The following is a 144,179-nucleotide window of genomic DNA, read 5'->3' as shown; positions in this document are numbered from 1 at the left end:
GGACCCCACCAAAGTGGATAAATATTCCAGGGACGAACTGAAGTTCTTTTGCAAGAAACTCAAGGTCCCGCACGCTGGCTGCAAAAACAAGACCCAGCTCTCCAAGGCCCTGAAAGCCTGGATAGAGTCCCGGAAAACCCCGGAGGAGCAAGATGTCCTCGCCGAGCAGAATGCGACGGAGGAGCAGAATGCGCTTGGGGATCTGATCGATCTCGAGAGGCAAGACAGCGAGCACAGCTTTGGTAAAGGCCTGTCGCCAGAGGAGCTGGCGGACAGGAAGGAAACCCGGAATCACGAAAGGAAGTTGGCAGAATTGAAAATCCAGCTGGAGCTTGAAACCAAAAGAATGGCGCTGGAAGAGCGAAAGCACCAGATGGATTATGAAGTGAAAATGAGGGAGATAAGTCTCAAGGAGAGAGGCTTGGATCGTCCTCCCTCTGGTGGCAGCACATCGCCAGTGCAGGTAGAGTCAAGAGTGCACATCCCGAAGGACGTAGTTAAGGAGTTCTTTAAGGGGGATGACATAGGACAGTGGTTTAGGGCATACGAGGTAGCCATGTCCTCCCACCGGGTCCCTGACAAGGATTGGGGAGCGGGGTTGTGGGGAAGGTTCCTTAGCGAAGGGAGAGATACCTTGCTAGATTTGCCCGTTGAGAATCAGAGATCCTATGCCCACATGAAAGAAGCTTTATTGAACAGGTACGGGCTTACCCCTGAAATGTATAGACAGAAGTTTAGGGGATGTACTAAGCGGCCTGGGAATACGTATGTGGAGTATGTGACTTACTTTTGCAGAGCGCTGGATGGTTGGGTGAAAGGTAACAAAGTTAACGATTTTCAAGGTCTCTTTGATTTAATTGCATGGGAGCACTTGTCTGATCACTGTTTTCCTGAGTTACGCCAACACCTGATCGATAGCAAGCTGTCCAACCCGAGGAAGCTTGCTGAGGAGGCGGACCGCTGGCTCAGCACCAGGGTCCACAAGGGTCCAGTGGGAGACTCCGCCAAGAGTGGGCAGGGTCCCCAGCAGAAGAGTGGGGGGGACAAGGGGGGAAAACAGAAAGGGTTCCAAAAAGGCCCCCAAAGTAGTTCCCAAGGGAACCCGCAGCAGGGTTCTCAGCCTCCCCCACCCCCGAAGCAGAATGGGGCCCCGACAGGTAAACCTGTTCCAAAGGGGCCCTTCAATTGTTTCAAATGTGGCGAGCCGGGGCACATATCCAGTGACCCCAAGTGTCGCCTATTTGGAAAACCCGCACCCACTGGTGCTCCGCCCCGACAGGTGACTAGCGTTCACCTGGGAGAAGAAATGATGGTCCCGGGGGGTGGAGATCCCGTTCACATGACCCTGGTCTCGTTAGGAGACAGCGAGATGATCCCTACGAACTACCTGCCCTCTAACACTAAAAAATATGGGCAGGTGGTGATCATCAATGGTAAAGAAGCCGAGGCTCTTAGAGACACAGGAGCCAGTGTGACTGCAGTGAGGCAGCACCTGGTGTCTCAGGAGCAGGTTGTACCCCATGCCTACTGTAGGGTTATCAACGCTGATAATTCTGAGAGTCAGTGTCCGATGGCTCAAGTTCCCTTCGAGTGGGGGAGGGTCTCTGGTACTCTGCAGGTCTGTGTGAGAAAAACCATGCCTGTTGACTGTTTGCTAGGGAACGACTTGGAGCACTCCCCTTGGGAGAAGGTGGAGAAAACGACTCACCTGCGGATGGTGGGTCTGCCTGACTGGGCGTGCGTGACCACCCGGTCGATGGCAGCCAGTAGGGGTGATCGAGAGGTCCTGGGGCCTGAAGGAGAGGCCCAGGAACCGGCCTTAGGGAGGAGGCGCAGGGGGCGCGGGAAACCGGCCCCTGAAGTTCCTACGGTCCAGAGGAGGCAGACCTTGAGGGGGATGCCCTGGAGCCTACAGGGGAACAGATCGCCGAACTGGGGGACCTGCCTGAGCTGACCCATTGGCAGCAAGAAGGAGGACCCTCCAGGGAGGAATTCTGCAGGGAGCAGAAAGAATGCCCTTCTCTCGTGGGTATGCGGCAGCAGGCTGCAGACCAGGCCAATGGTGTTCAGGCCAAAACACATTACGTGTACTGGGAGAACGACCTCCTGTATTCGGAGCCTAAGGCTGCTGAACCTTGGTCAGCCCGTGTGCTGGTGGTACCCCAGAAGTTCAGAGCCTTCCTACTGGGTCTGGCTCATGATGTGCCTTTAGCAGGACATTTGGGGATGGACAAGACCTATGACAGGCTTGTCACCCACTTTTACTGGCCCCAAATGCATAAGTGCTCAGATGCTTATTGCAGAACCTGTCCAACTTGCCAGGCAAGTGGGAAGACGGGAGGGAAGAACAAGGCTCCCCTCCAACCCTTCCCTGTGGTCGGTACGCCATTCCAGCGAGTGGGTATTGACATCGTTGGGCCTCTGGACCCCAAGACAGCCATGGGCAACAGGTTCATCCTGGTCTTGGTGGACCATGCCACCCGGTACCCTGAAGCCATCCCTCTGAGGACAGTGACGGCTCCCGTGGTGGGGCGTGCACTGATGGGAATTTTCTCACGAGTAGGATTCCCTCTAGAGGTGGTGAGCGACAGGGGGACCAATTTCATATCGAAGTATATGAAGTCCCTTTGGCAAGAGTGTGGCGTAACGTATAAGTTCACCACGCCTTACCATCCCCAAGGTAACGGGTTGGTTGAGAGATTCAACCGAACCCTGAAAGGCATGATCATGGGCCTGGAAGGTCCGATGAGGCGTAAGTGGGACGTCCTCTTGCTATGCCTGCTTTTTGCATATCGCGAGGTACCACAGAAGTCCCTAGGGTTCAGCCCCTTTGAACTGCTGTACGGCCACCCCGTGAGAGGACCACTGAGTTTGGTAAAGGAAGGCTGGGAGCAATCTCCCAGGAAACCTCCCCAGAATGTATATAGCTACATGCTGGCCTTCAGAAACCAAACCAGACGCTTCAGACAACTTGCCGAGGCAAATCTGGAAGCGAGCCAGGAGGAAATGAAGCGGTGGTACGATCAGAATGCCACTCTGGTCGAGCTTCAGCCTGGACAGGAGGTGTATGTCTTGGCCCCAGTGGAGCCCTGTGCCCTTCAGGATAAGTGGACAGGACCATTTGAGGGTGTGGAGCGCAAGAGCCCCGTGACATACTTGGTGGACATGAAAACGCCCAGGAACCCTTTGCGGGTCCTACATGTCAACCGCCTCAAGCCCCACTTGCGAAGGTCCGAAGTGGGCATGTTGTTGGCAACCGATGACGGAATGGAGGAGGAGTCGGAGCCTCTTCCTGACCTCTTGGTGGCCTGTGAGAAGGATGGGTCAGTGGATGGAGTTAACCTCTCACCCTCCCTGACCGCTGAACAACAGGAGGACTGCCGCCAGTTGCTGGGGCAGTTTCCAGACCTGTTCTCCCTGGTTCCGAGTGTCACAGATTGGTGCGTCCATGATGTGGACACTGGAGACAGCTTACCTGTGAAGCATAAGGCTTACAGGGTAACTGACAGGGTACGGGCCTGCATCAAGGAGGAGGTCTCCAAGATGCTTGCCCTCGGGGTGGTTGAGTCTTCCAGCAGTCCTTGGTCCAGCCCCGTGGTCTTGGTTCCGAAGGCTGCTGCGCCGGGAGCCACAACCGAACTCCGGTTCTGTGTGGACTACAGAGGACTCAATTCAGTCACGAAGACTGACGCGCACCCCATCCCCAGAGCTGACGAGCTCATTGATCGGCTAGGGGCTGCCCGGTTTCTCAGCACGTTTGATTTGACGTCTGGGTACTGGCAGATCGCCTTGACTGATGGGGCAAAGGAGAGGTCGGCATTCTCAACACCAGATGGGCATTTCCAGTTCCGGGTTATGCCATTTGGGATGAAGAATGCCCCTGCCACCTTTCAGAGATTGGTCAACCAGGTGTTGGCTGGACTGGACGAGTTCAGTGCCGCCTACCTGGATGACATCGCAGTGTTCAGCGGTACCTGGCCCGAACACCTGCGACACCTCTGGGAAGTGTTGATGGCCCTGCGCAGAGCAGGCCTCACAATCAAGGCAAGCAAGTGCCAGATTGGGCAGCGTTCCGTGGTGTACTTGGGACACCAAGTTGGGAGTGGCAAGGTAGCCCCCTTGCAGCCCAAGATCGAAACCATCCTGGCTTGGGAACCCCCCAAGACCCAGACTGCAGTGAGAGCCTTCCTGGGGCTCACTGGGTATTACAGGAGGTTTGTCAAGGGCTATGGCACGATCGTGACCCCCTTGACAGAGCTGACTTCGAAGAAGCAGCCCAGGAATGTGATTTGGACTGACACCTGTCAGAAGGCTTTCGACACCCTGAAGACTGCCATGTGCACGGCGCCCGTGCTCCTGGCCCCTGATTTCTCCAAGGAGTTCATTGTGCAAACAGACGCTTCAGAGCATGGTGTAGGGGCTGTTCTTTCACAGATGACTGAGGAGGGCTTTGACCAACCCGTAGCCTTCATAAGTCGGAGGTTACTTCCACGGGAAAGTAGGTGGAGTGCAATAGAGCGTGAAGCATTTGCTGTGTTCTGGGCACTGAAGAAGCTAAGACCCTACTTGTTTGGGTCTCACTTCCGAGTTCAGACGGACCACAGGCCCCTCAGATGGCTGATGCAAATGAGGGGTGAGAACCCGAAACTGTTGAGGTGGTCCATTTCTCTACAGAGTATGGACTTTACGGTGGAACACCGCCCTGGCACCGATCACGCCAACGCTGACGGTCTGTCCAGATTTTTCCGCCTTAGTGATGTGGAACTCCCTGGGGAAGGGTAGTTCCCCCCACATTTCAGCTGGAGGGGACACATGTTAGACCTGGCACCTTGGCGTGAGTCTCCCTTCCACTTTTTGCTGATGTGCCTCCGACGTTTGCTGGTTTTCCGATATTCAGGGCACTGCGCCACGGCTGATCCGTGCCGCAGTGCAAGTGCTCCCTACTGTAAAATTGTACATGCGATTGGTATCCATGATTGGTTCTTTGGATTTACTGTCAGTCCCTAGTAAAGTGCACGAGAGAGTGCCGGGGCTTGTAGATGCCAATACTGCTGGTGGGCCTGCAGCGCTGGTTGCGCCACCCCACCGAAGCAGCCGTAAAGATGTGTCTGGGAACTGCGACCGCAGAACCCGCGTGCGGTCTCGTACTGTCACGCTAGCTGGGCAAGTGTCCCCACTTGCCAGCACCGACCCTTCCCTTGACTACATATTAGTCACCCCTATGGTAGGCCTGCGGGCAGGGTGCGTTGTAGGTGCAAGGTAGGACAAGCCCTGAGATGCGTGGCCTGTCCTAGTAGTGACTTACAACCAAGACCGTATTTCACTATTGAAGGCTACCTGCTCCATTAGGCCAGACTGAGCTGCGAGGATTATTACACCCTATAATCCCCGCAGGCTCAAGGAGCATGGTAGCGAGTCATGTTTAGTATGCCTGAACTCAGGATGATAAAGTATTTCTTGTAGTCAAGTTTATTTTAGTATCTTGGGTTTGCAAATGCTACTTTTAGAAAGTTAGCATTTGCTTGCTTAACCATTTCAGCCCGCCTCTGCTAGTATGTGTATCTGACTGTCTGGGATGTGTGAGTGACAGGGCTGGAGGGATGACAGGTGGTGAATGCGCAGATTACACCTTAGTGGGAGGTAGGAGTGCCTCTTGACTCGAACTGTCACTGTGCTCGGCCACCACAATGCTGGCTCCACCCTCCTGGGGAGCGGCGGATGACTCTGCCGGCACCTGGCCCAGGAAGGGCGAAGCCCCCATCAACAAGGTACTCTGGCCACCCCTGTCCGGACAATGCTGGCTCCACCTCCTGTGGGGCGTCTGATGCGCCTGCCCCTCACACTGAAAGCAGAAGCCGGAGCACACCCGCCGGGGTACTCCAGAACTGAGAGTGGCTATGCAAAGGCCCCCCTGGCCTGCGAGAACAAAAGAATTGGCCTATAAAAGAAGGAGCCCGGCTCCTTGAGAATTAGATCCGGTTTGGGCCACAGAAGGACTCTGCCCGACGAGAAGGACCGTGAGAGACAAGGAAGGGTGCTGACTCTTGCCTGTGTCTGGTGCCTTGCTGCTGAAGGAGAGACAGGAGAAAAGACTACGAGAAGACTTTTACTTTACTTTGTGCCAAACTCTGCTGAAGAGATCTCCAAGGGCTTGCAACTGAACTTGCCCCCTGACCAGCGTCCCAGGACCAGTGGACGCTAACCCCCTTGGAAGAAAGCGACTGCGGGTGCTGACCATCGCCGCAGTATCGACAGAGGAATCTCCTCTAAGGCATCAACGTCCTCCCGACCACCGTGACCGGGGCCCAAGGCAACAGCGAGAGCAAAGTAAGGACCAGCCGCCGCTGGCACGAACACCGTGACCGCAACTGCACCGGGAGCCCGAGAGCCAAGTGAAGGAGGACCCGTCCGGTCCGAGCTCTCGAGGTGACTGCATAGCGAGCAGTCACTCACCTGCAAAGACGGGCAGTTGCCCTACGAGAATCCGCAAGGTCGGTAGCCTGCCCGACAGCCCAGCTGTGAGCCCACAGCTGCACCGACATTTGGCTGGGTACGTCCTGCACTTGGGGACCGTACTGCCACTTGTCACTGCCGCACAACCGCCGCCTCCAGGGTCGGAGTGGACGACGAGGAGAGGACCCTGCCACCACAGAACACCGCTGCCCCGGATGACCAGTGACCTGCTCGGCTGAAGAGCCGCAACGATCAGCGATCCCGGGAAGGCAACGCGACGTGGGACAGATCCCCTGGAAGCCGCCGGCTCCACAAAGAACTTTGGTTAACACCGGCCTACGGGCCTCAAGAGAACTGCATAGGAACTGTGGTAACCCAAATTAAGTAATCTGCAACCGTTTTCATAAAGTACGTTGACTGTATTCACAAGCCTGCTTAAAATCTATATAAAGATATATATTTTTACAGAATACAGTCTGGTCTCGTTGTGTGGTGGGTTGGTTGTAAAGGTGTACTATTGCAAGTGTTTAACCCTATGTGCCCCAAAGATTAGCCTACGACTGCTTCAGCCACACTACCTAGAGGGTAAGCAGAGGTTGTCTGGAAGGTAACCCTCAGCCCTGACGAGGAAGAGAGAGTCCCTGCTTGTCGCTAGTGTTGCACTGCGCCAACTAGAGCCTACCCCTTCCTACAGAAGAGAAAAGGCGCAGAGAAGGAGTATAACCAAAACAGGCCAACAGGGCCAGTGTACATTGTCAAGGTACCGGACATCCTCTACCCGAGGGTTTGGATGAACTCAGGAATGTCACTTCCTACGGGACAAAGGGAGGGAGCGGAGATCTGGGTAGATGAAATGGAATCCAATCGTCTCGCAGCTCGTCCACCCCGCTGCCGCAAGGTAGTCCGGGGGTGCGTCGAGTCGTGGGGTCCACATGGTCCGTCCAGGTGCCGATAGGGCGCTGGGGCTCAGCGGTGCGGTACATGGCCCGGAAGAGGCGAAGGGTGTCGTCCATTCCTTCTGACCCCCACAGGGGGTGGGAGGGGGGGAGCCGCGGAGGCGGCCCGCTAGTGAGAGGGGGGAGCCCCTCCCCCAAGAACAGTAGGGATAGGCCACCATGGCGCAGGGAGACAAATCCATGTGCCCAGTGGGCAAGCGTATGCTCAGGGCAGCGTGAGTCTCAGTAGCAATGGTCAGCGGCCTTCTGGAGTCGAAGGACGATCCCCACCCTCAGAGCCAGAGGCGAGAAGCTGGGAGGCCTGCTCCTCGCGGTCGCCCTCAAGGGAGCGGATGTGAGCGATGATGTCTTGCTTGGTCTGCGAGGCAGAGAGGGCGTCCACTGGGGGGGACCGTCGACGTTTGCGCACAGTGGACCATTCTGGGCGCGGAGGAGCCTTCTCCGGGTGATGAGGGCGGGTTGGGCTGTGGTCCGGGGACTCCGGCATATCGAGCAGTTGTGCCGCTTCTCGGTAGGACCTGAGTGCCCTGCGCTTGCCCTCCCACCTGAAGATGAGAGCAAAAGGGTGTCCCCACTGGTAAGAGATGTTGAGGGTCCGGAGCCTCTCCGTGATCGGGCGGAAGACCTTCCTTCTGTGGAGCGTGGTGAGGGCCAGGTCCTGGAAGATCTGGATCTTGTGGCCTTCGTACCGCAGGTCCGGGTTGTCCCTAGCCGCCTTCAGTATGGCCTCCTTCTCCGTGAAGTAGTGGAGTCTGGTGACAATGTCGGGTAGGAGGCCCGCTTTACCTCCCGCTCCGAAGACTCGGTGTGCGCGATCGAGGCGCGGTGGGGGGGCGTCTTCCTCGCCCCACACTGCGTGCAGGAGTAGGGCCACATAGGCCATGGTATTAGTCCCCTCTTCTCCAAGTGGCACACCCCGTATGCGGAGGTTGTTGCGGCGCCCCCTGTTTTCCAGGTCTTCCTGCTTGATCTGGAGCTGGATATGTTGCTTTTCAAGGGTCGCCACTCTCTGCCAGATCTGCTCTAGGTCCTCTGTGCGGGAATCAACCGTCTTTTCCAGGCCGTCAACCCGGTCTCCGAGGTCGGTGACCTCCTTGCGTAGTTCTTTGATGCAGGTGTGGACCTCCGTCCTGAGGGACCCAATTTCAGACTTTAAATCAGCCATGAAGGAGGACATGAAGGCCTGAGTCACCGGTGGAGAGTCGGCTGGCGGTGGGGGCTTCCCCCCTGATGATGATGGGGGGGGCCCCCGGAGGATGATGGCGAACCCGCCTTGCCCCACATGGAAGCCACTGATGTTCCTCTGGTCGTCGTTGGCGGGGGGTCCGGCTTGTTCCCCTTGCCGCGGGTCATGGTCCACTCAGGGCGTCAAAGGGCAGTGAGGGGCAGGGCCAGCTGGTGCGCGCAGCCCCTGGTCCGTGGTGGGAGAGAGTCCGAGGGAGGCCGCGCTGGTGCCCCTGTGATCTAGCAGCCCAGGTCCCACGGTCAGGGGCTCAAGACCACGAGGCAGAAGATGGTGGGGCGAGCTGTGGCCTTCACAAGCCCGAAGCTGGGTCAGCCCGTTGATATTAAGCGGGACGCGCTCGAGCAGTAGGAGTCCAGGATGCAGAGGGGCCGCTGGAGCGGGGGCAGATGGCTCAGCCGGGGAGGCAAGGCAGCGTGTAGGCAGGGGGGGGCGTCGGGAAATCGTTGTCAGCAGACGCCCCACGGTAGTCAGGGCCTGGGGCCTACAGGCGGAAGGCCTCCGATGGCTTGTGGCGTGATGCAACCTCCTGGTCCCGCCTGAATCAGGGCCTTCCCCCAGCCCGGTGCCCGGTCGGCCCGCAGCAGCGGCCGGAGAGTGTCCAGGAGGGCCCCCCTCGAGCGTCCCAGCATCCCAGCAATAGGAGGCCCAGGGTCAGGGGCGACTTGGTCGTGAGGCAGAAGATGGCGGAGGCCCCCGGGGTCCCTGCAAGCTTGAGACAGGGTCGTCCAGTCAGTGGCCCACCAGGCTCGGCAGGGCTGTAGGGGAGAAACGGCCAGGGGATGTGTCCTGCAGCGCTGGGGCCCTCCGAGGCCCGGGCCTCACCAACACGCGGCCTCCGATCGGCTTCCCAGCCCGCCGCCTATGTGCCCAGGGCAGCAGGGAGCACGCAGGTAGGGGTCGCTTGCACTTGGGAGCCGGTCCTCCACCGAGGGGAGAAGATGGTGGGCAGACCCGCGGTCGGACCCCTCTGTCGCCGGGCCCCTCCGGGAAATGACAGGGGGGGGGGGGCGGCGCGCTGCAGCTCACCAGTTGTGTCCAGCGACGGGCGATGGAGCCGTGACCAGGTCTCGCGGGGAGGGGGCCTCCGGCGACCTCTCCGGTCCGGGCCTGCTGTTCCCGCCAAAGCCGGGGACTCTCGTAGTCTCGGTGTCCAGGCCGCTGCTGTGTTCCCCGCCGGGGGCAGCCCGGCTCCAGCAGCCTCGGCGCGTCTCAGCAGGCGGCAGGCAGGTTCCGCTGGTGGAATGTAGCCGCAGGTGGGGCCAGGGGTGCTCCGGCACCTCACCCGGACCGCTATGTCGGCCTTCTCCGTGGGAGCCAGTCCAGACGTCCCAGCAGCGGACCCCGCGGCAAGATGGCGGCCAGCGGCCGATCGCGGGGGTCCCGGGGCTCCGATCGGTGACAGCGTTAGTTTCCACAGCCATGGCTTGCCGCCAGAAGGGATCACTGGCAGGGTCGGCAGTGCATAGGGGGTCCCCAGGAATAGAAACCCCCCGGACTACGCTGAAGCAAGCTTAATGGAGCAGCGGGGCGACGGAGCTCGCACGAGACGCGTCTGCTCACATCGCTGTCTCGGCCACGCCCCCAGGGGAAAACTTTTAAAGACCTGCTTGCATCCTATCCCCAATCTAACTAGCAAAAACACACAGAGGATGCTAAGGGTCTAAGTAAAGCTCAAGATATCTATACACTCACAAAGTAGTGTGTGGAAAACTGATCAGTGTGTTGAGAGAGACATGGAAAGTGATAAGGAATGAAGAAGAATACCCATCATCCCACCCATTGGCGGAATCTCATCATCTGGGTTTTTTTGTGAGGAAACTGGTATCTACTAGGTCCTTCACTGAGCGTATAGTGAGGAGTACTAGTGTTAGATCCACCAGTGAGACAGAGCCAACAGGATATGATGGTAATGCTGATGGGAAAAGGTTGCAGTGCACAGAAGGTGTGTATAAAGTAAAAGTGAAAAAATGGTGTTTAAAATTTCCTGTTGTGATGCCAAAGGTGAGACTTTATTAAGAGGATCATCATAACGGCAAGGTTAAAAGCAGAGTGTGATAGTGTGTCAACAAATACTACTATCAGTAGGTGGAACTTATATGGTCGACATGTTTCAGCCTAACAAGGCTTTCTTCAGGACCCGGAAATATTACACTACTGCAACAGTGAAAAAATAAATATGAGTGAACCATGCGAAGAAAGACCTACAGTTAGTAGAGTACTATATGGTAGTCTAAGATCATGGTTAAAAGAGTTCTCTCCTGTAACACAAGAAAAAAGCGTCCAAACAGATATAATCATTTGCAGGGATAGCGATATACACATATACATGAAGACGAGTGTTAACAAGGATTCAATGTTCATTCAGCAATTTGCAAAAAATGACTCACCCACAATGTTGTGTGGAGATAGCCTACCTCGCCTGGCACTCGCTCAGGTTTGAGAGGCCCGCTCTAAGAAGATAGGGAGGGAGAGAAAATATCATAATAACAGACAGTTTTGCGTATGTCATAATTCTATCACTTCTTAAAAATTTCTCAGGTGTACGATGAACATAAAAGAGAGAGCGACTCCAGCAAGCCAAAAGATTCGGTGGTCTCATGATGGTCAAAGAGATCCTGAGGGTATTGTTTAAACCACATGACAAAATCCTTGGTTAGAAAATATCTGGAGCAACAAAGTGCCCCCATTGAATTAAGCATTGTATCTGAATTTGAAAGAGCTAGATTAAAGAAAGCATCTGTCACAGACGAAGATGGCCTTGTGCAAAATATCAGGTGAGATAGCTGTATTCAACCGCTATTAGGCCATATTCGTTAAATACAACTAAAAAGATTTACAACTAAAAAGATTTTGGCACAATTGCATCATTAGATCGAATAGCCACCCACCTGTCCGTCGGTACCTCCGGCTGCTTTCTGAGCCGAGGGGAAGGTAACGGACAAACCAGCCATGCATAATGATTGACTGATTTCTAGGGACGGAAAACACAAACCGAAACATAAACACAGACAAAGATCCCTAGAAATCAGCCAACCATTATGGCCTAATAGCGGTTGAATACAGCTATTTCACCTGATATTTTGCACAAGGCCATCTTCGTCTGTGACAGATGCTTTCTTTAATCTAGCTCTTTCAAATTCAGATACACTGCTTAATTCAATGGGGGCACTTTGTTGCTCCAGATATTTTCTAACCAAGGATTTCGTCATGTGGTTTAAACAATACCCTTAGGGTCTCTTTGACCATCATGAGACCACCGAATCTTTTGGCTTGCTGGAGTCGCTCTCTCTTTTATGTTCATCGTACACCTGAGAAATTTTTAAGAAGTGAGAGAATTATGACATACGCAAAACTGTCTTTTATTATGATATTTTCTTTCCCTCCCTATCGTCTTAGAGCGGGCCTCTCAAACCTGAGCGAGTGCAAGGCGAGGTGAGGCTATCTTCACACAACATTGTGGGTGAGTCATTTTTTGCAAATTGCTGAATGAACATTGAATACTTGTTAACACTCGTCTACATGTATATGTGTATATCGCTGTCCCTGCAAATGATTATATCTGTTTGGATGCTTTTTTCTTGTGTTACAGGAGAGAACTCTTTTAACCATGATCTTAGACTACCATATAGTACTCTACTAACGGTAGGTCTGTCTTCGCATGGTTCACTCATATTTATTTTTTCACTGTTGCAGTAGTGTAATATTTCTGGGTCCTGAAGAAAGCCTTGTCAGGCTGAAACATGTCGACCATATAAGTTCCATCTACTTATAGTAGTATTTGTTGACACACTATCATCACTCTGCTTTTAACCTTGCTGTTATGATGATCCTCTTAATAAAGTCTCACCTTTGGCATCACAACAGGCAATTTTAAACACCATTTTTTTCACTTTTACTTTATACACACCTTCTGTGCACTGCAACCTTTTCCCATCAGCATTACCATCATATCCTGTTGGCTCTGTCTCACTGGCTAACACTAGTACTCCTCACTATACGCTCAGTGAAGGACCTAGTAGATACCAGTTTCCACACAAAAAAAAACAGATGATGAGATTCCGCCAATGGGTGGGCTGATGGGTATTCTTCTTCATTCCTTATTACTTTCCATGTCTCCCTCAACACACTGATCAGTTTTCCACACACTACTTTTTGAGTGTATAGATATCTTGAGCTTTACTTAGACCCTTAGCATCCTCTGTGTTTTTTTACCCTCTTCAAAGTACCACAAGCCTGATCCCTCACCAGCACGCTAGTCCTTTTTTCACCTCCTCAGAGCCCAGTTGTGTTCTCTTCACACCTCCTTGTGATTTCTCTTTCTGAACGCAGCTACCCCACACTCCTTTCCATCCTCTTGAATTCTGTCTCCAAACTCTGCTTGCCCTTTGATCTACAAAGATCCTTCTCTTGGTCCTCTAGTCTTTCTATTCAGCTCTGCCTCGCTTCTCTCGGTGATGCGGATCCCTCGGCCCTTCTGTAGCTCAAGAGTACCTATCCGTCTGCACACATCTGTGCCCAACCTACGGGTCAAAAGCTGTGACCTTGGATTTCACAGAGGGTCAATGATTGTAAATATCCTTACAATCATTTTGCTAACAGCAGAAAAGGGGCAAGTGCTCTGTTTGCATCAGATCCCCCCCATTCCGAATAGGCTCATGAAAACCTTTGCCATCTGCCAAATTTCAGGGCAGCCATGACAGCCCTTTCGAAAAATATAAATGCACAAATAGATACATGCATATACACGCAGAAACAAACGTCAATAGCATTTGTTTGCATATGTATTATTCATTCTAGGCCCAATCGCATTTTATTAATCAGTGGTCCGACAAGTGTAAATTATTTGTTAACACAAAGTTGTGATAATCGTAAAATGTCCTGTGCCAGAAACCGGTCCTCGGAAGCTTGCTTCCCGTCCAGGGAAGGCATGGCTTGGCAGTTCGGGCTGGACTGTTCCCAAGAGGCACAGGGTCAGACTGATTTGCATATGGCCATGTCTGAACTGGGGTGGTGTGAAGTGCAAAAAAACGATGGATTTAGGCACAGATCTCTGTACTGAGGTGAATGTATGACATTGTTCTGCATTCTGTCCATCAACTGTGGTTTTTGCACCCGTAATCATCCCTGGCCAATAATTTATTCCACACATTACAAACACCTCTCCAACACACGTTTAGCAAGGGATGGGTGTGGGTGGGACGAGGGGTAGCAGGGAAGGGTGGGGATTGGAGAATTACCAGTTATCACTAGTAATAATGACAACCAATCCAATCCAATCCAAAAATTCTTTATTTCTGCCATTTAGGCCATAAAAGATGCATAAAAACATACAAACATACAATCATTTGATGACATTTAAAATGTGGGCATATGAAATGCATAAAAACATACAAGCAACAACATTTCATAACATTGGGTGTGAGGGTAAGACATAGTGTATTGGGAGACAATGACCACGAAAGCTAAAGGTTACAATGGCACAGGGGGGTAGGCATACAGTCCTATGGTGGTCTTGCTTTGAGCAACTTGGACCTACTGCGCCACATGGCCAAAAGATATTTTGCAACTGTGAATACAATGTGAGGGGAGGAATCAGTTTTCAGTATTCTAAACGATGTTACACAGTTCCTTATACCCATGTTCCTACATAGGGCCACAAGCCAATGTTTCCTAGGTGACTTGTAGGAAGGGCAGAAAAACAGAACATGGATTTCCTCCTCATCACAGGAATTACAGCCAGGGCATATTTTGTCCCCTCCATTGGTCAATTTGCTAGTAAAGGATTTAATAGGTAGGGTGCCAAACCGCCACTGTATAAATAGCTTCCTTGCCAAAGTCGGGTAAATAAAGTCCATAAAGGTTTCAAACTTATAAGAATTTTTGGATTCAATAAAACGTTGGGTTAAAATGCCAGTGCGTGGTGCAAGCACATGGGAGGCAAGACATTGTTCCTTGTAAGCTTCCACGAGTCTTTTCCGGGGGACCCTATTACAGCCTAATTCCGGGGCCTCCCACAACTCGTTGAAGCCCAGCCGGAACAGTTCTTGCTTGACAAAGGATAGCCAAGGGATCTTGTCACTATGGTTTAAATTCATGACATGCACAAGATCTTGCCTGTAGTGTTTTAGCTCATTTGTTGACCAAAGTCTGTGCCAGAATCTTAATGGTTTAGATTCAAGGTCCTCCCTAATAGACGGTAGACCCAAATCTAGGCGTAAGGGAAACAGAGGAGTTGCAGTTGGGAGGGCCAGAAGACGCCTCAGAAAGTTATTTTCCACACACATCAACTCATTTGCAGCTTGATGTCCCCATAGTTCGCTGCCATATAGTGCAGCTGACTTCGCTTGTGTTTTATACATTTCAACTGCAGGAGCTATAGGTTTATAAGTTGAGGTGTTCGTGACCCTTAAAATAGCCCCAGAGAGTTGAGAAAGCCTTATTCGCGAACTTGAGATCTGTGGTCCCCAGGATAGGTTCTCATGCAGGGTTACGCCCAGGTACTGGAATGTTTTTACCCTCTCCAGTACTGTGAAATTCAGGGATGGGTTGGGTCTAGTTGTGGGGGAGGGGTTGAAAATCATGAATTTGGTCTTCCCTGTGTTGATCTCAAGACCATACTGCCTACAGAAAAGACCAAATCCATCTAGGATTCGCTGAATTCCCATAGGGGATTTGGAGAGCAGGAGGGTGTCGTCAGCAAACATGATTGCCGGCACCCTCCTGCCCGCCAAAACCGGGGCGTCGTTGTCCCTAACGTCAACTAAATGTGTGATGACACTATTAACGTAAAGACAAAAAGTGTAGGCGCCAGGACGCATCCCTGCCTAGCCCCCCTGGAAACAGGAAACCTTTTTGACAGAACTCCACCCCTCCCACATCGTACCTGGGCAAAATTACCCTCATGGAGTCTTATTATGGCCTGTAGTAGGTGGGTGGGAACTCCCATCTCCTTAAGGACCTCCCAGAGTTTTTTCCGTGGTACCAAGTCAAATGCTGGCTTCAGGTCTACGAACACCATGTACAATCTCCCTCCCTCAATCCTCACCGATTTCCAAAAAAGGAGGACGAGGCGGAAGATTTGGTCCATGGTGGACGTATTCTTCCTGAAGCCAGCCTGGAGGGGGCTTAGGATTTCATTTTCCTCCATCCAGTCCAGGAGTTGGTCCAATAGAAGTCGAGAATAAAGCTTTTGGGGGACATCTATGAGGCTGATCGGCCTGTAGTTGGATGGGAGCAGAGGACAGCCCTTCTTGAAGATAGGGACTATCTCTGCCCCCAACCAAGTACAGGGGATCGCCATTCCACGTGCAATTGAATTGAAAAGGATGTGGAAGTATGGCGCCCAGATCTCTGGTTGGGACCTAAAAAGGTCACCTGGTAATTTATCAAGGCCCGGGGCCTTTCCCAACGCTAGGCCGTCTATTGCACTGGCCACTTCCCCCAGACTGAACTCCAAGATGTCTCCAGGGAGGGATAGGAGTGCTGCGACAACATCATCGGTATTCTCTGAGCTATCTACGTAAAGTTTACTAAAGTGATCTTCCCATATGGATGCTGCAATATTGGGCTCAACTGCAGCTTTGGGTTCTCCTGAGCCAGTATTAACTAGTAACCAGAATCTTCTAGAGTCCTTGGTTCTTAGGGCTGTTGAAAGGTCTTGCCATCTATCCCAGTCCCAATCTGACCTCGCACGGGCCATTGTGCCCTTATACTGGCGCCTCAGGTCGGCCACCCTGGTCCGAGCAACACCTTCTTTAACTGCGGTGATTAGGTCAGATTTAGCCTTTCTACATTCAGAGTTATACCACGAGGAGGTTCAGGTCTTTTGCTTAGGCTTCACCACCTCAGGGTAGAGAACCTCACCTAGAGCTCCCACTAGGTCTTCGTGAATAAGAGCTAAAGTTTTGTCAAAATCCTGAGAACTAGATTGGCTAACTAGCTCACCCAGAGCCTCAAATTTTGGCAGCACAAGCTCGTAGATTTTCCTAATATTTTCTTCGGAATTTGAAAATTTCTCCCATCTCACCCTACGTCTATTGGAGGTTAATACCAGATTACCCAGATCATCTCTATCCTCGAGGGGTAGAGGCCCGGGATTTGCTGGGGAATGAACCAAGGAAAGTAGGAGAGCATTGTGGTCACTATCTGTACGGGGGATTATTTTAAAATCCTCTACCTTTGGCCAGAGACTAATATCTACGAAAATGTAGTCTAGCCGTGACTCGTGATTTTTCCTATTGAATGTGCATTTTGAGGGAGTGTCTGAGGCTGTTTGTCCATTGCAGGCTCTTAGCGCAAAATTGAGGGTCAGGGACGTAATTTGGACCGCAAGTGGGGACCAGGATCTTGGGTGGGGCGATTGACACACTGGAATACCCCAGAGATCGTCTTCTGCCCTAAGAGCCCCTTCCCTCAAGCCCTCTAAGGGCTCGAAGTGACAGTTAAAATCTCCACCCATTACCACCTTATAATCAGTCGGCAACTGACCCAGAAAGGACGAAAGATCTTCTAGTGTGGTGGACTCCGCCGTAGGGCCAACAGGGCGGGAGTAGACGTTTATAATTGCCAATTTGGGGGCACCTGGCCAGTTCAGTACAACACACTGAATGTCTTGCGAGGACGTGGCTATGGTCTCCGCTGTGCAACCAATGTGACACGCTATCCACACCGCCAGACCACCCGAGGGCCTCCCCTTACCATTCCAGGTAGCCTTAATTTCAAAAATTGCGTAACCAATTTTAGACATGGGTTCCCTCGCCCATGTCTCTTGAAAGAGACAGATGTCACTATTTATTACTAGGGAATCCCAATCTTCAGTGTGTATTTTATTGGCGATGCCTGCAAAATTCCATGACAATACCTTCAGGGCTTTAGAAGGAGTATTAGGTTTAGGTCCCTGCGTCCCCGTAATGCCACTATCATTGTTTGCATGCGAGATAGAGATCCCAGGAAGAGGAGATGGACTCTGGTTAGATGGAGCTGGAGGAGTTGGAGTCGGGCCAGGGGAATCACATGAAGTCTGTGGAGGGGAGTGTGCACCAGAGAAATATGATTTATCATCTTGTACACATAACCTCCTCTCTGGAGCAGGAAGACTAGGGGAAATGCCCAGGCGTCAATCGCAGGAGTCCAAACCAGAAAAAGCTTTGAATCTATTGCTAACTTCCAAGGGAGTGAAAGGGAGCAGGTGATCCATCCCCCCCTGTTTCAAGAGCATAGTCCGACCTCCTAAAGTTGATTTCATAGCCCCTTTGCGAAATGGTTTCCCACCCAGATACATTCTTTGGGGCCATGGGGCCAGGCAACGGGGGGAAATATTGATTGTTATGTTTATGGCCTAGGGTGCCTGGCTGGGCCATAGGTGGCCAGGGGCATGACATGGGAGCTACTAAGGCTCTTGGATAAAAATAAGTGAGGTCACAGGGCATAATTGATTTGCCTAGGTTCCCAGGCATCCAGCTCAAAATATGCCTAACAGCTTCAGGATCCCTAAAGTTGACCACAATCAAATCGCCCTCAATGTCTTTCTCCCGCCCCCCCAACCAGGGGAGTCGGCGCACGTGCACAATGTCCCCGTTAATATTGCCCGGAAGTGGTCTATTCTTGGACAACCAGTACATAGTTTTATTTTTAAGCTGTTGAGGACCTTCTCGCTTGTCTGGGTCAAGTGTGGGAACACCCGTGAGCACCACCACATAGGGTAGTGCTTCAGGAGGAAGTTCAACCTGAGGAATCCTACGTTTTGCCACTCTACTTAGGGATTCCCTCTCTCTAGCCTGCCGCAATGGTCTTGCAGCCGAACTGTTTCCACCCTTCGGGATGGCACCATCCGCTTGCGTGGCTGGTTGGGATGGAATAATAGAGGTTGTAGTCCCTTGAGGATTATGGGTCACTGTTTTGGTAGGAGCATTAGGCTTTGGGAATAAGACCGTTGTGGTGGTAGTGGATACAGTGTGAGCCGCCTTGGCTGAAGTAGGTTTTAGGGTATTGGGTAAACCAACCATAGCCAATGCTGGAGTAGGAATGGGAGGGGCCTTCTGTTTGTCCGGTTTGTTAAGAATAGCCAGTTCCAAATTCCCCAACCGGTGTTCGATAGCCAGTAATCTGTCTAAGATAGGAGAAGTGAACGTCCTGAGCATTTGCTCAAGAAGCTCCAGGGTGGGGGCAGTCGGCTGAGTGTCTGTGATGTTAGCACTTGTGGAGGCAATGGCGATTGTAGGTGAAGTTTCTTGTGGAGTCACTAAAGTAATTTCGGGTCTTGTGTCCACTACTGGTTTAGGGGCAGGAACTAATCTCCCCCTTTCCCCTTGCCGAATTCAGAGTGGCTAATTCTTCCCTTTTGAAGAGAACCCCCCTTCCTCCTTCTCTTATTGGGAGGTGGACCATGAACTTTCGGGACCTCTATCTTCCTTGATTGATTTTTAGCGATGCTTTTAGCAGTGTGGAGGGCAGCTGATGTAACTTCCTGGCCTACGCCAGAATTACAGGATGGAGAGGGAATGGTAGTAGGGGAGCTATTTAGGGCCCTAGGTAAAGATGGTAAAGGAGAAGTGTCCCTTAAGAGTTCAGGAATTCCCTGGGTTGCAAATGAATCCTCAGTAATAGGGGCCACCCCTGAACTAGATGTTAAAGTAAGCGGGGTTGATGTCAGAGAGAGTCTAGCTTTATAACCTTCGATGGAACGGCGGCGCTCCACCCTTCTCTCAGCTAAGGCTTCTTCCCTGTCAATTTCAGAAGTCGTTTTTTTAAAATAGTTATCTAAGGTGCCCTTTTTGAGGTTTCCCCCCGGAGTACTAGGTGAAGCAGTGTCCATATTGGCAGGGGATTACACGACTATGGAAATGCTGGAGCCTGGGCAGGAATATCAAATCGGAAACACAAGATACTTAAAAACTTTGGCCCATGGAAGGGTAGAAGACAAAGGAGAGAAAAAAACCTATCCAAACAGTGGTACTGAGACAAAAACTAACCCAGAATAGGTGAAATCACCAAACAGAATGCTACACACAGGGAAACTGTCAGCACAGCTATATGTATAATGAACTCATGTCTATGGGGAAGCAAAATGGGGGAGAAAGAGACAGGGCCCAGCCCAGCCTCCCTCAGCCACCTAACGGCCACACAACGGCCCGCCCTTTGCCCGGGCTTAGCCCCGTGCTAAGTCCCGCGCGCGTCCCGCGATGCACGCTGAAAGCGTCAGTTATGAGGCAATGAGAGGAGGCGGGGCATGCCCGGGAAGAGGCACCAGCTGTAGGCAATCAGAGGAATGCTGGTCCTCGCAGTCCCGGGCTCCTGCAGTGTGTGTCCTCGCAATCAGGCTCTTCCACTGTCAATCCCCTCAAACAGAGCCACAATGAAGGAAAGCAGCAAAGAGGCCAACGAATGGCAGGGCGGACCACAGAACACCAGAATCCTGCTGCGAGCGGCTCCCGCGGAGCGGGGGCCGCGAGCAGTTATGAGGCGATGAGAGGAGGCGGGGCACGCCCGGGAAGAGGCACCAGCTGTAGGCAATCAGAGGAATGCTGGTCCTCGCAGTCCCGGGCTCCTGCAGTGTGTGTCCTCGCAATCAGGCTCTTCCACTGTCAATCCCCTCAAACAGAGCCACAATGAAGGAAAGCAGCAAAGAGGCCAACGAATGGCAGGGCGGACCACAGAACACCAGAATCCTGCTGCGAGCGGCTCCCGCGGAGCGGGGGCCGCGAGCAGTTATGAGGCGATGAGAGGAGGCGGGGCACGCCCGGGAAGAGGCACCAGCTGTAGGCAATCAGAGGAATGCTGGTCCTCGCAGTCCCGGGCTCCCGTAGTGTGTGTCCTCGCAATCAGGCTCTTCCACTGTCAATCCCCTCAAACAGAGCCACAACGAAGGAAAGCAGCAAAGAGGCCAACGAATGGCAGGGCGGACCACAGAACACCAGAATCCTGCTGCGAGCGGCTCCCGCGGAGCGGGGGCCGTGAGTAGTTATGAGGCGATGAGAGGAGGCGGGGCACGCCCGGGAAGAGGCACCAGCTGTAGGCAATCAGAGGAATGCTGGTCCTCGCAGTCCCGGGCTCCCGCAGTGTGTGTCCTCGCAATCAGGCTCTTCCACTGTCAATCCCCTCAAACAGAGCCACAATGAAGGAAAGCAGCAAAGAGGCCAACGAATGGCAGGGCGGACCACAGAACACCAGAATCCTGCTGCGAGCGGCTCCCGCGGAGCGGGGGCCGCGAGCAGTTATGAGGCGATGAGAGGAGGCGGGGCACGCCCGGGAAGAGGCACCAGCTGTAGGCAATCAGAGGAATGCTGGTCCTCGCAGTCCCGGCTCCCGTAGTGTGTGTCCTCGCAATCAGGCTCTTCCACTGTCAATCCCCTCAAACAGAGCCACAACGAAGGAAAGCAGCAAAGAGGCCAACGAATGGCAGGGCGGACCACAGAACACCAGAATCCTGCTGCGAGCGGCACCCACAATAAAGGAAGGTAATTCCAGACATTGCAGTACCGTCCGCGTGCCACCTCTCATTGGGGCACTGAGGCTGGTGCAGGCTTTGTGGTCACGTGCCTGGGTTGGTGAAATATTGTAGGCGCGCAGCGGCCGCTTCAATACTCTCCTCCGGTTAAGCAACACCATTATTTTCACAATAATCACTCTGAGCCCGTTTAACTATACCAAAGAGGAGGTACTCATCTTGAATAATTGGAAGTTCAATATCTAACAAATGAAAGACTCCCGTCCGAGCCTCGGCTACACAATGTACTACTACCTCATATATTTGGGAGCTTATATACTGTATCTCACAGCTCAAACTATTTAACCTCTACCTCACTTTATTATGTTTATGACTACTATTACAAGCTATACCTCACTTTATTATGTTTATGACTACTATGACACTCTAAACCTACGCAACTCCTAATGGCTAACTATATAGGCAATTGTTTTTGATTATGTTATATAACCCTACCTCAACGAGCTTGAAGATACGACTATGACACAAGCTGAGACCAATGCACCGTTCAATGCCTTTTTAGCTAGTCACCCTTTTTTACCACACCGCTTCTACCTCATAACTGTTTGTTGTTATAATTGATGTGATAATTGTCAAGTCTGTAATCTTTTTATGTTCAGCGCTCTGATACCCACGGGTCTTGTTCGCGCTATACAAAACACTATAAATAAATAAATAAATAAATAAAATATTCAGTGCAGACAATACCTTCAGAGTTCAGGATATCTTTAGCCTTGTTAAATCAGACCTAGGGATGCAGTTTAGAAAAATATGCAGTCACGGCCGGCATTACGGGCGCAGGTGGGTGGGGGGGGGAGAGGTGGAAATGGGGTCTTCGCGGGTGTATGGGGGCTCCAGTGAGCTGTCCAGCAATGACATTACACAACATAACACAATGATGCAATGCAACCAGTGCGCTGCTGAAAGGAGGAGCTGGGTCGGCTTAGATGTTCTCATCATGTCACAATCTCAGTGCTGTTTATCTGGGTGCGCACTCATGTATTATGGGCTTAAAATAAACTACAAAAGACTTACTGCTGCCATCTAAGTTATATATATGCTGATGTACATATCACTACTGACTCAGCATTTCATCCTTCTGAAGTCGCTATACTGAACACCAGGCGCTGGATGTTGTGCAATACAATTCGATTCATAGTTTGTGGTGCCATTTACATATAATTTGGTCTATTGATTTAAGAGATTAATAGACTCTATCCACACACTGACATGCACAAGCATAACCTCTCCCCCCTCCCTCCAATCCCATAGGTTACAACATTACAGTTGCATCGAGGCCAGGCGGAGGGGAGTAAATATCACCGGAACCCCAAGGCCGCTTCATTGGAGAATAACACATGTTATCCGATAGGCAGCTTTCTATTATTTCTTTGAAGCAAGTTGCACTCAAAAAATGTTTCCCCAGAAGAAAAGCGTTTTTTAAAAAAAAATGCAACATACATAAAGAGATGATGGACTCAGTTGACCTGCATAGAATAGCGAAATAATTTGTCCTCTGCAATGAACGGCGCAAGAAATTATTTGGCTTTTCATAATAAAGTTCATAATTTTGAAACAGATCCCTGCAGCAAGAAAAACAATTTCTAATGTGTCTGATTGCATTTTGAGATGTAGGAATGTCGCCAAGAGCGTTTAGTTTATTATTCCTTTTTTTGTCCCGCCTTTGTTTTCTCGGTGCATGAAGATGCAAGATTCATATATATTTTTTTTTCACATTTGGTCTTTATTGTGAATGTAAATAAAAATAAAGCATACTTGCAGACTGTGACTACTTGCCTGCCTTTCTTGTCTTGTCTTGTAATACTTTATTCGATAGATTTATCATAAAAGTACAAACATACAAATATATAAAAACAATCCATCCAAAGTACTACAGTTACATCCAGAGCCGCAAATGGCAATTTAAAAACAAGGTAAAAACAATGTTAAAACAATGTTTACTTATAAAAAGTTTTTATACGTTACCCAACAGTCTAGAGCGTATTATCCAAGCACCCCCCAGATATTTTGCCACCCCACAAATGATATACATGGAAACAGTATTGGTTGTGGTGATACGGAGGGCTGACCTATGATCTTTTACACCCAACTCCCTGCATACAGGTTTCAACCATTTAGCCCTAACGGATTTGTATGCTGAACAGGCAAATAAGAAATGGCCAAGGGTTTCCTCTGGACATTGGCAACCTGGGCATTTTGGTACAATCCCCCCCCCTTGGTCTGCCACCTTTCCATAGCTAGAGTTGTTACAATGGTTGTAGGCGATGGGGTACAGTCCAATTCAATCATTTTAGTAGCCACATTATCCACAGACACTTCAATCTTTCCTCCAAGTATGCATCGAGGCCAGGTGGAGGGGAGTAAATATCACCGGAACCCCAAGGCCGCTTCATTGGAGAATAACACATGTTATCCGATAGGCAGCTTTCTATTATTTGTTTGAAGCAAGTTGCACTCAAAAAATGTTTCCCCAGAAGAAAAGCGTTTTTTTTAAAAAAAACAATGCAACATACATAAAGAGATGATGTACTCAGTTGACCTGCATAGAATAGCGAAATAATTTGTCCTCTGCAATGAACGGCGCAAGAAATTATTTGGCTTTTCATAATAAAGTTCATAATTTTGAAACAGATTCCTGCAGCAAGAAAAACAATTTCTAATGTGTCTGATTGCATTTTGAGATGTAGGAATGTCGCCAAGAGCGTTTAGTTTATTATTCCTTTTTTTGTCCCGCCTTTGTTTTCTCGGTGCATGAAGATGCAAGATTCATATACATATTTTTTTACCATTTGGTCTTTATTGTGAATGTAAATAAAAATAAAGCATACTTGCAGACTGTGACTACTTGCCTGCCTATCTTGTCTTGTCTTGTAATACTTTATTTGATAGATTTATCATAAAAGTACAAACATACAAATATATAAAAACAATCCATCCAAAGTACTACAGTTACATCCAGAGCAGCAAATGGCAATTTAAAAATAACAAGGTAAAAACAATGTTAAAACAATGTTTACTTATAAAAAGTTTTTATACGTTACCCAACAGTCTAGAGAGTATTATCCAAGCACCCCCCAGATATTTTGCCACCCCACAAATGATATACATGGAAACAGTATTGGTTGTGATGATACGGAGGGCTGACCTATGATCTTTTACACCCAACTCCCTGCATACAGGTTTCAACCATTTAGCCCTAACGGATTTGTATGCTGAACAGGCAAATAAAAAATGGCCAAGGGTTTCCTCTGGACATTGGCAACCTGGGCATTTTGGTACAACCCCTCCCCCTTGGTCTTCCACCTTTCCATAGCTAGAGTTGTTACAATGGTTGTAGGCGATGGGGTACAGTCCAATTCAATCATTTTAGTAGCCACATTATCCACAGACACTTCAATCTTTCCTCCAAGTATGCATCGAGGCCAGGTGGAGGGGAGTAAATATCACCGGAACCCCAAGGCTGCTTCATTGGAGAATAACACAAGTTATCCGATAGGCAGCTTTCTATTATTTGTTTGAAGCAAGTTGCACTCAAAAAATGTTTCCCCAGAAGAAAAGCGTTTTTTTAAAAAAAACAATGCAACATACATAAAGAGATGATGGACTCAGTTGACCTGCATAGAATAGCGAAATAATTTGTCCTCTGCAATGAACGGCGCAAGAAATTATTTGGCTTTTCATAATAAAGTTCATAATTTTGAAACAGATTCCTGCAGCAAGAAAAACAATTTCTAATGTGTCTGATTGCATTTTGAGATGTAGGAATGTCGCCGAGAGCGTTTAGTTAATTATTCCTTTTTTAGTCCCGCCTTTGTTTTCTCGGTGCATGAAGATGCAAGATTCATATACATATTTTTTTCCCATTTGGTCTTTATCGTGAATGTAAATAAAAATAAAGCATACTTGCAGACTGTGACTACTTGCCTGCCTTTCTCAATATTTCTCTACATAACTATGCGATTGTATACGTTTAACACGTGTACGGTCTCGCACAATGGGAAATTTGTATAGGGTCACTGGAAAGTCCACAAGGTTGTCCCTGCCCCCCCCCCCCCCCCGAAATTTAGTGTCTCCTACACCCATGATTGCCTACGTAACGTTTGTTCTTGTGCCTCTGTCTAGCATATGTTGCAGTATATTACCTCTAAATGTACTTTATTTTCTCTTGAAACCTGCACACCTGTCACTCTTTCCTCCTGTATTGCACTGTTTGCTACCTCATGTATTTTGTTTGCTCACAATTGTCCCGTTTACTACATGTAACTTATCGTCTGCTTTTGTAATTTGTTCATTTGTAATGTTCTGTTCCTTTGTGAAGCGCTCTGACGCCTTCGGGTAAAGTCCGCGCTATATGGAAACGCATAAATAAAATAAAACAAGACCTGCTGGGAGAGGGGGGCCCGGCGGAGCGGTGGGTGGGAGCTGGTTGCCCTGGTCCCCCGTGGATAGGGGTTGGCCGGACCCAAGGAGGGAGGGGACTGCTCCGACTCTGGCGCGAGCCGGGCAGCGTGGCGGTGGGAGAGCGCTGCGTTCCTCGCTCCGGAGAGGTCAGCGCAGGGATACCGGGGCGGACCATGGCTCTCTTCCTGCCGCGCGGGCTGCTCCGGAGCCTCCGGGTGAGCTTACACCGGCCCAGGCCCGGGGGAGAGCAGGGGCTCCCTGCCGCCGCCGCCTGGAGGATGCACCGGAGCAGAAGCTACAGCAGCGGTGAGTGCGCCGCGGGGCTACAGGGCGATGGTAATGAGGAGAGGTTCCCCAACACCCCCAAGGGGAAAAAACATGGAAAAACAGCTTATTTTCCTCCTTGTTTCAAACATCGACTTCCCACAAAACTACAAATAATGGCACTAGCTAACTTCGTGGCTCCAACTCGGTCCCGTGTGTGTACATCGTCATGTGGTCCGCGCATTTGGGGATGCAACACGTTTGTTTCTGTAACCGCTGCCGCCTCACCGTCCCCCAGCACCCGCGGAAGAAGTTAGTATGGAGCTCCCCACCGACATAGCACGGCTCTCCTCGCGGATGCTCCCTTCCCCCACCGCCTTGGCCTGCCTTTAGTCACGGCGCTTCCTCGAACCCTCCGCTGCCCCTGAGCACAGCGTGGAGCCGCCCTGGCACCCACCCGAGGGCGGCTGCGTGGAGGAGGGGCGCGAGCGGGGCGGCAGACCCCCTTTTTCTCGTGTTTTTATGCTTTAATCCTCGTTGGGCGTGTGTGCGGTATTACTTTGCGAGGTTTGAGTTAACTGTGAGTGCATGGAAGCGACTTTCCTTGCTTTCTTGTTGGTCGCCGCTGGGACGTTCTTTTCACTCATTAAAGCCCTATCTGCTCCTTGAAACCCGCCTCGGGCTTCCAGGCACCCTCTGTTGAATCTGCTGCCACATCAATGGGAGGCCATGTGAGATGTTTACTGCTCTGTCCGCCCGCGTGCATGGAGGCAGTCGATAACGTGTCATTTAGTGTGGGTTGTAACTGGTCAGCCCAGATGTTGAACAGCGCCAGAAGGGAGATGGCAATAACTTTTATTTTTCGCCCGTACTTCATACCTGACGTCTGCGTTTCGACTCGCTGTAACTAAGCAAGTTTCTCCCTCAACTTTGTTGTCACTTAATTCTCAACAACCCCGCGTCATCATTTTACTAAAGATTTCCGGAAGGATGTGGTAGGGGCTGTGCGAGCCAAGTCTTCTGAAAATACGGGATTGACTAAAAAGCGAAGACAAAGCATAACATTGTTACAGAAAGCAATGTGTCAGGAAGTGGCATACACATCACGAGCGAAAATCCTCTATTTTGTTGCTCAAGTCTGAGTACAATCTTCACAAGTTAAAACATTAGTTTGTATGTGCACACAACACAAGCATAGTCTAGTTAAAAGAACACTATATATTTGAAAAAACATCCTAATGTCGAATAAAACCAATACATGGCTATAGGTTTAAATGCACATTAAGGAGAGCAGACCTCGCATTGGGAAGCCCGGCTGATTTCCTTAAGACATGGAACTAATTTGGTTGGTATTTGAGATCACAGCAAATGTTAGACAAATAAACGACACGTCATTGCCCCCATGTTTTTCAATAGTTTTGGATTTCTATAAGGTTTATGAAACTCCCATGCTTGACTCCACGAGTCACAGCATGAGCCATCGAAAGACGTACACGAGGTAGCACATTAAAAAATGTCGTCTAAAATGAAAAAAATATTTCTCAGCATCTTAAATACATTCATATAATTGAACGACATTCACTGAAAGTAATAGTTTAAAAAAAAGAAACTTTGGCAAAAATTCCCACGACCAGACGGCATTGACACGTTATTCAAAATGCCAGTTTGTCATGTTATTTATTTCTATAGGCTATATTGCTATTAAATGTTTGCACGGTTGTTTACATTAACCATGTACGTGAGGATTTTATCCTGCGCTGAATTACTTCGTTGTGCTCTCGTATTGTATGGCTAAGCAAAATGATAGTGAAGTGATGGGCCGTGGATCACACAGTTTTGTCAAGTGGGAAGACGGGATTTTTAAACCAGAATAACATATTGTACAGTTTAGAAACTCTAAAAGTACATCCAGCTCTATTCTGTTTAATACGAAGTCATTGCTATGCGTTCAGCTATTCAACTAGTGATTCTATGGGGAGTTCACCTTTAACCAGACTGACACTATACACATACGTGTGGGCAGTCATACAATGTAAACGTGCTTTTCTGTTTGGAATATTCTGGTGGATGCTGAAGATCAAGCACCAGTGATAGAACACATCTATCTGGGAAAAAAATCCTGCTTTTCACAATTGTCACCCTGACGGCCTTTAACCTAAGGAGCAAACTCATGGGCTCCAAGGCCCGAGGTCTTTTTTCCCCCGAGAGGTGTTGAGACACTCCTAAAATCAATCCTTTTTCTCAAGCCAGCAGTGACACAAGTTGCCCTGTAGCAAGCAATGATTGAAGAATGGTGCTGCTGACCAATTCCCTGAGGCTTCAAGAAGGGTTGTCCACACATAACCATTAAAGTGGGCTGGCTTGGTCTTCTTGTCCAGTATGGAAATCACTGTTGATCAGATTCTTAATTCTGGTTTTCCCTAAAGTGATTTTTCTCTATACTTTAGTTTTTAAAGATAATTTAGGTCCCCATCAAATACCGGTAGATTAAAATTGGCTGCCCTACTTTGAAAGTTGCGACAGATGTACAGACCTTCACTCCTAGTTTACTCCCCCAGTTCTACAGAACTGTGAGACTTTGTGCATTGGGCCCCGGTTCAGTATCTCAGCCAAATTCCAAATGTTCTTAAATTAAACTGTTTTGGGGATCTAAAGAGATGCTTGGCCGCATAGAAGAGAGGAATCAAAATTTGTTTTGGGGAGCATGGCTTTGGTGGGACTTTTGAGAAACGGTTTATTTGTAGTTTGAAAAATGTTCTATGCAGCTGTTTTTTTAAATTGTATTATTATATTTTATGTAGTCTGGCAATTCACCTTGGTAGTTTTGTGGCTTTGATCAAGGTAGTGGCTCGTGTCCTTCGTCAACATTTAGAGTGCTCATGTCTGTGTATCTGTGCTCCCATGTAACTTTTATTGTGAAGTGGCAGTGTGTGTGTCCTGTAACTCCCCAGGTCTGGCATATTTTTAGGTCTTGCCTGAGCCAGAGCATGCGTTGCTCGACGAGACATTTAGTAAGCGGGCTTTGAAAGTTCTACCACAGACTTTTGGTGGCCTCAAGCTTGCGGTTACGCAGGCGTGCAGGTGCCACCTGTCTTTCCTCTGTCACAGGTCATTAAGTGCATCATGGTCACTTTCGCGGCCCTGCACAGCGCAGAGGCGCCATCTGGCTTTCCTCTCTCCCTTTGTGCTCGCGCACCACTCGCGTCACACAACATCTAGTCGCGGTCGCACATTTCTTTTTGCTCGCGGCCAACACTTGTTTCTTCTTCTCCTGGTGCCCTGCATAATAACTTCCATCGCCACCCTGATGAGCAATGATCTCCTATATGCAGCTTTGGGGTGCACGTTTTCTCTTTCGCTTTCTCTTTGGTTTAATGCGACAACCCTGTCCCGCTGTACTGTAGAGCTCTGCCTTCCTCACTAGGCATGCTGTGCCACCACTGACTTTCCCAGCCGAATGGACTCAGGTTTCTTGCAGCCGTTATTCAGTAAAAACGAGAGGTATTTACATGGTGCACGAGAACCCCCATATTACTATGCCATTTGTTACCCATCGCACGCTTCGTGCAGCCCGCCTCCTCTGCGTTAATTAAATTGAGTTGTGAAATGGCTAGTGACCGTGCATTAGAACAATAAAGGTTGCCTCATTCTGTCTTCAATCGACCCTCTCAAAAATGGGACATGGCTGAATTTAGCAAAATCTACCGGGAGATATGACGAAAAACCAGGACTTTCCCCTCAAAACCGGGACTCCTGGCACCCCTCAGAGGAGCATGTCCTCGTGTGACTTGTGTTTCTCTTTGCCTTCCCAGCGCACCGCAGCTCCATGTGTTGTGCTCTCTGTGATCAAAAGCTTCCCGACCTGCACATTTGTCCCCGAATGTGCATTTTACGCTGTACAGGTGAGTGCAGTGTGCTCAGTCATCGCAGAGCTATCTCTCTGATTACCCTGCCTGCTGCAGCCCTCCGCTTTATTTTCCCTCTCCATTGGATTATTGGGAAAGATATAAATCACTGTGTACTATTAGATTAACTCCAGCTCGGCCTCAGATTATATCTGCGCGCGTTCGCCTTTTGATGGCGGAGTTATTAAAATGAGCTCAGAGCGGGCACCTGCCACTGTGAATAATTAATGCACCTTCTGGGCGCTTCCTTCAGCTCTGTTTCTCTCCCTCCCACTACCTCAGTGCCTCCCGTCCCACCTGTCGACTCTTCTCTCCCTTCCGCTACCTCTGTGTCCCTCCCGCGCTGCTTCTCTCTCCTTCCACCCGCGCTGCTTCTCTCTCCTTCCACCCGCGCTGCTTCTCTCTCCTTCCACCCGCGCTGCTTCTCTCTCCTTCTACCCTAGTTTTACTAGAACCTAGGCGTTTTGGTGCTTGTGGCACGCACAGAGCCTGGCTCCCTTTCTTTTTCTAGCCTCTTCAATGTTAGTTTCAGGATTTACACCAGCAAAAACGATTTTGTAGGGCATTTTCTTTCTAGTTGAAGAAACTATGTTGCGTCTTTTTAAAAAAAAATGTTTGTCATTGAAATGAGTATAACTATGCAAACACGCTCTGCATTTATTTTTATTGCCCAGTCATTTTACTGATTTACACAAATGAGTTCCTGGTTGTTGCAAACTAAATAAACCTCCTGTCACTAAATCAGCATGTATTTTTGAGCATTGCCTGTTTTCTATTTTCATGTTGATACCAGGAGGCAGTGGGCAGATCTTCAGATGGGCACTGTCAGCTTCTTATATTGAGAACTGTGAGGGTGAGGGCAAAATTGGACAATTGTTGCACCTGCTTTTTAGAACTTTTGGTGTTGAGCACCAGCAGGACCCGGCCTACTTAAACCCCTTGCTGACGTGATATGTCAGTGATAGATATCTGATAACCGTGCACAGGACATAAAGCAGAGGGAATTATCTCATGTATAGTGGCCTGAATAACAGAAAACGCTATCACAAGAAATAAACAATATGGCTTAAGTGAGTGAGGCACAGTACAAAGAATTGTAGTAACACTTGCAGTCCAAATTAGAACATCTTTGTGGCTATCCCCAATACCTCGTTCACTTCTTTGTAAAGGTGTAATCAAAATCGGTGCTCAAATGGAACACTCGCAGTCATTCAGTACCTGTTACCTGATGTTAAGTGCCAGTCATCAGGGCGTTAAGTGGCTCAGGTCTTGCCAGTGCTGAGCACCGGCAGTTCCAGAAAGCATTGGCATAGCCCAGGGGCGTGGCTTGGTCAGCTGCAAGATGGCCGCACCTTGAGTGGGCTCTGCCGGCCAACCTTTTAATACTTTAGTATCCTGCAGCCTAATCAACGTTTGCTGCCCTACTGCACCGCCTACCTGATCGTGGGGACGTTTGGAATTTGCTGCTGCCTCTCCTGTTTATTCCGGAGCTCCTGAGGCCGAGATCTGGGCCACTGGGCTGGAGCTGAGGCCGGGCCTCGTGCCCTCCGCCACTCCATTTGTGGCGCTGGAGAGGCGCCCGTGGCGGAACATCTTTCGCCCTCCGGTGAGTGGCACCCCTGGGGGGGGGGCTGTGGGGGGGGGGAGGGAGGGGGGGGACTGTGGGCTTCTTGGGTGTTGCGGCCTGCCTGGGGCCTAGTGCCTGCTTCGGCCCTGATCGGCGGCCGGGTCCCGGTGCGGGCCTGTCGGGGTAGGGCGGCGGTGGTCCTGGGCCCCGTCTGGTTCGTGCCTCCCTTCGTGGGGCTCGAGCCTCTGGGCCCCGTTGGGCTGGGGGGTCCTGCCGCCGCTGTGTGCGGGCAGCTGGGTTCTGGCACGCTTCCGGCTGGGGCGGTGCGGCGGCTCCGGCGGCTGCGGGCACCCCCGGGTGAGGCCTTTAGCTCCGTGCTCCAATCCTCCTGTGAGGCGACGCAGCACCACATCATCGGCGCAGTGGGGGGCACCAGCCGGCATCTTCTCCCCTCTGGCTGCATCCTACGGCCCGTCTTTGGCTTGGCTCTCGCGTAGAAGCCTCCATCGGTGACGCTGGTACTGTCCTGCTTGGAACCCAGCTTTCTGGCCCCACAGCTTCTGGGCTGCACCGACTTCGCCAAGCGTCATCTCTGTCTGTGGGCCTCCCCATCAAATTCTGCCTCGTCCTTCTGTGACTGGTGGGCCCCTCGTGCAGTGGGGAGAGTCCCCACCCCTGGTGTATTGGCCCTGAGGCCTCCTTCGGTGGTGGAGACTGTCGCTGCATTTCTGCCGCGGACTTACCAGGTCCGGAGGCTGTCGACCTGGATGCTGGGCCTGCGCTGGTCAATGAGGACGCTATCTGGGGGTCCATACCCGCCCCTATCTGGACACTCTTCAGTGCTCCCGCCCTTAACCCCCTGGCGCCCCTGAGACGATTGGCCTTGCCAGACTGGCTCTTCTTTTACTCACCTGCACGAACTCGCGGTTGCTGGTGCTTGGTGGCTTTGACTGTTTCCTGGGTTCCCTGGTCGCTATCTTGATCCTCCTGCGCCTCTTATCCCATCTTGGGCCCTGACTCATCTCCTGTTGCCTGCCGGCCCCACAGCGATCGGTCCCAACATGGGCAAGTCGGATCCCAAGCAGCCCAAAATCGCCTTTGACCTGCGCAGGTCCTCCCGCCAAGATGGCGCAGGCCCTGAGGCGACGGACTCTGGCGGGGTTCCAGATGCTCTCCCTGGTCGAGATGACGATCTCAAGGCAATTATGCTGGAGGTGAAATCAGCAGTTACCGGCATTGCTTCTCAACTTGAGCAGCTCTCAGCTCGCCTCGACTCAGTTAAGACCCGGGTGGACTCTCATGACAATCGGCTCCTACACGTCGAAACCAGGGTCTCGAACGCCGAGGACGCTGCCACCCAGGATAGACAGAAATTGCTCCAGATGGACAAAATACTGGCTGTTATTCGCGAGAAGAACGAGGACTTGAAGGCGCGCTCCCATCGGAGCAACCTCCGCCTGACTGGCCTTCCTGAATCCACAAATATCTCGGAGGACTACATGCAGAACCTCCTCAGAGAGCTATTTGGCGACGTCCTCTCATCCTTCTTTGTGGTGGAGCGAGCGCATCGCTCACTGGGGCCGCGCCCTCATCCTGGCGTGCCCCATTGTGGCCAAAATATTGAATTTCCGCGACCGTAATGCCATCCTCCGGGCGGCCAGGGACAAAGGCACCATCACCCACCAGGACAACACTCTTTCATTCTAGCCCGACTACACCATGTCAGTGCAAGCCGCGAGGAGAGAATTCCTACCAGCCAAGAAAATCCTCCAGAAACACGAAGTGTCCTACTCTTTGGCTTATCCGGCAAAACTGAGGGTTCGCCAAGGCACTAAAACGTTGATTTCCCTGACCCAAGGGAGGCTCTCGCTTTCGCCAAGCGCGTGGACAAGGAATCCAGACACTGCCCCGCCGGATCTTCACGTGAGGCCACCAACCAGCTGAGTGACAATGACTGATGAGCTTTACAGGCTACATGATGTTCTCTATGTTCGCTGTTGCCATTTGCTCCTCCTTTGCTGACCGGGGGAGGGTCTCGTCCCCCCCCCTCTTTTTCATTCCTGCCATTTCTGGGGCCTCCCCCTTTTATTGCGTAGTGTATAATGTATCCTAAGATGGTATGCCAATGCCGTGCGCTGCCGTTTTTATTCTGTTTTTCCTTCTCCCACAGGTAGACTTTACCTTTGCATATGCTTGGGGTGCCTGGGTAGTGTGGACATACTGCTTTCGCTCGCCAAAAGGCTGCTGCCCTTCTCCAGCTTGGCCACCCTGCCTCACCGCGGGGGTGTTCGATGACTCCTGCCATGCCCCACCAGGGATGATTCCCAACTCTATGGTTTTGTTGCCCTGTCCAAGTTCTGGGTCCCTGGGGTGGGGTGGGGGGTTTCTCAACCTGATTGGGGGGTTGGAGTGGGGGGGCTTTCTGCTTGTTCTGTTCCGAGTGGACCTCGGTCTGCGACCTTATGGTCTTGTTCCTTTGTCGAAATTGTGGTTCTATCGCATTGTCTGGCACGCTCTGAAGCTCCTACCATGATATGTCTGAGGTTATCTCTGAATTATGGGGTTGGGTGGGTGGTTTTGTTCTCTTGATAGTATTGTGGCTTTGTCGCGCTGCTCTCTTAAGGATGCTCTGTGTTACCAGCTGTTCTGTTGCTGCTGCTATGCCATGTTTGAGGTTATTTCTCCCTTTGCTCTGCGATGAATGGATTGTAGCGGGAAGGGGATGGGGGGGGGGGGGACCTGACTAGTTGCCTCTGTTTAGCTGTGTATGCTACATCATATATGCCATGCTGTGCTTGCAATTCTGTTCTTTTGCATCTGGCGCGGGGTGCTCCCCGATATGGTCCGGCGCCCGCACGCTGCGGCGATGGCTTGGCCCTCTTCCGTTTGCGATTCAGAAAAGGGGGTGGTGATGAACAGAGTGTCTGAATTAAGCAGACCACTCTTACCCATTCCAAAGATCAGGGCTTGATCCATCACCGTTATTTATCTCACTGCACCATCCCAGCTCAGAACCTGGCTATATGCAAATCAGTCTGTCCCTGGCCCAGTGCATCATGGGAACAGGGCAGACTAAACTACCAAGCCAATTCTTCACCAGAAAGGAGACAAGCTACCGGGGACCGGTTTCTGGCATTTCAGCCGTCTTCGGCCCGGCTTGCTTGAATCCTGATGGTGCAGTGAGAAAGGGACTCATGTCTGAGTATACCCTGCCACACCTATAGTGGTCAAAAACGATTCAGAAAAGGGGGTGGTGAGTGTTCTCTTTAATTCAGATACTCTGTCCATCACCACCCCCTTTTCTGAATCGTTTTGTCCACCATAAGCGTGGAAGGGTATACTCAGATGTGAGTCCCTTGCTCATTGCACCATCAGGATTCAAGTAAGCCGGGCCGAAGACGGCTGTAATGCCAGAAACCGGTCCCCGGAAGCTTGTTTCCTTCCCAGTATAAGAATTGGCTTGGTAGTTTGGTCTACCCTGTTCCCATGATGCACTGGGACAGACTAATTTGCATGTAGCCAGGTTCTGAGCTGGGATGGTGCAGTGAGCTAAAAAACGGTGATGGATCAAGCCCTGATCTCTTGACTGGGTATGAGTGTTCTGTTTAATTCAGATACTCTGTCCATCACCACCCCCTTTTCTGAATCTCTTCCGTTTGCGGCATCACAGTGGCGTGCCTGTCACAGCCCTAGTCCTCTGCTCCCTAGGTGCGCGACTCTGCCTCCCCTGGACTGGCTTGTTTTCCATTGGGCTGCAGGCTGTCATGCTTCCTTCATTGGATCGCCAGTCTGCTCCGCGGTCCCCGGCTGTGCAGCCTGGCTAGTCTCCCTGCTGCGCTCCTCAGGCAGTGTCTCCCTCTTTGGATTCCCTCCTGGCTAACTTGAAGTGTTGGACATGGAATGTCCGAGGCCTGAATGACTATAGCAAAGGCCCGCCTAACCCATGCTCATTTACAACGCCACTGCGTGGACGTCTGTCTAGTGCAGGAAACCCATCTACTTCCCAGCTCTGTTTCCAGGCTTCAGGTGCGCTATTGGGGGGGGAACCCACTCCTCGACATACTCCTATGCTAGAGGGGTCTCCATTTTGCTGCGCCGCGGCCTCCCTTGGCAGACCTCCAATGCCTGCGTAGACCCTGAGGGTAGATATGTGTTCTTACATGGCCTCTTGCTAGCGCAACCGGTTACCATCGCTGCGGTGTATGGACCGAACTCTGACGACCCCGACTTCTTCCACCACATCTGGCATCTGATTTCCTCTTGCGGTCCTGCAGCCGTTATCTGGGTTGGGGATTTTAATGTCACCCTCTCCACGGCGCTGGACCGGTCGGGAGTCTTCCAGTCTAGCCCGCGGGCCACCTCCGCTCTGTCTTCTATCCTTGCCGACATTGCGCGCTCGGATGTTTGGCGCCATCTGCGCCTGGACGCCCGGGAGGGTACCTGCATCACTGGGGCGCGGGGCTGCTGGTTGAGAATAGACTTCTGGGTCGCCTCGCCAGACGTCCTGTCCAGGACGGTTGATGCCACTCATATGGCCCGCACCCTTTCCGATCACGCACCGGTCCAGCTCATCCTTCGGCCCCCTGTCTCTCAGCGGCTGGCTTTTTCCTGGCGTCTTTCCCCGAATGCCCTCAGGGACGCTGTATTCTGTGATGAAATTCAATCCTCCATCTCTACCTTTTTTGAGCTCAACGTGGGATCGGTTGACTCTGCCTCTACCCTCTGGGAGAGCTTTAAAGTGTTTATTCGAGGTGAGTGCATCTCTAAGCAACCGGGCGTCCTCCGGTCTATTCTTTCTGCTCTTGCTCGTCTGGAGGGAGAGATTTGCGACTTGGACGCTGCTCTGTTGCTCAGTTCCAGCCCTGAAGCACTTGCGCTTCTGCGCCAAAAATACACCGAATTCTCGGACGAGGCAGGTCGTGAGCTGTCCTTTTTGGTCAGAGAGGGCCGTTCCCGCCGCTTCGGGGAGGGGGATCGTCCTGGACGCACCCTCGCCAACCTTTTGCGACCCCCGCGAGCGGCTTCTTACATCACCGCCCTCAGTGACGGTGGCCCGGATCGCACCACATCCTCGGAGATCAGGGCCCGGTTTGCTACGTTCTATTCCAATCTTTACTGCACAGGCTCTCCCCCCGCCCTCAGCAAAATTTGACCAATATTTCAAGTCTATCGCCTTAGTCTGGCTGGCGGATTATCATCGCAAATTTCTCGATGAACCCTTCTCGAGGCAGGAGATCCTGGCGGCAATCAGCAGCCTCTCGAGCAACAGGGCACTGGGCCTGGATGGCTTGCCCGCAGCCTTTTATAAAGCGTTCGCCGCGCTCTTGGTCCCGCATCTCGCCGCTATGTTCAATGAATCCTTAGATACTGGTATGTTCCCTCCGTCTCTCCGCGAGGCCTCGCTGACCCTCCTTCTTAAGCCTGATAAACCTGCTTATCGCTGAGACTCCTACCGCCCCCTCTCCCTCATTAACATTGACAACAAGATCTTTGCTAAACTGATTGCCTCTCGCCTTTTTATTAATGCCCACCATTGCTCTGCCTGATCAATCTGGCTTCTTTCCGGGCAGGGCCACCTCACACAATCTTCGAACCATCTTTTCTGTACTACACCAAATTAACCCTGACCTTCCGGCTTTGGCGGCTTTGCTTGATGCCACGAAGGCGTTCGACACTTTGGAATGGCCCTTTCTTTTTTACGTTCTATCCCAAATGGGTTTCAGTGCCCACTGTCTGCAGAACATTTGTTTACTCTATACTGCTCCCACGGTTCGACTTCGTGTAAATGGGCTGGTGTCGGATCCCATCGCCATCTCGAGCGGCACCAGGCAGGGGTGTCCGTTGTCGCCCATGCTTTTCGTTATCGCTATGGAGCGCCTGGCTGCTCGGCTGCGGCAGCACCATACCCACAGGGGTATCTGTTTTTCACCTCGCTCCCTTCTGGTCTCCATGTATGCCGACGACGTTATTCTTTATGTTCAGCACCCTCGAGAAAATCTCAGTCCCTTGGTGCGGGAGGTGATCCGGTTCGGCGGGCTGTCGGGCGTCCAGGTTAATTGGAATAAATGAGTGCTCTTTCCCCTGACTGACGCCACTCATTCATTTGCACCAGATTACCCTTTTGAATGGGCGCTGCCCCCACTTGAATGGGCGGCTGGCCCCACATGCTATCTGGGGATTTGGCTGAGCAGAGACCCGGATGAGCTTTGGCGCTCCAACTTTGGCTGGGTGGTAGATTGGCTCGAGTCTAGGGTCCCCCAGTGGAGCCGGTTGCCACTCTCCCTAGCGGGCCGAGTTGCCATAGCCAAGATGGTGGTACCCCCAAATTCCTTTACCTCTTTTCTAACATACCCATCCCTAACACTTCCTATTTTTTCTGCCGTCTTCGATCGTTGATAGTGTCGCTGGTCTGGACCGGGCGACAACCCAGGATAGCTAACGACATTCTAACTTAGCCTATGTCGGCCGGCGGGCTGGGTGCTCTGGATTTTAAATTGTGCGCTCTCTGTGCGCAGGCTAGTTTCCTTCACTTTTGGGTGCATCCTACCCCTTACCAGCCCCACGTTGCAGTGGAGCTGGATGTCGCTTCCCCCTGGCCTCTATCCACAGCAGTTTTTGCTCCTGCGTTTCGTCCCTGGGCGGAGGTCAACACCATTGAGATGCTGCGCTGAGCCTGGCTATATCTTTACCGTCGATCAGGTCTTTCTCCTCTATCTGCAAACGCCATGCCCATCGTCGATCACCCGGATTTTCCGCCCCTGCAGTCTTCCAGCATGTCTCGTCACGCGGCATCTTGTGGACTAAAGACCATTGCGGATCTGTATCTGAATGATTCCTTTTACTCCCTCCCTGAGCCCTGAGTCCCTTAATGGATACGCTCCTCTTTATCAACTGCGTGCCACCTGTCGGAAATTGCACCAGACCTTCCCGAGTCCGCCGCCCACTCTCCCGGCACTAGACTTTGTATACACTTTGGAGCCCCCGAGCAAGCTGTCACCAGATTATATGCCTTCGCGCTGGAAGCCCCCCTCATCTCATCGACTCGGGCGCGGGATGTGTGGAGCACAGACCTCGGCATGGACATCTCAGACGCCGACTGGTCTTACTGCTGCAACCAGACCACTAAACTCCCCCCGAATTACCGGCTCCGCCTGATTCACTTCAAATTCTTGCATAGGTTCTATCATACTCCGGCGTATCTTCATCGTTTAGGACTGAGTCCGGTGGACTCCTGAAGGCGATGCTCTGCGCCAGCCGCTGACTTAGCTCACCTGTCCTGGCTTTGCCCGAGGGTGCAGGGGTTTTGGATGGAGGTCTGCTCCACTATATCTGAAATCTCCGGCGCCGCTGTGAGCCCGGGCCCCCTCCTATGTCTTCTCGGATTTGTCAAGCCGTGCCCAGACGCTTCTCGTCTGCTAATTGCTATGCTCCTGCTGCTGGCGAGACGCAGGGTTGCGATGTGCTGGGGTCGCCGGCCCGCCCCTTTTGTTGCTGACTGGCTTGCAGATGCAACCCGTTGTCAAGCGCTCCTTTCTAATTTCTGGGATCTGATGCCTGCTCAATCGCGCCCTGTTGACATTTGGGGTCCCCTGGTCGCCTATCTCCTCTCAGTTCCTCCTCGAGTGGTGCTGTTTCTCCTGTACTTCCCCCTGGCCCTGGGTCCGCGGCGGCTACGCATGCGGCCAATACCTGATCTCTCCCTTTACTCCCGCCCCATGCATGCACTGCCTGTTCTGTCCTCTCGCTGCTGTCGCTCCAGCGCTCCCTGCTGGCCGCTGGCCCGTAGCTGCCGCCGGCGCTGGCTGCTGCCTGACTTCTACCCGTCCCCTGTTTGGTCATAGCTGCACCTTTGATTCTGGAGCTCCCACTGGGTTTGCGGTCCTGCCCGGTGGACTGGATAATCCGGGGGCACAGCGCTGCCACATTATTGTTTGTACGGACTGACTGCTGCCTCTTCACCACCCACTGTCTTGCACATGGCTGTCTTTGGAAATGTTATTACACCCTGCGCTGTGTCATGTTACGGAGCTCATGTCTTGTCATGTGATGTTGTACTGCATCTGTTTTTTTTCAGAAAATGACACTGCTTGTAAAAAAAAGCATTGGCATAGCCAATAGGGCTCACTTTTGGGATCTTATGAGTGCTTAGCCATGCAACAGTTGATGTTGTTGTACCAAGGATATTATGCTGCATAACTAAATGGTTATAAGGTCCCAAAGGCGAGACCTATGGGCTATGACAATGCTTGTTTTGTTTGTGTCGTCCTGTAGCTACCCAAGAGTGGCATACGGGGGCTCCGCTGCCAATGGTGCAGCGGGTGCTATGGCACCTGTACCCAGAGGCTTTAGGCGTGCACTGAACCCAGTTTCGTATTTATTAGCCATCCAACAGTATAAAGACCCATTTTCCATGCTGGGACCCATGCCCATACCACTCTTGGTATACCACTGGTGGTAGAACAGTGGCTACCATATGTTTGGGACTCGAATCTGATATTAAACATTTCAGATGATGCAAAGTGAAATACAGGTCTTTCAAAAGCTAACGCGCCCACCCACCGTGCAGCACCATTGCTGGTGTAAGGTAGAACACTCACATGCCCAATCCCCTTTATTACCTCTGGCAACCGCCAAGACCAATTGATTTAATTAAAAAGGTATGTATGATTACAGAGGCTTCCAGCCAGGCCTCTTCATCCATTGGTCTGTTGCTATGTCATTCATATTTTTATTCCGCCTTCTGTAGCATACAGCTTGGGACAAAGGGTAATACAATAGTCTATGACAACGAAACTGGGTATTAAGTGGTAAAAGGCATTGTATGCATCACACCTGATTTGCATTTATGCAAATTATAGTTATTTTGTGCACTTAAATATATTTAGAATATTCATGTTAAAAAAAAAAACAGTTGCCTCCCTTGATTTGTACAGTATTTAGCTTAACGATGTTCCCGCCAAGCAAGATTAGAGTGGTTGCATTGATTGAAGTCAACCAGTCTCCAGGGGTGTGCTGGACAATGCACTTTCTACACTGAACCGTAGGGTGGTAGAAAAGCATAGAATGCTGACTGTGAAGTCTCTTAAGCAGTCTTTCTATTGGGCATTTCTAAACTTCAATCATGCATTCGTGGTTTCCTTGGGGTGTCTCCATTTTGCATGGCTGGTAGCGGTGCCACAAATTCTGCTCCATTGTCAGTATTTAGGCAGAAGACTGACTCCCTAAATCAGACTGTAATGGAACTTGCTTGGCCACTGCTAGCTTAATATTGAGCCCTAAGTCAGTTATGTGGCAGTAAGGGATCAAAATATTTGTAATTTTTGACTAAATTATGCAGCAAGAAAAACTAATTATGCTATACAATGTGACACAATCTGTAATATTGGGATATTTTGCACAGTAATTTGTCTCGGCAAAAGTTTGGTATCTTTAACACCGGGATACAGCAAACCTCAGCTGAAATGTGTCGCCATTTATTCTTTGCAACGGGTCTGCCACAAAACAGCTTTAAGTGTTCGGCTTTTTTTTTTTTAGAGTGCGTTAGAAACAAGATTGTTCTTGGTGAAAACTCCAAATTATGTGGTAACGGCTTTGTTGTGTGGCGAGTGCAGTAAGTTCAGGAGTATTGCATTGCAAAATTTGTATAGAGCTTTACTACCTCTGTGGGGCACAGAAGCACTTGCTTTCAAAGGTAGCGTAGTAAGGTATGTAAAGTAATGTGGTTAGAGGAGTATGTAAAGGATTTAGGTTAGAAGCATGTTTGTTTTGATCCATTGTGAGCAGTGTTTCAATGCCATTAATTAGAAAAATGTAATAAATACAATTACAAAAAATCCAATAAGGTGAGATCGAGAGATGAATTAAAAAAAGTTTAAAATAGGAATAGCGCAAATAAGTACAAAGTGTCAATGATGTCAATGGTCATGGTAGACCGGTACCTTTGGCACAATTTGACATTGACAGTCATAGAGCGGGTGTGAGATACACCTAACCAGGTTCGTCCTGGTCAGAGGTTTTACTTTCTAACTTTAATACTTTTAAGTTCCAGTCCACCGAAGGAGTACCCATAAACGCCCCCTCAGAACTCCAGAACAGCACTTGGAGACTCACAGGGTGTCAAGCAGAGGCTAACAGTAGGTTCCGGGTCCAGCTATCGCTGGGCACTTGCATTAAAGGCTTGTTGTAGACGTGTAGCTTTAGAAGAGAGTTCGCATTATGGCCCTTTGAGGCAACTTCTTTGTCCTGGGTTTCAAGAGGGAGCATGTCTAGATCTTTGAGGCTCCTCTCAGGTCACAGACAGAAGGTCCAGTCATCTTCTGTTCTTACTGAGGTCCAGGTATGTTATTCTGATCCTCCACAGGTCCAAAAAGTGTTCGGCAGTGGGTATCTGTAGATGCAACATTTATGCCTGGCACAAGCTAATGGATGGAATTGACTCCTGGGCACGCCCGGACCAGTGGGGTAAAAGTTCCTGGGGCCAACCCTACCCACTTTGGGCATTTGCAGAGTCTTCGGTCACACTAAACTTGGGCTCTGAAGGCTGGAGGTGTGTGTTGGGGGTGCATTACGTTAATCCTAATGTCTTCCTTCACTATACCAACATCCAATTTGAAGCATCCCCAGTACACACAAATACAGAAGTCAGGTGGAACAAAGCAAGACCTACAGCAACTAGACGGTGGCTACACAAGAATTATTTTGCCACCCAATTTTACTTAATTTCAAGTGCTCCCCAAAGTGTAATATGTAAACACAGCAGACCTGTCAAGCAGGATTTGACGTTTAAGCAGGATTGGACACATTATTGTCAAAAAGGATGCTTCCAGTCAAGCTCTACATAGTTTGGAATGGTCCAAGAAGTCATCACAGCTCATTCAGGTCAGCCTATTGCTTGCTTTGGTAGCCATTTCGCATATTTTCATACTGATTTGAATGCTAATTAATGGCTGGCAGAAGTTTGAGAGCAAGTACAAATTAGCTTCCAGGAATGCCAGGCAGTCAAAAAGTAACATTCTAAAAGTTACTTTTCTTTAATATTCATGAAAAATCTGTCTTCACCATTGAATTGGTTTTGTATTAACTTAAAAATATAATTTTTTTCTAGCTAGTCCCTTTCCTGAGTTAGTATTAGGATTTTCAATCTGTTCTCCAGTTTTCTACATAGAGCAAGTAGGCCTGCTAGAGTAAAAATAAAAATATACCTTTTGTATGTGGGTCACTGAAAGGACGTTAACATTAAATTTCTATGTCTCTTACTTTAAAAGGGCGGCTCCTCCCTGAAAACGGAGGAGTGTCGCTCCATTGCCATAAATGCCCTCCCAGGAAAGTCCTCAAAATGAAAAATGAAATGTTGATAGTTACTTTATTAACATTTTATTTTTCATCTACCTGTCCTGAACAGAGTGTTTGGCAGGGCCACTGCTGCTGAGTGGCAGCAGTGAGCTGTGCACTTCAGTTTAAAGTGCGCATGTGTTTTTGGTTGGCCGTCTTGCGACGGCTTGCCAGACATTCATGTTTTAAACTTCCCTAACCTAGCTGTCTTAAGACAGCTGGATTAGACCAAGTACCTCTCCCTTCAGTCCTGGCTCTGCTTTCATGCTGGTAAGAGCAGCGTCCAGATTGGATGGGGGAATTTGCTGGAGACCGAGCAGAATACAGACGGAGTGTGGAGGACATTGAACGTCATACAGCAAGCATGGTAAGTGGTTATTTCTTATTTACACTTCTCACTCACGAATCATGAATGCACTGATCACACATTTGCCCCTCCCACCCCGTCTGACTACTTGCCAGCCGTCGCTGCTTTTAAATACCATGCACCGTGCCTTGTGGGTGACGACCTACATACGGTTGACTTATTAAAATTTAAACGGTAGGGTATAACCTATAAGAAGGGTTTATTTTTACTGATCGAATTGCAGTTTTTACCCTGCTACGATTGGTGTACACTGGTAGACCAGAAGGCATGTTTGCACTAACATTGTAGTAAATGACACAGCAGGTGCTGCAATCCACTCATGGCATCTCATTTCCAGGCCCTGGGTACATTGTGTACACTTAGATATATCAGTTAGGATTATGCCCATTTGACCATGTTTAAAGACGGAACACATACAATTTACTACTGATTTGCAAGGGTAAAGTGCACAGAATTCTAATACAAGCAACATTAAAAGGTCCAGCAATAGGTGAAATGTCCTGGTTGCCATACAGAAAAGGAGTATTTCTTACACATATCTTATGGTCACAGCTGGTTACCGTACCAGTTTGTCCATTTAAAAAAATATATATATATGTTTATGGCCTTGAGCGACATAGGTTCCCGAGAGAGGTGTGCCCTGAAAATCTGGAATGTACTTTGTTATAATCATCCCTTCGTGTATGAGTCATTGGAAATTGGAAATTCCACGAAATCTTATAATTCCAGTGGTCCTGAAACGAGTTCGGTACTTAGGATGGGCACCTTGTGGGCTTTTTGTACACATTTCAGCACATCGCACCCTCAACGCTAAGGAATGAAGCCCTAAAAGTAGACCTTGTCGTCTTCACTCTGGTTTCTCTTTGTGGTGTTCACGTAAAAAGCAGGAAAAAGGCAGTGCTATGCACTGCTGCGCTCTGCTCCAAAAATGTTGTTATTCGGTGCCAGCACAACATATGCACAGGAAATGTGTTCCTCTCCCCCTACTGAATCACTTGCAGGTCTAGCCTCACCCCCAGTTTTCCCATTGACCCGTGCCATTTTTTTATGATTTCAGAGGTTACTCCATGAGAGAAGTGGTTACCAGCATGCAGGGCCTCTAGGGTTACCATTAAAAGGTAGAATTGAAATGGAACCCAGCTCAAGAGGACTGTTACTGATTGGTCCTTGACTTTATGCAACATGCTTTAGCGCTTCGAATTAGTTCACTGGTCATGTTTCCCGACCAGACCCCCTCTCTTCTTGCAGATGAAGATAACCGATGCATCATGCAGCTAGCAAGGAACGACCCCCTCACAGAACGCATGACGCTTGCCGACAGCTGAGCTGCGACAGCAACCAAGGACTGCAGTAAGATGCGGGCTCGCACCGACACCCCACCCACATTAAGCTACGACCAGGATACGCCGTACACCTACCGTCATCCCCCGCCTTTTACTTTGTGACCTCCTACTCACAACACTGGAGAGACTCATATACACCACACTACCGGATATCCTGGTCTCCATACGCAATGGCTGCAAACAAGCCACTCCAAGCTTCACCGTTTGCTCCTATGCCTCAGTGAGCTATACCACTACACGCTTTGCCACACCCGCGTCAGCATTATACACACACGTCTGAACCACCACCTATTGACAGCTCCCCCACTATTGCTTAATCACAGCGGATTCCCAGATCCTCAGTGGGGACTTGAGCGCTGGGCACAACAGTACTAATGCTTGACTAAACCTGCAATGTTTGTTAATAATAAAAGATAAAACGCAGACCTATCATTCATATAACTGACTACCAGAATGTTGTATATACATGTCTTTGGATATCGCCGCCAGCCCCTCGGGTTACCGGCTAAATGGCTGTGTCATACAATTAAGGATCCACTTGACTGTATAAGGCCTGACCGGCCCTTGCATGCCACGAAATGTACGCTGTATGACAACAATATTGTGCACAATAAAGGTCTTCCAAAAACAAAAAAACAAAATGCTTTAGCGCTTCGAATCCAATACGATTACCCCCCTCCTCCCCCAGTGCTTCTGGGTATTCTACTAAGCGGGTGCTCTGTTTTGTATTGATGGTAGAGTGTGGGTTCATAGGGTGATCCATGTGGGAAACGTTTGGGTGATGAGCACGCAGTGGTCAAAGTGCATTAAAAAAAAATATGGAACCTGAATGCAATGGGGGCGGGTTCAAAGGTGTGGCTACAAAACTAAATATTTTTTACATTTTTTGGTCTTTCACCCTCAAGTAGCTACATATAAAATAAAGCGCAGCTTAAATGAAAGACATTTTTAAAAGATGTTACTCAGTTGGAAATGCACTACTGCTCAGTATAAAACCTCTATTAGCTAATTTACTACAGAGGTATGTGTCTATAATTAGAGAGCCACAGAATTAAATCTTGGTTGATGCAGTGGAGAATAGCGACTTGTGTATTTTTAGTGCTATGAGGTCACAGCTTGTGATAGAAAGCACGGAGAATATGCAAGCCACTCGTTTAAAGTTGCATTACACACGGTAAACCATAGACTGCTACAATTAGAGTAACAAGGTTTAAGACAAAAAGGTGTTTCCAAAATAAAGATTTTAGTAATACCCAGGCTGTACATAAAGCATGTTTTTTTAATATAATGTCCCTTCAACACCTTGTGGGGGATAATAATTGCTGGATAAATACAATTGCAATTGAAACCATAGACTTCGCAGCTCAGATTTTCACTCTTTGCACTACCATTCAAAAATATTTTGTTTTGGTCATCACGAAGCTTCTAATGATGAGATCAATTGAAGCCAGTACCCGCTCCAAGCATCCCTTACATTTGCAGAATTCGCTGGTTGCAGAAATTTGCATTTCTTCGAATTGTAAAAGACATCTGAAATGGAATAAGGTTTCATCTCAAGAAATTAAACTAATTGGCATCAGGGAAGTTGTCATGACTAGTACATTAGAGCTACAGGCAACCCTGCTGGTCACTGAGTCCTGTGTAGGAGCGTCCCTAGTTCATTCTCTCACAATAGCGCAGCTAAGCACTTTCTTTTTAGCCACTGATAACCATATCAAACCCAAGGCCCCCCATAAAAAGGAAACACCTGTGGTTCACTAAGAAATGCCGGTTAAAAAGGCAGACTCTAGCTGTTGCTATCAGGACAAAGAACCGTAATCTGGTTCTATCAGCAAGAAAGGAGTATAAGGTTGCCCTTCACCATGCCAAAATTGAGTGGGATGAATCATACTGGCAGGGTTTGAAAGCTACCAGCCTGGTCAAAAACAATAACTAGTTTTGGTCCTTAAAAAAGCAAGGGCAACACTAGAGATCCCTCCACTCTATCTAACCACATTACCAGCCAAAAGTGGTAAGACCATTTCAGCAAACTATAGTCCGCTCCCATTGACGGACGTCTGGAGGAGTTCAGCGATCCCACAGACACCCCTCTGGTAGGGAATACGAGAGAACCATATTCTATGGCCGAAATTGAAATGGCAATAACGAAAATAGTTTCTGAAAAGGCTCCTGGATCTGATGGTCTTACTGGCGACCTCTTTCTGGCTGTTCCAAAAAACTGGTTGTGCCACATCCAATGCTTGATGAACGCCATCGTTAATGGATGCCCAATCCCGGATTTCTGGAAAGGTGCAATCGTGGTCCCTATAGTCAAGAAGGGGTCAGGGAAGACCCATCAAACTACAGGCCAATAAACTTAATTGATGCTATGCAAAAACTGGTAGGTAGGATCCTCCTCCATAGAATACACGCTTGGGTTGAAGAGGGAGATGTCCTTTCACAATACCAGGCCGGGTTCAGGTCTAATACAGGAATGATCGACCAAGTTTTTAGATTATAACTCCTATATTGGAAGGTCGTTGTCATTGGCAAGGATAGCCTTTACCTTGCATTCATCAACTTGAAACCCACTTTTTACCCTGCACCCAGGATTATGGCAGACGTGAGGGATTTGGATATTCGTCTCCTAGTACTCAATTATTTAATTCGCTTACATGAAGGAAATTATGCCAAAGTGAGATGGGGGCACCAAGGGGAAGTCAATGAGAAGATCCCAGTCAGCAGAGGAGTCCGCCAGGGCTGCGCCCTGGCCCCCACCCTGTTCTCCTTGTATGTCAATGGGTGGTGAGATTTCTTCGGGAGGTCTCGGCCTATGCACCAATCCTGGCGGGCGACAAAGTCTCAACCCTCTTGTTTGCCAATGACACCCTGTTGGTGTTGAAAACTCCATCTGGGTCACAAAAATTGCTAAATAGATACCAATTCTTTTGGGACTCTGAGTTTAGTTATAAACACCACTAAAACAAAATGCATGGCTTTTAATCCTCACGTCTTTTAAAAACAACCTAATGCTAAAAGACACCTTACTGGAGACAGTAAATATGTTTGATTATTTGGGCATAAGGCTTTCTGACAAAATGCATTAGAAGCCCCACTTAGCGAAGATGCTCATGAACCATAAACGTGTTTTTGGGGCTTTAAGTAAAGAACACCGGTCTTCGTACAGTAGACCGGTTGCACCAGCACTCACAATTTACGATGTCAAAGCAGTCAGCTCCACACTGTATGGTGCGGAGTCTGGGGCTTTGAAAACATTGAGGATATCTGCAGATTAGAGCACAAGTTCCTGAGACCTGGTGATGCTTCCTTGCAACACCCCTCTAACTCCCTTAATGTTTGACATGGGTAGACGGCTGCTCAGGCATATTGCTAAGATGTGCCCATTGCTCTTTTGGGCTCGCGTAGTGTGCACCCCTGAGCTCGCAAATTATGCTGCTCCCCTGATTGAGGTGCCTAATCTAGATTTGGGGCACAGGGTCAAGTGAATATCCAATGTTAAAAAAAAACGCTGACTAAGCTGGCCTTTCGGATTCATGGGAAACACCAGACCCCCCTAATCAAGCTAGAGCTGAAGCATAACTATTGGAACTTGGTTGATTCCAATGAGCTAAGCAAAAAAATTTGGGGAGATTGACAGATGAGTTCTGTGCAGAGCCCTAGAGCCTTACCTGGATATTATCCAGGTTCCACGTGATAGGCTGCTATACACCCAATTTAGGCTAGGCACACACCCAGTACATGCAACAACATCTAAATGGAGTACTCAAATCGAGGCTTGCCCTTGTCGGAAAGTGTGTCCCACGTTTTATTTGCATGCCTGGCTTTTTCCACTGCTAGGTCAAACTGGATAAATCCATGGGCAAACGTGATCACAAGGTTGCCCTGCGTATTCTTAAATCGGATTCAAGCATGCTTTTTACCTGTGGGGTGGCCAAGTTCTTGAATATCCAACATAAAGCTTTGAAGGACTCACATGGCGAGTGAAAAGTGATAATGGCAGCTCCTCTCTCATTTCAGATCTATCATAATATGTTGAGGAGCCCACTAATTTTGAACCCCTCGTGGAACGTATGCGTAAAAAAAACCCCAAAAAACTGTCCAATTTCGAGGTACATTCCCCTTGTTTGTGATTTCCTCTATAGTTTGTACATATTTACGTCTTACATATTACTGTTTGGTGGTGTTATAAAGCCTCCCCTTCTACTGTTTTATTCATTCTTGTTTTTTCAATTTTAACAAAAGGAAAAATCATTACTCGGGCCCTTTTTAGGTCGCGCTAGAACAGCGCATGGGCTGTTGCTCGGCTTAAAGTAAAGGGGCTTTTCAAAGGGCGACCCACTGGCCTAAAGCTGGCGTTCATGGGGCCTAAAACTGGCGTTCATGGGGCCTAAAGCTGGCGTTCATGGCTTGCGTTCATGGGGCCTAAAGCTTGTGTTCATGGGGCCTAAAGCTTGTGTTCATGTGGCCTAAAGCTGGCGTTCATGTGTACGCGCACAGACGCCATCTGCCTTAACCCCTTCACTGCGGCGGCTATTCCGCCGCAGCGCTAAGGGGTTAGGGCAGCCGCGCGGCGGTCACGTGCTTGTGACGGAACTGCTCTGTCACGGCTCGCGGGTGAGCTGTGCTTGTGACGGAACGGTTCCATCACGAACGCGCCACGCAGGCGCGAAATCAGCGGCGCGCCGAGCGGGCCGGGACGGAACCGTTCAGTCACAAGCACAGTTCACCCGAGGCTTGTGACGGAACGGTTCCGTCACAAGCATGCAAGGGGTTAAACAGCCTGCCCATTTGGCAAAAGCCTCTTCCAGCTACAGTAATGAGCCGCTGTGCCGGGCTCCAACTTGTTTTCCTTACTAGTATCCTCCCTTACTGCATAACCTTTAATAAATTTAGCAACTTGAAAACTCAGTTTAATCAGGTTTTAACTTGATGCGAACCCCCACAGATTTTTTGTTTTTTTGTATGTTTGTTGCATATTGCTTTTATGATAAGTGATCAAATAAAGCATTATTTGATTTGATTAGATCAATAAAGCCAGTACCCGCTCCAGGCGTCCCTTACATTTGCAGAATTCGCTAGTTGCAGAAATTTGCATTTCTTTTAAACAAGCAGACTACTCCTTGGCAAGAAGGCAAGTTTCTTGTTTAGCTGTGTCTCCGGCGTCCGTTTCACAGCACGAGACTCGCTGAATCACACTTCAGCTGAAGCATTTAAACCATGGGAATTAAACAGTCAGTCAAAATATCTTTATTCGATTTAGTTAAAAACCATACAAAGAGATAAAAACATTTCAGACATTATAAAAGATATACAATACAATTATTTACAAATCATTTACAACAGACAAATCAGAGTATACGTTGGATTGATAAAACGTAATTCATTTAGTAAAACACCAGGGTCTCACATCTTAATTTACACTTTTTACAGGGGTCGTTAAACTAATGGATATGTTTCTTAATTCTAGTCGCAGCTACCAAGAAATTGGCCATACAAAAGGTGGTACGTTGGTTGGACAATAATTGTAGGTAGAGTAGGGCTGGTCTCACTTGAGTGAAACCAGCCTCCTTCAAAACCGGTACCAGATATTTTTTTCTTGGTTCTAAATAAAAACCACAAAACATAAAGTGCATGGTGTCTTGGGTAGAGAAGTGATCACAATTACAGGGAGGGGCTAGTTCAGGTTTTTCCCATGTTTTAAAATTCCCCAAATAAAAATGTAACAAATTAAACCTGAACATGGGAATTAAACGTCCCGGGACGGTTATCTTTGTAAACAAAAGTCGGGGAACGTTTTTCATGAATCAAAAAAGTAAAGCACGTTGTGCCCCTCCGATCCCGCCCACTTCGACCTCTGGGTGCACGAGGTACGAAATGATGTTCAGTCGTGTCTGGTAACTTGATAATTAATGAGTGGCCAGAACTGCTTGTAAATATTGTCCAGAAAAAAAAACACAGTAACGTCCTTGCTCGAAAATAATGTTCCCCTTCTTCTAGGGAGGGCGCCATGTTCTATCCTACGTTAGTTATGTTGGGGTGAGTGTTAGTACTACTGCGTCCCCCTGGTCTGTAAACGCCATAATGATTAAAATTATCTTATCCTATGGTCTCCTCCGTGGCCGGGCCGGGTACTGATCAGCGGGTAGTCCCGACTTCGTTTCCCACGAAAGACATTTGCGGTTTGCCACCCACCGAAAACCAGCTGCGACTTTTCTTCGGAGATGTTTTGAGTTTTCTATTTTTCTTTATTTTGTATGACGCACTTTAAATGTTTCAGTAGTTAGGAAATGTGTTATCTTGAATCCTTCTTTAGTGTTCAGATTTATCTGATGGGCCTCGCTGGTACAGGACATGTTGAGCTCTGTAAGTATTTGAGCCCGTCCCGCGGGTTCTGCGATGGCACAGATACAGGCCTAACGAGTGGGTAAGTGGGAGGTGTACTGTTCCCATTACAGAACTCTGGTGAGACTGGGAAAGGATGCCATTTTGGGACAAATTGCTTACGCGTGCATGAAGGTCGCGCAGGGACGGAAAAGTTTCATTTCTGTTCATTATTGTAAGATGGTCTTTGTAAGACCTTAATTCGTTTCCTCTTGGTGTCCACTGTGCCTTGGTATGGCATGCTTATATTCCTCCTGACACTACTTAACTCTCCTGATCAAATCAAAATATTTATTAATACTAATTCACGTACAGGCAGAGCCTGGTGTCTTGTGACTGATTTGTCCTTGTGACTGACGTACAGATCTCCCTTTGCATTAGCCATGGTGACGACGTCTGAGGTCACCGGGGCCCATGGGATACCCTGTGGCGTGAGAGGGTTAAACAGACCCGCTTCAGGGACATGGGGCTTGGGGGAGGGTAGGGGGGGTGCTTTGAGGAGCCCCCTGCACCCACCACAATATAGCTTTTTGTACTACCAAACCATTGGGTGCGGGCCATTTTCTGTACTTGCTTTATGGCCTATGTCGCCGTTGCTACTTCACTAACCTGGTTAGGTTACACCCAGTGATAATGTCTTTATGTATTAGCTGGTGCTGGGATTTTAATTTGAAAATCCCCCGGAGTTAGAAAACATATCTATAGGTTCGTGCCATTAGGGTTCACTGAATCGAGATGTTTTGGAGCTGTTTGATTGCTCTTATGAGCAAGGGTAATGTATGCTTCCATCATTCATGGGTCCTCAGTTATTGGTAGGATGATGGGAGACGAGCCTTCTGCTTTAACCGTTAGGGGCCCATTACGATGTCGGTCAGAGTTTCCTCCGAACGACACCGTGGGTGATTCCGACCCCGACCACCTAATTATGATGCGGTCAATTTCTCCCAGTTCTTTACGGGAGCTTGTGTTATGGCCGGAAACCAGATTTCAGTCTATCCTGGGCCTGGGAGGCTGCCTCGGTGGGTGGTCACAGACTTCAGCACTAGTGAGACAGCTCAGCGGCAGCGGCTCAAAGTGCCTGTGGCAGAGATCGGAGTATGCTGCCTCTGTGAATGTAGCACCTCTTACAGATCTGTGTGTAAGAGGCGCTTGGTCACAGGCTCCACCAGTAGTGAGACAGCTCAGCGGCTCAAAGCGCCTGTGGCAGAGATCAGAGTGTACCTTGGAGTAAGAGAGCTGCTTGGGCACAGCAGCCTGCTGGGAAATGGGTGTACCCAGCAGGGAAGTGTATCCTACGGGCCACATGTCAGATCGGAATAAGACAGCTCACTCGGTTGCTGCACCTGTAGCAGAGACCTGTTTTTGCACAGTTTACCAGTAAGCTGACTTTGTTGGTTAATGCACCTACGGCAGAGAGGGCTCATTGGGTAACTGCATGCGCTATAGCGTGCAGAGGTCCCTGTACGTAACCTAGCTGAGTCGGTTCATGCGCCTCCTGCAGAGAGTTCCATGCCACATGCTCCAGTCCTAGAGATAGTTCTGGTGTTAACGCACCTGCCGCTCTGATCTCTCGCGCTCCGTCTGTTTGAACTCTGCAGGTCCAATTGAGTGCGAGTGAGATAGCTCAGCGGTTTATGCCCCTGGTGCTGAGATCACTTTGTAACAGCAGACACACTATGCTACACCATAGCTTAAACACATTGGCTAGGGCAATAGTTATCGCTAAACACTTATAAGGTCCCAAAGGCGAGACCTATTGGCCATGCCAATGCTTGTTATTAAAGTTCTTTGTTATATTCCTGATAGCTGCCTCTCTTTGTTCACACTTAGTGAAAAGGTCACTCAATGACCTTTCATTCCTTATATAGATTAAGCCATAGCGTACAAAGTCGGTAAAATGGACGATTCCCAAACACCTCTTTGGCAATTAACAAACCCCATTTTACGCAAAACATGTCTTTAATGGGCTACCGCAGGGCATGCTCGAGGCACTTGCGCTTGCATGCTTAGCATATCAAAACCAGACCTTTTGGCTATGCCAGTGTTTGTTTGTGGTAAGTGTAAGTACCATGCAACATATAAACACTTAGGGCAGATCAGGAGCTTACTAATAGTGAAATGGTTCATTATCATTCTAATAGTTTAAGCAGGCCCTTTATTTGCTTCCTTAGTCCGGAGAGGGTGGGGCTAACAAGGGGCGAGGTTTGGGGAGATAAGACATCAGGGACGCCTGCGGAATTAAAGGCCTCTATCAGTCCATCTGCATTCTTCTCCCGCCGACGGCCTGGGTTGAACGCAGCTGCTTCCCAGAGCGATAGGGGTCTGTTTATTTCTTTGGAGATATGGCGCACTTCCGCTTTCCAAGCTGTGAATGGGATACTTGCCCGCTCTGGCCTTGCCTCATTCCTCGTGCGTAATGTACAGAAACGACGATTAGACTTTGTTGTTGTATAATATTTGCCATTAGAAGACTATTTGTGCACAGACGTCAGGCTTTCAGTATACCCGCATCATTAAACTTTTCTTTAATTGCGCCGTGCCTTTGTTTGATCTTTGCACGTTTCGTGTGTCGCGTGATATTTTCAGGGACACTTTATCGCAAGCAGTTGACGAAGAGTAAGCACTGGCAAAGCCAATAGGTTTCGCTTTTTTCGCTTATTGGTTTTGCAAGTGTTCTTTTTTTTTGCCGATGCTGTGCAGCATCGGGGGAAAATAAGACAAAAATAATTTGATTGGCGGCTGCATTGGGCGGAGGCTCACGCATGCGTCGTGATGCAGGCATTTGCCTACGCAATACAGCAGGCAGCATTTCTCTTTTTTTTTTAACATCAGTCCATGATGGCATATGCCATTCGGATTGGTAAATAAAAAAAATAAATACAGTTTACCTCTCGCAAAAGCATATTTTATGGAGCAGCTACTTGAAGAGCACCGGGGAATGAGAGGAAGAAACAGAGGCACTTGAGAATGGGGAGAAAAAAGTTCTAAATGGTGAAAAAAGTAAAAATGTAGGGGTAGAGGTTGGGGGGAGGTGGGGTGAGGGAGCAACACGGAGCAGGCCCTGGGGGGCTTGTTTGTAGGGATAGAAGAACAGAAGAGAACATGAAAGCATATGGCCTGGCAGAGAGCTGAAAGAACATGCATTGGAAATGAAATAGGTCTCGCATTTGCTTGGTTCAATCAATGTTTCATGCTAAAACCACAAAAACAATGGCTTTTCTCTCCATCCCATACGCTATGTTGAGTCTAAATCAATTTATATATTTTTTCTAAGCTTCTATATGAATCTTTTCATATGAATTCAATAAATAAAATACATATAAAAAAAAGGTTAATTAACTTTGTCTGATGTATAATTGGCTCTGATACACAATTTTCTGTCACCACTTATTTATACGTTAGGATCCCCCTGGGACCTTGAAATATACCCTGGCAGGGGAATCTTTGTTTCTATTGTGGGGCTCGCGTTTGCTTGAGTTAGGGCTATTGGCGTTGTAAATTACAATGTTTTTACCCATGTGTGTTGGAGTGTATTCATGAGGTGTGTAGTGGAATTATGTGGGTTGGATTGGAATTGTTAGTTGTGCAATTATGTGGAGTTGTGTAGTGAAATTGTGTGCAGTGGAAATATGTGGTTAGTAATTCTTTTGTATTGAGTGTACTGGAATTATGTGGAGTGGGATTGTGTGTTGCGCGGTATGTAGGGGAGTTTAATTACGTGGTATTCTGTTGAATTCCAGTTCTCCTTCCTACTGTCTGTTGAACAGCGGAGCCAAATGAACATCCCTACTTCTGATCTCACAACTAAGAGAAAACCCCGGAAACTGAAGGGGGCAGGGAAGGGAAGGCCCTTCCTGTTGCTCTTTCACCTTTGCCACTCAGGCGTTCCGCTGCCTCCTGGGGCTGCTGCCTGGCATTAGAAGCTTGCTGTATTTGCTTTAAAAAACACAAATTCTGTCTGTGGTGGTTTTGCTGGTTCTTGCCAATACAGGCCTGCAGAAACCCACATGTCAGCAAGGTTACAAACTGGTATTGCCCTGTCCTGCGCTCTTCTCTAGAGGGGATTCTGAGAGCTGTACTTTGTTACTGAAATAGGAATAGGGTACCCGGTTATGTTGAAGTTGGCATCCTGATTAACATATATCCAGTGATGGTGTGTAGAATCTAAAACAAGTATAAACACCATATAACGGTGGACAATGGGCTCAAAACATACATTAAACAACACAATACAAGAGTGCAGAGATTATAAAGGTTAACAATATAGCAAGCTAACTGAATGAATGCTTACATAACCCATGCGCTCTTACGCCTATTGTGCCCTCTGGCCACCCCCCAAATGCTGCCACTCTCCGAGAGAAAGTGTCTGTCGTGCAGCCCTAATCAAACCGCGCTTCCCGAAATGCACTTTGAGATGCCCTAAGAAAACAGAGGAGGCCGGTGCCACAGCAAGAGGGGACCTGTTAGCCTGCAGTGCCCATTCTATGTCAGTAGCAACACCCACTGTGCTCCTGGTTCAAACATCAGCCACCAGAACCTAGTTATTTTCCAGAATAAACAACCCTATGAGGTGTTATTGTAAACGGCAACGCCGTATACATATTTTAATGAGCTACAAAGTTGGAGTGAAAAAATGCTGGGCTGTGCAGGGATTTAACCTGCGACTTTGTAAGGCCAGCCATCAGACTCAGAAACACAAGAGGTAGTAGGTGAATAAACGTGGCATCCAGCGCTAGCCTGTTAAAGGCCTTCACATGAGTTTGATAAGGGGAATGGTGCGCTTAATCCAGGAGGGATTGAACATGCATTTATTTTAGGCTGTCAAATTGATCATCATTTCTACCATTATATGACGTACTCCAGATGAATTTTTGTGATTGGTGAGGCCAGTTCCGTCTTGGCCCTAAATATGAATTTTATATGTTAAGGGGTTTTACTGATGGATGGATTGAGCACGCATCATTCTCACTTATGTGGCCTGTTTTTATTATGATGTATTTTATCTGCACTTTTATGGGTTTTGTTTATACCGAATAAAGTATTTGGAATTGAATTGAACCTGCGACTTTGGTGTTAGCCCCAACTCTAACCGAATGAGCTAACTGGCCATAATGTGCCAGAGAGAGAACGTAGGGATATACCTATGGATATCTAATGACGCAGGACTGCCTGCTCTGCTAGAAAGATTGTTTTAAGAGACACAGCATTCCTATGTCATTGTAGTTTCACCAACAACATATTGAGGCACTCTGAAATCCTGAGCTGAATCACAACTTTCACATACCAGGAACCGGTCACTGAAGAACACACACATTATTTACTGATTGGTGCAGAAGGTGCCTCCTCAATGAAGCAGAGCCATGGCCTGCAGAAAACCACTTGTTTTGCTTTTCTCATTAGATCTATACAGAGCTACCAGTATGCAAGATAACATGGGATATATTTTCCCTGGGCCCCTTGCTTTTAAAGCAGAAGTATAAGCACTGTTGCATGAAGCTGCTCTTAAAACATTTAGAAGCAGTAACTGTTTTTTGTTTTATTTGCAGCTCCGGTCACTAGTGTGGGGTTGCTACCCTGAGCTTCATGTTTGCAGCCGTGGCCATTGTCTGCACTCTGGAAGCAGTTTTTAGACCTAAATCTGCCCAATGACAGGCTGGGCAATTGCTTGGGAGCTACCTCAAGCTTCAGTTAGGGTAACAGTAACTTTCTTATAGTTACATATCCCATACATTTGATACAAATCTGACTGTGCCAGCTACAGAACATAAATCCAATGTAATGGTAAAGTCAAGAGTTATGGATTAAAGGGATTACTCTGAACAGTCATGTCATTTATATAGCACAATGTTCACCAAAATGTAGGTTTCCGACCAAATTGCTAAATTAACCATCAGTATGAAATATGCTTTGCACCATATGCTGAGCTATAAAGGTAACAAACCTTGGCAATCGGTTTGGCATGCATTTGAGACCTGACTGATACATTAAATCATCCTTCTCCACTAGAAAAAAGAAATTGTTTATGTATACAAATTATCTAAAAGACAAATAATTTAATGCAACACTGTGATTCAGAGTACTTTTTAGATGTAAAATAGTCCCTAGGCTCCGGCATTGAAATGCAAAGTCCGTAGGAGGCAGAATGATGCTTCTAACAACCAGTAGCATGAGATGAAAGACAGTTACTATACTGGGTGGAGCCAGAACTAATTCCATGTATATTTTAAAGTTTAGTCAAAATATAAGCAGAGGTGTCCCAAGTCAGACCTCGTCAGTAAAGTGAAAGACTGAAGGTGAGTAAGTTCTGTTTAGCAGCATGTGGCTCATATAATGGGCAGGCCGGATGGTTTAATATCAGTCTGAAGCACAATTCCTCTTTACTTTTTTTAATGAAACATTCTCTGTGCTGTATTCATACACAGGCCATCAAGCTCTGGCACTTGCTAAAAGCCAGCATTAGAAGTACTCAAGCCTCTACACTTCATAAGACAGTCGAAAACACGGCTGCTTCCTCGATCACTGCACCACCCCACAACCTGGCAACAGAGCCCAGAAAACAGTTGAACCCTCTAGCACATTCCTCAGCCTAAATCTAGACATTGAAAACAACCCAACCGGTGGCCTCTCGGAGCTGAAAGTTACATGAAGTTTGTAGAGGTCATTGTCCCGAGGATGGTAGGAAGTGGGTGGGAAGTCATGAGTGGCTTGCCGGGTACAAGTGGTCAGGAAAGAGTTTGAAACTAGGCCTACTGATGCCCACTAATAACTACAAGGAGAGAGGTGGGCTGCAGACGTCAAACTTTGGTCGTGACCCTTAACGTGGGTGAAGCTACTGCAACTATCTAGTTTGAAACTCTTGTAAGAAATCAGAAAGGACAACCGGGATTCGAAACCGTGCTCTCACTAGAAAGATAAAGTGGACATAGCGTTTCCAAGGCAGGCTTCCACGAGCTTGTAGCTGATCTTTAGACCTTTTGATTTTACTAAAATTCTATGTTGTAAGCCGCGAGCGAAGATGGCCGCGCTCTGCTGAGCTCCGCAGTCAGTGGGGACGAATTCGGCTATCCAACCCAAAATCCGACAGAACTCCAATAAACTAAAACCGGCAGAGATATCCCTGTGATGCAGTAGCGTAGCCTGAAGGAACCGGAGACACTTGAATGGGATCTGCGTCTTGGTCGTGAACGGCGGAGTCCAGGAGATGATCCGTGCGTCATGAGGCCTTGCCCTGAGAAGTGAGTCGAAGCCCTCAGATGAGGATCCCGGCCCTGGACTAACTGCCTGAAGCCCGTATGGAGACGGAAGGTATCCGGGGGCAGGCGGTGTGTTACTGGGGATAGTCTGAAGTGCCTGTGAAACTCGGTCAGAGTGCGAAGGGGCGCGGACCGCAAAGACAGCGACGTGTATACCCCAAAGCAAGCGACTGAGTGTGTGCGGCGCGGGAGCAGGGGTGAGGAGCTCCGGGGCCTTACCTGGAAGCAGAGAAACGGCCGAGTGTGACAGAGTGCCACAGCCTGAAGACCCGAGCCGAGGGTGGTGACAATCTGAACCCGCCACGACCGTTGCCGGGGCCTAGGGCCTCAGTTCTGCAAATAGCGACCCACCGCGAACCCAGTGTGGAACGTCAAGCGGCCTGGGCGGGGGGGCTTTCTTGAGGAGTATCCAGCGAGCAGCAGAAAATGGAGTAGAGGACATATAACAAAACAGCAGCGGCAGCAGCGCTAGATCCTCAGGCGCTAAGGGTAATCAGAGGAGGGCCGCAGGGGAGATTTTGACTGCCCGATGCCGTGGGGAGGGGCAAGAACATTAACAGACTAAGAGAAAGAAAACTCATTATTCTGCCCCGCAGGCAGCCCATAATGGTATAACCAAAAGGACTAGCTGGGGCACAATCCAACAAGATGGACAGCTATACCATCCCGAGGCACCAACCTGCAGTGGGAGGTGAGCAACCCTCCCTAAATGCTATAATGGCGGCCATACAAGACGTAAAAACTACCCTGGAGCCAAAGATAAACATGGTGACGTTGAAAGTAAATTTAATCTGTGCAGATTTGTCCAAAACTCGGGGAGAAAGTTACAATTGCTGAAACGCAAATAGCTCAGTGTCAAGTAAGCTGTAGGGGCAAGTACAGAAACGGACCCACCAAACCTAGACCATGGCTGCCAAACTTTAAGACCAGGAGGGCTGGGCAGGACAACATCAGAGTGGTGGGTTTTCCAGAGGGACCCAGCTTGAAGCTTTTCATGGAAGACTTAATTATGAACACACTGAAACCGGAGAGTTTGTCCACATTTTTCTCCATTAAAAGGGCACACAGAGCGCCGGTACCGCCACTTAGGCCCGGGTCCCCTCCAAGAACAATAACCGCCCAACTTTTTAATTACCGCAATCGAGATGTCATCCTTCAGACGCCCAGGTTGGCTCAAATCAGAACTTTTCCAGATTTCACTCTGTTGGTGCAGAAACAACGCCAGAGCTTTGAGGAAGCAAAGAGGAAACTACGCAAGAAGGGTATTAAATATATGATGCTCTTTCCAGCCAAACTTAAAATCACCAGCAATGGTAAGGCATGGCACTTCACCGACCCAGATGAAGTATGGGACTGGCTGGAGAGGCAATATCCGGGATCTCGTACCCAAGGAAGCGGCCCGTGGCGGAATCATAGGGACCCTGACAGAGCACAAAACACCAAAGCTCGTTCGAGATCCATGGAGGCGCCGGGGAGAGGGACGATAGAGTCCTGAATGAAGCGGTAGCTGTGGCAAGTTGAATCTGACCGAGGTCACGCAGTGGAGGAATCCGAAGAAGGGACTTACTGCAGGACCACTGTGGTAAAATACTTGGGAATTGAAAGACAGCTGACCATAAGAACACAAGTGTGGCAGACAGAGAATAATAAATGTAGTTACAAGGATTGTCATAACACTTGAGTGGAGCGTTGCGCGCTTGAGGTTGAGATACCCCCCCATCATTGTGTTGAAACAGTTCAGATTTAGGGCGACAGCCGCTCTGCAGGTTGACAAGTTGGGAAGGTACAACCTATTTAGCAGGTTGGGGGGAGGGAGTGGACGTGGTTATTTCCTGTTGGGGTTTATGGTTGGTATTAGATTAATAGTTCAGGGTCAAGCTAAGGCAAAGATAGAGTAGTTGCATCTCTAGACAGACTGACACTTCAGTCATTATGCTCCACACCGAGACACGGGAAGGGGGCAGGGAGCCTGAATTCAGACTCTGTGCATGGCGTCCCAGAACCTATTGGAGGACAGATAAAGATCTGGTCCTGGAATGTCAGTGGTCTTAATGGGGGACTGAAGCGAACAATGGTGCTTCAGTTCATCAAGCAACATGACCCAGACATTGTCTTGATTCAGGAATCCCACCTCCTCGGCAGCCAATGTAAAGCGCTGCATAGATTTGGGTACTCCTTGCTGGCCCACGCAGGCTACACCACAGGCTCAAGGGGGGTGGGAATATTGGGAAAAGTGTTGTTTCCATACATTGTGATGGCGCAGTGGTCTGTCCCCCTGGGCAGATATATGGCAGTGAGTGGCCGTTGGGACAGTAAGATCCTAAATCTATTTTTGGTGTACGCCCCCCCCCCCCCCCCCCCCCCCCCCCGGGCCTACAGGGGCCAACACTTGACTCACTTGGTCCGATGCTGTTGGTGCTCCCAGAGGGCCTAGTGATATTTGGGGGCACATGAATGATTTGGACTCCGGGAACCTGGACACCTTGAGAGGTGTGGTGGAGGAAAGACGACTCTGGCCATGGGATACTTCCTCCGAACACTTGGACTTAGTGACATTTGGCGACATTTACACCCCGGGTTTAAACAATACACACGTCGCCCCGTCTCATGGGAGCTTTGCTCGGCTGAACTAGACCTCAAATTCAAGAAGGCGTTAAGGAAGGAAGCTCATCACTATTTTAGCGAAAACATGGGGTCTGTGGCTTCGAAAATGACTGTGGGAAGTGTTTAAAACGGTCATGAGAGGGCAGGCACAGGCACATATTGGAGTGATCAAGAAAGACAAGATTCAGAAATGTCCAGCCCTAGAGCGTGAGGTGGCAGGCGTTGAGGCACAACTAGGTAGAGAGGAGGCAGACGAAACTAGCATACGACACAAGTAAAGCAAAAGGAGTTGAGGGACTTAGTGGATGACCCTGCTAGAGGGCTAGAATCTTGGTCTGGGCCGCACAGCATAGCCTCTATGATATAGTGGATGAGGCAAGCAAGCTGTTGTCTTGGCTCGTTGAGAAAAGAATGGAACATAACTGGGTTCCCAGAATAATAGACGAGGGAGGACACCTACACGAGACTGGGACTGAAATAGCAGAGGCGTTTGCTACATACTACGGGTCGTTATATTTAGCCCCCTCCTCAAAATCTGAAATGGAATGTAAGGAATTCCTAAAAGACATCTGCATGCCGCTTCTATCCGAGGCTGACAGGGACTACTCAAGGCTGCCATACAAGCGCTGCAATCTGGGAAGGCGGCGGTACAGAATGGTCTGCCACTTGAACAATTTTAAGTACTGCTAGATAAAACAGCTGAGCACCTCCTGCCAATGTACGAGGAGGCCAAAACGGCTGGGAGTCTCCTGCCCGATCAGTGGCTGGCGACAATAGTCGTAATCCCAAAGGAAGGCAAACCCCCTTGAAAAATGTAAATTGTATAGGCCAAATTCTTTGCTAAATTCAAGGCAAATGTCCTGGCCAAAGCCATGGCGACACGACTATTGAAGGTAATTACATCCCCTATGCATCCGGGTCAGGCAGGGTTTATGCCACACAGAAGCACAAGACTCAACGTATGGAGATTGTTCGCGGTCCTCCATATAACATCCACAGAGGATTCACACCCGGCAGCCTTGCTGTCCCTCAATGCCAAAAGGGCCTTTGATAACATTGAGTGGAATTACCTGTTTGCAGTACTGGACCACCTGGGCTTTGGACCTAATTTTGTCCAATGGGTGAAGCTTCTTTACAGTCAGCCCAAAGTGCGAGTGAGGGTTAACTCGTCGGTATCCTGAGCATTCACATTGCAGAAGGGAACTAGACAGGGGTGCCCCCTTTCCCCACTCCTATTTGCCTAGGCCCACGAGCTTCTAGTGGTGTGGATTCACTGCGACTCACTGATCTGGGGATATCCATTGGAGAGGAGTGGGAGCAGCGCCTATAGTTATACGCTGACAATGTCCTACTGTATGCAAGGAAACTCGGGCAATCGATAGATCGGGTGCTCTAGATTGGTGCCACACCAGAGGGGTCACAATGGGTTGCGGACCTTGATTGGTGTCAACAAGCAGAGCAGAGCACACGGTTTATTTGAGCAGAGGGTGGCCGAAGAAATGGGAAAGAATCTGGGAACAATGGCGTGCATATCGGGGCGGGGGATGACTGACATGTACTAAGGATAGGGGAGGGGTGACATTGAGGTCGGTTGTGAAACGTATGTTTATTGCAAATTTGAAAACGAAGACATGTAACTTAATCTGTGCTGCATTGTAACCTAAGTGAAATACTGGATGCTGAGCATGTTAATAAAAAAAGATTTATTAAAAAAAAATATGAATAATATGCCTATAGGGCCTTTCAGAGACACCTTTTCATCCATTGGTCTAATATTGCTTCATTCACGTTTATATTTTGCCCAGTACTGTATAGAGCACTGACAATGGTTCAGCTCACTGCACCAATTAGCTAACTTCACTGTGAGTGATGCTATTCTGTTCTTTCGCAAGGAGCACATCTATACACAAAGTAATTGCTGGTGGCCAATATGTCCAATGTGAGCTTTTCGAGACCAAAAAAAGTTTTATTTTTAGCCGATGTTCATGTGTAAAAAAAAAAAAAAAAAAAAAAGTTAAAAACCAGGCACTGAGAAAGCCAAAATGCCGTGTATATTGGCTTTGCAGTGCTTATTTTTGCATATGATTGAAATGTGTGTGTTTCAGTTTCATCCTTGTTAGTGTGTAGGCCAATAATGAATAAACCAGTATTGGTGTCATAAGGGCAAATCCTTGAGTAGATGTGCTGAAGCAAAGTGTTTTCATTTTAAGGCTCATGATTTGAGAGGAAGACTTTAGCATTACCTGTGTCTATGGTAAAATGGAAAATCCTAGCGTTCCAAATTGGACCTCAGTGGAGTACTTTGGAATTTATTTGCAAAGAGGGTGATTGGACCAAAACCATCGATAGCACACGCCTTGGGATTGGCCAGTGCAAGCAGTGGGCTGTGTTTCCAGCCCAAAATAAAAAAAGCTCCTCAAAGGCCCATTGGATCCAGAAGGGAGGGTTCCAGAGTAGGAATGACCACTGGGTTCTCGGTGCTGATGCCCAGCACGCAGAACCGCGCCCCTTGACTTGGCGTTTGTGTTCTCTCCTTGCAGTTCTCCCAGGGATCCAGGAGAGGACGCTGATTACGGTAAAGCCAGATGGGGTGCAGAGGCGGCTGGTCGGTGACATCATCTGTCGCTTCGAGAAGCGCGGCTTCAAGCTGGTGGGCATGAAACTCCTGAAGGTAAGCACACAAGCCTGGCATCCTTTTATTTAATCTTTTGTACACACCACAGCAGAAAGATCCCCAATATCCTTGTTGACAGTCTTTGCCAAATGACCTGCTTATATTGTGCTACATTCCTACTGCTACGAAGTGCAAAAATGTCTATTCTCTTCCAGAAGCGGGGGATGTCAAGGCAGAGTGGGTGGTGGGGTGGGACGATGTTGGAAGGCGGTGACCCCAGGGGTCAAGATGATCCTCCTAACCACCCGGGACCTCCTCTCCCACAATTACTGCTGAGTCTTATCGAGGGGGAGTCCCCACCGGGGAGGACTGATCGTACACACTGTTACACCACACTTATGAGCAGACACCACACCGTGATTCTTTATCAAGAAAGACTTTATCAAGATTAATTAAAGAGCAATACACAGCGATCGAGGGATCGCGAAAGTCTCGTAACAGGGGGACGGGGGAGCGGGACAGTCTTAGAGGGCCAGCGGGCACGCCACATACCCGGTGCACAGTTCTCACTCCTCGAACTGGGGGGTACGGGGCTGGCAAGGGGACTGCTGTCCTACTCACTTCGGGTTCAAGCTGTTCGTGAAGGTAGCGTCGATGGTCCAGCCGGACCAGAGAGTTCGTCAAGCCGCGACGACGTCAGCAGGGCTTGGGTAGGAGTACTCCGTCATACTCTTAAGTAGATGGGGCCGCGACAGCGTCAGCAGGGCTCGGATGTTCAGGTCTTGTGCTTCAAGAGGGAGCCGCGACAGCGTCAGCAGGGCCCCGATGGTTCAGTTCCGTAGGTTCTAGGATGAGCCGCGACGTCGTCAGCAGGGCTCGGTGGATCAGAGTCGGTTCTCCTCGAAGTCAGCCGCGATCAGATCAGCAGGGCCTTCTTGTCCAAGATACAACTGCCGACTAGGTGGGAGGCCGGCTGTCTTATAGTCGTCAAGCTCTTTGTGTCCGGACCCTCATAGGCAGGAGGCCGGAGGTCCGAGGGCCAGGCGCCTGATCGTCTGGGCGGTAGTTCTTTGATGCTTTGGACCATGCACCCATGGAATCCCAGACGCCCATCAGGACCTGGAGCCAGCTCACTAGGAGGCCCAAGGTGCAATCGAAACCAGCCCCCAGGGATAGTTCAGAGGTGTGAGGGAAACCAGTTCCTCCGAAGGGGGCCGGAGGTGTGATGGAAGTCTTGGTATAGGTTACTTGATGAGTCGTTCACCCCCCCAGGTGGACCTGGGCGCGTCGGACACGCAGGCTCAGCGGCCATCAGGAGCGGCCAGGGCTGCCGAAAGGGAAGAAGGCGGCCGGCCGGCCGGGGTGGCCAAACATGGAGTCTGATGGTCACATGCACGGGTGCAGCCACGCGGCCTGGGGATCGTCTCAGGTCCAGTGTAGGAGGATTATGTACAGTCATGAGTGGACGGGAACCAGTTCTACCCGTAGATCCGGGGCTGCGGAGATCAGCGAGGACCACGCCACGAGGCCGGGTCCTACATGCGTCACCTCCAGCTGAAAGACGAGGGGAACTACCCATCCTCTTGGGGGTTCTCCTCGCTGAGGCGGAAGAAGCGGGACAGGCCGTCGGCGTTGGCGTGGTCTGCACCAGGCCTGTGCTCCACGGAAAAATCCATCCCTTGGAGGGAGATGGACCAGCGTAGCAGTTTAGGGTTCTCTCCTCTCATTTGCATGAGCCACCGGAGAGGACGGTGGTCGGTCTGGACCCGGAAGTGGGTCCCGAACAGGTAGGGCCTCAGTTTCTTCAGGGCCCAGACTACTGCGAAGGCCTCTCGCTCGATGGTGCTCCATCTCTGCTCCCAGGGCAGTAGTCTCCGGCTGATGAAGGCCACCGGATGATCAACCCCCTTGTCGTCCACTTGGGAGAGTACGGCCCGATGCCATGCTCGGAGGCGTCGGTCTGAACCACGAACTCTCGGGAGTAGTCAGGGGCCTGTAGGACTGGAGCGGTGCACATGGCTTGTTTCAATTCTTTGAAGGCCTGACAGGCGGGGGTCCAAATAACCTTCTTGGGGTTGGCCTTTGCTGTCAACTCTGTGAGGGGGCCTACAATACTCCCGTATCCCTTGATGAATCTACGGTAGTACCCTGTGAGTCCTAGGAAGGCCCGCACCTCGGTCTGGGTCGTGGGGGTCTCCCAGGCATTGATGGCGTCTATCTTGGGTTGGAGGGGGGCCACGAGGCCGCTGCCGACCTGGTGCCCTAGATATACCACTGAGCTTTGTCCTATTTGGCATTTACTAGCTTTAATGGTGAGCCCGGCTCGACGCAGGGCGTCCAACACCTCCCAGAGGTGGTGTAGGTGCTTGGGCCAGTGAGCACTGAACACCGCAATGTCGTCTAGGTAGGCTGCACTGAAACCTTCCAGCCCAGCCAGGACCTGATTGACCAGTCGCTGGAAAGTGGCGGGGGCGTTTTTCATGCCGAAGGGCATAACTCGGAAGTGGAAGTGGCCATCCGGAGTGGAGAAAGCAGACCTTTCTTGGGCCCTCTCCGTGAGGCCGATCTGCCAGTAGCCACTGGTGAGATCGAAGGTACTGAGGTACTGAGCCGACCCTAGGCGGTCAATGAGTTCGTTGGCTCGGGGGATGGGGTGTGCGTCGGTTCGGGTGACTGCGTTGAGTCCGCGGTAGTCTACGCAGAACCTCAGCTCAGGAACGGTGCCGGGGGCGGCGGCCTTCGGAACCAGGACCACGGGCTAGCCCATGGGCTGTCGGAGGCTTCCACCACTCCTAGGTCCAACATTTTGTCGACCTCTGCCTTGATGCAGGCTCGCACTCGGTCCGGGACCCGGTAGGCTCTGTGCCGTACCGGAGGGCTGTCCCCGGTGTCCACGTCGTGGACGCACCAGCTGGTGACGCCGGGAGTGAGGGAGAAGAGGTCTGAGAATTGTCCCAGCAAGTGGCGACATTCTTCACGCTGCAAGGGGGTGAGGGAGGAGGAGAGACTCACTCCCTCTACGGAGCCATCTTGATCCTTTGCACACAGGAGGTCGGGTAGAGGGTCCGTTTCCTCTCCGTCGTCGGTTGCAAGGAGTAATCCCAACTCAGACCGCACGAAATGGGGTTTGAGCCGGTTTACGTGTAACACTTTCAGGGCGTTCCTGGCTGATTTCGTATCAACGAGGTAGGTGACCTGGCTCTTGCGCTCTATCACCTTAAAGGGTCCAGTCCACTTGTCCTGCAAGGCACAAGGTTCCACTGGGGACATGACCCAAACCTGTTGGCCTGGTTGAAACTCGACCAGAGTGGCATTCTGGTCGTACCAGCGTTTCATCTCCTCTTGGCTGGCCTCCAGGTTGGCCTCGGCCAGCTCGCGAAACTTCTGCGTCTGGTTCCGGAGGGCCAGGACGTAGGAGAATACGTCGGGGGGGTGTGCTCGGTGGGGCTGCCTCCCAGCCTTCCTTGACCAGGCTGAGGGGTCTCCGGACGGGGTGCCCTTAGAGCAGCTCGAAAGGGCTAAACCCCAAGGATTTCTGGGGTACCTCCCGGTAGGCGAACAGGAGGCAGGGTAGTAGGACGTCCCACTTGCGTCGCAAGGGCTCCTCAAGACCCATGATCATCCCTTTCAGGGTGCGGTAGAACCGCTCAACCAGGCCGTTGCCCTTGGGATGGTAGGGGGTGGTGAACCTGTAGGACACCCCACACTGTTGCCAGAGGGACTTCATGTACCGGGATATGAAGTTCGTCCCTCGATCGCTTACCACTTCTCGGGGGAATCCCACCCGGGAGAAGATCCCCATGAGGGCCCGGCCCACGACTGGGGCCGTCACGGTCCGGAGTGGGATGGCTTCGGGGTATCGGGTGGCGTAATCGACCAGAACCAGTATGAATCGGTGGCCTAAGGGGGTCCAGAGGTCCGACAATGTCGATTCCCACCCTCTCAAAGGGGGTACTGACAACTGGAAAGGGCTGGAGGGGAGCCTTGCGCTTGCCTCCGCTTTTGCCGCTAGCCTGACACGTGGGGCAGGACTTGTTATGTTATGTTACATACATTTGTAATGCGCACTGCTGCCCCAGCTAAGGGGCGTCCAGGCGCATGGCAGGTAAAAATGCAACACCACAGGAAACACAACAGAAAGGAGGAAAGTGAATTTATTAAAACAAAAAGGTTTTTAAGGCTTTACGAAAGACTAAGAGATCATCTAGCAGTCGCAACTCTACAGGAAGGGAGTTCCAGAGCTCGGCTGCTCTGACCCGGAAAGAACGGCCACCGACCCGACACAGCCTGTATCGGGGGATCACAGTAAGTGCCTGACCCATGGATCTCAGGGGCCGAGCAGGCACATACCAAGACAAAAGGTCCGCAAGAATAGGGGGACCTACCCCCCTCAGAGTCTTGAACGCCATACACAGCACTTTAAACTGAATTCTGGCCCTGATAGGCAGCCAGTGCAGTGATCTCAATGTGCTGGAGGCAGAACAAGTACGGGGTAGGCCGACAATAGCTCTCGCCGCAGCGTTCTGGACGCGTTGGAGGCGGGTAACCTCAGCCACATTGGACCCTACCAGAAGAGAGCTGGCATAGTCCAGGCGAGATAACACTGTAGCCTGGACTATCAGCTGCCTGGTGCGATGGTCAAAGAACTTCAAAACAGGGCGAAGCGACCGTAAGATACCAAAGCAACAGGCCGCGATTTTCTTCGTGTGGCCAACGTAGCTGAGGGAGGGATCCATCCATACTCCTAAGTTCTTTAATTCCGTGACCGGACGGGGGGCCGGCCCCAGCTCCATAGGCCACCACCTGGCCCCCTACAGCTCCGATCTCTTGCCTACGATCATGATCTCTGTTTTCTTAGCGTTGAGCTGGAGACAGTTGTTCTTCATCCAGCTCGCCACCGCCCTAAGTCCACTCTGAAACCTGGGGGCATCCCGGTCCGCAGCCACTTGCAGTGGCGTTCCACATCAGCCCGCATGTGGGGCCAGTAGAAGTGGGTCACTAGTCGCTGGAAAGTCTTATCTTGGCCCAGATGTCCTGCCAGGGGCACATCGTGAGCCAGGTTAAGGAGGAGTCCACGGAAACGTAGGGGTACCACCAGCACGCGGGCTGACCCTAGTTCCGCGGTCTTCTGTTCACTGTACAGTAGGCCGTTTTCCCAGTAAAGGTAATGGGAGCCGGACTGGTCTCCGGCGGCCTGGGCTGCGGCCTGTCGGCGGAGCCCCTCTAGGGCAGGGCAGGAGGTCTGCTCTTGGCAGAACTCCTCTCGGGACGGTCCTCCCTCTTGGCGCCACTGGGCCAACTCGGGGAGATCTGCTAGGGTCGGGACTGGTTCGACGGCTGGTCCGAGGGGACCTTCGTCGGATGCATTCTCTTCGAGGGAGGGCTGGTCGAGGACCGTAGGGTGCTCGCTGTCCTCAGGTACATCAGGGGCTGGACTGGGGAACTCAGGTTCTTCGTTCTCGGGGTTGAGCATTCTGGCGGTCATGGCCCGGGTGCTCACACAGGCCCAATGGGGCAGTCCTAACATGGCTAAATGGGTCCTTCTCTCCACCTCTTTCCACGGGGAACTCTCTAGGTCCTTCCCCAGGAGGCAGTCTACAGGCATGTCCATGCGAACTGCGACCCGCAGATCGCCCGAGACTCCCTCCCACTCAAACGGGACCTGTGCTATCCTGCAGGAGCGGATAGAGTTATCGACTGCGATCACCCGACAGGAGGTGTGGGGGATGATCATGGACTCAGGGACTAGCGTGTACCCAGTGCTTAATTTGTAAAATATGAAGTGCAGGTGCTCAAATGTTTGTTGGAGGCCATGCCCACTTTTCTCCGGCTCCACCCACTACCTCAACTGGCTCCACCCACATCTTCAACTGGCACTGCTAAAAGTCTGATGTAATATATACCTGATCCGAATTTCAGCAAGAGAGCCTTCCTGATAGTAAGGTTTTGATAGGAGAAGGTTCACCTGCCTTGTGAATATTTTGAAAAAGATTAACTCAAAAGTGCATTCAAAGCACAATTTTGGAATAACTTAGCTAAAATCACAAATGCATTGAAAAGGGACAATTTCAGTGCTGTATGTGATGATTTGGGGAAATGACAATACTGGGGTAGGGTGTGCCATTTTTAACAGAGTCTGAGTTCTAATGTACAACTTTTACATAGCTTATGTGTCAAAATAAACCAAAATAATGTAAAAACACTCTAAACAGTGAAACTGAATAACATCATGCAATATACTTGAATGAGTTAGTCATGGCACTTGTAGTGGCCAAAGGGGTATGTGCACGCAGCGGAAAATTGCAAGCCTGAGGCAAGAGGAGTAATTAACGCTGACTTCTCTCTTGAGCTGTTTTTATAATTCCTGTTTACATCCCCCCTTTACCCTTGCCTTCAGACTCCCGGCCTCCCCTCCACTTTAAGTGGGACACACAGCTTCACCTGTTACAGTTCAACACAGAGTAGTACTTCCACAAAAACTGGTCCCCATACACCTCCAGCCAGGGAAGCATCAGACTAGAGACTGAGAAGTTTAAATAAATAGAAACAATGAAGCAGACATTTCCCCCCTATACATCCAGGATCTGGAACAACGTCCCTGTAGCCATCAGGATTGCTACAACAACGCCGTTCCAATTTAGGAAAGAGACATATTCGCTCCTCTTTGAAGAACATTTTATCAAAATGCACTAACATTACACAAAAGTGCTGCCTCACATATAATGTTTCTTTATGCTTGTGGTGGGCCCTGTGCAACAACACTCCACTGCATTTTGGCACGGCACGCTCTACAGAAATACCACAAAATACAAAGGCGCAGCTTTGAATGGTTGCAGCACAATACCCTCACTTTTCACATCATACTCCTGGGTGGCGCTTCTATGCAGCCCTACCCTACAGATGCCAAGGTGTTTGTAAAACTATCGAGACATCTTCTTTTTAGGCATAGTGGCCATTTTTTGAAACCGAGCAATGGTATGTGAGATAGAATGTGCGACAAAGTGTGTTGTGTCTGAGAATGAGGGAGTGAGAGAGAGAGTGAGTGTGTGTGACAGTAAGTGTGCGAGAGTGAGTGTGTGAGAGAAAGAAATGTAGTCCAAATAATACACTTGCAGGCCATCTCTCTTCAACATAATATAGCCTTTGCATCAACTGAAGAGTAATTATCGAATCAGTAGACAAGGCGAGGGGCGCAGCAACTAGGAAGTATGTGGGGGATGGCAAAATTCGGACCCCGAGCAGTTTAAAAGCAACAGAACAGTCGAGCTTCTCAAATTAACCTTACGAATGTAAACCATTTTTGCTAACTGAATCAATTTGCTTGGATTCCCTGTCAGATGGGACATTGAGCAAAGCATTCAAATTGAACTTGCTGGCACAGGCAACAGGGACTGGGCGCACAGGCAACAGGTGCTGTTTGTAAGTTCCTGCGCACAGACAACGCAGCTCCTGCTACCGCCTGTGTGTGTGTGTGTTTTTTTTTTGGAGGGGGGGGCTGTGGTGGCAAAGCTGTGAATACGCGTGCATTGCTGTTTGGCGCGCACAGCCCCAACCCCCACAGATTTCATGAGCCTGCCCCAGGGCCTGCCCTGAACCGAAACTCCCAGGGCCAGTACTACTGATACAATAGCCTAAAGCCACTGCACTACTGGCAACATGATCATGATGATGATCAAAGTAAATGGGGGATCAAACCCTCATTATCATGATCAAAGTGACCGATGACAGCAACATAAGTTAGAACGATCAAAAGTAATTTAAACTAATCACGGTCCCTGCGGTCTGCAGTGCCAGGCCCTGCCCTGCCTCACCTGCTGCAGCTTTAATTATTTTTTAAATCATGATTTGGCCACGGCCTACGCAGCGTACCCCAGGCCTGGCAAGAACGACCGTCACGTCACCACCAGACCAATCAACATAACAAATAACAAAAACAGTAATCACCGTCGCGCTGCCAGGCCCTGCCCTGCCTCACCCTCAGGCCATGCCTCGCTTGCCCTCACCTGCTGAGCAGAGCTATGCAGCAGTAGTCTGTCTACCTCAACGTCGTCGGTCCAACCAGGTCCCGACTTCCGCTACTTTTAACGGCAGGCAGGCAGGCCGGCAGCGTTGAAGTACTTCATCAACCACCAGATACTGGTTGGGGAGGTGCGGGTATGCTGGGGCGGGTGTGCCAGGCAAAATGAATGTAGGCAGCAGCAGAGAATGCACGCGCATTCAAAATCTGCGCACTCTTGCCTGCCTCGGCCGCACACAGCCCACCCCAACCCCCGCAGAAGAAGATCAGCCCAGGAAAAGGCGCCTTGCCCAATTCTGTCCCGCCCACTGGGGGTCGGTGTAGCGGAAGTTGAAGAAGTGAAAGAGTGAGGAGTCGGACGGGGAAAATACATTGAGAACCTGAGTCAGTCAGTCACATAACGCCGTTACTGTAGACACACAGTAGGTGTTTTGTTGTCAACACAACTCGGTAACTTAAAGTAAATGACAGCAGCAGCACTTACGTACTACAGCAGCAGCAGCACAGCACACACTCGCTGAGCCAGTGCCAACATTCATTATCAATTACTGATGGTGCACTTAATGAGCGTGACTGACTGTAGACCCGGCCCTGATAATTAGGTGCCGGTGCTAAGCACCGGCAAGCTCCGGCTCAAATTAAGCCCTGCGTGTACCTAACAGATGTGATGCTGGCTCCTGTGTCCCGAAGGGCTCCTATGCTGCGCCCGTTAACCTTCACTGTCTGGCGGTACTTTTCTGTGTTGTCGGGCAGGTAATCTCCTGGGATCATCTCGCTATTCCCCAGGGAGGCTAAGACCATGGCTGCGGGTTCCCACTCCCCCTGTTCTTCTACCTCTTCCTCTTCTAAGGCTATGGAGGATATCTGTCTAGTGGAGGGCCCAGTGGAAGTGGATTTCGGGGTCAGGGGTCATCGGGGGTCACCGGCATAGTGCCCGGGTTGCTGACACTTGAAGCACGTGGAGCTGGGGCGGAGCCCCGGGGGTCCTGTACTCGGGGCGGCTCTCGTCGCGGGAGGAGAGCGCAGGGTCTGGTTTCTGGGGGGACTACGCTGAGGTCCTGACTGGGAATTTTGCTGCTTGCCTCGACCTCCCCCACCTCGCTGGCGGAAAGATCCTTGGTCGTTCCGTGGGGGGTCTCCCCCGGGCGCCTTCTGGACTCGGGTGGCCACCCATCGATCGGCTTCCACAGCCAGTTTCCGTGGGTTGGCGAGCTTGCTATCCAGGAGATGCTGCCTCAGTTCCACAAAGCAATTTGCGGACAGGTGTTCGTAAGCCACTAGGTCGACTAGGCCCTCGAAGGTGGTCACATTGCTGCCCTTGATCCATCCATCAAGGGCCCGGTGTAGTAGTTCACATAGTCCACCCAGGTGGTGCCAGGAAGCTTCTTGCACTCCCTAAACCGCTGGCGATACATTTCCGGCGTCAGGCCGTAGCGGAATAAAAGAGCGTCTTTCATGTGTTGGTAGGCGTTCATGTGTGCCGACGGTAGGTCCTGCAGGGTGTCTCTCCCCTCGCTGAGTAAGCGGCTCCACAGGCCGGCTCCCCAGTCCTTCTCGGGGACCCGGTGGGCGGACATGGCCACCTCGTATGCCTTGAACCATTGTTGGATGTCGTCTCCTTTTTAGAACTCCTTTACCACATCCTTGGGGATATGCACCTTCGTTTCTTTGGGGACCACCTGCTCCCCAAGGTTCGGTGATCCGGCTGCTTCTTTTCTGGCTTTCAATTCGATTTCCTTGAGGCTGCGCTCGTGCTCGAGCTGAAGTTTCCGTCCTTCATGCTCCCTCTGGAGCATCTTCTCCTCTAGCTCTCCCTGGAGCCGCAACTGCTCCACCGCCAACTTTTTCTCTGCGAGTTTGAGCTCACCCTCTAATTTGAGGCGTGCTAGTTCGAGTTCATGGCTTCGGTCACGTTCTCGCTCGGTCATCTCCTCTGATGACCGCTTTCTCCCGGTTGCTGGGCTCCGGGTTGATTGCTGTGTTCTCTCACCGGTCGGTGTACCGGGTTCGGTCTGTGGCCTCCCTCCCTCGTCTTCGATCGGGGGAGGGGATGCTCCGGACTCTACCCAGGCGGTCAGCGCTTTCTGAAAATCTTCCTTAGTACTTAGTCCGGTACTCGGGATACTCAGTTCTTTGCAGAACTGAGTCAGCTCTTTATGTGTGTAATCTTCCAGGAGGTCCTTGTCGAAGGTTGTCTTTGTACCAGCTTCTCTAGTCGTCATCGTCGCTTTTTCCTTGTGCGTTTGCTGCGTGTAGGCTCAGGTAGTGTGTCAGTGGTACGATCTTTAGACGTAGGTTCGTATCGCGTCGCTGCCACCAATGTTGGAAGGCGGTGACCCCAGGGGTCAAGATGATCCTCCTAACCACCCGGGACCTCCTCTCCCACAATTACTGCAGAGTCTTATCGAGGGGGAGTCCCCACCGGGGAGGACTGATCGTACACACTGTTACACCACACTTATGAGCAGACACCACACCATGATTCTTTATCAAGAAAGACTTTATCAAGATTAATTAAAGAGCAATACACAGCGATCGAGGAATCGCGAGAGTCTCGTAACAGGGGGACGGGGGAGCGGGATAGTCTTAGAGGGCCAGCGGGCACGCCACGTACCCGGCGCACAGTTCTCAATCCTCGAACTGGGGTGTACGGGGCTGGCAAGGGGACTGCTGTCCTACTCACTTCGGGTTCAAGCTGTTCGTGAAGATAGCGTCGATGGTCCAGCCGGACCAGAGAGTTCGTCAAGCCGCGACGACGTCAGCGGGGCTTGGGTAGGAGTACTCCGTCGTACTCGTAAGTAGATGGGGCCGCGACAGCGTCAGCAGGGCTCGGATGTTCAGGTCTTGTGCTTCAAGAGGGAGCCGCGACAGCGTCAGCAGGGCCCCGATGGTTCAGTTCCGTAGGTTCTAGGATGAGCCGCGATGACGTCAGCAGGGCTCTGTGGATCAGAGTCGGTTCTCCTCGAAGTCAGCCGCGATCAGATCAGCAGGGCCTTCTTGTCCAAGATACAACTGCCGACTAGGTGGGAGGCCGGCTGTCTTATAGTCGTCAAGCTCTTTGATGTCCGGACCCTCATAGGCAGGAGGTCGGAGGTCCGAGGGCCAGGCGCCTGATCGTCTGGGCGGTAGTTCTTTGATGCTTTGGACCATGCGCCCATGGAATCCCAGACGCCCATCAGGACCTGGAGCCAGCTCACTAGGAGGCCCAAGGTGCAATCGAAACCAGCCCCCAGGGATAGTTCAGAGGTGTGAGGGAAACCAGTTCCTTGGAAGGGGGCCGGAGGTGTGATGGAAGTCTTGGTTTCGGTTACTTGATGAGTCGTTCACCCCCCCGGGTGGACCTGGGCGCGTCGGACGCGCAGGCTCAGCGGCCATCAGGAGCGGCCAGGACTGCCGAAAGGGAAGAAGGCGGTCGGCCTCGAGGCCGGGTCCAACAGACGACAAAGAAAATAAAAAATAACTTTGCTGCCGCCCGCTGCTCTTCTGCTCCTCTCTGGCTCCAGTCCACTGCAGCACAGGCTCCCAGACTCCCCTGCTGCCAATCCAGACGCTGTTCTCATGCTGCTGGCAGCATGAGAGCAGCGTCAGGATTGACCTAAGCGCCTTGGATTTGCGCTTTTGGAGAGACTGCGCCTGCTGTCTCCAACCTGGCAGTTTAGCTTGGGTTGGAGACATCTCAGTGCGTATGTTGGTTTGGCCGACCTAAGACAGACAGCCAAACCGACATGCACACTAACAGCAGCGCGCATCGCGTCTCATGCAGCCTGTCACCGATTAGGTCCCTAAACTCCTGCCCACAAAAGCAAAAAAGATTATAAACCCGTTTTATTATCGTTATTTCAAAGTTTTGCAGTTGCTGGCATGGGCGACGCTCCACCACCCTAGCAGATTAGCTACTGCTGTTCCCTTCTCGTTACAGGGACCCAACACTGCGCAAACCGGTAGCAATACAGAAATAAAATGCATAAATAGATAAGTCGTTTAGGGTTCACCAAGTGGTTAGACTAATCGGTTAGCAAAGCTCTAGGTCGATTTTTTTATAAGTATGTAAAAATAAGATTGGATCATGCCTGGCTGCAAAAGGATTTGTGTTTCAGTTAGTGGAATGTGTAAGTGCAATAGAGTTCCCTCCACTCCTCTTATAAGAAGGCGGGCATTTTGTAAACCATAGATGGTTCTATCTAGAGCAAGACCACTAAATTCTTTAGGGGTATAGTGGGGGAGGCGTATGGGGGGCAGATGGGAACCGTGCCCTAGCTACATTTTTCCTGCCCCACCCCCTTGGGCCACAATACCAACGTTGTTGAATATTGCCTGGAAGACAACTCCGCAAAAACAAAACACTACACCTTGTTAACCCCTTCCATGCTGGGCCGTTTCCGCCGCTGTGCGGTAAACAAAAGAACAGGGCGGGGCCGTGACGAACGCCAGCCGTCATCAGCACACGAGCGCCGCAGAGCGTGACGGCTGGGGTTCGTCACCAGCATGGAAGGGGTTAAACCAAACTAGCGTTAACTGGATAGCAGTGATTGTTTGTGGCAATATGAGCCTACATGTATACTTAAAATGCTTGTAACGCATACTTAAAATGCTTGTAACGTTCAATGTTTATCTGCATTTTTATGTATTGAGATACATCAATGAAAATCATATTTAAACAATTTAAACATTTATATACCTAATATATGTCACATCTATGCGTAGATGCACTATTCAACATTGCCCTTTGCATGTGTACCCTCCAGTTTCACCTGACTCCTGTGTCTTCCTAAAAATCTCTGGAGATGCCACTGCGGGAGACCAAAATCTGCCCCTTAAATGAGCTCTAAAGCTCAGTACTGCTGGGGTTACATGGGCACCGGTATCGCACACAGCTTCGAAAGCGATTAGTCTGCTGTTCCAAGGGCCTTTTAACAATGTTGAGGAATAGGGACCTGATTATGGCAGCCAAGTAGGCACAGTAAATTTGTGGCAAAGGTGTGGGATGGGGCTTTCAACGAGCAGACTATTGGGGACATTGGTGTTTAGGGTACATTACATTAGTCCATTTGGAAAGCATAGCTAAGCTTCTTGGAAACTCAGCAATTTGTGGGTGTCATTAGCTCTTTTAGGTTGTGTGCTATAAAGTGAAAAACTGATCGGAGTTAGTTTCTGGTCAGTCAGACATGTCCTTTCCTGATTTGTGATCTAAAAAACAATGGGCAGTAAGGCGCTTGATGTGATTTATCCCGTCTTACCAGGGCTAGGGGTTTGTGAGAAACAAGAAGCATTTACTTTTATGTAATTAAGTAAAATGTCAGAAAAATTGCATAAATTACATGAAATGCAAAACCGGCACTTTGTGCTAAATTTTAGTGCGTCGTTGAGGTGCATTTTGCATTAAATAGTGCAGAAAATACAAAGCGCAGAAAATACAAAGCACCGAAAATAGCAGCAACTTGCATCCTGTTCATTCGCTTTGTTCGCATAAGCTCGTGAAGTTTTTACCACGAATGGTGTGTACTTGTGCAGTGTGGTGCAATAGTGTAATTTTGAGAACTTCGCTAAACGACCATAATGCCAAATTACATGAGATTACTATAGTATGATCTAAACAAGCAATGCCTTCAACAGATTGTGGTTATTCTCAGTGTGTAGTGAGGTCAGAGGAGTGAGTCTGGACTGGTCCTGAAAGTCCATGCTACAGCATTGAAGCACTTCACCGTGTGTTTATTTGACTCCTTAATGGACCGGCCGCTCGGATACATGTGTACCATTTCTCTATTTCCATTGTCCCTTCCTGTACTTGTCGCTGGAGCCCAGTACTTTTCATCAGATCCCTTATGGCATACCCATGGTCCGATAAGAAGAAATGGAAAAGAATGTCTCCGCTCTCTGGGGATATACCCAATATATTATTGTCCTAGTCAGCTATTGCTTTTTTGGGTAAAATTATAAAAGCTGTGATGGCTGTACCACAAGACTAAACCATGGGGGTGTCTCATTTCTGGAATAACGGGGAGAAGGTGTGATATGTTTCAAGATGCATTGAAAGAGCTTTTTGTGAAGACTTGTTTCCGGAAGAGAGAGTGGAACTGCAGTACCAGGTTGAGGCAGAGTGGTGTACCTGGCGTTTCTTGACTTCTGCTGTCTCATCTTGCATTTCATTTCAGGCTCCTGAGGGGATTTTGGCAGCTCACTACCATGACTTGAAGAGGAAACCTTTCTACCCTGCCTTGATCCGCTACATGAGCTCCGGCCCCGTCATCGCCATGGTAATGCTGAGTGAGTTGCTCTGTGAACTGGGGGAGTGGCTTAATCTCCTAGCGCTCTTGTATCACCTGATGCTTTGGCCGTGTTTGAGTTTTACTCTTGCCAACTGCTGTACTACTGGACTTAGATTAGACTTTATGCATGTACTGTCTATAGTGCGGTAGTCATATAGACCAAACCTAGCTAGGTAGCTATGGAGGGATGGATGCTCAAATGCAGGTTGCCTTGGAGGGGCCAGAGCAATAATACTGGAAAAAGGGATGACCGGCCAAGGAAAAAGGTCCCTTAACACCTTCAGTGCTCATGACAAGGTCAACTCGTCATGGGTTTTACCTGCCCTGTGCTTATGACGAGTTGACCTTGTCATGAACAATGGGGATCCTGTAAATCCAGCGCAGGAGGGGAAAACCCCCTAGCAGCCAAGGTTTAAGAAGGGGAAAGGAGAGTTGATCCCCCCTTCTTTCTGCCCCGAATAAAGGTGGGAAGGAGTGTGAGAAATTGGTGCCAAGAAACCAGTATCCCCCACCCCGGGAAAGGAGCTGGGGCAAGGTGCTCCTTCTATTTAATTAAAAGGGACACTAGGTACACTGAATAACCACAAGCTGTACTTTTGCTGCATCTGAAAGAAGGGTTTTGTGTGGACTGCCTGGCAGTATTTTGCCAAGTAAATTAATAGATGATTTACCCATCCAATTACACAGTTACCTTGCATTTCAGTGATTTACAACTGTATTAAGTCACGCATATATACCCATATATGCAGAGGGAGATAAAGTGATTTGCCCAAAGGTGCCATAGCTGTGATTGGAACACTTATGTATGCCTTTTGCCCGGAGGGGATCATGTAATGCCATTATAAGATGAGTTTTAGTATTCCAGAAGCTCACCAAATTAGAACACAAGGTCACAAACACTAATCAAATATTCCAGTGCCTATTGGTGTTCGAGGTGAAAAGCGATTTCCGTTTTTAGGTTTGATCTCTGGACCGCTGTCACTCCATCCTTATGTAATGACATTAAAATTATACATAATATATAGATTTCTAGAAACAATGAGGAGCTTTAGGTCAGCCCTCTTCATTCATTGGCCTGCTAGCTGCCATTTCACATTTGTCTTCTACCCACCAGAGCATACAGCATAAGGCAATGGGTCAGCCCACTTCACCAACTGTCTCTTGCACTGTGAGTGAGCATTTTGTTTGATCATATACACATCTGCCTATAATGAAGTACACTTCCGCGCCAAGACTGGTGGATCAATGCTTTTTTCCTTTCCATTCTTTACTGTTTTTACAATTTTTTTGTTAGTAGTTTTTTTTTTATCCTCGTCTGTTTATAGTTATCCAGGTCTGTTTAAACTGTCTTCAGATTACAGTAATTCAAAGCCAATGGTACCTTTCTGTGCAACAATAAGAATCCCCTTTTGACGTACGTTTCCTACTAATTCAGTATAACTGCATTTGAACAACATAAGCTTAAAGAATACGGGGACTGAGTCCACTCATACCATCAGAATATGTTGGCCGGATTCCTGGCTAGCTCAGTGTGCCATCTGGAACCCTAAACCTCACAGGGTATCAGATGGTGTTTGCAACCTCAGAACATGACAACTATAATTTCCCCAAGGAAATTGTGGAAACTGAGCTATCCTTTCATTATTAACGTATGCATGCCCAAAGGGAGAAACAAGAAATACACAAATTTCCATTTCAAACATTTATTGAAGCAATTAGATTCATGTGTAAAATACGGGCACTTGAAATGCTTAGTAAAAGAAAACAGCGCATTGTAACCAGAATTAAAACAATGGTGAAGAAGATAAGTTATTCAACCATTATGATTATTTCATTGATTATAGGAGTATATTAATTAGTACTCCTACCTATTGCATGCAGACACACAAGCAAAATGTGCTAGGTCTTTGTCTAAAAAGATATCAACTTCAAATGTGAGCATGTAGAAAAATTGGAGCGTTTGTGCACGGCCCTTATTAACCTCCCAACACTTTACCTATGCTTTACCTGTGATGTTCCAAATGCACCTACACCTGTACTGTTCTATTCAAATTATAAGTAATGGGTGATCTTTTTTCACTTAACATTTTTCATTGCAAACATTAAGCCTCTTCGTTTAGAAAGGGAACATGTTTTAATTTACTTTTCTTCTTTTTATTTTTTGGGGCATATGCTTGCAATAAAAAATAAAATCAATAATATTATAAAACTAACAAAAAACATCAAAGTCTCTTTTAAATAAAAATAAACGTTATTGCATTGTACAAATATTTCACGTATGTGTCAAATATATTTAACACTTATTCCAGTCCCATGCTTTTCATACTCCTTATGTATTTCATCAGGCATTATTAAGTCCATCTGGGTTGCTCTCAAGGTTTCATAGATAAACTCTTGCTGTGTCTACCTATGAGAGAGGAAACGTCTTCCCTCCATATGCTTGACAGCTTTTCACCTCCAATTCTCTCTTCCTGCTGAAGAATTCTCCTTTAATGCTCAAAAGCTTTCTTCTCCTTGTTCTGGTGGCGAGGTTCAGATCCGATGGGAACAACAAACATTTCATCTATTATCACCGTTATACTTGCACGAGCCACCTTCAGGAACTAACCTTGCCCTTAGCATGGCATACCATTACCATACCCCCACATTGGTTTCACGTGTTCCTTATTTTGTAGTAATTCGAAGTACGTTGGATACCTGCTAAAGCTTCCGCTCTGCCCTTCAAAAGCTCAGCCAAAGAGACATCTCTGCTGGTACACCTAGAATCCTGAGGTGGGTTCCACAACCGTTTTGTTCAAAATCTCAAATCACTGATTCATATGCAGTCCTTTAGAAATATATTCTGTGCCATACATCAGTTAAAAAAATTACTTGCCCAGTGAAACCGGTTGCCTTCACTTCATAACATACTTGTGCTCTGTAGCATCACCAACAGAATGCGGTTACCTTGGTGACTATACTCTAGAAGTGCACAAGTCCCTGCTTCCAGGCCCTCCCTGTAAACAAAACCCACCACCCTCTAATCCACTCTTTTATCAGTGTATACTTGCTATTTTTAAATAACCACATTTTATTTGGTTTAAAAATTTGCATCCTCCTCCACTAACATTCACCAAACATTATGTTTGAGGCATGTGTGCTGTAGATACAGATGCTTTGCATACTCCTGCCATCTAGTGTCTGGTCCAGATGTTTGCAAGTTCTTTTTCTTCAAAGAAGTCTTTCCAGTCACAAGGTAAGGTGACTCCTTCTTTCGGTGATAGTGCGCATGGGCATCAACTCCATTGTTTGTCTTTTCCCGTTGTCAAGTTCGGACATGTACTGCTGCGCATAGGTTCGAAACCGTTCTTTGGGTTCCCCTCGGTGCGCAATCCACTCTACCCTCGACCGTTTTGTTTTGTAAGCGGTTCTGGACTCCGTTCTAATTCTGTCCTCTGTGCCTTGCCAAGTACCCATGCACTGAATCACACCAGGTATGTAACTTGTGCTTGTCTCTAGAGCACAAAGAAGAAGACTGTCCGCGGTCGTCGGGCTCGACGTTTGAGATGCAGCGACAACATGTCGACGAGACGCCAGATATCTTTGATGAAGACTCTGAGCAAGATAACCTCGCGCCCTCATCAGCTGAGGAAGAACAGGCCCTTTCCGGGTCGTATTCATAGTTGGAACCTCAACGTTGACGATGTGCTGCAGGGACAGGGTGATGTTAGTACAGAAGACCCCTTGCCCCGTCCACCCACTCTCAAACAATTCAATGCTTCGGCACCACCTCTGCCTTCTGGCCAAGGTCTGCACCTAGATGATGTTTCTGACGCACTGCCTCCCAGCTCGACACCAAAACATATCGTCAAGCCTTCCGGTTCAGGACCTAGTTAGTTTAAATCCATCTCTGAGCCGAAACCTTCCGGTCTCAAGCACACAGTTGGCTTGAAGACAAAACCCTCCACGCCGAAAAAGAAACAGCCTTCGGAGCCAAAATCTTCTGTGCCGAAAGGCCATTCCATCTCTGCCTTAAAACTGTTGGTGCCGAAAACCAAAGATGTCCCTTCAGCACCATCTGATCCGAAAATAGACATTGTACCATCCAAATCGGATCCCAAACAAAAGAAACGGTACAGTAATCCTGATAAAGGACATTCACGCCAAGCCGCCTTCTAAGCACAAGATTAAATAATAAAGACATTTATAGAGCGCATGTTACGCCATCTCGGCATGTCCCCGCGCTAAAAAAGAGAGAATAAGAACTCGCCAGAGGAGAGGGAAGTGCGAGGCAGAGGGCATTAAAGTAAGGCTATAAGTAGAACAGATGAGTTTTCAGTTGACGTCGGAAAATAGTTTCCGAAGGCTCAAGGCGGAGACTGATGGGAAGTTTGTTCCATTCTATGACAGCCGCCACTCTAAAGGACCGACCTCCCATTTTTTTCTCTCCTGTAGCGGTGGGTCACAAGCTTGCCCATGCCGCCCGATCTAAGCGATCTGCGTGGTTCATACCAGGTAACCAGACCTGTCAGATAGCCGGGAGCTTTGTGCCAAAGGATCCGATGACATATTAGGAGGGCTTTGTACATTTTTCTTTTTTTCACTGGGAGCCAGTGGAGGGCCATCAGGGCGGTTCTAGAGTTGGCTCTTCTTGGGAGTCTAAGCACTAGGCGGGCTGCGGCATTTTGCAGTATCTGGAGTCGTCCTATGCTTTTACTAGAAGCTCCCAGGAAGAGAACATTCCCGTAGTCGAGGCGTGACGTAATCAATGCCTGGGTCATAGTGCGCCGAGCCTCCAGAGGAAGGAGGTCCATGGTTTTATTGAGAGTCCTTAGGACTCCAAAGCACTTGCCTACTAAACGGTTGATGTGTGTTTCATAAGAGAGTTTGGGGTCCATCCATATCCCTAAATTCTTTGCGTCAGGGCATGGTGTAGGCATAGTGCCTAAACAACTTGGCCACCAGTCACATGTCCAGAGCCGTTGATCCCCCACCAACCACCAAGACTTCTGTCTTGGAGCCGTTCAATTTTAGGCAGTGATTATCCATCCAAGTGGCCAATGCTTGCATACAGGCTTGGAAATTATTGGCTCCAGCAGCAGGAGTTTGGGAAAGGGTGAGTAAGAGCTGTGTATCGTCGGCGTAGGAGACAATCTCTACGCCGAACGATTGCACTAGCTCTGCCAGGGGGGCCATATATAAGTTAAAAAGGGTAGGACTTAGAGCAGAGCCCTGAGGTACCCCCTGCTCTAATGCCCTCTCCTCAGACTGAAACGAGCCCCGTTGAACCTGAAGGCTTCTGCCCGTCAAACGATTTAAGCCAACCGAGTGATCTATCAGTTACACCTCCTCTGTGCAGACACTGTAGCAAGGTGATATGTGCTACAGTGTCGAACGCTGCACTGAGGTCTAGCATGACCAGTGTCATGGTTAGGCCTGCGTCATCTCCTTGACGTAGAGTTTCGGTGGCTCGTAATAAGGCCGTCTCAGTAGAGAAGCCTCCTCGGAACCCCGATTGGGATGGGTGTAGGAGATTATTCTTCTCCGCAAATTCCATCAATTGCCCATTTGCAATTTTCTCTGCAATTTTTGCGGTGTAGGGTAGCAGAGAAATAGGTCGTAAATTCTCCAGGACATCATGGCTTACATTAGGTTTTTTTCTAATCGGTAACACAATTGCCTTTTTCCAATTTATCGGAAGGGTTTGGGAGTCAAAGGATGTCATAAGGACATGGCGGATGTAAGGTTCTAAGACCGTTATGCTAGCACCCAGGACCCGTGGAGGGGCGGTATCTCGAGGAGAACCCGATTTTTATACTAGTACAGATAATTTCAAGTTCTTTACTGGAAGGTACGGTAAAACACTCTAACCTCGGTTTTGCATTGCTTCCTGATGACAACAGCCATTACAAAATCCACCACCGCCATCTCCTCCACCCTCCTCAACTTGTCTCACCTTGAAGGAGATAATATTGATGAGGGAGACACACTTACCAGGAGATCCATGGACGGATTATACAATTGACCCTCCATTGGATAATGTTCCAGACCTTTACCCTGCCAAGCCATCTCCACCTGATGACAATGTATCCTATCGAGAATGTATTGCCATGGCCGCACAATACCATGGGGTGGTACTCCACAAAGAATCCTTAGAAGAGGATTTTGACACTAGGATCCACACACAGATCGAGCCAAACACTCCCTATGTTCAAAGGAATGATGAGTCACTCAAATGAAAATTTTAAAGACCCTGTTCATGCACGAATCCTGACTCCTAGAGTCAACAAAAAATAAACCTTCCTCAACAGGTCTGTAAAGGCCAGTTACCAATTGACTCCTTGGTAGTATCCAATGCTTGCAAGAGAGCTCATTACCAAACCTCAGGGGACTCTCCTCCCCCAGATAAGGAATCAAAACATATTGACGCTTCAGGCAAATGCATAGCTGCTCAAGCTGCCAATCACTGGCATATTGCCAACACTCATGGCCTTCTAGTCAGATACGACAGGGCGCACTGGGATGAAATGGAGCAATTGCTACAATATCTCCCAGATGAGCATAAAGCCCAAGACTTCCATATGGTGTGCTCTAGATGCTGCTGACACCGCAACTAGAGAGGTCAACACTAGCGTCCTACTCAGAAGGCATGCTTGGTTAAGGATCTCGGGTTTTAAGCCTGAAGTCCAGCAATTTATTTTAAATACACCTTTTGACAAGGAACATCTTTTTGGTGCTGGGTTTGATCAAATGCTTGAAAAATAAAAAGGGACACTGGGGAAGCAGCATCTATGGAAGCTCTTCAGTCACCTTCAAACAGGGGCTCCTTTCGGCACTCCTTTTACCAGGGAGGGTCCAAGTCAACACTGTCAGACCAAAACACTTCCTCATACAAGGGTAACAACCAATCCTCTTCCTCAAGAGGCTTTTTTAGAGGAGGGTGTAGAGGAAACCACTCTAATGGCCGGGGTAAGGGCACCACACCCCGTAACTCCCCTTCCCCTAATAAACAGTGACTTCCCTCCGAATATTCCACGCCTGTCGGAGGAAGCCTTCAACAATTTCCCCCCATTTGGCAATCTATAACCACCATCAAATGGGTGCTTGGAATTATTCAACATCGTTATTGCCTGGAACTTACCGCCAATCCTCCAAATATTCTACCTCGCTCTCACAAACTGTCACCAGACCACTTGCTTTTGTGTGAACAAGAAGTGCAATCTCTCTTACTGAAAGGAGCCATAGAACCAGTTCCACTTCAGTACTAAGGTTCAGGGATTTACTCTCGATTTTCTGATTCCCAAAAAGGACGGCTCATTAAGACCTATTCTGGAGCTCAGAGAGTTGAACCAATACATACTGTCAGAGCACTTTCATATGGTGCCCCTCCAACAGGTAGTTCCACTTTTACAGCAGGACGACTTTGTCTACTCTAGACTTGAAAGATGCATATTTTCACATTCCAATTCATCCAGCTCATCGCAAATACCTCAGATTTGTGATAGAAGGCAAATATTACAAAACAGAAAGGTATGCAGTTCCTAGTGAACACTGTTGGTTGATGTGCAAATAAGTGTGTACAGAAGTACACACTAGAGGCAGGAGGAGGGCTACTCCTTTTGGAAAGGGACCCTCACACACACCCCCATCAGTGGGGTGTCTTGCTTCATCATCGGGTCTGCTCCTTATCGAGTCGGCGCTGCAATATCCGATCGGCGCCCTTGGCGGGGCCTTTTAGCTGAGATCTTTTTAGGTCTCACCTAGCGACGCAGCACTTGCGTTGCGCGCTCCTGGCGAGATCCTATTGTCGTCGGTTTGGCTTGCGAAGTGAGGGTGGCAGCTCCACCCACGCTTCTTAATGGCGCACTTGCCAAATCCGTGCTTTTGATTGGGAGGGAAGCATGTTTGGTTCCCTCCCTGTCTTCCTTCGGCGTGCCTGGACACGGCATGTGCACGTGCCCGGACAGGCGATGTGCACGTAGGGCTTGCGGCGTTTCAACACTGCACGCACATGGCGTGCTTTCACTTTCCCTCCCTCGGACAGGAGATGTGCACGCGTGGCTCCAGGTGGCAGCGATGCAGCTTGGCACTATTGGGGATTGTCTGTACGGAAACATTTCTAAGATGAAAGACATATGCCTTAGGAGCTGCAGCTCTGGAAGATTTGAAGCAGTGGTGTACACCAAAAGAATGCAGAATGCAAAGAACGGCCAACCAAGTTTACCATATATTACAAATATACATTGGCCTTAAGCGGAATGAATGGTCTGAAGGTTTGTGGGACGCTGAAGGGTTAGCCCTCACCCCCAACCGCAGGGGCTTCAGGGGCCTTTGTTATGTCCCTGACTCGAAGGCTGTTGCACGCACCACAAAACGGGTTGTTCTTAGAATTTGTTCAAAAAGAGGAAGTAAAGAATGTTATTTTCTGAAGCTGTGGTGGCGTGAGAGGAGGAAGCGCAAGCTGAGGGAGGCGCTGGGTGGGTCCCCGTCCGCCTCGGCTGGTTTTAGGGTCATGCCTGAATGTTTGTATGTGTACGAGGCCCACCCCGTCTGTTAGGGCGAGCAGCGGCTCGTGAGGTGGGCAGCGGGCATGTTTGGGGGTGTGAGCCAGACACAGGTGGGCGCTGACTTAGGGTTCGCATTTCACTTGTGATAACAACACAGGGATGAACTTGACCTAGCTGTTTGGTTGATGCACAGATATTTATCCTGAAAAGCTCCCTCGGCTGCTCTCCTGGCTGCCTCTGCATATGTGCTTACTCAGCATTTTTCCTCAGTTTAACTTGAGGGGCCATTGTCGCCATTCTCGTGGGATGGAGTCCAATTTCCCATTGTTGTCGCTGGGAATGTGGGGATGTATTTGACATCTTGTTGCATCTCCCGTTTTTAGAGACAGCCTGCCACCTCCTTTCTTCTTGCTCCCATTCCGTAGTTGTCAATAGTTGTCCCATGCCCCACTTTAGCTGTTCTGTCCATTTGTAGGTGCACTCTGCCCCTTTAGCGGCTCCCCTGCTCGCTCTTTAGCATTATCCTACCTAACCCTTTTAGCTGCACCCTGTTTCCTGTTTGTTTACGACCTGCCCTCCATGGCTCTGCATCTTACAAGAGTTAGCCCATCACTCAGGAACAGGGGGCGCCGAGTCAGACTCCTTTATCATTCTCGACGGGGCAGCACCGCAAGTGTTTAACCTCATCCATGCTGGTGACGAGCTGAGCTCGTCATGGAGTACAGTTGAGCTGTACTCATGACGAGCTGAGCTTGTCACGGCCGTTGGAACATTTGCACGTGGCGGTAATTACCCCGCTGTGCTGAACGTTCTAAAATCGGGTGCGGCCGTGACGAGCTCAGCTCGTCATGAGGGCAGCTCCGCTGGGGGCGCTATGCGCCCCCCCCCCGCACAGCTGGGGGAAAACACCCCCCCCCCCCAGCAAAGGGGTTTAATCCCATCAAAGAATAAACGCCTGCCAGTCAGTGCCTGGTACTGTGGCGAGCTGCCGAGGGAGCAGGGGGGGTCGGAGACTGTCAGACTGCGCTCGCACCCACCTTCCCAAGGAGGTGAGCCCTCTGTGGTGACTGTCGGGTTATGGTTGTAGGGTGACGGGGCATGTCCATCCTCTGTCACCCCGCACTCTGGTGTCGGTTAAGGTGATGTATGCCTTTACCTTACTTAGTGCTTGGCCAGTGGGAGACCTTCTTTGCAAATGCTTTTTACATTAACCACAGTACAAAGGCGAGGTAGAGTCACAAAGCAGTCCCTGTGCAAGAAACTGCAAATGCTTTGAGACCTGCCATTTGTTCACCAGGCCTCAAAAGTCTTAGCGCCTGATCAGGTCGAAAAGTGTTTGCTCAATGCTTCATTAAGACCCAGTTTTTATTTGTTCTGTGATTTACGTACTAATCTGAAAAACTGACATTAAGTAGAATTTGCAGAAATCCGGTGAATGACGAAGTATTCCCTCTGTGAATCCTACTGAGTGGCTGTGAATGCAGTGCTGGAGGCCTACACAGGACAACAGACAGCCATTCACAACATTCTGTAAACCTAGTCCCTGTTCCTTAGAGGGACAGAGCTACATCCAAAATATAAACAAGCATATGCAATGCAATAGGTCTCGCAGTTACATCGCGCTTACACTTTACCCTTTGTTCGTGTTCTCTGTTTGCTGGCATCTTCACAAGGCCCCAGTTTCCGACACATAACCTGCTGTCCCAACGAGTTTCTTTTCTTCGTCCGGCCATGCTCTCCTGAGGGCGAGCCGCAGGTAAACGGGGGTAGGATCTCCCGATTACTGAGACCAGGTGGGTCGGGATTATAATCCAACCTGTCCTTTTCGACTAATCCCGCACAGTATAGACTCTGGACAGGCGTGCATCGTCCTTCGGTCTCTCGCTCTCTCCAAGGTACACATTTCATCATCTGGGAGGGCTCTGGGGACAGGGTGTATCGCTGAGAACGGGCAGGCTTCTAGTTTGCCGGAAAGTTACTACATCATTCATTCCAGGCCGAACTGTTTTTCTGTTTCATTCAATATTTATGTTGCAATTTCAAGGTAAAGGACAGTTACTTGATTTTCGCTTTTAGATGATTTTCGCAGTTGGGGGGGGGGGGGGGAATTAGTTGTTCTCAGAGAGATCTGATGTTACATTATTCATTGCATGAAGTTTACGATGATGAATTAGATCAGGTCGATTATTTTGGAAATACAAACTCATCTAGGCTCTTCGACTGTGTCTTGTGTGAAGGGTGAAGGTTATGGAGGTAACCCTTAGTACACCCATTTAACCCCCTGTCCTCCTGTGAGCCCCTTCACATCAGGAGTTGAAGCAACAGTTCTTCCTGTGGTCTCAAGTGAAACTTTTCTGTTTTTCTTACTCACAGTCCAGCTAGACTAGAATTGTGTGCTTAATACATTCATAAATTCACATTCAACAAATGGCAATACAATAACAACAAGCATTGGAAATGCAATAGGTCTCGCAGCATTAGAGTTAGTGCTTTTAGAATTGTTTATGGGTTTTTTTTGTAAATCTTTAGCATTTTTCTTTCCTGTAGCCAATGCTAAAGAATTACAAATAAAAAAAGCCATAAACAATTCTAAAAGCTCTAACTCAAATGAGGGTGAGGGGTTGAGGGTGAGTGAGGGTGAGGGTGAGTGAGGGTGAGTGAGGGTGAGTGAGGGTGAGTGAGGGTGAGTGGGTGAGGGGTTGAGGGTGAGGGGTTGAGGGTGAGTGAGGGTGAGGGTGAGTGAGGGTGAGGGTGAGTGAGGTGTTGAGGGTGAGTGAGGGTGAGGGTGAGTGAGGGGTTTTGGGTGAGTGAGGGGGAGTAGTTGAGGCTGAGTGAGGGTGAGTGAGGGGTTGAAGGTGAGGGGTTGAGGGTGAGTGAGGGTGAGGGGTTGAGGGTGAGTGAGGATGAGTGAGGGTGAGTGAGGGGTTGAGGGTGAGGGGTTGAGGGTGAGTGAGGGGTTGAGGGTGAGTGAGGGGTTGAGGGGGAGGGGGAGGGGTCGAGGGGGAGGGGTTGAGGGTGAGTGAGTGAGAGTGAGTGAGAGTGAGGGGTTGAGGGTGAGTGAGTGAGGGTGAGGGGTTGAGGGTGGGTGAGTGAGGGTTTGAGGGTGAGGGTTTGAGGGTGAGGGGTTGAGGGTGATTGAGTGAGGGTGAGGGGTTGAGGGTGAGGGAGGGGTTGAGGGTGAGTGAGGGTGAGGGGTTGAGGGTGAGTGAGGGGTTGAGGGTGAGGGGTTGAGGGTGAGTGAGGGTTTGAGGTTGAGGGTGAGTGAGGGTTTGAGGGTGAGGGGTTGAGGGTGAGGGAGGGTGGGTGAGGGTTTGAGGGGGAGGGGCTTTATAGTAAATGGTTCATGTTGTGAAGTCTGTTAAAAGAGAAAACAATCAGGACACCATTGCAGTATGTCGATAAGAAAAAAAGAAAACAAGGATCAAGAAAGTACAGAACCACCACAGCCGAATTGTTGCGAGACACAGCAAGATTACCTATTGTAAGTGGCCCTCCATTGCGCAAGCCTAAATCAACAAAAGCCCAATTACGAGAAACAAGGAATAATCGCTTCAAAAGTTGCATGCATGATGTGCATATCATATCATCTCCAAATATATAGGAACACATATCATATTGAAAGGAACAGGCACCGTTGAGACATTAACATATGCGGCACAACTAACAAGGAACCAAGCCCCATCGCATAAAAAAGTGCAGGAATGGTGTAGATGCAGTACTAACTCCTGGTTAAATGACAAATGGCCCATTGATGGGGGCAAGCACAGTTGACCTATAAACATAAGTGTCACTGTGTGTGGTGCCTCTATAGCAGTACAGTAACGTACACTATGTAAGACTTGATGATGTAAGTCACTAAGTGTCAACAGCGCAAAAAGGTGATGGGACGCACAGAGTGATGTGCACTACGTGACGCAACAATGGATGACTAAAAGTAAAACCACAGACGGATAAAACGTGAAAAAAGTGCACACTATAAAAATGGAAACACCTGGAAAACATAACAAGAGTCCTACACTTAGAGGGGTCTATGTCAATAAAATGGTTCCAAAGAGGCAAATGCGGGTTAGCCGGCAACGTCGACTCAGTTAACTCCATTGCAAGCGTTCCGCGGAACGTGCCATTCAAGCATGCACATCCTATATTAGCAAAATGAAGCACTAACAGTACTAGCAAAGTTATGTAACTAAATGGCTCATGAACATGAGACGACTCACTTGGCTAAATAGAACCGGGCAGGGAGCACAGGTCATCCAACCATCACGCATAAAATAGTGCCTCTCATTATAAAAAAGATTACCTTTACGGAGCTAAACGTTTGAAACTCGGCATGGTGACCGGCATATCTGAAGCGAAAGCGGAGGCGCCATTATTTAAAAGCACGCACAACGCTGCGTCGATGGGTCACACGTGCTTTAGAGGATAACAAACACGGAGAAAGGACAACGCGGAAAGGTGAAAAGAGCTAATGGGGCCGGCCATCTTGTCGTTCCGAAAGCTCACCATACGTTGCTTAGATTCATGGTATAAATGACGTGTTAGTAAACACAAACAAGACGGAGGGAAGAGAGGGGAGGGGGGAGGAGAAATGCGACACGGCGGGAAGGGGAGGGGGCGGAGCGGGTTAAATTAAACTAACAAGACGGACGGAGGAGAGGGGAGGGGGAGGAGAAATGCGACACGGTGGGAAGGGGAGGGGGCGGAGCGGGTAAACAAAGACGGACGTGCACGCGCTTTTAAGCTCAATGCGCATGCGCATTGAGCTTAAAAGTCACGGGCACTGCAAGGAATCGCCACGATTCCTTGCAGTGTGGATAAAGAGTGGATAAGTCCCAATACTCTCGCTTGCTCGATGCGCATGCGCATCGACAGGCGAGACCTAAAAAGGTATATTTATTTACCATAAACAATAAAAACAACAAAGCATATACAAATCTAGGAATATAAATGCTGCATTAAAATAGCTTTATGTTATGTTATGCTGTTTTATAACCCGCTCAATTACTGCCGGAGTATCCTGGCGCGAAGATGAAGAAACAGATTACACAGCCAACACTACGAAGAAAAGAAAACTAGAAGGCTTGCCGAAACGGATGGGTTTTCAACGCTTTTTTAAAAGAAATAAAATTCACGGTAGCTCGCAAGGATAGAGGGAGCTCATTCCAGGCCAAAGCGGCCTTCACCGCCACTGATTGCCCTCCCAGCCGGGTGAGCCGGAAGCGCGGTACCTGCAGCAGATGTTGAGCGCAGGAGTCTCTTGGGAGAGTAGCGACTAAATCGTTTCATCAAGTAGGCGGGTCCTTGTCCATTGATAGCTTTTTGGGCCAGAGTCAAAATTTTAAAAGGAATCCTTTGAGAAACTGGCAGCCAGTGCAGACTCTGCAAGTGATTCCTTACGCTAACCCGGCTGGAAATATTACCCAACAGTCTGGCGGTTGCGTTTTGATTCACCTGGAGACGCCTCACCATGTAAGCCAGGGATCCACTCAGCAGGCCATTGGCATAGTCGAGGCGCGAGAGAATTAAAGCTCTCGCTACTGACTCTCTTGCTGACGCAGGCAGATAAGGGAAAAACTTCTGCAGCGCCTTCAGAGTCTCGAAGCAGCCTCCTGTCAGCTTCTTGATATGCCCCTCAAACCGGAGGTCTTCCCCAAACCAGACCCCTAAGTTCTTAGCGAGGACATTAACTGAACAGGGCATCGGGAAACCCACCGGCCAGAGTAATTCTCTAAAGTTAGGGGGGAATTGACCGTAGAGCAGTATTTCCGTCTTATCCTCATTGCACTTCAGTTGAGCGGAGGCTAACCAATTGAAAACAGAGGATAGACAGATCTGAATCCGCTCGGTATCTAAGACAGCACTGGGCCAGGTGAACAACAGCTGCGTGTCATCGGCATAGGCGATTATTTTGGCCCCCAGTTGTTCGGCTAGCTCTATCAGGGGGGTCAGATAAACATTAAAAAGAAGAGGGCTCAAAGTGGAGCCCTGAGGGACCCCAGTCGTGAGAGGCTTAGCCGAAGATGAAAAAGGAGGGAGCCAAACCTGCTGGAATCGAGACGAGAGAAAGGAGCGCAGCCAGTCCAAGGCAAGGCCCGAGACCCCAATGTCAGCAAGTCGAGCGAGGAGGCGTTGGTGCGGCACTGTGTCGAACGCGGCAGAGAGGTCCAATAAAATTAGAGCCGCTCTGCCGCCACAGTCCAGACACTCCCTAACAGCCTCAGAGATCTCCACCAAAGCAGATTCCGTGCTGTGCCCAGCACAGAAACCAGATTGAGCGGGATGGAGAGCCCCAGATGATTCCACAAACTCGTTAAGCTGCCGGAAAGCCAAATTTTGGCCAATTTTTGCCATAGCCGGGAGCAGGGAGATTGGCCGGTAATTGGCCAGCACATCAGGGTCGGCTCCAGCCTTTTTCAGCAGGGGTAGGAGCTTAGCTTGTTTCCACTCGGCAGGTACTGTGGCTGATTTAAATGAAAGGCCGACGATATGCGTCACTTCCTGCACCACCACATCAGCTACACATGCCAACACCCTCGCCGGACACAGATCAGATGGAGATCCTGATTTCAAGGATTTAATCACGGCCAGCGTGTCGGTAGCTGTGGGAGGAGTGAGCTCCACTATCCGGGGAGAAGAACACCCTAGAGGAGAGGAAAGATGGAGAGAGCCATCCAAAAAGTGGCTGGAGCTAAAACTGGACTGAATAGCCGCTATTTTTGCTCAAAAAACACGGACAAGCTCTCGCACCATGCCCCAGAAGCTGGAACCGTCCGCTGCTCAGCACAGGGGGAAAGAAAACTATTAACAATCGCAAAGATCTTGCGACTGCTATTGTTAGCCCTTTCAATCCGGTTGGCAAAATATTCGCCCTTAGCTGTTTTAATGCTGGCATAGTAGATTCTCTGCTCCCCCCCGTAAAGCAGCCTTAGCTAGGGGGCAATAGGTTTGACGCCAGGCCCGTTCTAGCTTTTTACAGGCCAGCTTATGAGTGCGCAGCTCAGGGGAGAACCAAGGCTTAGAAGGGGTGGAGCGAGCTCTACCACTGCTCCCCCCTTTAGAAGACGCGGTCACCCCCGCTTCCACCCATTCTCTAAAGTTCAGCACCGCTTTAGCAAGATCAGAGCCTAACACGGGCCTACACTTATTCAGGGTGGCACCCAAAGTCTTTGTTAATTTTCTTGGCACAAATGGTTTTGGCTCCCCTAGTGGTAGTTTTTGGAGCTGACCACGCAAATCTGATCAGCTGATGATCCGACCATGTCAAAGCTTGAGAGGCTTCCACCTGGAGGGGAAAGTTAGAACAAATCACATCCAAAGTGTGACCCCCGAGTGAGTAGGTAGAGAGACCCACTGGGAGAGATGTGCCAGGTCAAAGAAATCACACAGAGCTTTGCAATCAGGGAGAGCCGCTACCTCAGCATGGATATTAAAATCACCCAGCAAGAAAAAATGCGGGAATCTCAGAGCTCAAGATACCATAGACTCAAGCAGTGCTGCCAGAAACGATCCTGCAGGTCCTGGGGGTCGATAAATTAACGTGCCCCCCAAAGTGAGATGAGGAGAGAGGACCAGGGAAAAGCTCATTACTTCCCCAACTCCAAGTTCTTCCAAGGGCTCAACTTGAAGGGTCCACGAATCTTTCACCATGATTGCCAGACCCCCCCACTCTTCCCAGAGCTCTATCCCTCCTATGTATTTTATGGTTAACTGGCAGCCGTGCTGGGGTGCCTGCTCTCTCTGATCAGGGCTATATGGATGGAAACCTTTTCTGACTCAGTGCTGCCGTTCCTGGTAAACTGTCATTTCGAGCAATGTCCTATGTTTTCTGTAGCCTTCCTTGTTCGATGCCCAGGCCGACATTCGCCTACAGTTGTATCTTCAAGAGCAATCTGTTTTTGTTTTGTGTCTGTAGCTATCTGCTGGTAACAGGCTCCATCGATCTACTAAAGGCATCGTCGAAGCACTTTTCTGGGAGAAGGCTAGGGGTGGATTAGGGTCTATCTGTAATTCCCTGGTTCACCTGTTTGGTCATGCTTTGGATAAACTGGAATTAGACGCGGGGTGGTAATCAAACTGACACGGAGTTAATTATCTGAGCTGTGCGACCTGATTTAGATAATCGTAGGAGAGGAGAAAGAACATTGGCAAACCATTAGGTGGTGCACATTGTCTTCAGGATAAAAAGTCCAGTATGTTTTATTGTAGTTTACAATACCAACGCATGCAATTAAATTACCGCTACTGTAAATAAAATGTACACTAACAACTTAGAATATCTCAAATTGTGATTTTATTTTTGCAGGGGGAACATGTTTTCACTCGTCTCTTCCTCACCACCTCCACCCCTTCCTTAGTCCCTCTTCACCATCCTCTCTGCCCCAAGACCTCCTGCCTAATAACTGCATTTAGTCCTAATTGCTGTGAAAATTGTGCATTTCCTTGACTAAGTTTTCTTCTGCCGTGGGTGGGGTGGAAAGGAAGAAGGCAAATGTGATTTGGCCCTCCACCCCAACCGCTTCCTGTCCCCTATGATGGCCTCTAGTTCGGCCAAAAACACGCGCGCCTCGTGTACTGTTTCAACTTTTAGGAAGTTGAATGTTTCCATCGCAGACTTGTGGCTTCTGTGTATAAACTGCCTTTCCAGTGTAAATCCTGACAAGGAAATGCTAGTGCTTCGTGACAACCACCTACTCCAAGGATTCCAGCCTTGGAGGGACAGCTTCCTTGGTAGAAAAAAATCCAACGCGGAGGGACTTTATTTATTTAACAGATCAGCGAGTGCACGACCCCTTAAATCCTCAGCCGTTTTTGGTACTTGACTAGAGCGAGTTACGCACAACATTCATTTCCTCTAAAATTATACATGAAGGGCAGTCTTTTAAATCTACAGGCATACTAGGGCGCTTAAAAATCAGATTTCTAAAAATGTAACTAATAGGGTCAGTCTTTCTACAGGCTAAAGAGACATGACAAAAACGGAGAAAGGAGCAGTTTCCTTACTTTGACCGTGCAAAAATAAAAAAACTCTTCACTTCCGTAAACGTGATTACATTTGCAGGTGTTTCCTGGCCCTGCAGAGGCGTCCATTGGAGACATGTCTTGAGTTCCGTGCCGGTTCTCTTCCCTCCACCCAGGAGGGTTCACCGAGCAGCGGCAGCTCTGGTAATGTCTTCTGCGCTCAATGCCCCGGGGACTCAGTGAGCGGTACTGGGGCTGCGAGCTCACTGGGCAGAAGAGTGCTGGCTGATGGCACTGTCCTGAGCCGCTTTTTAAAAGTTGTCAGCAAAACTTGAAAAGCAATGCCCTAGCAGCATAAATGAATTTTAATAATGTGAAAAAGTCTGCCCCGTAAACCTCTGTAGTGTAACTAACTACACATGTATGGCGTGTCTCGCTGGCCATTATTTACTCCTGCGTGCCACCTGAACCCAGTGAAAATGGGGGCAGCCCCAGAGCAGAGGATAATTATCCAAATTATTAGGTGTACTCGACCAGTTTTTGTGTTTGTATAACTGTACACTGAAAGATTTCTATATATCTGAAAGAGACACGTTAGTGATAGATTCCTTACCTTAGAATATCCTCAGGCGTCAGACTGGATCCGGAAACTTTTGCGTAGCAATACCCCTGCGCGCCGGTAGGCGTCGTCTGCGGCTCCGCGTCCGTTGTCGGCGTCGTGAGCGCCGGGATGACGTCGTCGGAGTACTTAGACGGCGCCCATGCGCGCTGACGTCAGTTCTTCTTTTTTCCGCGCCAGCTAGCGCAGATCCGGAAGAAGCTCTACCCCCAGTCACTTTTTGACTGAAAACTTTTTGATCTTTTGATCTTCTCTTTAGTCGACTTCTCGACTATCGGTGCCAGGGATGCCCGGGTTCAAGCCTTGTTCGAAGTGCGGCCGACTCATGTCGGTCACGGACCCCCATCGCCGGTGCCTGAAGTGTTTAGGCCTCGACCACGACGATCGATCCTGCTCCGACTGCCGGGCCCTGACGTCGAAGGCTAGGCGGGAGCGGTCCCGCAAGCGTCTCGAGCTGAGGCAGTCTGCCCTGCGCCGCTCCAGGTCCCGGTCCCGGTCCCACGGGAGGTCGAGGGACAGGTCGCGAGGTCGGAGTCATCGACGTTCCGGGAGCGGACACCGATCGTCTGGTTCCAAGTCCTCAGGTAAGAGGCATGAGAGGTCGGAGCGACACCATCGATCCTCCGACCCGCCCCTCGCACGATGCGGCCGGAGACTCGGGCGACACCGCCCACGCGGCTCCGCGGGAGTCGCAAGCGTCGCCGCCTGCCCCACACCTTCGGGTCCCTGGGCACGGCGCGTCGCAGGAGGAGGTCGAGAGGTACCTCATGGCCATGAGGGCCCTCCCTCCTCAGTCGGTTCCCGTGACGCCTTCGGGCCGATCGGCTCAGTCTGGAGGTCCTTCCGGGTCGGGTGCTTCGGCCCCGGCGCCGCTGGCGACTTCGGTCCCGGCGCCGCACGACCTCGCTGGATCTGGCTCCGGATCCGGGACCTCGCCGGTCGACCTTACGACCTCGCCGGCGCCGTCCCTTCAGGTGTCGTCCCCGGCAGCCGATGTGGTTGCCGCCCCCAATGTTTCCTACGGTCCTACTCAGGAGTCGGAGGGGTGCCGCTGGGCGCCGATTCCGTCGGCCTTTGGAGACTTCTATCTCCACGAGGAGGCCCTGGCTGTTAATCCTGGTCTCCAGGAGCCAGGTGACGAGGAGCAATGGGAGGGGTCCGAGGACCCTCTGGCACGTGATTGCCAGTCACATCAGGACTGGACATATGAGCTTGGGGAGGCCAGTGGTATTGACACCTCGCCAGACACTGGATTTACGTCGCCCCCGACTGTGGCTTCGGAGGCGGGTTCTGCTTACAGCGTAGTGTTGACGAAGGCAGCTAAGGCCTTAAACCTTCAGCTCCCCGTCGCGGCCGTGAGGACTAATCTCCTCACTGAGGTCCTCAAACAGCAGTCCGGCTCCGCGGAGCCCCTCCTGCCGTTCAACGAGGCCTTGTGTGACGTTCTTCTGGGCACTTGGTCCAAGCCCGCCACAGGCCCCCCTGTGGACAGGAACGTGGCCAGACGCTACCGCCCGGCACCGGGCGACCCATGCTTTTTGTCCACCCATCCCACCCCCGAGAGTCTGGTCATCCAGGCCTCAAACTCCCAAACCGCATTCCCGTCGGCCCCGCCCGACAGGGAATCCAAGAGATATGAACAGTTCGGGAAGAAGGTTTTCTCGTCTGTGAGCCTAGGGCTGCGGTCTGTGAACACCGCCTGTCTCTTGGGCCGCTACACCCACACTCTGTGGGACACGGATGCGGAGGTGCTGCCTAGATGCCCGGAGGAGGTCCAGGCTAAACTCAGCCAAGCCCTGGCGGACGGCCGAGATGCAGCACGCTTTTCTATCCGGTGTGGGCTGGATACTACGGACTCACTGGGCAGGGCGATGGCAACGATGGTGGCGGTTCGACGCCACGCCTGGTTGAGGTCCGCCAACTTCTCGGCCGATGTCCAGGCCACCCTCCTGGACATGCCGTTTGATGGCCGTCGCCTCTTCGGCGACAAGGCAGACCATGCGCTGGAACGTTTCAAGGACTCCAGGGCCACGGCCAAGTTCTTGGGCCTTACGGCCCCACGCCAGCAATCGGGTGCCTTTCGCTCCTTTCGTGGCCACGGAAGGGGCGCCCCACCACGTACCGTCAGCCACGCACCGCAGAATGTTCAGCAACGCGGTGGCGGACGTGGGAACCGCCGTGGCGGTGGTCGGGGCCAACGGCGAGGCCAGTCCACACCTCCCTCAGCAGCCCCTGCCTCAAAACCTTCCTAGTCCGAGTTTTCAGGCCCATGTGACGCCTGTGGGAGGCAGGGTTCGCCATCACCTCTCCCACTGGCACACAGTCACTTCGGACAGGTGGGTGCTGCAAATTGTCCGAAGGGGCTTCTCCCTCCCCTTCGAGTCATCCCCTCCATCCATGCCACCTCAATACCACCGTGTGTCGGGGGATCACTTGCAACTTCTGCAAGAGGAGGTTTCGGCCCTCTTGGCCAAGAGGGCCATCGAGCGCGTTCCTGGGCCAGAAGTAGGACGTGGTTGTTACTCCCACTACTTTCTGGTACCCAAGAAGGGCAAAGGGGGCCTACGCCCTATCTTGGATCTGCGGAACGTCAACGGCTTCCTCCGGACGGAGAAATTCAAGATGCTCACTTTGGCTCAGGTCCTGACTGCCCTGGACCCAGGAGACTGGATGGTAGCGTTGGACTTGCAGGACGCCTATTTCCACATCCCCGTCCTGCCGGCCCACCGGCGTTACCTGCGGTTCACGGTAGGCCAAGAGCACTTTCAGTTTACCGTGCTCCCCTTCGGCCTTACCAGCGCCCCACGGGTGTTCACGAAGGTGATGGCGGTGGTCGCAGCCCATCTGCGCAGTCAGGGGGTATCAGTCTTCCTCTACCTCGACGACTGGTTGTTGAAGGCGGGCTCGCCCCAGACAGTCGTCAGCCACCTCCAGACTACGGCCGACCTCCTGCACTTGCTGGGGTTCTCCATCAATATGCCGAAGTCACACCTGTGTCCCTCTCAGAAGCTCCTCTTCATCGGAGCGGTTCTCGACTCGGCGCGGTTTCGTGTTTACCCACCCGAGCAGCGGGTTCGGGATATTCAGGCTCTGGTTCCCATCTTCCAGCCGTTATCCCGGGTCTCGGTCAGGTTGACGCTGCGGCTTCTGGGACTGATGGCCTCCTGCATCCTTCTGGTGCGTCACGCCAGGTGGCGGATGCGGGCTCTGCAGTGGGACCTGAAGTTTCAGTGGGCTCAGCATCAGGGCAACCTGTCCGATCATGTCCTGATCTCAGAGGGCACTGCAAGACAACTGCAGTGGTGGCTCACGGACCGCGACTGGGTCAGTGGCAGACCCCTCTCCCTACCCCAGCCGGAGCACGTAGTTGTGACGGACGCGTCCCTCCAGGGCTGGGGAGGCCACATGGGAGAGGCGGAGATCAGAGGCCTCTGGTCTCTGGCGGAGTCCCGGCTCCATATCAACCTTCTGGAGCTGCGGGCGATTCGTCTAGCACTGAAGGCATTCCTCCCCTCTGTCCAGGGGAGCGTAGTGCAAGTGTTCACCGACAACACCACCGCCATGTGGTACTGCAACAAGCAAGGCGGGGTGGGGTCGTGGACCCTCTGCCAGGAGGCTCTGCGCCTCTGGCAGTGGCTGGAACATCAGGGCGTGACCCTGGTGGTTCAACACCTGGCAGGCTCTCTGAATGCCAGGGCGGACGAACTCAGCCGCCGGTGCATGATGGATCACGAATGGCGTCTGAACTCGGACGTGGCGCAAGGTCTCTTTCAGCAGTGGGGAGAGCCTTGGTTAGATCTATTCGCCACAGTAGAGAACGCGCAATGTCATCAGTTCTGCGCGTTGGAATTTCCAAGGCGGCACTCGCTCGGAGAAGCTTTTCGTCGCGAGTGGAGCTGCGGTCTGTTGTACGCCTTTCCGCCTATACCACTTCTGCCCAGAGTGCTGAAGAAGATCAGGCGCGACCGGGCCCAAGTTATCCTTGTGGCTCCGGACTGGGCACGAAGATACTGGTATCCCGAGCTACTCAGCATGTCAGTCGATCCCCCGATTCGTCTGCCTCTTCGGGAGGACCTTCTGTCGCAGCAGCAGGGGACGGTCCTGCACCCGAACCTGTCCAGTCTCCACCTACAAGCTTGGAGATTGAGCGGCGGCAGTTGAGGCCATTTGACTTGCCTCCTGAAGTCTGTGATATCATTCTGGCAGCCAGGCGTCCCTCCACAAATTCGGTATACGCCTGCCGGTGGAACAGATTTGTGGCATGGTGCACAGCAAAGGCTGTGGATCCTCTCTCGGCGCCCCTTTCGGAAGTGCTGCACTTTCTTCTTTCCCTTGCCCAGCAGGGCTCTGCTCTGGGCACTCTTAAAGGGTTGTTACGGCCTTCCACATCGGGCAGTCCATTACCTTGCCCACTTTCTTTCCGCCTCCGCATCCCTCGAAAGAGGAAGAGAGGCTCCACCGTCTGGATCCAAAACGTGCGCTCTCCTACTACCTAGATCGCACACGCCAATTCCGGGTGGATGACCAACTCTTTGTTGGTTACGTGGGCGCAAAGAAGGGTAAGGCTGTGCACAAGAGGACCATCTCTAGGTGGATCATCTTGTGTATCCAAGCATGTTACTCCATGGCGAGGAAGGAGCCCCCGGCTGGATTGCGGGCTCACTCCACTCGGGCCACGGCAACGACAACTGCCCTGGGCCGCGGTGTCCCCCTGCAGGACATTTGCCAGGCAGCTACGTGGGCCTCGCTGCACACGTTCGCAAGACAATACTGCCTGGACAGTCAAGTCCGGAGGGATGGCTTCTTTGGCCGTTCCGTCCTCCAGGACTTTCTGGTGTGATATTGGTTCGCAGACCCACCACCGGGGTTGGTATTGCTGGGGTATCTATTCTAAGGTAAGGAATCTATCACTAACGTGTCTCTTTCAGATGCACAAGTTACTACTTGTGTAACAATATATCTGTAAGGGACATTAGTTAGTGATAGATTCCTTACCGACCCACCCATCCTCCCCGTTCTGCGAACCGATATCTAGGGTTAAGGTCATCCCCTTTCAGGGCCCTAGTTTCATGGCACCAGTGTTAGTTCCATCATGGCTCTGCGTATCTGGCGCGGAAAAGCTGTGTGTCAGAACTGACGTCAGCGCGCATGGGCGCCGTCTAAGTACTCCGACGACGTCATCCCGGCGCTCACGACGCCGACGACGGACGCGGAGCCGCAGACGACGCCTACCGGCGCGCAGGGGTATTGCTACGCAAAAGTTTCGGGATCCAGTCTGACGCCTGGGGATATTCTAAGGTAAGGAATCTATCACTAACTAATGTCTCTTACAGATATATCGTTACACAAGTAGTAAATTGTGCAACAAGCATTTGCAATGCAATAGGTCTCGCATTTACGCGAGTTTGAGCTATTGACACAGCAAATAACAGTGACTTTTGATTTTGTTTTTGTTTATAAAACATAAATAAAAGGCATTGTCATTTACAATGCCAATGGCTTAAACTTGCGTAAATGCGAGACCTATTGCATTGCAAATGCTTGTTTCCTTTTTGCCGTAAAGTGCAGCACGTGTGGGGGCCCTAGTGAGTCTAGATGTAGAAAGTAAAGAACTGAGGTTAAAACAGGAGGTAGTGGTCCACCCAGAACTTTTTTATGATTGTGGCCACTCTCCTGGTTAAAAACGTGAATGTTGTACACCCCTGTTATACCGTCACCGGGACGTGCACTATCGGGGTCAAAATGTTTCTTGCCATTGTTTCTATTTGAAGGCAATTCTTCAGGACCAATGTAAGATCTATCCACACTTTTTGGTGGTGGTCCCTAATTAATAAATTAAGTGACCACCCATACAGCACCCCAAAAAGTGGTACCTGCAGATCTAGGACATCAACCTGTGGGGAAAAAAGTGGGGAAGCATAGAGATATGTCAGAGCATTGCAGAAACCTACTATACTTGTCTCGTGTTCTAATAGTAAATAAGGTGATAAAAGGCATACGTCCCTCAGGGTGGTTGTGATCATGCACAGGGCGAATTGAAGCAGCGTTTAAAAACAGCAGTATTAAGAAGCAGCATAAAAAGGGCAGCCCAACTGGTACAGATGCTGCGTGCGTTAAGGGAACTCACCCCATTAGGGTCAGACTTTTGTTTCGGCTGTGGCCGGCAGGTTTCAACACTGAATAGTGTAGTATCCTTGGAAAGGTGGGAGATATAAAGGAAGTTTATATCATGATCGGTATAGTTCTTGAGAGCTAAATGACCAATCCTAAAATCCTGTATTTCTACACCCTTTCCAAAGTGCACAAGGGGGTTTCCCCGGTCCCTGGGAGACCCATTGTCTCAGGACTCTGCTTTATCCTTAGAAACAATGGCAAGAAACATGTTGACCCCGATAGCGTGACCTTATAACAGGAGTGCGCAACATTCATGTTTTTAACCAGGAGAGTAACCACCATCATTAAAATAGTTCTGGGTGTACAACTACCTCCTGTTTTAGCCTCACTTCTTTACTATCTACACTCACTAGGGCCCTCACACACACTGCACCTTACGGCAAAAAGGAAAAAAGATCTCCGCTAAAAGGCCCCGCCAAGGGCGCCGATCGGGTATTGCAGCGCCGACCCGTTAAGGAGCAGATCCGATCATGAAGCAAGACACCCCACTGATAGGAGGTGCGTGAGGGTCCCTTTCCAAAAGACCAACAGTGTTCAGTAGGAACTGCATACCTTTCTGTTTTGTTGTACTCAAGGGCTTGTATGCTTGACCTGGATAAATATAGCCCGCAGTCCCTCCTTTATTGTTAGTAAGCAGGCAAATATTACCAGTTCAAAGTACTTCCGTTCGGAGTCACCTCTGCTCCCAGAATATTTACCAAATGTCTGGCAGTAGTAGCAGCTCATCTCAGAAGACAACGTATTCATGTCTTCCCCTACCTAGACGACTGGCTCATCAAGTCAGCACTTACCAACATTGTCTGCAACACACTAAAACTACAATAGACCTACTTCATAAGTTGGGCTTCATGGTCAATGCACAGAAATCTCACCTGCATCCTTCCAGAATTCACAACATTCAGTCTGATACTACAGTTTCAACCCAACCAGACATTACCAGCCAGAGTTTTCATGCAACTGCTGGGAATGATGACGTCTTGCATCGCAATCGTACCCCATGCAAGGCTTTCCATGCATCCCCTAAAAGAGTGCTTAGCACGTCCGTGGAATCAGTCGCAGGGACAAATAACTGATCTTGTGTTGGTAGATTGCCGCACACATCTCTCTCTGCAGTGGTGGAACCTACAACATATATCAAAGTGCGGCCCTTCACAGACCCTATTCCACAGATCGTGCTAACAGACGCATCTCTCACCGGTTGGGATGCCCATCTCCAAGATTACACAATCCAGGGTCTGTGGGGCAAAAATCACAAAAGTCTCCACATCAACTCCCTAAAACTTCTGCTGGTGTTCCTATCACGCAATGCTTTTCAAACTCCCTTCATAGGCAAAGCAGTCCTAGTCCGCACAGACATCATGACAGCAATGACCTATGTACAAAAACAGGGAGGGGTACACTCTCCAACTGTCACGCCTCTCTCAAAATATTTGGAATTGGGCAATACATCACAGGATCTATCTCCTGGCGGAACACCTTCTAGGAGTAAATCAAATTGCCTACCTCCTCAGCAGAAAGAGGCAGCAAATTCACAAGTGGGAATTTCATCCCCAAGTTCTCCATCCATACTTCGAACAATGGAGATTTCTACAATTAGACCTGTTCGTCACAGTGCACAGGGCAAATGGCCCAAACTTTGCATCCAGGTTTCCACACCCTCTATCCAAAGGCAATGACTTATGGTGAACTGGTCAGGAATATTTGCCAACACTTTTCCACCTCTTCCATTACTAGTTCGGAAGCTCAGGCAAACATCCCTCACACTGATTCTAATAGCCCCCACATGTCTTGTCGACCTTGGTACACCACCCTGTTAGAACTGTCAGAGGTTCCACTTCAAAAACATCTCACTTCCAGTCTCCTCGCTCAAAACCATGGAGAAATCAGACATCCAAATCACGAGGAGCTCAACCTAGCGATTTGGTTCCTGAAGTCATAGTTTGGTTATTTAAATCCACCACCACAATGTATCTGCCCTGTTGGCTTCCGCCTTAGCGCCAGGACACCTCAGCGGAGGTAGCTGTGCACTTTATAAACGCCCTTTATCATTATTATTACTTTCATCATCAAAAGAAGCAAGAACGTCTACTACCAGAGCTTGCTATGCAGGGAAGTGGATAAGATCTGTTGTGGATTGTATTAACAAGATCAATTCCTAGACACTTCGGTACAAAACATTATCAGTTACCTGTTGCTCTTACAGCAAACTGGGATGGCTTACACATCTATTTGTTTACACCTTCAGCGGTGGCTGCATATTTGCAAAATAGGCCACATTCATCTCTATTCAAAATCTCTGTAGTCAAAGCTTTCATGGAAGGCTTGGAAAGAGTAATACCACCAAGAGTTCCACCTGCACCAGTGTGGAATCTTGACATTGTCCTTACAAGACTTATGGGTCCACCTTTTGAACCCTTACCTAATTGCCCTCTGCAGTTCCTTCATGGAAAGGTGCTTTCCTCATTGCCATCACTTCATTGAGGTGAGTTGGTGAGTTACAGGCCTTAGCCTTAGAAGAACCATTCTTTCAACTCTACAAAGATAGTTGTTGTTCGCACAAATCCGTAATTCCTTCCCAACGTGGTTTCTGCTTTTCATATTAACCAATCAGTTGAGTAATCGGTCTTCTTTCCTCAACCTGATTCAGTAGCAGAACAAGCTCTCCACATGTTGGACGTTAGAAGAGCCTTATTGTATTACATAGAAAGGACCAAGGATTTACACAAAACAATTGTTTGTTGCATTTACTCCAACTCACAAAGGCAATCCCATCTCTAAATCGGGCATTTCAAGATGGATTGTGAAATGCATCCAAACATGCAATGGAAAAGCAAAGAGGGTGCATTCTACACGCAAAATAGGGGCTACAATGGCCTTGGTCAACATTCCTTTAGCTGACATCTGTAAAGCAGCTACATGGTCTATACCACATATTTAACAAAGACTATTGTGTAGATGTGTTAGGCACAACAGGCTAATGTAGGCCAACCAGTGCTTAAGGCACTATTTCGGACAACTGCAACATCTACAGATTAGCCATCACTCGGGGAGCATACTGCTTTATAGTCCATACAAAGCATGTGTATTTGCAGCACACATGCCTCGAACCGATGCTGTTACAAAAGGGGGTGGTGATGGACGGAGCATCTGAACCAATCAAACACTCACACGCACAAACACTGCAGGGTTTATAATTATGCCGACGACACTCAAATCCTGATACAGATTGACCATTCACCGATGGCTCACTTGAGAATGCAAGACATTCTCAAGTTTACCATCAACTGGATGTTGGATAATTCATTAAAAATAAACCCTGACAAAACTGCAGTCCTAGCGGTCACCACAGCTTCTAATCCATGGTGTGATTCGTTCTGGCCGGCAGAAGTGGGGCCTTTTCCAGTAGCCGCAGGGGCAGTAAAAAGTTTGGGCATCAAAATTGATGCCCGGCTTTCCATGACCCAGCAAGTGTTGGCGGTGGTGGGTACATGTGTTAGTTTGCAGCGCCAACTTCGAAAATTATCCTCACTGTTGTCTTTCTCCACTCTCAGACTGGCGGTTTCTTCCCTGATTCTGGCACGCCTCGATTACGGCAACTCTTTATGTTATGGCCTACCTAAAAACCTGTTGGCTAGGCTACAGGTTGTGATGAACGATGCCGCCAGATTGATCTTTAAAAAAACCTTTGTCGAACCCGGGCCATGCCTTTACTTCAGGATTTACATTGGCTTCCAATTGCCCAGAGAACTAAATTCAAAAGCCTCTGTATTACACACAAGGCCATTTATGGCTCAGCCCCTAGCTATATTAAGGACCGATTGATCAGTTCTACGCCGAGTAGGGCCCTTCGGTCAGCTGATGCATGTAATTTCGTCTGTCCCCGGTTTAACCTTGCGTCCATGGGCGGTAGAGCCTTTTCTAGTACCATCCCTCAGGCTTGGAACCGCATTCCAGTTAAACTTCGGAAGGAAACTAATTTACTCCCTTTTAGGAAGAATCTGAAGACTGTGCTTTTCCTGGAAGCCTGGGGGCCCCTCTGAACTGGTGGCTCTACGTCTCTCGTTGGTTGTGTATGTTCGCTGATAGCGCTTAGATACCCCTGGGTGATAAAGCGCTTAGATACCCCTGGGTGATAATGCGCTTTATAAGTGTATAATAACATAACCCAGTCAAGAGATCTGGGTTTAATCCATCACCGTTCTTTAGCCCACTCTGCCACCCCAGTTCAGACATGGCCATATGCAAATCAGTCTGACCCTGTGCCTCATGGGAACAGTCCAGCCCGAACTGCCAAGCCATGCCTTCCCTGGACCGGAAACCAGCTTCCGAGGACCGGTTTCTGGCATTTCAGCCGTCTCTTTCCTGGCTTGCTTGAATCCAGTGGCAAAGTGAGCAAGGGACTCACGTCTGAGCATACCCTGCCAACTTATGGTGAACCGATGCTGTTACTTACCCAGTAAGCATCTGTCCTTGGCATGTAGAGTTGTAGATTCACATGCGCCCACCCGCCTCCCCGGACACCTATAGTAGTTGCATTTCTTCCTATTTACATACATATGCATGGACATCTCTATTCTACACTCACTCCATTCTCACCCTCTTGCTGGAAAACAATCGAACAATGGGGTAGATGCCCATTCACACTAAATCACTGAAAGGAGGAGTCTCCTTACCTCGTGATTGGAAAGACGACTTCTAAGAAAAACAACCTGCAAACATCCGGACCCAACACTAGATGGCAGGAGTATGCAAAGCATGTGAATCTACAGCTCTTCATGCTAAGAGCAGATGCTTACTGGGTAAGTAACATTATCCTTTTCGTATCGGACTATAACAGGAGATAATCACAGTGGTAAGCAACAACATCATTACATCGGCAGTCCGCGTGGTCTCCACCTCCAGCCCCATATCCTCTTATGTTTTTAGGTCTCGCCTGTCGATGCGCATGCGCATCGAGCAAGGCGAGAGTATTGGGACTTATCCACTCTTTATCCACACTGCAAGGAATCGTGGCGATTCCTTGCAGTGCCCGTGACTTTTAAGCTCAATGCGCATGCGCATTGAGCTTAAAAGCGCGTGCACGTCCGTCTTTGTTTACCCGCTCCGCCCCCTCCCCTTCCCGCCGTGTCGCATTTCTCCTCCCCCCTCCCCTCTCTTCCCTCCGTCTTGTTTATTTTACCCGCTCCGCCCCCTCCCCTTCCCGCCGTGTCGCATTTCTCCTACCCCCTCTTCCCTCCGTCTTTAGACTTTAAAGCATGTGGTGCAGTGGTCTCTTACAAACATTTGATGCTATGAATTAGATTCAGTTTGTTACTTTACCTAATTTTGGATACAGCACGGACCAAGGAAGACTAGAGTCTGCGTTTTTTTCCATAAAATGTACAGGTTAAAATCTGCACTTATTGGCAGCACTTGAAGTGAACGATTCATGGTTCATCGATGACTGTGGAGTTCAAGGCATGTGGGCTGCTGAATTCATATCTGTGCATAGTCCGCCACCTAGTGTTGGGTCCAGATGATTGCACATTGTTGTCCTGGAAGAGTCTTCGAAGTATCACGAGATAGGTGGCTCCTCCCCTGGACTACAGTGCGCATGGGCATCGCCTCCATCCCCAGATTGTTTTTTTCCGCCATTGGGTTCGGATGTGTTTCGGTTCCCTCTGTCGGAACCGATAGTTGTTCTACTTTATACTCGAGACCAAAAGGTCTTTAGGCTGGGCGTCGGTATAGTTGCGTACGGTTTTCTTACTGACTCTCAGCTCCGATCTCTTACTGCCCTTCCACGTGCTTTCGACGCGGACGGGCCTACACTACACCCTTTGCTATGGTGCGGACTCCGTTCAAGAAGTGTCCGCTGTGTCACTCTAAATATTCACACCTCGACGTGCACCCCGTGTGCAATACATGCTTGTCACCGGATCACCGCGAAGACACCTGCATGGCGTGTTCGAAATTTAGAAGTAAGAAGACTTTAAAGATTCGCCGGGCTAATCGGCTCCAGGCTCAATTATCGGCTTCGGCACCCCCACCTGATGACATCTTCCAGGAATCTGTCGAGGGAGAAGACGACGTACAAGGGTCGGACTCTGGCCCCGCGTCCGGGGAAGAGACCTACGACGCGGGTGAGGAGGCCTACGACGAAGTCTCCGACGAGGTAGGGGACGACGAACTGGCTTGTGCCACGATGGGAGATAGCTCGGAGGAAGAGCATCCCCAACCAGACTCAGGGGTTATTCCCCGTCATACGGCCCAGGTCGAGGGATCGCCTTCGGGCCTTACCCAAGATCTAACTATGAGTCCTACGTCCCCGCCTCCGGGCCCGGTCACGGACATTTCTAAGCCATCACTTATGTTGAAGAAACCGAAAGTGAAGCCAACTGGTCTCGCACCCTCGGATGCGAAACCGAAACTGAAAGTGGCGTTGGTGAAGAAGGTTCTGGAGGCGTCAACTTCCACGAAACCCAAAATGGCCGACTTGAAGAGCCACGCCAAAATGGCCGACCTGAAGAGCCACGCCAAAATGGCCGACCCGAAGCCCTCTGGGTCGGCGCCGAAGGTGAAGGCCTCCGACGCGGCTGCGTCGGCGACGAAAGGGGTCGTGGACCCGAAGACGGCTTCGAAGAAGCGTCACGCCGACAGCGCGCATAGCCATGGGGCGTCGGCCCCGAAGAAGAAGCCTACCGACGATCAGGCTCTCGGAGATGAGGGGTCGCTCGAGCCGGTTCAGCCCTCGGCGTCCTTTACAAGGAAGGTGGGGGAATCCTTACAGCGGATCCGACAGTCCACTGTGGTTCCCGATCAGGACACTGTACTGCCTAAACCCACGCCGAAGCCTGCTAAAGAGCAAACGCCCATTCGTTTTACCCTTCCACCCAAGTCGGCGCCGAAGGCCTTCGCGCCTAAACAGGGCGGACACTCAAAGGAGGTATTGACGCCGAAAGCTGCCTTGGTGGTGTCGAAGCTTCGGCTCCAGCCGCTTGCGGTGGAGGAACGTCGTGAGGTGATCATCGACGCCAACACCGGAAAATTGTCGCTCCTCAAACGAAAGATTACGTCGGAGCCGGCCTTGGAACCTTTTAAGATTCCGCTCAAGAACAAGAAGTACTCTGCGGACTCTTCGGCTCTGATGGAACCTCTGTCCCCACAGGCCTTGGAACACTCGCCGACGCATTCCCCCGCGCCTGATGCGGACGAGGAAGATGCCGAGTACACCTATCCTGCGTACTCGGATCCGGAAGAGGAGCATGTGCCCTGGACCGCAGGAGGCGACGCAGACGACCCGCTGTCGGGTCAGGACACAACTTTTCGCCGCCAAGACGTCCCCGACAGAGGACTCGGCGGCCTTCAATGCCTTAATAGAGAGAGCTGCAGCGAACCATGACGTCGAACTGCACTCGGACCCCGTGGATGCAGACTTCTTATGCGACACCTTCTCGGTAGCCGAAAAGCAAGTCAAGACACTACCGATGCTTAAAGGGGTGCTGAAACATGCACAGGAGGTTTTCAAGGAGCCCACCCGGGCGCGGGTGGTCAACCCTCGCAGCGACAGGAAATATAAAGCGGCGCCCACGGATCCCACGTATATTAAGGGACATTTGCCATTGGACTCCCTGGTGGTTTCCAACGCTCGGAAGAGGGCGAATTCGCAGACTACTGGTGACGCTCCTCCCCCAGACAAAGAGTCCAAGATCTTTGAGGCATCAGGCAAACGCATTGCTGCACAGGCAGCTAACATCTGGAGGATCTCTAACACCCAAGCCCTGCTTGCACGTTATGATAGGGCCCATTATGACACATTAGAGGCCATTCTGCAACACTTGCCTGACCAGTACAAGGAGGCGGGGGAGATGCTCATTCAGGAGGGTAAACTCATTACAAATGCATCCATCAAATGTGCCCTAGATGTGGCAGACACTGCCTCCAGGGCTATCAATACAAGTGTGTTACTTAGACGCCATGCCTGGCTTCGAATCTCGGGGTTCAAACCCAACATCCAAACCACGATATTGAGTCAAACAGTGAATCCTGACCATCTGTTCGGCCCTGAGGTGGATGCCTCCCTAGAAAAGATGAAAAAAGATACCGAAACTGCCAAATCTATGGGGGCTTTACAAAGTCAGCAGTTTCGGGGTGGTTCCTTTCGCCGCTCCAATTCAAGAGGCACCTCAAGGGGCCAGGCATCCCAGTCCACACAATACTACAAGGGTAACACCCAGCCCTCGTATAACAACAACAAGGGCAGGGGTGGCTACAGAGGCAATAATATCAAAGGCAGGGGACGTGGAAACAATGGCTCCAGGTCCACCACCACCAACAAGCAGTGACGTCTTGTCACTTCCCCCCGATCACACGACACCTGTCGGGGGGAGACTTCAGCAGTTCCTGCCGGCGTGGAGGTCCATCACCACGGACAGGTGGGTGAGGTCTCTTATCCAGTACGGGTACTGTCTAGAACTTGCGTCCATTCTACCGGACATACCGCCAAGAAGCCGTGCTATGTCCGGCGAGCACTTGACCTTGTTGCAGCAAGAAATTCTAGTCATGCTGCAAAAAGGGGCGATAGAGCTCGTTCCATTGCAAGAGCGGGGAACAGGGGTTTACTCCCTGTATTTTCTGATCCCCAAAAAGGACGGATCACTCAGGCCGATCCTGGACCTCAGGCCCCTGAACTGGTACATCAACTCGGAGCACTTCCATATGCTCACATTGCAGCAGGTGCTTCCCCTGCTTCAACAGGGGGACTTCCTAGCTACGCTGGATCTGAAGGATGCCTATTTTCATATTCCCCTGCATCCTTCCCACCGAAAGTATCTCAGATTCACGATCTTAGACCAGCATTACCAGTTCAGAGTCCTGCCGTTCGGGGTCACCACGGCACCACGAGTGTTTACGAAATGCCTAGCGACTGTGGCGGCGCATCTCCGTCGCCAGCACGTCCATGTCTTTCCATACCTAGACGACTGGCTCATTCAAGCAAAGACGGAACAGCAGTGCGTAGACCACGTGTCACGCACCATTCACCTCCTGCACGATCTGGGATTCTCTCTGAACTACCCAAAGTCCCATCTCCAGCCCGCCCACGTGCGACAGTATCTGGGCGCGACAATCGACACTCTGGCAGCCACTGCGCAGCCGAGTTCAGTGAGAATCGCCAGTATCCAGGCGCTGATCCAACGATTCAGACCCCAACACTCGCTTCCAGCGAAGGTGTTCATGCAGTTGATAGGCATGATGGCCTCCTGCATCTCCATTGTCCCGCACGCGAGACTACATATGCGTCCGCTTCAGGAGTGCCTAGCACGTCAGTGGACTCAGGCTCATGGGCAACTGACGGACCTAGTGTTGGTGAGCGGTCGGGCGTACAACTCTCTGCATTGGTGGAATCCACAAAACCTTTGCAAGGGCCGACCATTCCAAGAGCCTGTCCCACAGATCATCCTGACGACGGACGCCTCTCTCCAGGGATGGGGAGCGCATGTACTCCACTACACTGTGCAGGGACTATGGACACTTCAGCAAAGGAAGATGCACATCAATGTGTTGGAACTGATGGCAATCTTCATGGCCTTAAAGGCGTTCAAAGTACATCTGTGCAACAAGGTCGTGTTGATCCGGACGGACAACATGACGGCCATGTACTACATCCAGAAGCAGGGAGGTACACACTCTCCACAGCTGTCTCATCTGGCTCAGAGCATGTGGAGGTGGGCCATTCAGAGGAACATCTTCCTCATGGCAGAGCATCTCCCGGGCAAGGACAATCAAATGGCGGATCTGCTCAGCAGGCACAGCCATCAGATGCACGAGTGGGAGATACATCCATCAGTACTCCAACCCTACTTCCAAAGGTGGGGTCATCCAGAGATAGACCTGTTCGCCACAAAGGAGAACGCAAAATGCCAAAGCTTCGCCGCCAGGTTCCCACACCCCCAATCACAGGGCAATGCGATGTGGATGAACTGGTCAGGCAGATTTGCGTACGCTTTTCCCCCAGCACCTCTGATACCGCTGGTGGCACGCAAGCTCAGGTAACACTCGATGACGCTCATCCTGGTTGCTCCAACGTGGGCTCGCCAACCATGGTACACCACGTTTCTGGAACTCTCCGTGGTACCGCATCAAAGGCTTCATCTCACTCCCAGCCTTCTGACGCAGAGCCATGGCGACATTCAGCACCCAGATCCGCAACAGCTCAACCTGGCGATCTGGCTCCTGAAGTCCTAGAGTTTGGCTACCTCAATCTTCCCCCCGATTGCATGGACATCATTCGGGAGGCAAGGAAGCCCACTACTAGAGCTTGTTATGCGGCTAAATGGAAGAGGTTTGTCATCTACTGCGTGGACCACAGCATTGACCCGCTAGACGCTTCCATTCAAAACATCATATGTTACCTCTTTCACCTGTATCGGTGTAATCTAGCGTACTCTTCCATCCGCATTCACCTGTCTGCTATGGCAGCATACCTCCAGAATAGGCAGCACCTGTCACTCTTTAAGGTCCCTGCTATCAAGGCTTTTCTGGAAGGACTCAAAAGGGTCATTCCACCAAGGACTCCACCAGCTCCAGAATGGAACCTCAATGTGGTTCTTACAAGGCTGATGGGTCCTCCCTTTGAGCCACTGCACTCTTGTGAGCTCCAGTTTTTAACTTGGAAGGTTGCGTTCTTAGTAGCAATTACATCGCTACGGAGGGTTAGCGAACTGCAGGCGCTCACCATCCAAGAACCTTTCTTCCAGGTACATGCTAACAGGGTGGTGCTCCGCACTAACCCTAAGTTCTTACCCAAAGTGGGGTCACAGTTTCACATAAACCAAACAATTGAATTGCCGGTGTTTTTCCAAAACCCAGAGACGCTGGCGGAGCGTATGCTCCACACTCTTGATGTGAAAAGGGCCTTGATGTACTATGTGGACAGGACAAAAGATTTCCGCAAAACCAAACAACTTTTTGTTGCTTTTGCCACACAACACAAGGGAAATGCAATCTCCAAAGCGGGGATTGCTAGATGGATAGTAAAGTGCATTCAGATCTGTTACGCTAAAGCTAAGCGCACTCTCACTGTCCCACCGAGGGCCCACTCCACTAGGAAGTTGGGGGCCTCTATGGCCTTCCTAGGTAACATTCCCTTAGAAGACATCTGTAGAGCAGCCACATGGTCTACCACACATACTTTCACTAAGCACTACTGTGTAGACGTGCATTCCAAACAGCAGGCAGCTGTTGGTCAGGCTGTTCTAAAAACGCTTTTTCAGACTGCTGCAGCTGGCACGGGCGGCCGCCGTTAATGGAGGGACTGCTATGTATTCTATGCACAGATATGAATTCAGCAGCCCACATGCCTCGAACTGCAAATGCTACTTACCAGTATGCATCTGTTCTTGGCATGTAGGGCTGCTGACATTCATATCGCCCACCCTCCTCCCCGGCGCCTGTAGCAGCTGCAGTATTTATTCATATACACACATATGCTCATAGCATGGTCATCACTCACTTTCTTCACTCCATCTCTGCCAATGGCTAAAAACAATCTGGGGATGGAGGCGATGCCCATGCGCACTGTAGTCCAGGGGAGGAGCCCCCTATCTCGTGATACTTCGAAGACTCTTCCAGGACAACAATGTGCAATCATCCGGACCCAACACTAGGTGGCGGACTATGCACAGATATGAATGTCAGCAGCCCTACATGCCAAGAACAGATGCATACTGGTAAGTAGCATTTGCATTATTCTGTGCTGTTTGTTGTAGACCCTCTTCATTTCCAAGTTTGTAGACCCTCTTCATTTCCAAGTTTGGTTGAGTCGTGGTCCTTTGGTGCAATGCTGTGCTCACGTCACCTGTCGTCAGTGAGCCATCCCCATCATGTCTTTGTACCTCCGGGTCAGCGCGCGGGCTTGGTTGGTCAGGCGGCTCAGAACGTGCAGCAGTCCTCGGGTGTGAGACTGGAGCAGCACTTCCAGGTCAGGGCTCTCTTCCGTCTCCGGGTGCAGGTCTGCGGTGTTGGCCTTGGCCGGCCAGCCGTCCAGAGGGATCAGCCCAGTTTCTACCGTCATCCGGATGGACTTCAGCATGATGTAGCTCTGGTAAAGGTCAGAGAGGCCGGTGCCCTGCGCCTGGTCCAGCGGGACATCGAGCAGCAGGCTGGGAAACATCACTTCGTGCTCCATGTTGCAGGCGGCTTCGGAGAACCTGGCCATGGCGGAGGCGAGGCAGTTTTTCGGGTGCTGCATCTCCGAAACTGTACAGAGGCCTCCTCGAGTCGCAGGGCAGTTGTTAGGTTGGTGATTCCCAGTGCGACTGGGTATCTGCTGGCATTTCAGGGGTTATATGGGCCAGAAGCTGGTGGCGTGACTTTTTTTTTTTTTGGAGCAGTCAAATTGCAACAGTGGCAAAAGTTGGATCGTGCAGGCAATCTACTTCCACAGCTTGGTTAATAATCCCATGGGTTACGTAACGACTGCCAGCCCAAAGCTTGCTCAAGACAGCTCTTCGATTTCACAGCTCACTGGGTGAGGTGATCTGATGTTGGGCAATAAATAAACGAGACGTTCCTTCTGTTTCACAGTATGAATAACTCCCCTGCAGCCGGCCCAGAGTGACCCATGCAGACTTTGATAAATGCTTTATTCAAGGACAGTGTAAAATAACTTGATTAAAAAATGAAAAGATCTTACATGAGTTTACCAGATTTCGAAGTTTATTTTTCACTGTATATGTGTAAAGAAAAAACCACACAAGTACTATTAACATTTGAATAGTCCTAAATAGAATAAAATTACAAGACCTATATATTCCATCACCATGAGGTACTGTGCTTACGTTTTATGCGTCTTTTGTTGCATTCGGCTCTCGTGGTTTAGCTTTTAACAGTGCAAAACCTTTCTAAAACATAATTTTTTATAAACCTTTTTCTTGAATACCATTTCGCAAATAATTAACCATTTGAGCTCATTTAGACACAGCTTGTTTTCCATAAGATGACATGCTAATTACTTGCATAAGACAGATGTGTGCTTTCAGGGTAGGGAACCACAGGTGTTATATGGTGCAAATCATAATAAACATTGACAAAGTCAATCAGTCTCACCTACGAGAGCCTGTGACTCTCACTCACCCTCACTCACCCTCACTCTCACTCACCCTCAACCCCTCACTCACCCTCACTCACCCTCACCCACCTTCACCCTCACTCACCCTCACTCTCACTCACCCTCACTCACCCTCACCCTCACTCACCCTCAACCCCTCACCCTCACACAGTGCAATAGGTCTCGGAGCATTTGAGTTGGAGCTTTTAGATTTGTTTATGGCTTTTTTTATTTGTAATTCTTTAGCATTGGCTACAGGAAACAAAAATGCTAAAGATTTACAAAAAAAACCCATAAACAATTCTAAAAGCACTAACTCTAATGCTGCGAGACCTATTGCATTTCCAATGCTTGTTGAGAATAGCCCCTCGCTTCATAAATTGGCTTTTCTTAGTCCTCGCACCAGTCCTCTCCCTTTCTCCAGACTGCCAGTGAAGGGGGTTCCGACTTCTTCCCTGCTCGGGTAATGCCCCGTTTGGCTACCAAGGAGGTCACTCCTATGAAAGCTCTTTCGGTCCTTGGTCCCTCTACCTCCTCCAGGTGACACCAGTAGGGCCACTCGAGGACCCAAATCAATGTGGCTGCCCAGCACCTCCGAAATCTCGCACCCCCAACCCACTCCAAAAGGATAACGGGGCCAGACCATATGGAAGAAGGTGTGTATATGTACTAGATTTGAAGGAGAAGTGAAACTGAAAAGGGAAAGCTGAGAAAGTGTGGGCTAGTCCCAAGTGTGGATAGATTCATACATGAGCTGTGGCTGTCTGATATTCTCACTGCTAGTGTAGATTGTTGAGGCTGCTTCCTCTTTTGATGACGTGGATCTACCGGGTGTAAACAGAGTAGACGTGCTTATGAACTAAGCGACTTTCAGTAACTTCTGCTTTTTAGTTCTCGCTTAAAGACTGCATCAGATGTCTTACAAGAACTCATGTTGTTGCAAAAACACACTGAAAGGGCTTTTGGACAGTTCCTTTCAGTTGTTGGCTACTGACAGCTGGCTTCTGGCATTAGCTGACAAAACTATTCATCAGCATTTTTATCAGACCGCGACATTTCACAGATGTGATTTTTTTTAAAGTAGATTATGCATGGATTTGCTTGGATTTTTAAAAATGATTATATATGTATATTTTTTTAAGGAGGTTCACCGATCTTGATCTCTCTTGGTGCTACATACGCCACTTCCACCACCCGTCTCATGTTTATTTATTTGTTTACATTTATTTGTCTTCAAGAGCCATTCACTTGACTTTTAAGCTCTTCCATGCACTTTAAAAAAAAACTTAGTTTACTGTTCCATCATGGATATTTGGCCAATTTAGACCGATAAAGTAAAAAAATGGCTGCCAGAGTTCCATGACGCATTTGTACGCATTCATCACAATGCGTGGGTCGACTCATACATTGCATGCGTCACAATGCATGGTCCCAGACTGTGGTTCTCTTTGAAAACACTTGTTTACATGCATGGTTGCACATTTGCATGCTTGGTTCATTTTTTTGTAATTTTTTTTTAAAGACGTAGTTTATTGGGTTTCTGCACAAAACGTACATAAACCTTTACATAACAATTGCCAACTCAACCGCAAAGAGACGGTCTAAAACCCCCCATCAGTTATGCATTACATGTTATGTTGATATATCAGCACTTTGCAATCAGTGTACCAAATTAAACAAAGCCCTTTGAAACATAACCCCTCCACTCACTTCTACTAAAACTTTACTCTCCCTCCTCCCTAACTTCCCAACACTGACGCGCACAACTGTGTCTGTTCTCTTTATCATGCATTCACAGGAGTGACCATGTATTGATCTATGCGATGCACCTGTCCTATCTCGGGGCTGCCCCCCAATCAGTGATCTACTCCGCTCAATCGTCTTGTGGCTCATACTCTCGTAGTGCCTGCACTAATGTCTCCCATGCCGTCGCTGCTTCCAACGCTTTATCATTGTTTCGCCTACGCACCAGCTGATACCTTAACGCGCTTTCACTGTTGGCCCACTTTAGGAGCTCGCCCCTCCATCTTTTGCTGCTGGGACCCACTGTTGCCTTCCAATGCTTCGTGATTTCTCGTTTTGCCAGTATAAGCCCCATGTCTACAAATTTACTCGTAATCTTATTCTTGGATGTGTGGGGGAACCAGTGCAGAATGCTAATGGCCATATCAAACACCAGTTGCCTCTCTGTTATCGCATTTAGGGTATCTCCCACCTCCTTCCAATAGAGTCCCATCGCTGGGCAGGACCACAACATATGTTCTAATTCCACCCCAGCTCTTGTGCATCTGGGGCATGCCGCCTCTACTACTTTAAAGTATTTCCGGATTTTCCCTGGCGTCAAGTACGCTCTGTGGTGTATATAGAAGTGCACCAGCTGGAACCTTGCGTTCCTCGTGCTCTTCCAGGCTCTTCGCACTATCTGCGCCCAGGCTGCCTCAGGGATATCTTTCCTTAAATCTATCTCCCATTCTCCTTTCAATGTGTCCAGGGGCGCTAATCCTTCATTGAGCATTCTGGAGTACAGACACGTGACCGCCTTGAAGGTCCCTGCCGCCATCATGGCATACTGGCAGGCCATTGATGTCTTAGGTTCCATCAGTCCTTCCCGCCAGTGCGCTTGTATCGCTCTTGTTAACGCTGCGTGTAACAAGAAACCTCCTCTCGGTAAGTCAAACCTCTCTTGGAGTGTCTGGTAGGGTAGCATAGCCCCATCCTCGTACAGGTCCCCCAACATTTGGAGTCCCGCTTCCTCCCAATTCTGCAATTGTGACCAGTCTCCGCCGTGTGGTAGCGCCGTCACCATTCCAAGCAGTATTTCGGGTGCATACGGGTACAATACTCCCGCCCTGCGTTGGGAGCGGTTCCAACAAAGTCTGAGTGTTTTCTCCTCCGTTAGAAGGTCCCTGAGGTCTAACGTCTGCTGCAACGCTATATACGAGAGGACGTGGCTCGGTATTCCTCTACCTCTCATGTTCCGGTCCTTTAAATTCCCATGCTATTTCTTGCGTGAAGATCTGCAGTTGGGCTGCTAAATAATATAACTCAGTCCTCCCTCGGCCTTAGGCCGTATGAGCGTTTCCTGTGCAACTCTACGCCTGCCCGCACCCCAGAGGAAAGACACTATTAGCGATTTCAGTAATTTAAAAGTGGAGCTAGGTATCCACACTGGCAAAGTTCTAAAATAATATAAGAAGCGAGAAAGCGCTATCATTTTTAAGAGGGCTATGCGGCCCGTCACCAACAACGGGAGGGTGGCCCAAAAGGCCATGCTGCTTTTCAATGCCCTCACGCCGCGATCCACATTTCCCTCCAGCATGTCCGCCGCCGTCGTGTGATAAATGTGCACTCCCAGGTACTTCAAACAGGTGGGTTCCCACCTCACCGCCCGAACCATGCTGGGTCGGGTCACCCCCTGCCTTACTGGGAACAGACATGTCTTGGACCAATTTACTCTCAGGCCCGAGACTTCCCCAAAGTCCGAGAGCAAGCTTTCCGCTCCTGCCATTGCACTGTCAGCGTCTTCAAGGAAGTGTAGTAGGTCGTCCGCGTACAGCGATATGTACTGTTGACCCTCTCTGCTCCCCAGCCCCCCATAGTGGTTTCCCGTCCGAATCGTAACCGCCAGGGGTTCCACTGCCAAGGCGAACAGTAACGGGGACAGCGAGCACCCTTGTCTTGTCCCTCGTTCCACCGGGTATTGCGAGGATATCAGCGTGCCTACTCTCCCTCTGGCCACCGCCGACGTGTACAATACCTTCGTCCATTGCAGATAACCCTCTCCCAAGCCAAAACGTCTCAGTACTTGTATAAATACCCCCATTCTAAGCTATCAAAAGCTTTCTCGATATCTACCAGCAGTATCATTGGCTTTCGCGCCTCTGGGTGGTCTTCCTCCAGCAGGCGCACCAATCCCCTGATGTTCGCGGTCGTGTTCCGCGTCGGTATGAAACCAGCTTGATATTCGTGGACTAGCGTGGTCCTGTATTGTAACAATCGGGTCGCCAGGATGCTGCTCAATATTTTGTAGTCGGTGGTTAACATCGACAATGGTCTATAAGAGGCTGTATTCTTACTCTGCCTCCCTGGTTTCAACAGTGGGATCACTAGCGCTTCCCGCATTGATTGGGGTTACTTCCCTAACTCTTTCGCCTCCTTGTAGACTTCCTGGAGTCTCGGTGCAAATAGGTCAACATATTTCCCATAAAATTCTATGGGTAGCCCATCTAGTCCCGGGGTTTTGTTGCGGGCCATACGTTTATGGCACCTCGAATTTCTCCTATCTATCTTTACCCTCATCTTTCGCCTGCTTTTGGTCTAGTCCTGGTAAATGCAGTTCTTCCAGGAAGATATCGATGGCAGGGTCCCCGGCCATTAGCTTGCTTTTATAAAGTGCCTCATTGTAGCGCGTGAAACACTGCAGAATTTCATTTTGGGTATGAGCCACTTCTTCTCCCTCTGTTTCTAAAGCTATTATTATTATTATTATTATTATTATTATTATTATTATTATTATGTTTCTTATATAGTGCCTGAATCGACCCCCGAAGGGGTATCTCCGCGCTTGCCTTGGGGACCCGTCCTGGCTTTTCCCTGTGAGATAGCCCCTACAGGGCATCCCCAAGGTGAAAGCCAGGCATCCCGCCGCGGGGGGGCCGTTGTGGAGATTAAGCAAGCTTAATGCCCAGAGTTGCAGAGTGTGAACCCATGATTATGTCAGGCACCGATGGGGGAACTTCGTTTTGTGGGGTTGGCCAACCAGGACAGCAGAGTCCCCGCCTTATCTCCCTCCGCATGGGCTCTCCTCGTGTAAGCCTTATGGTCAAAACTACGTAAACGCTCCACTTCTGCTGCCACCGCTTCCTTCGCTACACTAACCTCTTCCTGTAGTTCATGGTGGCCAGGCCTTAATAATTCTACCTCACGTTGCATATTTTCAGCTTTGTCCAGATCGCTTAAGAGTACTTTCCGTATTCCCGCATGTTTCCCTATTCAGAGCCCCCTGATAACCACCTTGAAGGCATCCCATTCTGTTGCCCTCGTCGCGGTCGTACCAGCATTTTCTACAAAATACGGAGTAATCCCCTCATCCAGCGCGGCATGGAAAAGCGGGTCATCCAACGTTTCGGGGCGCCATTTCCAAGTAGGGACGCACGAGATTCCAGCCATCCAGTTCATGGTGACTAACAAAGGGTTATGATCAGATATCGTTCTGGTTAGATATTCAGTCCACACAATAGCTGGCATTACTGCTGGGGAGCACAGCACCACGTCCAATCTTACGTGTAACTCATGCATGCCAGAAAAATAGGAGTAGCCTCGGTCCCTTGGGTGTTGCGCACACCAGGCGTCTACCAGCCCCCATCGTGGCTGCCAATCTAGCCTACCTTTGGTCAAGCGATGTATCGGGGAATCGGCCATGGGGGGATGCTATCTATCTAAAGAGATGTCCGTAATGGGAATTGAAGTCACCCCCCATTACCAGAGGACTCTCGAGATAATGCGCCAGAGCCCCAGATACGTTCGCCAGAAAGCTCAACTGATCAACATTAGGTGCATATACACTACAGAAGGCAATGTCCCTACCTCTTAGTTTCCCTTCAATGCCACAAACCTATCCTTGGGGTCAATCGTCTGCCTAGTCATCTGAAAAGGGACCCCGCTCTAATCCAGATCAGTGCTCCTCTAGCAAACGCAGAGAATGTGGTGTTGTACACTTGGCCCCTCCATCTACGCTGCAGCGCTACCCCTTCAGCCTTCGTTAAGTTTGTTTCCTGGAGTAGTGCAATTGTACTCCCCTGCGGACTAGAAAGGCGTGAATCTTATGTCGTCTTGTCATAGTATGAAGCCCCCCCTCACATTCCAGGTTATACACCTCAAATTAGCTGAATCACCCATTGTCCCATAGTTTCCTGTGCGATCGAAATTGTACCTCTATTTCTGGGTCGGTGATTATCCCTCCCCAACTCACCCCACAACCCCCCCCCCCCCCCCCCCCCAATGTCCCAACCCTCCCGCCCCCCCCCCCCCCCCCCCCCCCCCCCCAAACGTCCCAACAGCAGACACTGCGGGCATGCCTTAAGGTCAATGAGGGGGGACTGGAGACCAACTGGCAGCCGCCACCACTCCTCTAGATCGCACTGTCCAACTGAGCCCTCTATAAATGGGCCCCTCGGGTACCCCCCCCCCCCCCCTTCCCCTCAACAGCACAGAGCCAAGCCCTCCTGATAGGTCACGCCTGGGAGTCTATGTTGTTTCCAAGTCTGTAATCCGGCCATCTCTCCGGGTTCGTTTATCCCTTGTCCAGCATTCCCTCAGTTGCCTCCCGCTGACCCTCTCCCCCCCCACTCCCATTTCAAACCTGCGGCAATAAGTCTGGCAAGTCCAGTATGGCTCGCCATGATCAACCCCACAGCTGCCTTAACCTTCGTCCAACATCCCGTCAGCCGTTGCCGGCGTGACCTCCGGCAGGTGTGCACTGTCCGCTTCAGACTGTTCAGCATCTGACCCATCTTTGTCCTTGTCGGAGTCTGTTCGTTCTGGAGACTGTCGTTCCTGCGAGCTCGACAGCGCCATCACCGCATCTAGTCGCTCCGCCTCTGCTTCCCGCGACAGTGGTCTCTTTAAACTTCTTTGCCGGCGTTGGCGCCTCCTTGATCTCCTCTGATGTAGAAGGTCTGTGGGAACCCGTGTTCTTTGACCCATGCCATCCTTCCCTGCTCTGTATAGTTCCAACCATGCACAGGCCTCTTCCGGTGTGTCATAGAAGTTTGATGAGCCATCCACAATAACTCGCAGTCTGGCCGGAAACAGCAGTGAATACTGGAGTCCTTCCTCCCTCAGTTCTCTCTTGACAGCCAAAAAGGAGTACCGGCGCCGTTGGGTTTCATAGGTATAATCCGGGAATAGGTTTACCTTGCTGTTCCCCATTTGGTAGGGACCTTCCATTTAGTTATTTTATTTATTTATTTGAAAAGTTTTATATAGCGCGAACAAGATCTTTACAGATATCAGAGCGCTTTACAAGACAAGGGGGTGATAGAATAATAGTATGTAATAGTTGAGGTAGTTAGGTAAAGGTGCATAGTTACATAGGTATGTCACAATACAAGAGGTAGGTCAAAATAGAGGTAGTGTAGGTACAAGGTGCATAGTTAACAGGTGCGCCAATAATATAAAAATACAAAAAGGAGCATATACTTGTTTAAGCGTTCTCAAAATGCTTTTGGAAATAACATAAAGGTAGGAATAGTTGAGGTAGGTGAGTACAGGGTGCATAGTCATACAGGTGGATCAGTAATACAAGAGTAGGAATAGTTGAGGTGGTGTAGGAACAGTATGCAGAGTCAGACAGGTGCGTCAATTATATAGAGCAATACAAAGAAGGAACGTATACAATCAACTAAGTCGATAATACAAGTAATACACATAGTCCAAGGGGTCGGGCAGCTAGTAAGAGCGGATTTTTGTGCAATACTGAGTAGTAGATCATGTGTATTTAGCCATGAAAATCGCTTTTACTTCTTTCTTAAAAAGTTTGTTGGAGGAGATGAGCCTGGTTTCAGGAGAGAGTGAGTTCCACATCCTGGGCGCCATTCCTGAGAAGGAATGTTAATATGTTTTTTCCTTCCGAAATCTTCGAGGCTTCAACAGTAGATTGTTTGTGCTTCTAGTAGTTCTAGTGCCACCAGAGATTGTCAGCTTTCGAGTGAGGTAGGCGGGTGAGTCAAGTGTACAACCTTGTGCGTCATGCAGGCGATTTTCAGATGTATTCTGGCTTCAAAAGGTAGCCAGTTCAGGGATTTAAAGTCAGGGGAGATATGCGAGTGATTTTTTGAGCCAGTGATGAGTCTCGCTGCAGCGTTAAGGGACGCTCTTAGGGGCGCCGTTGTAGTTAGTGGAAGTCCGCAGAGGGCAGTGCTTCCGTATTCAATGTGTGGGATGACTATGGATTGTACCGCAGTTTGGAAGTCTTTGGCTGGAAGGAAGGGTTTAAGTTTTCTCAAGGTATTGATTTGGAAGTTCGCTCCTTTGGTTGCCTTGCTGATGTGCTGCTGCATGTTTAGATTGGCGTCAAGTGTTATGCCTAAAGAGTTTGCTGAGTCTACGATGTTAGGTTGTACATTTAGAGCAGTTAGGTGATTAAGCCAAGTTTGAGCGGTAGAGATTTTTGCGGGAGGTGCTTCAGCGCATTGAGTTTGAGGTGATTCTCAGCAAGCCATGATTGGGTGTTTCTGATCGTGGTGTTCAGAAGCATGATGTCCTTGGGAGATTATATTTTGAGATAAAGTTGGGTGTCATCGGCATACATGTGAAAGTGCACGTTGGATGCTTGTAACAAGGTAGTGAGAGGTTCCATAACTAGATTGAACAGTGTTGGGGAGAGGGAGGATCCTTGAGGGACGCCTAGCGAAACAGGTACCGGAGAGGACATCAGGTTGTTGCTTTTGAATCTCTGAGACCGGTTGTGTAGAAAGGAAGTGAACCACTTGAGAACAGTTCCAGAAATGCCCATTCTTGTGTTTAGTAGTTTGAGTAGGTTCTCATGTTTAACTGTGTTGAATGCTGAGGAGAGATCAAGAAGGATGAGGAGGCAGGTATCGTTTTGGTCTAGGATTTGGAGAGCGTCGTCAACTATGTGGGTCATAGCAGTTTCGGTACTGTGTCCTGCTCGGAAGCCTGATTGATGAGTGCTGAGGAGATCAAACTTATCTATGTGTTTAGTCAGTTGCAGCTGTACGCATTTTTCCAACAGTTTAGCGAGGGTGGGAATATTTGTAATAGGACGGTAGTGGTTTAGATCAGAGGGGTCTGCTGTTGTTTTTTTTAGTAGCGGTGTGACTTGACCGACTTTGAGGGCGTTAGGGATGGATCCTTGTTGAAGAGAGCTATTGATAATCTTAGTCCAGAGTGGGAGGAGCAAAGGGATAAAGTCTTTTACAGCGTTAGCAGGGAGGGGTCAGTGAGGTGATTGGATGGTTTCAGGGTGCTGAGCAATCTGCCGATTTCTTCGTCGGAGTAGGTACCAAAGGCTGACCAAGTAGCATTATTCTTTGGTTCAGACATTGCTGAGTGTTGAGGGTTGGAGTGAAGGATTGCGTCATTGAGGAGATCGCTTCTTATGCGGTCTGTTTTTTGGTTAAAGAAGGCCGAGAAGTCTTCACAGGAAGGTGTAACGCCCATGGTACTGAGTGTCTGGGGTTGTTCTTTGGATTGTGTTCTGATTAGCACAAACAGTTTTCTTGGGCGGTTTTTCGCTTGGGCGAGCTGGAGGCTGAAGAACTCTCTTTTTGAGCGTTTTATTTTCCTGAAGTAGGCGTTTCTCTGTTTCTTCAGGCTTTTTAGGTGCAGTGCAAAGGGGGCTGATCTCCAGGTGCGCTCTGCCATTCGCATGACCCTTCTATCTTCATTGAGGCTTCCGTCATACCATGGGTTGGAGATCTTGGACGAAACTCTTTTCAGTTGCATGGGTGCGGCCTCATCGATTATTGTGGTCCTAGCATTGAGGTAGTGGTCAGTCAGGAGTTGAACGTCCGTAGCACCGGAAGGGGGAAGTAGGAGATTGCAGCTGTTAGGCGGTAAGGAGTTTGGGTTGAGTTTCTTCATGTCTCTTTTCCAAACTTTGGGCTTAGAGGGTTGAACTTGGTTAAATTTAACCTTTTCATTGATAAGGAAGGAGACAATATGATGATCTGACCAGTCACACGGTTGGATTGACTCAAGTTGAATAGCGTCCTCTTTGGAGATGATGAGGTCGAGGATAGAGCCCTTCTCATGGGTCGGGCTATTGCATATTTGGGTGAGATCAAGGGCGATGAAGTTTTTGAGGCTCTTTACCACTGTGTCGCTGCTGTCATTCCAATGGAGATTGTAGTCGCCAAGGAAAATTTGGGTGTTTTGCCGTCCTGAGTTGGTTGAGATTGTGTCCATGAGTTGTTGGGAGAAGGAGAGCTTGTCCCCAGGTGGGTGGTATATAATGTGTAGTGAGCATACCGGTTTGCTTTCGCTGATGACATCCAGACAGAGGTATTCACAGGAAGTGAGGGAGGGGGCGGACGCTCTAGTAACTGAGAGGTTGCTTCTGTAAATACAGGCAATTCCACCGCCTGTCTTTTTGGACCTGTCAAGTCTAATGATACAGTAGTTGGGGGGGACTAGGATATCCATGATAGGTGTAGAAGAATCAGACAGCCATGTTTCAGTCAGAATGGCTAGGTCCGGTTCTAGAGAAATGATGAGATCGGCGACTTCCGCAGAATGTCTTTGGGCCTAGGGGTGTAGAGGGTGGTGGAAGGTTCTATAGTGAGGAGTACATTTGTGAGGTTGTTGGGGATGGAGCCTCTGTTATGCGTGTGGTGCCTGAGGGGGTTGGGGATAATCGTTGGGATGGACAGATGGTTGGTGGCCAGGCGATTTTGGGGAGCCGGGACGTACGAGTGGAGAAGGGTGTGAATGTCATGATCTGAGACCGTGTTGGTGGTGCGTCTGGGGCGATTGGTGGTATTGCGAGAGGGGATAGAGGTCCAGCGTGGGGGGTGTTGTGTGATGAGGCGAGTAGGAGGTAAGGAGGAAGTGTTGTTAGGTGTATAGGTGGTATTTTGATTGGTGGTATCGCGATTGCGATTGGTATTACGATTGGAGCAGGAGGTCTCTGGTGCGATAGTGTAAAAGCCTCACTACCACCGGTCATGGGGGTCGCCCTTGTTGAGGCGGTCTGGCAGGCACCCTGTGAGCTCTCTTTCTATAGAAGGTCGATAGGCCCTCGGGAGCTACCACCGTCTTGAGCCAGTCCTCCAGGTACTTCACCATATCACCCCCCTCTGTTTTTTCTGGTAACCCCACTATGCGGACATTGTTCTGGCGATTGCGCCCTTCCGCCTCCTCCGCCCTTTTCTCCAGTGCTCCAACTCGATCCAGAACATCAGACATAGTGGCCTTGAGGGCGTTTTGCATCGGTCCTATGGTCTGAAGTGTACCCTTCACCGCTGCAACTCTGTCCACAAGTTTACCATGGTCCGCTCGCAAGAGACCCAGGCCCGTGGCTACCTGCGCTATATCCTGCTGTAGCGCTGCCTTGGAGTCCTCTATCGCCGCCAAGATTTTGTCCAGTTGCAGCTGTAGATGCGGGTCGCGTGGTTGTTCCTGCTCCTCCTGCTTGCAGTGTCCCGGTAGTTCAGTGTCCGACTGCTGTTGAGCCCCTTCTTTCTTGCCTTTAGGTTTCCCCATGGTGGGTTGTCGCGGGGGTAAAAACCCCCTCGCACGTCCAACCCAAAGGGCTTCTAGGGTTCCAAACCGATAGGGGCGCGCCCAATCTCCCTTCAATATCCAGGCCGGTGTTCAGCTCACTCCCTAGCAGATCATAATCAAGTGCAGTTCAAGCGGGTTTTCCGTACCCTCCAGTCGTTGCCTTAGCGCCAGTTCCGGCAGACTCCCCCAGCCTTCTCCCGGTGCCTACTGTGTTTAGTCCTCCGTGTACTACCAGACGGATTCACTGGTGGCGCCTCCACTGCCTCCAATCGCCAGGGCAGCAAGTAATTAGGCTGAGATGTGTGGGGCGCCACCAAGCTCAGCGGTCAAACACCTAAGGGGGGGATCTGCCAGCTCCTGTATGCCACCCCGTCACGCCACTCAATCAAGGGAAAGAGCAATGTCCGGCAGCCAGCCCTTAGCTATGCAGTACTGCCCAGTGGGGTCGGAGCTCATTGTTATCACCACCAGCCGGCATTTAAATCCTGGCCCGCAGTCTCCAGGCAGCGGCCGTCAACCCTCCGGTGCATCCGGGACTCTCGGGGTCTACCTTCCGGCACTGCGATCCACCCCTTTTCACCTCAGAGGCGGCAATGTTCCCCGGCCCCCAATTGGGCCCTCTGCTTACCGCTCCAGCCCTTCCTCACAATCCGCTCCTGTGCAGGACTCAGGAGCGCCGCCAGCAGTCACCGCAGGGGAGGTTCCGTAGGGGCTCCGTCTCAGCGTTCCACTGCTTCCCGCAGTTCTACCGCTGTCTGCTCATGGCAGCCTCGAGGTCTCCTCTGTCCGGGGCAGGGGGGTCCGCTCTATACTCCCCCCTCTCTGGCAGCAACACGCCTGTGCCGCGGCACCCACTGCCTCCCAGTCCGCCGCCCGCTAACTGCTCCAGCAGGGCGTCGGTGTTCGATCGCTCAGAGTGTCCTTGGGTTTCGTTTTCCCCGTCAGGCTGCCATTTTGGGCTGCTCGTCTCTGTCTCCACCGGCCAAGCTCCCAGTCGCCAGATCTCGGGATATCGGCCAGACTCATGCCCCAGTCCGGCGCCGAGTAGGCTCAACCCCTTTGTCCACCACCTCAGTGGATAAGGGGGCCCGTAGAGTCGTTGTTCCAGGATAAATGCGGGCTCAGTTACGACGCTCGCGAATTAGGCGGCTTCCATCCGCAGCTCCAAGCCATGCCCCCCTTCACATGCTTGGTTCATGGCATGTCCGGAAGATACAATTGCTAATGCAAGCATTGGCAAAGTCAATAGTTCAGGCTCGCCTTCTGAAGACTAGCCTTTGCCAATGCTTGCTCAATCATAGTTTCAATCTACTACTGTCCTACGTATTTCAGGATGAAACCCGTGAAGAGCAGTCTTCCCACAGTATAGTGGGCCGCCTGTGATCAACTCTTTGGCAGGGCTCTGTGATCATTCCCCCACCACCAGACAAGCCTCATTCTCCCCAAAAGCCTTCTCACCAGCTATGGTGCCTATAATACCTAAGAGTTTGTATTACTACAGGACCTAACCAATGGAAGTGGTTCAAGGAGAACATGTCTACTCCACCTGTTGTAGCAGCAGCGCCCATCCAAGCAGGCGCTCAATAACACAAACGGGCACAGTGTCTGGTTTGTGCTGCTCAACCTCTAAGAAATTAATCCAACACATTCATATGTTCACATAAACCACTGTCTTTTCATTCTTTTCTACTTGTGTGTTGCAACTGATTAACATCGAAGTTCAGTTTGTATGTTATACTGCATAATTTCCCTCACACTTTTACTCTCCTGTCCCCCACATGCTCTTCCTTCATCCCTCTCCCAGCGCTTGTCCCAATCTCTTGACATATGGATAACTTGGTGCTACGCAGACACCAAAATAATGGACATAGTCCGTTTTACCACGGTGATCCTTGTTCTTAATCAGTCTCTGAGATCCTCCTTCCTTACTCCGTGACCTACTTGGATTTGTTTACATCCGACCTGGCGCGCGCACGCTCTCGCTCTGTCTCACTCTCTCTGTCTCACTCTCTCTGCCTCTCTCGCTCTGCCCCTCTCGCTCACTCTCCCCTCTTTGCTTCTCTCTCTACCCCTCCCCCTCTCTTCTTCTCTGCCTCGCTCTCCCCTTGTCTCTGCCTCGCTCTCCCCTTGTCTCTGCCTCGCTCTCCCCTTGTCTCTGCCTCTCTCTCTCCCCTTCTCTCTGCCTCTCTCTCTCCCCTTCTCTCTGCCTCTCTCCCCCTCTCTCTTCCCTCTTTCTCCCCTCTTTTCGTCTCCCAACCCCTCCCCCTCTCTCTCTCTCTCTTCTATCCTCTCTCTCTCTCTTCTATCCTCTCTCTCTTCTATCCTCTCTCTCTCTTTCTCTTTCTCTCTCTCTCTTTCTCTCTCTTTCTTTCTTTCTCTCTCTCTCTTTCTCTCTCTCTCTTTCTCTCTCTCTTTCTCTCTCTCTTTCTCTCTCTCTTTCTCTCTCTCTTTCTCTCTCTCTTTCTCTCTCTCTTCTCTTCTCTTCGCTCTCTTCTCTCCACCTCCCCAGCAGTGCCGATTCATGTTGTCATTTCTTCGCAGGTGTGGGAAGGCTACAACGTAGTGAGGTCTTCCAGGTGTATGGTGGGTGAGACTAACTCTGCTGAGGCAAAGCCAGGCACGATCCGCGGGGACTACAGTGTCCACATCAGCAGGTAGGTGACTTAACATGGCTGCTGTCAGCTTTGATACCGCACTGCATTTTGTAGCAGGTGAAAGGTTGGGCAAGGTGCATTGGGAAAAGGTAACAGCATGCCGACCAGCAACCATGTCACCTGCAGCACCTGAGCTGTACAGGGCAGCTATTCGGCGGTGTGTAGTTCGACTGATGGAACTTACCCTGCAAACAAAAACATCTTCTAATACTCTGAACCGAACACTTGAAAGCAGAAGAGCAAAGATCATGCGGATCTACAACATTACGAACGCAAACTGAGGGTTTATATATTGTGTAAAGCACCTCCTGCTGTTCATCATAAGGATATTGCAAGTCACCGAGGAGCAGGGCTCGACTCTGGGTACCACGCGGGTGGGCGGCGTCCCCCACTTATTTTACCAGGAGCTCGATAACTATAAACTGCAACAGAGTGCAAGCCACCTTTCGTGAGGTCACTTCCTTTTGTGAAGTCAGCGACCCCCACTTCTTTTTTTAGGACTTGTGCCCTGCCGAGGAGTCTGACCATACAGAGGAACGAGGCCAAAAGCAGCGTTCCTGTTATAAGGTTATGGAACTCTGGTAGCCATGCGCTCTACAAATGTCAATTCATTCATTCATTCATTCAGGAGGCTTGCAAAATCGTTATGCGCGGCAGGGGGTTCTTTTTTTTCCTTCTAATACATGGTCACACTTCACCTTTTCCTCACACCACTTACATTTTTGGTGCATAGGTCTTTCATTTGAAAAAAGAGCATGTTTGCAAACCTAATGGAAAAAACTGAATCTCAAGTGCAAAAGTAAATGCTTGAAAAAAGCTGTTACATATTTGTTGCAAAAAGAGATTGGAATCAATTGAACACAAGCGAGTATTTTTCAAATAGGTAGAGTAACTCAAAATGTGTAGAAGCATGCAGAAAGATTCCAGCGTTCCTACAATTACCTAAGAATTGCATTAAATAAACATGTCAAAAATACTGGTTTAATTCTGCTCGGTGAAATTACCTCATTCCCCTCAGCTGCTGGCTTTAGCAGCAGGCATTGTGACTTCAGAACTCAACTGTAATAAGTTATTTCAGCTCAGCAACTACGCCAATTCTTTTTAATGGGTGACTAGGTGCATCACAAGTCGCCTATTCTAAAGAATTTCGAGATTTTTTTTATTTTGTTTTACAGGGATTGTAGAATCCCGTTAATTATAAGTGATAAACGTTTCCTTGATCTGAGAGGAAAACAGACTAGCATCAGTGATCGAAATTACAGTTAAATTATATCTTCTCCATTAACAGTGAGGGGAGTAGTACACCAGTCATGCAACAATTTTTCGATATTAAAGATAGAAAAAAATGCTGCATGAAGTGACCAGACCACGCGTCAGGACCTCCGCATCACCCCCAAGTCTTCTGACATTAAATATTCTAACACCATGACCATCTTCAACCAAAACTACATCAAGGATTAGGTGGTTTCATGGGACAACCTCCCAGTAGCAGGCTCCCAGCATACTGACTTTAAAGTATTTCAGTGTTGTGGTGGATTCTAGAATTTTCATTGCTTTAAATCATATACCTTTCACACAGGGTCACACATTTGTAGTGCTTAGATGGGTTTTGTTTCAAGTATTATAGATATTCAGTCCAACGGTGTTGTGTTTTAAAAAAAAAACTAGCATGAAAAGTATATGGTTTCTTCTTGCAACGTGACAAACCCACTGGAATCCATGCACAAATATACATTGTTCAAAGATTGTGGAAAATCTAAAGGAACATTATTTTTTCATGGAATAAAAAGTAATTGTGGATAAATACTGATAAAAGAATAAATTGAAGATGAATAATGAAGGTGGGAATGCTTTTTAACAAATCCCCAAATCTGAAGCCTTTTTTAAACTCACACTAATTGTGCTGGAAAGGAATCCATCTGCATAGGCTGGGGACAAGGGAATGCGGTCTGCTTTTGAGCAGATATCTATGGGGGCTTGAGCACAGGATGAACACTGTCGCCATGAGACTTGTAAAGTGTAGTCTGCAGAATCTAGGGGGGAGAATGACCTTGCAGTAGAAGAGGAAGAAAATTGTTAATAGAGGAAGCAAGATGAGTGCTCTTCGCTGAGAGCGGAGGCGTAGCATGGGTGGTCCACAGGGGCGGTTCCGCTCGGCACAAAAATCCTAGGGGGTGGAAAATTTTAAAAGTAGTTATTGCGCCCCTAACTCGTGGACTGTTAACACTTCTTGAGCCAACGGTCCATGGGTTAGGAGGTGCAGTACTTGCTTAAAAATCTTGCCCCGAGTGCCGGCAACCTACTCTACGCCGCTGGCTGGGTAAAGTAGAGTTTAATGGTAACATCCTGTGCGCAGCGGTTGTGAGCAGACCTTGGGGTGGAGCTCTTCTGGTACAGGTAGGCAGAGTACAGAACAGAGGAGGCACTGTTGGTTGAAGGAGGTCGTTTTTGTGCCTGGGAAAGGTCGGGGTGCTGTTTGCATAGGAATGATTGGCAACCTACTCTCGCAGTGGCAGGGTGGCACACTGTTTACCAAGGGTGGCGTGTGGGGCAAAGGAACCTGTTGCTGTTCTCTGTGCATTACTGAGAAGAGCTACTTGCACAATAACTGGGAGATGTGAAATACTATTTTAGTGGTTACGGGAGGAACATAGTGGAGGATCGCAGGGGTGGAAGAGTGAACTCTGTGAAGAGGAAACACTTGTAATCGGCAGGGGTATTTAAAGAGAATTGGTAAATGTTAATTGTTTAATACAGTATGGTTGTCTAGAGTATTTTTTGTTGGGTAGGGAGTTGCTGTACTCTAATTACATTTCTGATGGAGCCATTTTTGTGTGGTGCTTAGTAGGGATTGCACTGTTGCAGTGTGAAGTGTTCTGTAGATTCAAATGCTGTGTTAATTCCACCATCTAGTGTTTGGACCCAGAAGTGTGGTAGTGTAAAAAAAATGTTTTATGTTTGCTGGGTGTCAACATTGGTGGAATCTAGGTATGATGTCAGCCGGAAGCCCACAATACTCTAGAACATGAGCACCATTTTGGATTCTTATTTTCTGAAAAAATGTCTTCGCTTGTAACCTCTTACAGGAATGTGATTCACGCCAGCGACTCAGTGGAGGTGGCCCAGAAGGAGATCAGCCTGTGGTTCCACAGTGATGAGCTGGTGGACTGGGAGCTCTGTGACTATGGCAACCTATACCAGGAATGAACACCCCTTGGCTGGGTAGGGTCACCCCATGCCCTCTGTTTGGCACATACTGTGGGATCTGAACTACCTCTTTACTACCTTTGACAGCACAGCTACCTCCTGCCAGTGAGCTCCAGGCAGTAAAAGAGGTTTGCACCCTGCCTGGGGTCTGTCTCTATGCACAGATGGACAAATAGTGCATAGTCCCTCGCTGGCCCCTCTCCACAGAGCTGCGAATCCTATGCCAGCCGATCTTCACTATGACCTACAAGAAGGAAGGAAGTTGCATTGCTTCAAGGATTTCTAATAAATACAGTTTTGTTACAAACATGTCTGCACTTTCCTGTTTATTCTAGTCTGCCCTGTTTAGTCTTCTCTTTGAAGAATATTGGGAAGGGTTGAGTTGCAAAAACACTGGTTCATATATCTTTATTTAAACTGTGCAAGAGGAAGTGGCTTCTTTAGGGCTTTTAGGATTTGGTAAACAGCGGTTAGGTTGGATGGAGGATTTGTCACATTTGTGCAACTGATAAACTACTTTTTGAACTAATCTGCTCTCTTTACCTAACTTGCCTTTATCAATGTTTACTCTTTTTTTGCTAAATACAAAATAATGGAGATCGTGTTTTTCCAGTGCTTATAAAAAAAATTGCATTTACCTTCCGTCTTAATTCATATTGTCAATTAGTCTTCCCTTCTTTCTTGCTTTCAATTTCCTACTTTGCATCCTTTTCTTTCAGGTCACTTTTCATTATTTCACCTCACTGCCTATCCGATTTCTCAGCACTCAAACCCCTCTTTTCGGCAGTGCTGTCTCATCCCACATTAAGCGTTTTAATGAATGAAGATATGTTTGTACCTCATTAAGATTTGATTGGTCATTGGAATGCATTGAACACACTTTGCTGCTGCTCTGTTTTTAGACCAATGACAAAGATTGATTGATTGAATGAAGATGTTCTGCTTGAGACATGGGCTCTATATTGTGGGATGTTTGGTACTGTTATTACGAAACTGTATCATACTGTCCTGTTCTTTGCCTTGAGATAACAAAAAAGAACTAGGCTAATACATGTATTAATATTTTCTTACCTGGGCCTGTTTTTAATCGCTCTGACCATAAGAGAGAAGCCTGCTAAGGGATTAAGACCCATTTTGTCAGCTAAAGGGACTTGGTTTACTACCTCCGCTGCTTCTTTATAGAGAAGCACAGTTTGTGGTCACCAAACTTTATCTATCAACCGGTTTGTGCTGAAACTGTGATGTCTATAACAAATACTAGGAACATAGAGTAGTGATGGCCCTTTATGTTTGTCTACAGCTCATATCACTTTATGCACTAAAAACAGAATAGTTACAGCCACCAAAACCTCTTCTGGGCCTCAGCATGGGCTCCTGTATGAGTAGATGTGGCTGATACAGGCCTACTTTACAGACCATCACGAATTAAACCTAGGAAAAAGGACTGTTGTATGTAGTGTTAATGGGAGGACATTAATTCTGATGGCACCCATATGCACTGTGGACTTTGTTACTACAATCCAGATATCAGAGCTTTGAGGAAGCAATACTTGCATAACACGGTCCGTGAAGAAGAATGACCTCAGAAGGTGCTGCATATTATGGACTCTCACATGCTCAGAGTTCAGTTGCAAACCTGCCGGTGGCTAGTGGCTACACAGATGTACAGTGAACAGCAAGCTGAAGACATATGAGGATAGGCAGTATCCTATAAAATGAGTGGAATGAAGTAGGTCTGGGGTTCTGGGCCCTTTTTGATGGCCACAATAGCATTTTAAGTAGTTTACAATGACTAGAGTGAGTCGAAGCGGGAGCATCCTTCACAGAAAAGAGCTTAGAAGTAGACTGCACTTGAGACCGTTTGACACAGAGGGCAATAAAAGTTAATCAACATCTGGTGTCTTCTGGTTTCTAATAAAAACAAAATGTTCTTTTCTGTGGTGTTGTATCTTTGTAATCTGATTTACCTGAAAACTTGAATCCCTACCCACGCATTAGGCTAATCTCACATTCAGTTTAATTCTTTTCATTGTAGGATCTATTTTTTATCTAGTCTCTTATCTTCCTCTCTGCTGCTTACCACTGGCTATGGTGCAATATTTGTTTTTAATTTTCTTCGACTTATTACACCCGCATGTTTGGACCAATTACCTCCAATGTTTTCTGCCACACTCATTCACCCTCAGTACAGCCCCAAATTATTGATATTCTTACTTCTTTCAAATTGAATTTAATAACTAAGATTGTACGGCCAACTTGTTTTCAGTCCTCCTAATCACAGGAACATGTTGGAGAGTCATTTCCTTTTTGTCAGGTCTTCAAAATGTTCTTTCTTCACTATATGAAAATGTGTCTAGACTAGCGACACCAGAGAAAATCATTGGGCTCTTCAGTCTAGCAGCTTTGATTAATCTAGCCGCACTCTCCAAAAAGCTTTTCAGTTCTATCGCATATTTCTTTGCAACTGCATTTGGAAATCGCTCGAGATCAGGTCAGACAAATTCCCCTCTCATAAACTTCATCAATAAGATTTTTTCGTTTTAATAGGAGCAATTGCAGAACTAAGTGCATCTAATGACTCCCAAAGCACTTTCAAGGAGGCTTTAGACCACTACATGACCTTCAATACCTTCTCGCCTCTATTTTAGGTGATCTATGGATTCAGCTAAATGATGGTGATGTTGACAGCCGGATGGTGTTAATTCTCCCTGTGTTGATTGAATGTTGGCTATGGTGCACTTTAGAATGTCTCGCTGAGATATGGATTGCCACTTAATCCTATTTATCCCAACCTTAGGTCGGCTGTGTCCTATCCCTGAACACCTTTCTGTCCTCATATGAATCTGTTGTGCATGGGATCCCCAAGATTTCAGCACTTCTACTTATGCTTTTTCATTTTTTGTGGATTTAATTGCTATGCAGATATTGATCCTTTAGTATTTTGTTATCTTATCTTTATCTAATCTTTATCTTATCCTGATTTGTATAGCTCAGTAATCACCTGTGAAGGTAGCAAAGCGCTTTATAGGCGGCAAGGCAAGAATCTTCCTGGAGATTATTCAAAAAGCCTGGTATTCAGTTTCCTGCGGAACTCAAGAAGTGATAAGGAGACTATGATGCTCTATGGGAGGTCATTCCATGCTTTGGGGGAGATGTATGAGAAGTCACAACCTCCTGCTCTGCTTTTGTTTATGTGGGTTGTGTCCCAGTGAGAGTTCGGCTGAGAGTCTGTGTCTGGAAGGTTGGTGAAAGTGTATGCCTCTTTTGAGGTAGGCGGGGCCTATGTTGTGTAGTGCATTGTATGTGTGTATGCAAGGAGTTCCAATTTAATGCATTTGTTTAGGGAGAGCAAGTGGAGTTTTCTGAGGTGTAGCATAATGCATGTGTGGAGTGATAGGTTGAGGAGGAGACTGCCTGCTGCATTCTGAACAGTTTGGAGTATGTTTAGGAGCGGTTTGGTGATTCCAGCATATAGCGCCTTGTCATAATCAAGTCTGCCGGTCATGAGGGCCCATGTGAATGTTTTCCTGGTATTATCTGGTAGCCACTTTGATTTTTTGCAGCATCCTCCGCATTTGGAAGCAGATTGTGGTGACTGAGTTTAACTGGGTCATCATGTACAGTTTATTGTCCAAGATGATTCCTAGGTGTCTTGGGGGGTGGGCCTTAGGTCTGTCAGCACCAAGACGGAATCTAATAGTGAGATCTTCTTTCTGAAAATCACAACTTTGATCTTGTCGGGCTGAGCTTGAGGCAGTTTGACTTTATCCAGGTGGCCACTGCTGTCATGCTGGGGTAGAACTTGATTCTTGCACTGGGCATCTGGTCAGTGAGGGACAGTATTAGTTGGGTGTTGTCTGCATAGGGTAGTATGTTGATGCAGTGCATTCTGGTATGTTGGCCAGTGACATCATGTAGATGTTGAAAACTGTGGGGCTTAGTAAAGATCCTTGAGGGACTTCACAGATGAGGTACCTGACTTCTGAAGTGTAAGGTGCCATGTGTCTTCCACCCTGGACTCTCTATTCCTGAGAAGCTGGACAAACAGGGGCGGCTCCTCCATTTGAACAGAGCAGCGATGCCCCACCTAATTGCCCCAGACAACATTTTTTATTTTCAGTCAACCCGTCTGGAACTGGGTGTCAGGACGGGGTGCGGCCTGCTGTGTGGCAGCAGTGGTGGGCTGCATGACTGTGCAGTAGTTTATAGTGAGCATGTCCCTTTGCCCGACCGTCTTACGACGGCCAGCCTGACGTGCACACTGAAGCTCTCAACCTAGCTTATTAAGACAACCGGGTTGAGAGCCCCGCCCTCCAATCCTGGCACTGCTCTCATGCAGTGCCAGGATTGGTTATGCCCAGGTGGATGTGACATCAGAATATGTAGACGACCGGAGCGAGGAGGACGTGTCTCCGTAAACCATGGTAAGTAACTTTTTATTTATTTCTTTTGTGTATTTACTCGTATGTTATTTTAATGTACTAACTTTTTCCTGCCCTTCCAATCGCCTTAATTTCCAGCCTCCAGTGTGGAAAACACTGTAAGGGCTATTCTAATGGCAATGAATTTCAAGTAACTGATGTTGCGACCCAGGTGCTGTTGGCCTCTGGTGCATTGGATCGACATGTGGTGAATGTGGGCATGCCACCCTACATGAGACACATTTGAGGTGATGGTCACTTGCAGGAGGGGGGTTGGAAAGGCCTGCAGATAAACACATTGTTGCTGTTCCATCAGTGGAGAGAATGCTGGGCCCTTGTAATTACAACCACTAGATCCTTCCTTTGCCCTCTACTTAAGCCTATTGGCGTGATACACTCCAGTCATGGTTGTATGCCTAACTGAGCGTGGGGGACATTTGCTATTCAATAAGCCATCATTCCCAATAGTTGTAGTACACTGTGGGCATTGATGGGACTGTGCATCTGAAAAAGAGGCAGCAGCTGTTGGAACGCCTACACCCTGTGTTGGTTCGGGTGTACCTTACCTGTCTGTGCATTAAGGTTTGACCCTAGTAAGGACTGAATCTGCTGGGGTTATAGATGGTTGCTCACTGATGGTGAAGCCCAGTCTGTACAACAGCACATTGCTATTTGAGTGTGTGCTGGTCTTTGTTCTCTGCCTGCCGTCTAGGTATAGAAATACATGAATTGCATGTCAGCTTAGATGAGCTACCATGACTGCCAAACACTTTGTACATACCTTTGGGATTGTAGTAACTCTGCAAAGGAGGATTTTCAACTGGAAATGTTTTTCAATGACCATGAAGCGAAGGGACCAGTTGTGTGCTGGATATATGCAGATGTGAAAATATGCATCTTTCAAATCCAACGCAGCTATGAAGCTGCCTGGTCCTATCAACCGTGCTGTTTACAAAAATCAGGTTTTGGCATTGGGACTGTAAGACGCTCATCTACTTGGTGGTGATCATATCCTCTTCAGTATTTTGAAGCATGTAGTCCGTGGGCTGAAAGTGAGCCCCATCAAAGGGTACATTTAGAAGGTCCTGTTGCACTTCTGGCTTAAATCCTGACACCCTAAACCAGGCATGCTTATGGAGCAGGGGTGGCTCCTCCATTAATGCAGAGGAGCGCCTCCACACCTATTGAAATGCTCCTCATACCCCAGAGATGAAAAATAAAAAGGTAATACAGTGAAATGTATTACCATTTTATTTTTCCATAACCTCGTCCTGAGCATCAGGATGGGGCGGGGCAGCTGCTGACGCAGCAACAGAAAGAAGTTATGGGGAGGGCACTTAAGTTTAAAGTTTGCAGGCCCCTTTGGCCGGCTGTCTTGCGACGGCCAGCCAGACATGCGCACTTAAACAAAACCCAGCTGTCATGGACAGCTGGGTTGAGACCCAGCAAAGGCCTTCAGTGCTCTTTGGAGCACTGAGAGAGCCTGCTCCATCCAATCCTGGGGCTGCTCTCATGTTGGTTGAGAGCAGTGCCAGGATTTATTAGGTGAGTTACCTTGGGCCCGAGCTGGAGGAGTTGAAGGACACTGGACGGGAGTGTGGACGTCCTGCAAGGTATGTGAATTTTCTTTTTTAAAATGTTTTATATGTGCATAATGTATCATAAAATATGAGCACAAAATCGCTGACATGCATTACGTTACTGTTTAATAGTTACAATAATGTATTGCATGTCGTCAATTTTGATGATTTAATGTTGCACCGGCACCCACCTCCTGTTTGCCCCCTCACCACTCCCCTTAGGTGGCAGCCGGCGCCGCAACTGCTACAGAGTAATAGGCTGGTTTTAATGTCCCTAGCTGCTTTCTGCCGCATCAACAGAACACATTATGTTTGGTTGCTGATAGTTTTACCCTCACCAACAATATCCTCTCCCTTCTTGAGTAAGTCTCAGGATTGTCTGATGAGCTCCTCCATGCCTCTCAACAGTTGTACCTAGAGAGGAGGCCCACCGAATTTACAATCCTCCAATGAGTGGCCGCCCCAAAAGCTACCATTTTCCCTGCATAAACAATCTTTTTCGATTACTTATGTAGGGGAGGAGAATTCCCTGTAGCCTGAGTCATGGCCATCTTACTGGTAGTGTGCACTATCCGTGAGTCAGGGACTCTTTCCTCTCTAATGTCAGCCAAATCCTGTGGAGCTGACTTGTACTTTTTCTTCATGTGGTCCATGGTCTTGACTGGGTCCCTGAAAGTGTCTGAAGAGTACTTCAGCATGCCCTTAAAAAAAAAGCAGGCCATTGACTGACCTCTTGGTTTTGGACACGGCATTCCAGCAGTAAATCCTCCTCACCCTCTACTGTGTGCAGTTCTACCTGTTGATGTTGAGCTGCTCATCCACTGTATCACACCACGATACGCTGTGGTATCATTTAGTTGAGAGGGCCTGGTCTGGGTCATGCAGTGGGTCAACTATATAGTCTTCACATGGATCCACCCCCCTTCCAAGGTGGTTTCAGATTTTACATTTATCAAGATGACTATCCTTTGGGCGCAACAGCACACCCTCCCCTGCAGACCTTCACCCTCACGATCTACCGCTCTTTTGCAGCCGGCCCGCAGGGTTGTAGGCTTTGCTATATGTACTGCACTTTTGAATACTAATAAACGTCTTACAAAAAAAAAAAAAATCAAGATGACTATCCTTTATAATAATCCTGGCTCCCAAGTAGGTCTACTTCATTCATTGTTATGAGTCCTTGAATTAAGAAACTTATATAACTGAGTTCAGAGTGTCGGGGGCAGCCACCAATCTGATTTTGCCACCTTTGGCGCTCTGATTTTTTTTTTTTTGTTTAATGCTAGACCTAGCCACACCCTTGTTCCTTTGGTCAGAATTTTGAGGTCCTCCTTTAATACTAATTTCACTGTATGCACATCAATATTGTTGTAGCTTTTTCCAGTTGCTTTGAGCTACCTTTCCGAATGTGCTGTCTGGTTCTAGATTTTGAGATCATGTCCAGGAGCAGTGGCGTAATGAGTTTTTTATGAGTGGCAAAATACCCTATGGGCCCTATGGTCATCTTAAAGCAATTGAACTTTTCAACTCAAGGTTTGACATAAAGGGCTGCCATTAAAAGTGGCAGCTGACTGCACAGGGCAAGAGAATGAAGTTGTAATTGCTCTTTGGAGGCTTGGGGTGGAAGGAAGGTGCTCTTCATGCTGAGCATTTTGTACAAATTGATCTAAGACGTGTCTTTCCCAGCAGAATTTGTACATGAATATGCTTTGTAGCCATACGGTCTGAAGGGGCATGTATGAATTAGCCGATACTCGTGTGTCAAGCAAGTCTGACCTGCACCAGAGTTGCTAGTGGTTCACTCTCCATAAGACCACTTTGATTAAAATCAGAACCCAAAGGTACTTAAGGCATTTAAGCCTAGCTGTGCAGTTTCTCTTGGCCTGTAGTTTTTAAAACCTATGTAGAAGAATCCCTTCCTTCAATTCCACATTACACACCTGCGATTTATTTCCCTCCGCTTTCCCATCCAGCCCCTTCTAAGCAAATTGTCATTCATGGTTTAGGTCTGAAATCTACCTGGAAGCGGCATGCCGGAGAAAAATTAAGTTGTATATACTTTGCAATACAAGGCTAGCTACAGTAGGGGTAGGCAGATGGTTAAGGGTTCAACAGCAAAGCTACAGCCCCCACTCCAAATTTAACAGGCTCAGGGCCTAGCCAACAGTAGTCTGAATGTCTAAAAACTCCTAATCTAGATGATGAAATGCCTCCACCAGTAATGTAATACAGCTGTGAAGAAAATGTTCTCTTGCACCATCGAAACAAGCATTTGCAATGCAATTGGTCTCACATTTGTGAAAGTTAGAGCTATTTGCGTTGTAGATTGTTTTTACTTCTGTTTTTGTTTGGAGTGGAGTAGATGTATGCTGTTTGGAGTGGAGTTATTTGGTTTGAACTGGAATTGTTATGTGGAAGTGTGTGGTGTGTAGTGTATTTGTGTATTGGAAATATGTGGTATGGTGAACAGATTGGGTGAGAGCTGTATAACAGAAAATAAGATTGAAAGTTATAGGTAGTTTTTGTATAAAGTGTTGAATTAACTAAAAGTAGAAAGAGTGTGTGGGAGAGAAGGTTATAGACGCATAAAGGGGATGCACTTGTGTACGCAGAAGACACAGAAAGAAGAAGAGGGGAGTGTGTGTTTGCGGTTTGATTTTTAGAAACGTTATGATAAAGAAACTGTGCTGAAAGACATAAAGTGAACCAATATGAGAAATGCTGAATCAGTGCATGTGCAATGGAATTATGTGGATAGTGATTATGTGGTATTAAATGTGGTGTACTTAGGCGTAGTGGTGTTGTGGAGTAGCATGTATTGAGTGAAATTATGTGGCAAGATGTGGAATTATGTGGTGTGGGTGTATGTGTGTGCAGTGAAATTGTGTATTGTGGAGTGGAGCTTTGTGGGATGGAATGGAATTGTGTGAAGTTAAATTGTGTTGTGTGGAACTGTATGGCATTGAGTGAAATTATGTTGAGCGGAATTGTCATGGTGTGGAGTGTATTTATGTGAAGTGTTGCTATGTGGCATGGAATAGTTTTATGTGGAGTGTACTTATCTGGTACCAAGTGGAGTGTAATTATGTTGTGTGGTATGGAATTGTGTGCTGTGTGGCATGTGTGGAATTATGTGGAGTGTAAATATGGGACACGTTGCATAGTTGAATTATGTTGGGTGTATTTATGTTTTTAAGAACTGTGTGGCTATATATGGCGTGTAATGATGTGGAGTGAAGTGTAATTATGTAGTTTGGAGTGTGTGTAGTTTTGTTGAGTGTTGTGGATTTTTGGTGGAGGGGGGGAACTGCAGCATTAAAATCACACAATAAACCTGGTGACATTTTGTAGTTCAAGTTGCATAGCGAGCTGTTACACGTATCACTGACTGCCTTCACCCGAGTTCCATCCACAGCCAGAAGAGATCCTGTGTTTTTACTGCAATCCCTCCTTATGAATCCCTCCAAGAATGGACAGACAGCTGTTCTATAGTTTTCCCCCTTTTACTTTAAATCCTGGGCACCATCGCCACACAGACATGCGATCAAACATCATGTCAGAGCACTGGATGCCTTCATTCCACTGAGGTCTGAATCATTAGGGAGAATACAGGCAGTAGAATGTGTGAAAACAAAATGATTATAAATATGTCGATATGGCACTTTGAGGGGACTAGCATTCTGCGGGTCTGTCCAGATAGTGTTGCGACTCCCGCTGAGACTATTGTCAAGGTAATAACTGTGAGACTCACAGGATGACCGTTGGGTCACGTAATAGGAAGCCATCAAAGGCAAAATACTTCAGACAGGAAGGCCCTTGAATGTTTCATTCCTTCCCGGATATGAATGCGAATGCGTTACTTTGTGACCTCAACATCAGTACTATGTGAAGCCTATCTGCTTGCGCAGAACTAACCACACAAGACAGTCGGCTATTTATGTAGTCCATGGTACTTGACTATGCCAAGCACATGATATAAGTAATTTCACGTTTGCAGTGCTGTGAAGGGTCCCATGAATCACCACACAGCGGGAGGGCAACGCCTGGGCCTCTGTTCTGACAGTCAAGAACACTAAAGTGTCCTATCCGTGGGAAAGTGCACCAATATGAGCAGTATGTGTCATATGTGGCCGACAAGTAGCTGATCCGTACGTTGGCACAGGACAACGAGCAAGCGGCAGAGGATTTTAAGCGATGTCTAGCTGACCTGGCTAATTGGATGAAAAACTGCTGCCTTAGTCTACATGCCTGTAAAGTTGATATTTTAGTGGTAGTGAAGTAACCATCTATTTGGTATTCGAGCTGGTGGCCCAGTAAGCTGGGGTCCCCACCCTCCCCGAACCACAAAGTTAAAAACCTTGGTGTTTGGTTCAATTCTATTCTATCTTTCTCTGACCAAATCGCCACCCTTACAGGTACCTGCTTCGGGGTTCTAAAAATGATCCGGAAAATCCTCTGGCTTATTCCGGACTGCACAAAAAAAGCGGTCCAGGCCCTTGTGGCTTCAAGATTAGACTATTACAACGTCCTTTACTTGGGGGCATCCGAGAGGAGCATACATATGCTCCAGCAGGAGCAAAAAGCAGCAGCGGTATGCTACTGAACATCCCCAAATTTGCTCCCACAGGGTGAGCCATGGAAACACTTCACTGGCTTCTTATTGAGGGAAGGATATCCTTCTAAAACCCTGCGTTCTGTTCACAGAATACTACAATGCAAAGGCCCGAAATACCTTCTGATAATCCAAACTTACCATCCCATGCGCTGTCTGAGATCGGCTGGAAAAGGACTGGTCGGTGTTCCCAAATTTAACACAAGGAGTTTCGGCGGTGTCTCGTTCAGGTTCCTGGCAACCAAACATCGAAATCACTACCCCTACATCTCAGATTGGAGCCTTCTGAAATTGCTTTCCGAAAACCTCTAAAAACCTGGTTGTTTAAGAAAAGTCTTAACCAACCGTAATATCCGCCCAGTCCTTTTCTAATTTTTCTTGGTCTTGTTGGAATTCAGCGCAGGGACGCTCCAAACTGGAGTAACCATGTACTATACAAGCTGCCAACATAACATATTTTTACAGGGTGGCTGGTGAAGTTAATGCTTTTTTTTTTTTAATACAAAATAATTTTCCATTACAAGACCAAATATATTTAAAGTGAGCCTCCACATACATAGGGTTAAGAAAATCTACCATAAATACAGAATACTTTTTCAAGTATTTTGTAAAATTTGTACACTTGGGATATTTGGAAATCAAATCATATATAGATCTCCCCATCCCTGAGCTCGTGATTTAATTCTGTGTTAACTCGATAGATCTCTTTATTAATTCCTATCACACATCTCTCCCTTTCTAACACAGAACGTGGTTTTTACTGTCAGCAAAGTAAATTAATGTAAGCGCTGTAGCAGAATTATCCGTTGTGACGACATTCTCAATTCAAGTTAAACAGCTCAGTAAATCAAGCCACTAGCTTATCAAATCTATCGTATATAGGACCTGAACGTCACAGTAATATGGAGCAACCGTAATGGTGTGATTGTTTAAAAATGGGTCTTCGAGTAAAGTTTTGAACCGCTCAGGGTAACAGTGTAAATCTCTCTCCCTCCCTAACTGTGGTTATAACGCAGAAATTACCTTCATAATATGCACATTTGCTTCCCATTGTTTTTTATGGAACACGTTTATTTTCCACGGGGTATGACATTTATTAGTACACCTAGGTATGTGTTATAGTGTTTTTGATAGTGAATTCTTTTTGTCATCTGGCCTCCGCTTCATTTATTGCAAGTTGCAATTGAGGGTCTCAAGGTGCTGGGGGATGGGGAATGCTGCTACTACTCGAAAACCGAGGTCTTGAGGAGTCTTCTGAAGGTCAGCAGGTCTTGGGTCTGTTGTAGATGGGTGGGGAGGGTGTTCCATGTCCTGGCGGCGATGTGGCAGAACGGTCTGCCGCCGGAGGTAGCTCTTCGGATGCGGGGGACTGTGACGAGGTTGGCAGAAAGGAGCTGGCGAGTGGGGGGTGTAGAAGCTGAGTCGTCTGAGTTACGCTGGTCCCGTGTTGTAGAGTGCCTTGTGCACGTGGGTGAGGAGCTTGAAGGTCATCCTCTTGTTGAGGGGGAGCCAGTGCATGTCTCGCAGATGGGCTGTGATGGCGCTGCGGGGAGGGATGTAGAGGATCAGGCATGCAGAGGCTTTCTGGATGCGTTGCAGGGGTCTCAGGAGTTTGGCCGAGGCTCCTGCATAGAGGGTGTTTCCGTAGTCCAGCCTGCTGC

General features: G+C 49.2%; 2 protein-coding genes across 2 annotated transcripts; one reads left to right on the top strand and one right to left on the bottom strand.

Moving 5' to 3' along the window:
• Positions 1-25,557: 25,557 nt before the first annotated feature.
• Positions 25,558-132,210, top strand: NME4 (NME/NM23 nucleoside diphosphate kinase 4). Its single transcript, XM_086941188.1, has 5 exons — positions 25,558-25,867; positions 63,117-63,247; positions 77,360-77,461; positions 128,586-128,698; positions 131,785-132,210. Exons 1-5 carry the CDS (start codon positions 25,735-25,737, stop codon positions 131,903-131,905), a joined length of 600 nt encoding a protein of 199 aa, XP_086797314.1. The 5' UTR covers positions 25,558-25,734; the 3' UTR covers positions 131,906-132,210.
• On the bottom strand, positions 113,483-114,025 carry LOC147685274 (mid1-interacting protein 1A-like). The gene has a single exon (XM_086939617.1). The coding sequence runs from the start codon at positions 113,937-113,939 to the stop codon at positions 113,553-113,555; it is 387 nt and encodes a 128-aa protein (XP_086795743.1). The 5' UTR covers positions 113,940-114,025; the 3' UTR covers positions 113,483-113,552.
• Positions 132,211-144,179: the final 11,969 nt, after the last annotated feature.

The sequence above is a fragment of the Lissotriton vulgaris genome, chromosome 10, assembly GCF_964263255.1.
Source record: "Lissotriton vulgaris chromosome 10, aLisVul1.2, whole genome shotgun sequence".
Lineage (NCBI taxonomy): Eukaryota > Metazoa > Chordata > Amphibia > Caudata > Salamandridae > Lissotriton > Lissotriton vulgaris.
Note: the sequence above shows the minus strand (reverse complement) of the source record. Positions and strands in the feature narration are given on the sequence as shown.

Bases quoted from the DNA above. Each gene is read 5' to 3' on its own strand.
- NME4 (XM_086941188.1), top strand. From the start codon at position 25,735: ATGGCTCTCTTCCTGCCGCGCGGGCTGCTCCGGAGCCTCCGGGTGAGC. The intron at 77,462-128,585 runs GTAATGCTGAGT...ATTTCTTCGCAG, and splicing joins CCGGCCCCGTCATCGCCATG to GTGTGGGAAGGCTACAACGT. The intron at 128,699-131,784 runs GTAGGTGACTTA...AACCTCTTACAG, and splicing joins TACAGTGTCCACATCAGCAG to GAATGTGATTCACGCCAGCG.
- LOC147685274 (XM_086939617.1), bottom strand. From the start codon at position 113,939: ATGCAGCACCCGAAAAACTGCCTCGCCTCCGCCATGGCCAGGTTCTCC.